Source organism: Cebidichthys violaceus, unplaced genomic scaffold, assembly GCF_023349555.1.
Source record: "Cebidichthys violaceus isolate CVI_PGR_0920_01 unplaced genomic scaffold, fCebVio1.0.p SCAF_1, whole genome shotgun sequence".
NCBI classification, from domain to species: domain Eukaryota; kingdom Metazoa; phylum Chordata; class Actinopteri; order Perciformes; family Stichaeidae; genus Cebidichthys; species Cebidichthys violaceus.
This window is the reverse complement of record NW_027176262.1, coordinates 14,501,042-14,625,383: the sequence shown is the minus strand read 5'-3', so window position 1 is coordinate 14,625,383 and position 124,342 is coordinate 14,501,042. Positions and strand designations below refer to the sequence as shown.

General features: G+C 41.2%; 4 protein-coding genes across 4 annotated transcripts; 2 read left to right on the top strand and 2 right to left on the bottom strand.

The window, feature by feature from the left end:
• Positions 1–14,005: 14,005 nt before the first annotated feature.
• Positions 14,006–24,910, top strand: LOC137881176 (probable G-protein coupled receptor 149). The gene is made up of 5 exons (XM_068723011.1): positions 14,006–15,187; positions 17,160–17,340; positions 17,490–17,989; positions 21,725–21,868; positions 22,621–24,910. Exons 1-5 carry the CDS (start codon positions 14,216–14,218, stop codon positions 23,131–23,133), a joined length of 2,310 nt encoding a protein of 769 aa, XP_068579112.1. The 5' UTR covers positions 14,006–14,215; the 3' UTR covers positions 23,134–24,910.
• Positions 24,911–29,009: 4,099 nt separating this feature from the next.
• dhx36 (DEAH (Asp-Glu-Ala-His) box polypeptide 36) lies at positions 29,010–52,592 on the top strand. Its single transcript, XM_068712150.1, has 26 exons — positions 29,010–29,555; positions 29,855–30,003; positions 30,171–30,284; positions 30,434–30,647; positions 31,310–31,348; positions 31,471–31,641; positions 31,836–31,915; positions 35,343–35,417; positions 36,781–36,947; positions 37,049–37,130; positions 37,237–37,377; positions 38,360–38,465; positions 44,546–44,633; positions 45,244–45,299; positions 45,422–45,486; positions 45,996–46,139; positions 46,495–46,612; positions 47,561–47,659; positions 48,273–48,446; positions 48,580–48,666; positions 48,756–48,839; positions 48,988–49,087; positions 49,250–49,340; positions 50,219–50,339; positions 51,856–52,008; positions 52,078–52,592. Exons 1-26 carry the CDS (start codon positions 29,313–29,315, stop codon positions 52,309–52,311), a joined length of 3,195 nt encoding a protein of 1,064 aa, XP_068568251.1. The 5' UTR covers positions 29,010–29,312; the 3' UTR covers positions 52,312–52,592.
• A 72-nt stretch (positions 52,593–52,664) lies between these two features.
• LOC137873767 (rho guanine nucleotide exchange factor 26-like) lies at positions 52,665–80,226 on the bottom strand. The gene is made up of 15 exons (XM_068712162.1): positions 80,011–80,226; positions 77,924–79,489; positions 76,735–76,786; positions 76,459–76,601; positions 74,419–74,475; positions 73,859–74,019; positions 71,031–71,183; positions 70,721–70,850; positions 69,309–69,383; positions 69,019–69,108; positions 67,245–67,399; positions 62,879–63,088; positions 55,241–55,311; positions 54,953–55,057; positions 52,665–54,609 (listed from the first exon to the last, which is right to left on the bottom strand). The coding sequence occupies exons 2-15, from the start codon at positions 79,415–79,417 to the stop codon at positions 54,467–54,469; spliced, it is 3,039 nt and encodes a 1,012-aa protein (XP_068568263.1). The 5' UTR covers positions 79,418–79,489; positions 80,011–80,226; the 3' UTR covers positions 52,665–54,466.
• Positions 80,227–108,010: 27,784 nt separating this feature from the next.
• LOC137873750 (ras-related protein Rap-2b) lies at positions 108,011–110,519 on the bottom strand. Its single transcript, XM_068712138.1, has 2 exons — positions 109,624–110,519; positions 108,011–109,137 (listed from the first exon to the last, which is right to left on the bottom strand). The coding sequence occupies exon 1, from the start codon at positions 110,226–110,228 to the stop codon at positions 109,677–109,679; it is 552 nt and encodes a 183-aa protein (XP_068568239.1). The 5' UTR covers positions 110,229–110,519; the 3' UTR covers positions 108,011–109,137; positions 109,624–109,676.
• Positions 110,520–124,342: the final 13,823 nt, after the last annotated feature.

The following is a 124,342-nucleotide window of genomic DNA, read 5'->3' as shown; positions in this document are numbered from 1 at the left end:
CAGGGTGTCACAATTCCAAGAAGTTATTTTTCGCTGGGCTTTTTGGTTGGATCAAGGTCACTCAGACGGCTTGTTCTATCAGCACCCCCCTTCAGGAACTGTCAGGGGAGTAACTGTCCTATCAACAACAGATGGGTTGTCCAGTTCTACTCAAAGTCTGCTGTCAGTTCACATAAACACACATACACACACAATTTAGCACCAAAACACAGAACAACACAAATATACCCACACTGGCAAGGACTCACACATACTACACACACATTAATAAGCTCACTGCTGTCACTCAGAGAGAGGGGCTTTCAGACAGAGGTTTGAGCCGGTCATGAGGCAGCAAGAAGAGGAAAGGAGAAGATGGAGAGATAGATAAGAAGAGGAAAATGGTTAAAAGTGCCAACTTACCCAATATTTCCGGACAAGCGCGGACAGTTCGTGAGTTTTTTTTTTTTTTTTTTCTTACACAATATTTCCAGAGAAGCACAGACAGTTCAGGAGTTTTTTTTAAATTATTTTCTTTATTTATCTATGAGTAATTGGATGGAGGAAAATAATGTTTTGAGTGTGTGAGAAAAGAATTCCACTATAATATTAAGATCTTTTGCTGTTTTTCAAAACTCCATGATACTGGTATTACTGCTCTTTACATCCACTTCAGTGATTCATGTGACTCAGGATGAGATACAATGTGGAATAAAACATTAGCTAAGTGTCAACATGGGAAGTTACAAAATTGAGGCATAAGGCCGGGTGATCAAATGTTCATGTTTTTGTCACTTGGGAGGACACTGTAATTACTAAACTGGAGATTTACAATATCCAGTATATTTCTAATCAGAACCATTACCCCAGCATCCTTTGTAATACATATAGGACAAACCTTTTGTCCCCACATGGGAGGTGAGTGCCTGTTTTGTGATTGTACAGCTGTTAGTTCCCACAACGTGATTCAGACATTTCCAACACACACACACATACACATTTTTATACACATGTATATAGATACATATACTGATATACATTATTTGTGCAGAGATTGTTTTTGATACAACGTTCTCAAGGTTTTTCCTATTTCATTGGAAATACATAAGTGGGTCAAATATCATGCATCCTCCTGTGTAAATTACCTGCGTCATTGCTTTTATGATTATCAGTTGTCATGAATGAAACCAAAATTAAAGAGAAATTTCCTTTCATCGGTTACTATCTTCCTCACTTGCCCATACTTGCTTTACCACAGGGAGTTGGAATCTGTTTGAATCTGATGATGTGGAAAGGAATGACGAGTGACGTACGTAGATAACCTATTTCAAGAACCCCCATACATCAGATAAACTTCCTCAAATATCCGTAATTCTACACTGATAAAAATTGTGATGGACATATTTTGAGACTCAATAAACTCATAAATGTTTGCTAGTGCAATGCCCTCCTCATGCCCATTGTGCATTCACACACTTGTCTGTTGTGTTAAAATGTCTCTTTGTTTCTCCCAATAATCCTCTCCACTGCCCTCTGCTTTTAACTTCTTTAGGTCAAAACATGTTGAATTTGTTAAGATGCCAAGAACAATAGAGTTATGTATTCAGCATAAAGTTTTCATGTAATGCGTGTCCAACCAGATATATACACTTTGAACTCAGAATATCAATATTTTATTCCATCACAAGTGTATTTAAAACTGCACTAATGGATGTATTTAACAATGGATCATGACAATGACAATGTGGAAAGGATCACCTGTAGTGGTGAACGTACAGAGACTTATCACTAAATCAACTTTACCGAGGGTTTTAGCATCTTTCAGTTGACTGTTTTAAATCTACAGCCATTAGCGTTTTAGTTCACTTTATCAGTACTCTCATCAACCTAATTTCCAGACTCAGCAGGCAGCTGTTAAGCTAAAGAATTCTGATAAATCCACTGCCATCATCAAAGCAGATAGACATGCTGTGCAACTAGCAGGTAAACACAGTAAAGCACGTATAGCAGCTGCCTGGTATTTTTCTCAGAAATTGGTGAAGACCATAAAAGACCCAAATGTTGGGCTTCAGGTGGCCAGAAACATGACTGTAAATGAGTGTTAATGTTGCTCTGTGCCTGCTGGATGTTAAAATAGGTAACAGTTGGCTAACACATTAGCCAAAACATTAGACGGTTATAATATCTCAGTATTTTTCTGCTGCCCCTCAACTAATGCAACTTTAAAGTTGCCGCTTTGTAGTTGGATGATATCAGGATGTTAAGAAATCTATTCAGTTAAAGCAATGAGCACGATTTGTTATCAATTATAATAATAATAATAATATTTAATTAACCACTTCAATGCATGCACAGGGAGTTCTGCTAATGCAGCAATTAATTTATTTCAACACAGATCCACTTTATATTTGCTTTTTTATCATGCTGCATGTTTCAGCTGGAATCTGGGCATGGCATAACGTGGGCTCATGACAAAGCAGATGCAACAGTGGGATTCATCCTAATCCTGACTAATGGATTTTACTGTAAGCAGCCACTGATCAAAATGTAAGGCATGTTTAGACAGATTCTTATGACAGTTTTTTGGCGACAGAGAGCTGCCATAATTCCTTGAGTTATTGCTGTGGTTTTTGGGTTTGAGCTGGTGGTAACCTCTTCTGAAAAGGGAATGAGTGCCACAGTTTTGTATTCTTTCTAATGGCCAGCAGGGTCGGCTCCTCTAGTTGCAAAAAGAAGTCCAATTGTTTAAAAGTCCTAACTCTCACTTGATTTATTAAAACATTGTAAACATGAATTCATGGTTGCACCGCTAAAGTCTTCTTCAATACAGTACGATGTTCATTTGTAAATTATGTTCCCATTTAGAGAAAAATATCGCATAAGGGACAGTATGTTTTAGGGCGGGGCAACCTCATTGACAAGTCGCTGCCACAGAGTTGTCCGGTCTGGTAGTTGTCTGTGTGTTCCTTTTACAACTTTAACCCTTTCACAGTGTGTTTTCAGTTCATGAAAATCTATTAATAATCTTTGGACCCTAGACTGATTTTTAGGCCCTCAGCTCAAAAATAGCATACCCATACGATAATGAGTGTAGCGTTGCAACTGTAAGGGCTATTTTAATATTTTTGGTAGTAAAATAACCCTAACACTTGTGAGATATGTTGATATGTGTAAATATCATTATATATGTTACTGATTAAGATGGCACACAGCACAAATTGAAAATTCAAATTTTCGAATGGAAAAAAAAGCAATTTCACGATATTTTTTTATTAGAAATCATGTAGATCCAAGCTTTCCAGCTCTCCCAGATCATAGAACTGTATGTTGAGGGTCTCTAAACAAATTTTTACTTTGATAAAGTGAAGCTTTATCTAGTACATCTTGATCTAGTACGGAGAGATCAAACAAGGTCAACCAAAATGTAATTTTGTTCCAGCTGTGTCATTGTAATTTTATAGACTATATAATTATATATTTCACTTCTTTTATCACTAATAGTGTTCAATCTATCCATATGCAGCAGCTTGGCATCATTTTAAGAGCCTGGATCCTCTCTGAGACTGTTAATGTTTGTCATCCATGGGATTTTATCGTCTGAATTCCAGTTTTTTTATCCTCCAGGGCCTTTCAGCCCGTGTGGAGGGCCGATTTGACCCAATGCACGTTCCATAGACGTGTCACAGCCTGCTCTGTTGAAACAACCTAACTTGACTTTGAATGACAGAATCCGTTAGCCAATCATAAAATAAAAACTACCCAAGTGTCAAATTTCTCAAATCGGATTTGCTGAGACGTATAACCCTGCCCCTTCCACTAGCAGGCACACAAGGCCCACGACGGCAGCGCCAGCTTTGAATTCAAACAGAGGATGATGAGCTGAACAGATGGACAGTAAACATGAACGGATTCATTATTTTTTTTGCTGCAGAACATCTGAAAGTAAGGAGCTGGTTTATGATGTGATTGATTATGCAAATTATGATGATGGCTTTGTTTTGTAAGTAAAACTGCGAGGCTGTGTTGTAGCGGAATGTGAAAAAATGGCTGCGGCCGTCTGGTCGCTAGCGATCTCCTGAGCTAACGGGTGTTATCATTGAATTCATTTTCCAAAACGTTATTGGCATAAATGTGGCGAGTGGGACTGCCTAGGGGGCGCTATATCGATTGTGTTACTTGGTATTATACGTAGCTTTATCATATGTTGTGTTTGGAGTTTGTACAAACAGCTGAGATGACTTTGTAGCGCAGGAGCTGCAGTTTGAGCAGGTATGCGGCATCATTATACAGTTGTGGTCAAAAGTTTACATACACTTGTAAAGAACATAATGTCATGGCTCTCTTGAGTTTCCCCGTTATTTCTACAACTCTGATTTTTCTCTGATAGAGTGATTGGAACAGATACTTCTTTGTCACAAAAAAACATTCATGAAGTTTGGTTCTTTCATGACTTTATTATGGGTTAACAGAAAAAGTGATCAAATCTGCTGGATCAAAAATATACATACAGCAGTGCTAATATTTGGTTACATGTCCCTTGGCCATTTTCACTTCAATTAGGCGCTTTTGGTAGCCATCCACAAGCTTCTCATTGAATCTTTGACCACTCCTCTTGACAGAATTGGTGCAGTTCAGTTAAATTTGATGGCTTTCTGACATGGACTTGTTTCTTCAGCATTGTCCACATGTTCTCAATGGGATTTTAAGTCAGGACTTTGGGAAGGCCATTCTAAAACCCTAATTCTAGCCTGATTTAGCCATTCCATTACCACTTTTGATGTGTGTTTGGGGTCATTGTCCTGTTGGAACACCCAACTGCGCCCAAGACCCAACCTTCGGGCTGATGATTTTAGGTTATCTTGAAGAATTTGAAGGTAATCCTCCTTCTTCATGATCCCATTTACTCTCTGTAAAGCACCAGTTCCATTGGCAGCAAAACAGCCCCACAGCATAATACTACCACCACCGTGCTTGACGGTAGGCATGGTGTTCTTGGGGTTAAAGGCCTCACCTTTTCTCCTCCAAACATATTGCTGGGCATTGTGGCCAAACAGCTCGATTTTTGTTTTTCGTCTGACCACAGAACTTTCCTCCAGAAGGTCTTATCTTTGTCCATGTGATCAGCAGCAAACTTCAGTCGAGCCTTAAGGTGGCGCTTTTGGAGCAAGGGCTTCCTTCTTGCACGGCAGCCTCTCAGTCCATGGAGATGCAAAACACGCTTGACTGTGGACACTGACACCTGTGTTCCAGCAGCTTCTAATTCTTGGCAGATCTGCTTTTTGGTGGTTTTCGGTTGACTCTTCACCCTCCTGACCAATTTTCTCTCAGCAGCAGGTGATAGCTTGCGTTTTCTTCCTGATCGTGGCAGTGACAAAACAGTGCCATGCACTTTATACTTACAAACAATTGTTTGCACTGTTGCTCTTGGGACCTGCAGCTGCTTTGAAATGGCTCCAAGTGACTTTCCTGACTTGTTCAAGTCAATGATTCGCTTTTTCAGATCCATGCTGAGCTCCTTTGACTTTCCCATTGTAGCGTTTGTGGGCGTTTGTATCCAATGAGCCCTATTTAAATGGCCTCAGAGAAGTCACCAGCTGTAGTCACTCATAATCACTCACAAGAAGTTAAGAGGCCATGCTATGAAGCTCATGTCATTGACACAACTTTCTAAGTCACCAAAATTGCTAATTCATGTTGCTGTATGTATATTTTTGACCCAGCAGATTTTGTCACTTTTTCTGTTAACCCATAATAAAGTCATGAAAGAACCAAACTTCATGAATCTGTTCCAATCACTCTATCAGAGAAAAATCAGAGTTGTAGAAATAACTGGAAACTCAAGAGAGCCATGACATTATGTTCTTTACAAGTGTATGTAAACTTTTGACCACAACTGTATTCGTTGCTGATGAGTGCATTTATGAGTGGATTTATTTTTGGATGCATGCGTCGCCCCCGCCGGTGGGGACGCTCGGGCCAGATTGGTTTTAAAACCTTTTTTCTTCCCTAAAAATGTCTTATTCAGTGATATGCTGTACTTAGCTCCACCCTCTGGTGTCACCTACAAAAAAAAAACAAGATGGCAAATTCCAAAAACCAAGATGGCGATGTCCAAAATGCAAAACTCAAGACTCCAAAAGGGTAGTCCCAAAACAAATGGGTGACATCACGGTGACGTCGTCAACTTCTCACAGTCTATGTTAACTATGTAACAAACGTTCTTGTAAACAAAAACATTGGTTGTGATCACTTTTGTGTGGTGTTCTGTTTTCTGTGAGACATGTGACTGTGACATTGTACTGTTTCAAGCAATATTTGTCTTAACACTTGGACACGATCTGTCGTCCACCGCTGACATTCCTACACCTCTATTTGGGTTTACACCGTTTCCTCCCCCTATCTTTCTTCCACTCTGTCCTAAATTCCCTGACAGGAAATGGTTTACTCAACTTGACTTTGAACAGTCAGCACAGACACAGACAATTTGTCCATCTCTCCTTTTCTCTTTCACACTCAATGCACCAGTGGATTACTGCTATTTGTATTTTCTATCTTCCTAAAAGTTTCAACAGTAAGGGAGCACACTGTACGTCGAGTAGTGAAAATCATGTAGCGAATAAGGTCAAGGCGGAATGAAGGTAAAACACACAGTGGGCTGCAGGGAGAGACTTGTTAACACTAACTACTGAGTGCTCTCTACCTCTCCAATGTATTTTAAAGGGTTCTGGTTGATCTTGAGGCTGCTTTGGGGCTTTATGTATAGCCACTGCCCTCTAATGTTCTGTAATGAAGGCACAGCAACATCCACTCTCAGCTGTAAACCCCTGTGGTGAAACACGCTTGTTATTTTTAGTGATGTTCAAAAGAAAGATTTTTTACGCCAGCCAATTTTTTTCAAACTGCTCATCTCTGTCTGAGATGCGCAGTGGATTGGAAAGACCAAGATTGAAAACATAGTTCCCCAAGATAAAATATGCTGCCAGTTGACTTACTGGGAAGTTGCAATCCTTCCACAGTGTTTTGAAGAGTGCACTAGTTTGATAGCCTGCTTGAAAGGTTTTTAAAAGTTGCCCAGCCATGCTTGTCAGCAGTGTGTAGATGATAGCCAAGCTAGTGCTCAGATGTCAGTTAAGAAGACAGTTACATCAGGGCTCAATCCTATATCTGTTTGTTTTAGATAAATCAGACATTTAGCCCCTGATTTAAAATCCCTGAAGCAAAAATGTTTATTTAATGAACAATCATATTTCATAATTTACCTCTCACCACTTTGCCTTTCTGCCTCATTTCAAGCTAATGTATTTTTTGATGTTTGAGTTCAAAAGACTCAGTTTGTTGTAAAAGTAATGCAGGGTATATTGCATTTTACTGAATTCCTGTGACAGTGAGCCATGTCTGCCTCTTTATGGTTATTGCTTCAGAGGAATGAATGAGAGTGCAGTAGTGATGGGGCCCAGAGGGAAAAAAAGAGGTACTAATGGGACCTTAATGAAAATCTTTAGTCTGCTCATTAATGTAGAAATATACACACATCATGCGCACAGTCAGGGAGGGGAAGGATGACTCAATGTGCGCACACACACACACACACACACACACACACACTCACAAATAAACAGATGGGTTTGTCACATTACCTCCTTATATTCCTCTCCTATTATGCCCTTTCTCTCCCTTCAGTTAATGCTGTCTTTCACTCCAGTAACAAAGAAAACAAATGATAGTTCATCATCATCACTAGTTTCTATGCCTAAATATTCAGACAAGCTACATAGGTTTGCATTCATGTTCTCTCTGTAACCATCCAGGTAAATTACTCGGGGCTTGTTGTTTTCTTGTCAGATCGTTTCTTCTCCTGCAAGCAAGTAATTGATTCCATTAAGCCAGACGTGCTGGATGAATTAATTATGCTGATTAGTGTTGCACAGGTTGTTGGGACGGAGGTTTGAGGATCATGGAGTGAGATGGTAAAAAAAAAAGACTAATTTGTCACATTTCTCCACAGTCAGATGCCTTGATAATTTCTGTCCCTGCAGGCCTGTAGCTGTGACTCGCCTAAAATCACGTCGGATCCTTTGCAGTCAGGACTTACAGAGTCCTCACATAACACTAGCAGGGTTACAAACCTGCAGGAAAGCAAATATGAGTCTCGAAGACTAATTTATTGTTGTCTGGCTCTGGTTTTTGTTCAGCTTGTACTGGCTTTAGGCAATACTTTGTTACCTGCTTCTCGTGTTTGACTCTGGTCCATCGCACAGTCCAGATTTTCCACAGTGCAATAGGTCCATCTGGTGGACAAATCATGACTATTTGTGACCTGGTAATACTTAAAGAATTGTTTCACAATTTTTTCAAGTCTGTCTTTGAACAATGGTCAGGTACAGCCCATATGCCCACAGAGACAGTTTTTGCTTGCTCTAATCATTTCTCCTAATCATACTGGCCCTAAAGAGATCCCTCCTTAATACAACTTAAGTGATGGGGCACAACATACACAGTCCTCGTTCTATGCAAAAATATGTTCCAAAGTCTGAAGCAATGTGGCTTTAGCAGTCTGACATTGACAAATCAAGTGCACTGTCCAGAATAGAGCAACCTATGATTATGGGTATACAAGCCATTGTTGTAATACATACATGAAACAAAGCAGCGTGCATTGACCTTTTTCCCCACCTCTCTCGCTTATCATTTAGTTGCATTCCAGATGGCCATGTCGCTGTGAAAGTATTTATATACAATATGGAGATGAAAGAGGAGAAGGGCCTTCTGTGTGTACCCTCTTGACTTTAGCCATTTGCTTGCTTTCCTCTCTTCTATGTCTCTTCTCATGCACTGACTCGCTTAAGCTGAACAGGGCGAATTCTCTCACCAACATACTCAATCGGCCAAAAGGTGCCAACAAGGTTGACTCGTGCCACTGGTGTGAGACACTCAACAGACAGCTGTTTAGATGTCCAGGTCTTTTTACAGTAATGGTATTTGTAATGACTGATTAAGGACCCCAGTGAAACTATTAGCTTTCTGGTTTCACTGTAGACAGATTATCACCGCCCACTTTAATGCAGTATATTTTAAAAACGTTTTTAAATACTAGTTTGCAATGCCCTTCCCTTTATGCAAGTAGCACCAGATTATTCATGACTACATGACAGATCCCTCGTTAAAAAAATGTCAATGTGAGTTTAAGGTGATCTCATTCACAATCCATTTTGAGTTTTGTGTTTTACAAAGTTCCACATATTGAACAGAAAATTGTCTGTCCAAAGGCGAAAGGGCACCTTATAGCTTAGCACAGACGGGATGAGTGACAATTATCACAGGCCTCCAGAACAGCTTCAGCGCTCCTTGACATAAAGTCTCCAAGACAGAAATTCTACAGGAGAGGTGACCACCATTCTTCCATGAGACATTTGGTGGTGGTGGTGGAGAGTGCTCTTCAGCCCACAGGTATTTACTTAGGCTGTGATCTTAATTTTCATACTCATCAAACCACACAGTGTCCCTTTCTCCTTTTCATTTAATCACTTTTTCTTTGTCAAACACATATTAGCCAGGGGTCCATGGCGCGCAAATAACATGTTGACCGGCTTGTCTTTATTTTCCCCATCTTCATTTCTAACAGCCGCATTAGTTATTCAAACTCAAAGATGAGGCAAAGTTTTTTTGCAAATGCAAGTTACCCTGACCCTGCACTAAACTAAATCCCTTTGAAAAACTTTGAAAAAATAAATAATGTGGTTCACCTCGGTTAAATTTGAATACATTTGTCCACGTATTTGTGGTAGGTAGGCAGAGAATGTATGTTTCCATGGGTACTGCTACTGTTGGATATTTCCTCACTCATATCACGTAATAATCATTGTTACCAAGAGAGATGTGTGATGCAGTTTGGTTCACTGATGAGGATGTCACCTTCTCTTAACCCTCTCATAGCACATTGTTAGTCACCTCTGCAGCTTTTTTTTTGGAAAAGGTCTCTAATTAATATTCAAACTCAGTCAATTAGTGGTGATGCAAACTGAACCTTCATAGTAGAGGGTAAAAGGTGTTTGTGTAAGACCATAAACTCCAGTCAGTGTTTCCGTGGAATCAAATGCTGTGTATTATATGTGATCTAACATTACTTTCGAAGAGTGGCGTGGCTTGGAATGCTATACACACATAAACAAACACAAACAAGCACATCTTTACACTCTGTATCATTTTGTTGTTATTTTCCTGTTTTAGTTTTTTTTCATTCTGTAATGTAATGTAATAAATAAATCAACAAGTAATGGAAGTATGCTCAGGTGGGTATGTATGACCTTTAAACACTGTCTTGTGTATTATAGAGATGACAGCTCAGGATCTGTCACATGCTCACTGTTACGTACAGTGTTACGCACTTTCAGTAGTCATCGGGTACTAAGTGTACAGGTTCGTGCATATTTTTGGACACACACACACACACCTGTGCACGTAAGTGTTGACGCCAAAATGAAGAATGGATTTAATGGTGCTCTGTTAGATCATGTGACAGATCATGTGACATTTTGACTGTGCACAGGTGGACTTTATTTAACTAATCATGTGACTTCTGAAAGTAATTGGTAGTACCAGATTGTAGGGGAACCTAGCAAAGGTGGTGAATACCAAATTTCAGGTTTGTTTTGTTATTTTTGTTTTACTTTTTTCCAATTTCTCTTCACCAAGCATGACTATTTCTTAAGGTCCATTACATAAAATCCCCAAAGAATGCATTTTAATTTCAGGTTATAATGCAACAAAATAGAAAACAACACTTGCAGAAGTGTAACTTTAAAAAAAAAAAATCTAATATTTGAAAGTGTTCTGCAAGAGTCGGAGAATAAATATATTTTCCCATGAATAAATTAAGACCAAATATACAATACAATATGCAGTCTCTGTCTCTTAGAGTCAATATCATCTTGACAATATAGCAACTTGAAGCCGCATGAATTAATCCTTGGCCACTAGGTGGCAGAAGACATCATAACAAGCTGTCAGACACACAGCGACCACATCTATGACTTATAGATTTAAGTTGTTATGGCTTTGCATTTGCAAACAGATGCTCACATCCTGCAGACCCAGAGGAACATTAGCATTCATTGTGATGTTTATGTTAACCTAATAAATTCAAGTCCAATATTCCCACTCTTTTAAGCTCTGTTTTAGTCTCTCTCAACTCACAGAAAATATGACTTGCTCTGGATTAGATTCTAAATTTCCACTTTAACAGTTAAGTGATGATCTTCTGTGATTTCAGCACTACAAGACATCCCTTTCTCAACGTCATTTGATTCAGTGCAAAAAACATCACTTAAATGACATGCGCTGTCTGTATTTGACATGCTGTAACCCAAAAAGAGTTAAGGGTTGAGTCATTATGAATTCATGGCACTAACTATTCATCCTCCTGTCCTCATTCAGTTGTATTTCTCTCTTTTATGTAAATACAATGTTCCATTCTGTTTCTGTCTCTATCTCTGTGTCAAGTGCTACTTCATTAATATTTGATGTGACTTGGTATAATGATGCACTTAGACGCTGTGTGTATGCTGTGTGTATATGCTGTGTGTGTGTGTGTGTGTGTGTGTGTGTGTGTGTGTGTGTGTGTGTGTGTGTGTGTGTGTGTGCGTGCAGGTGTGGGTGGATTCGTGTTTGGTGGCAAAGAGAGGGAGGGGGAGACACTCCAGCAGTACTACAATTTAAAGTTACAAACCGTGCCGTGCTGAATTTAGGATGAACCACCAGAGGCCAGTAAGCAACAGAAATGGTAGTGTGATTTGTGCAAATGTGTGTGCAGATATTTGAGCATATGTACAACTGAGTACAATATTAATGAATTTGAAGGGTATTTATACAACATATCGCAGTCATCTATCATTGATTAGCTGCTTCCATTTCATGGTTATGATGAATTGAGGCAGAGACACAATGAGGTTTTACTTCATAACACTCCCATGGTTTAATTTTCATTCCCAACCCAATATTACAGATGCATGATTTATTAGATGTTGTAGGATGGCTGTTAGTCTCACAATCAAAGTCTCACTTCATTAGTTTTAATGTCATGTCGTTTGATTTTATGACTCAATTAAATGTGTATCGGAGTAGATGCTGCGATGAAAATATAAGGTTTTAGCAAACACCCTTTTCTGTGTTAATACAGATCATAACAGGCTTCATATATTTACCATAACTCTCTTCAAAGGACTCCACAATCTGTAAGGAATGGAAGGTTTTATTAGTGTTTACCAAACAGGTTTGCAGAGGTTAGACTCTGTTTATCATTAGAGCATCAAGTATCAGCAGGCAGGAACATCTGGATGTGTTTCAATCTGCGGATTGAGAAATATATTTCTTTGATCTAATTCTATTCAGTAGAAAGTGAATATAAAAGCTAGAAAACATCACGCTGGACTGTTTCTCGTTCTGCAGTTGACATGTGATCGATGTCTAGAATTTTACCATTTAAAGTCCGATGTCTGTCTAGAGGACTCTGATTTTCATTTTTGCACAAGGCAGCCTTGGCCAACCATGGCAGCTCGGGGAAATTGGTCATTACTGCAACAAAATGAGTGGACATGTGTAATACCTTCACTATATTCTTTTCTTACTTTCAGCACCAAATTTCCAACAGATTCTGTTTCATTACACTTACTCTATTCCTTGTCTATGAAAACCTTTACAGAGTTGCACTCTCACCTTGTGCCTTTTCATGCAGTATGCATGAACACACAAAGTAGGTCACCTTGATGTGTGATGCTGAGCTCAGCTTGTGTACCTGTGTTTGTGTTTTAAGCCTTGTGGATTGTGTTTTGTCCTCTTATGTTCCTATCTGTGTCCCCATGGCCCCAGAGAGAGTCTAGTCATTAGACTGGCTGTAAGTCCCTTAGCCCAAACTCTAATTCAATTACAAGACCAGAAGTCAGATGCACTTACAGTCATGTTTGCATCCATATCGATATATGTTGAACACGGCTGAAAGAGCTGAACATCCATAGATACCGAAGAAGCTGAACATCCACAGATAGTAATATAATACTCTGAGTGAGAACATGATAGAGGGGTGAAAATAAACAAGCATGGGCTGTCATCATGCAGATCCATGTTTGCACTTACACAAAGAGCTTAAGTCCAAAAGTACATCACCAGTGATAAATAGAGCACTACAAATCTATATATCTATGGACCACTGCAAGGACACCCATGAACCATCTAAACAAACTGAGAAGTCCTTCAGCCAAAAAATCCTTGAAAGTTACCGGGAAGGATGAGTGAAGGCCAACACACCAGGGTAGAGGATTCACATAAATACAAACACAAACAAATCTGCCTGTTGTATATAAAACTATCCTGTTTTAACAAGGTTAATATGTTTTCCTATGACAGTGTCCATTTGGATGATAACTTTAAAGTACGTCATTGCCTTGGACATGTTCCCAAGGGCTGTTCCACTTGACAACAGTACAACACACAGGATTATTAAATACAGACACACATGCACTCACAGTAAACTGGCCTTACTTTGTTTTCAGTCTGGCTTAGAGAGCATTCAGCCCTGGCCCTACATTTTGTTTCCTGACTACATTAAGACGAAACGTTTTGAAAATGGAACAATGAAAGCCAATCTGCTAAAAGTGTCTCGCACAGACCCGCCTGTATAGATGGATAATTATAGCTTTCCAAATGGAATTAACCACAATGTCATGGGCCCCTTACTCGCAAACACAGATCTGCATGGGGGTGGGGGGCGGGGGGTTAGTATTTGTCATGACCTGAGGAGAAGGTCGAGCCAAGCCACGAACGAAAACTCAGCCTGATGCACGTGACCAATTCCAAACAGAAAATGTAGTAGTAGTAGGCAGCGTTTGGCCCAGCCCCAAATGACTACCGTGAGAGGACACGATGATGACGACAGCGCGTAAATCGGCAGCTGGAGACGACAGGTGCCCTCGTTACGCGGTGAACACACGTGCCTGTCAGAACGGTTCCCGGAGGCTCCACATCCAACGCACCGAAAAGCTTTGATTACGCGTGCGTTCCCGTGGATCAGAGAGGGATATTGCCCAATGTCTCTCTCACCATCTCCACTGTGTGATTTTTTAAGAGATGCGATGCAGGTTGAGCCATCCTCACATATTTGCAGCGAGTTAAACTACACCGGATAACGAGTCTGATTTGACCAACTAAAAGTGCCAAAGGAGACAGAGAAGTTAATTCATTGAAAATGTCTTCGACGCACGCCAGCTCCCCTGCGCCCAACCAGAGCGACCTTTCCACGGCCGCTCACGAGAAGACAGACGTCCCCTCGGAGGTGGAGAGGCAAATCCGCCTTGTGATTTTCGGCTTGTGCGTAATCTTCGCCGCTGCCACCTTCGTCGGAGGTGTGTATTCGCTGCTCTCTCTCCTCCGAATGAGGAGAAAAACCTCCCTGTGTCTTATAGTGGCTTCCATGTCGGTGGACGACCTGCTCAGTGTGGTCCCTCTCTCCCTCTTCATGCTCTTACAGTGGGAGACAGCTGGAGGTGGAGGGTCGGGCAGCTTGTGCACTTTATCTGGACTTCTGTACGTGTTCCAGGGGGTTTCTAGCAATATGAAGGCTTGCCTCATCGCAGCCTACACTTTTTATGTCACCAAGAGATTTGGAGTTCTTCAATCTGTCCGCCGGCCCCTAAGAGTGATGTGGGCCATTGCCGGTGTGTGGGCGGTGAGCCTTGCCGTGAGCGTTTTACCGTTGTGCGGATGGGGCAGCTTTAAGCCGGTCTCTCTCGGGTGTTTCCCAGAGAGCGATAGTTTTTACACCCTGCTGCTTTTCTCTTTATATTCCCTGTGTTTCTGCGGCTTGTTATTTTTCTTTATCTCCCTCACCTACCAGCTGCTGTGCTCCAGGGAGCCCCAGAGGACTTTACTGTACCCCAGCTATTTGGATATGGCGAGGGGACTGAGTGGCTCTGCTCCCCTCTGTGACCTTCCTTCTTTTTCCCGGGACAGCCTGAACAATAGTTTCGGTGCTTATAACGAGCTGAGTCCAAGTTCATGCGGGACGGAGCTCAGGGAGAAACGGACCAGCGGTGTGTCCCCGGTGTCCATCAGCGGACAGAGGACAGCAGCTGTCGGGGACACACCAGTTGTGTTTGCACAAAAGCGCTTCTCCATGATCCTGGCGGTTGTCCGAGTCATTTTATGGATGCCAATGATGGTGAGGAGTGTGATAAAAATGTTTTATTCTAACAACAGCATAAGAACTTTCAGCGTATGCCTTGTCATATAATGTTATCTAATAGTCTTCAAATTATTTATGTTTTTGTTAACATCTTAGGTTTGTTCTCATTTCCAACTTGTTAAAAGGTGTTATTTAGTTCAGAATGGTAGGCCTATTTTGTACTGACAGAAAATCCATGAAACTACAAATCAAACAACTGTCTCATTATTGAATATATATTCAATCTTACAATAAAATCACTTTAACCTAAACCTCCTGTTCGCACCAGTTAGACCAATGATTATCAACTGGTGGGTCGCGACCCAAAAGTGGGTCGCGGACCCGTTTTCAGTGGGTCACGGGCCTTTGCCTGAAAAAAATAAAAATCCTGTGCTTTTATTTTGAAGGAGATTTTTTATGCAGAGAAGTTATTCACACTCCTTAACAGTATTTGGCGTTAATGCCTTGTAATGCTAATATACACCCATTTCACAGTATAGAAGAACACCCACAAAGTTTGTTTGCATGTGCTAATTGAGCGAAATGCAAGTAGGACACCGACTACTTGAGAGGACATTTTCAGCTCAGGTTCAAACTGCACCATCTTTTCATTAAATAAATTTGAGAAGTTGAAAATTTGGGTCGCGGCTTGTCATTAAGGGGTGATGGTGAGTCCCGCAGCCAGACCAGTTGAGAACCACTGAGTTAGACTCATTTTTATGTTCTTAATGGGGAAGGTGAGCAGAACTAATCTTTTGTTCAACCAATTATACTTTCTACCCCAAAGACTAATGTAGGAGTATGGAATTGTTTCCATGTGGGGGTAACAAAGAGATGTAAGAAAAGTGTTCAACAGCAAACTAGAAACTCGTGGCTCTAGCACATGACAAGACTGCCAAACATATTGATGCCACGAATCTCCAAACCAACCACCATTTCTATTTTAGCTTGTGCATATAGGTTATGAGCTGTTAGAGTTTAGTGTGGACTCAAGTAATAAGTTGTGGGATCTTTAGTCATCCTGTGATGAAAAATAAATAAATTATACTGTCATTTTTTTTTTTTAGTTGGAGACCCATTACGAACCCCTCCATGTCCCTTGAGGCCACTTTGGGAAAAACTACAGTATTTTCTTCAATTTATTAATAATCTGTTTTGAAAGCATAATATAGACATTTTGTCATGGTTTGTGGTCTCATTCAAATTATGACTTTACTGACATTTAAACAAACAAGCAGCAATGATTTTGTCATAGCCAATGTCCCATTAAAGTAACCCCTAAAGGCCTTGAGAACAGTATTTGGCAGGTTTTAGTCAGTACCTAAAGGGCAGCATTTATTGGGTTATATTGTGAAATACTTTACATGATTGCCACACAATGAGCGCCGCTGTTCCAACAATTGTTCTGGCTCAAACCACAAAAAAAAAATTTGGGTGAAAAATGCTGTGCAGCCAGCAGACAATGACAGGCAAACAGAATTGGCATGCCAAACGTTCAACACTGAATGTGTAACAACCTTGGATATGATTAACACAGAAAATAAAATAAATATTTCTTTTTGTTTCTTTAATAAACAAACAAGTCAACCTACAATGGTTTGTCTTTAGATATTTATTATTTGTATCTGAATCATTTACAGTTATATTATTTTTTTTTTTTAAATGTAGGTACAATATATCAGTACAATGCTGTACCTGTTGCTGGGCCAAAATGGCTGAGTCACATAAACACTAATAAGCAATATAAATGTATACCATCATTTTCAATTTAGTACACTCATACACAATACAATAGTGCACCTCTCTCATATTGTTGTGTACATATTTGAATAAAAAACAAAAGAAAATGGAATGCATAAAAAGCCCAGTATGGGCTGTATTTCCATTCATGTGTCTCCGTCTCCACACGTCCTCATGCATACTAAATCACTCCTCAGTGAATTAATGTCCCCTTCCCCTTCATTCACAGACTTTGGTGCTGGTAAGCCACTCAGTGAATGCACGCAGCTACTCCCTGGAGACGCTGAGCTTCTTTCTCACTCTGCTTGCCCCTATGGTCACTCCATTATTTGTGCTGTCTGAGCGCTGGATCCACATGCCATGTGGCTGCTTCATTAACTGCAAACGGGATCCAACGCAGGAACCTTCAGGTAAAAAAATTGAGTATTCCAAATTTACCAACAATTCAGCATCAAGTTAGTTTCAACATAATGAATTCCTAAACAAGTTCTCCATTGTTATATGGAGGAAAGGGTACTAAAGGTGTAATGACATTTATTCCCGATAACTTTTTTCACAGTGATGAAAAGAAGATTTGAGTTCAACCTTTCACTCCAACAAGGCTATGGAGTGTATAAGTTGTCCCATGCTACCGTGTCTCCTAACAGTCCACCCCTCGAGAAGCCTGCCTATCACAGCCTCTTTAACTGTGACTTCCCTGATACCCGCCTTGATGCACTAGAAAGTGGCGGACTCTCCAGCCTGGGGCCTGGTTTTGATTTCAGCACCACCTGCCCTATGGACAGCTCCTCTCATGCAGACCTATCGTTGGAAGTGGTGGCCGGTGGAGGAGAGGCGCTGGCTGATTGCTCACTCCCTCATGAGAACCAAGGAGATGATAGAGACTTCCTCTGTGTCTCTTCACTTCCTTCTCATCACCGGGAGCAGGCTCACAATCTCACTGACACATCGCCTGTGTTCGAGGGCCCGGAGAGGAGGCTGTCACATGAGGAGTGTCGGAAAATCGAGCTGACAGACTGGGAGTGGTGCAGGAGCAAATCAGAGAGGACACCCAGACAGGTACACCACAGTCCAGAGTCAGCAGTTTATTCGTCTCACCATTAAATTCAGTAATTTTTATCTGTCATTCTGTGGTTTATGGCTGGCAATAATTGATCTTCCACACTTACACTATTTTGCTTTCCTAAACTAGTCAAACAACTGCTGCATTAGCATGCAACATAATGGTGATGTACTCTAGAGATGATCGTTTTGGAGTGATTAGCATCCCAGGACCATACACTGGATGGATTTTCAATCTCTGTTCAATCTTTATTTCTGTGTTTACATTTCATTCAAAGGGGAAATTAAATGCTGTGTTATGACAGTGCACCTGTACAAAGATACAGAGACACACAGCTGGTGGACTAGGATGCAGTATTTACATAACCAGGCTATAGAGAAGTGTGTGCATATTTGTGTGTTTTTTGACTGTCTGAATGGCCTTCTGACTTTCTGTTTGGTGGTCTGTATCTCTGTGTGTGGGGGGGACATGGTTCTTCATAATCAAGCTGACAGACTGGGAGCTGCGCATGTGATTAAGACAAAATGGTTAAAGTCCCCTCCTCCTTAGCCTCTCTCCTCTCCTCTCTCTGCCTATCTTTGATGGTGCTAAGCATCAATGGATTTTGACAATTAGATTATCTGATCAAGATACTATCAGCAGCATACCACTTGCAACAAATGTCATTTAGTTTTTTTAAAAACAAAAGAATTCATTCATTGATGCTCCACTCTGAAATCAGATCAACTCTCAAGGCTCCACTCAGTTCATTGATTTAGTCTTGTGGTTTCCTGGAAGATTTAAGGCATTGTTTACAGTTTCAAGATCAGTATTAATGAGTTTTAACCTTCAGTGGTGGTTGAATCTCAGTATTAATTAATATGTTTTGTCCATAGCTGTGGTTTGATATGAAAATAGAATGGAGATAGTCCATTTTTGATTCAGGGTTTATTTGAATCAAACACAAGCTGTGTATCAACGTATCTGTAGTTAAGTTCTCATAATGTGTACATGCATTATTCCCTCAAATGTTCCTTGCACATGATACACTATCCACTAATCCATTTCTTTCTTTGTTGTTGACATCCTGTGATCTTGTAATAGCCTAGACGAAGCTTAGTTCTCTCTTCGCTTTGTTTGCCCAAATTAAAGGTATCGTGGAATTGGAGAATCCAGACACAGATGAGAGAGCTGCCTCACTCTGTTCCAGAGAAACAGCAGAGCAGCCACATCCATAACCTTCTTTAAACAGCATGACGGCATAGTAATTGGGACTTTTAGAGCAATGGCACTATGAGCTTGTTTCAAAACTTAATGGGACATGAACAGGTGGTGGAAACATGCATGCATATATGTGCATACGCACAAACACACTGACTATCTCTGTCTCTCGTCCTCTCCGTCTCTGCTCTACTTATAAGTCTGAAATGTTTTGGTTTGAAAATCATCAGAGGGTGCAAAATCCACGAAACATCCATATACAGCTTGGCTTTGGCACTCACTTTGCATCATGTAGTCTGAGATGCTCACTGCTGCCGTGTGTGTGCGTGTGTCTGTCTGTGTATGTCCTACTATATATTATGCTCCCTTAGGCCTTATTCATTGATTGGGGTCATTATATACAAGAAGCCTACAATATACAATGTGTATGTGTAGCCACACTCTATATACAACAAAGACAAAAAAACAAAAACAAAGCTACACAGATCAAGCAACCTCCCCCCCTTTGCCAAACACAGTCTTAAAAGACATACAGCTCTAAATTAGCTCACAAACACAGATGTATACAAATACAATATACAGTCTGCTGTATATACACACAAAGCCAAACGACAGATGAAAGCCAAGCATAAATAGTTTGGGATTTATTGCGCTTCCTGGCTTGTTCCTCGTTAGCAGGCTAGATGTCATTACCCAGCGTCTATCCTCCTTACTGTCAGCCCTTCCGGCCTTCAGCATCCACAGGGGGAGGCGGAATTAGAGCTTAAAGACATCTTTACCCTCTCTGTGACTTTATGCTCTCTGCTAGCAAGCACAGACTGGGGGGGCGCGTTCACAAGCCCTCTCCCAGAGGGGAAACAGAGATCGAATGTGCATTCAAATGTAGGGAACTGAAACCTATTCACCCTTCTGAGAGCACATCCAAAACTGTAAATGAATGTTGTTCTCACTAATAAGCTACAAGGTGAAGAAAGAAGACACAAAAACATTGATTTGGAATGGACAGTAAAATAAGAAAATTACACAACAAGAATCAATAACATGTTGTGATCTGTATGCCTCCAATAAAAGATATCTGACAGTGTTGCTTATATAAAATAGGTGGTGTGTTCATACTTTATGTTATTCATGTGTCAAAATATAGGCACAAAAAAAGTCAATGACAGCAGCTCTCTGACAAAGTAGTTAGGAAGATTGGTGCTGTGAGCCTGCTCACAATGATAACATCTTGATTTACCTTGTTCATCATCTTTGTTATGTGTGTTAGCATGCTAACATTAAACACAATGTCCCGCTGAGACTACTGGGAATGTTGTTAGTTTTGCAAGTGGTCACAAAAAATTTACAGGATTATGGGCCTGAATGAAAGTGGGATCACCAATGTTATTAAAATTCATCCATGACTGTCTGTACAACATTTCAATCTTAACCATAAAAGTGACCATCATATTGTGTGATTGTGATCTCATGAGAATATACCCAGAACACACACACACACACACACACACACACACACACACACACACACACACACACACACACACACACACACACACACACACACACACACGTAATCCTCAAAGCATTACTTGATTTACTTGATGTGTTTGCAACTCAACATGGTGGTCTCTCACTCTCTCTCTCCCTCTTTTTCTCTCCATTACCAATGATACAAAGACAATGACGGGAAAACAGACAGAGTTAGGGAGGACAAGAGATTGACATCCTTTTTGTTTCTATTGTGCGTCATACTCAGAATCAGATCATTATATTGAACTAATCTAAATAATTTGAGCGGCTTAAAATAATGAGACCTGCCACAGCCTCCCACTGTCAAACCACAGGATGCTTCGCCTTCCCCCTGCCAGCAATATGCATTTTATCCAACACATCATGTTGACAGAAGCTCACTTTGATGTACTGTATGATGAATTAATCTCTTGGAAAATAATATTCAAATATGACTGTAAAATCTGAAACATGATTAAAAATGGGAGTGATAAAAATGAGCCCTGTAATTGAAAAATGATGACAGTGTGATAAGAAACCCAGAGGAAATTTGATAGATGTTTTACACACTAAAATTATATTATTCATATCATATAAATTCTGATAACTAAAGAGTTCATAGATCATATAGACCTTTTTGCTTTGAGCCTAACAGGTCTCTGGTTGCCTATGGAGCCATAACTCTCTCTCATATAACTGGCAGTGTGCTGTTGACAGGGCTCTTAAGTTTAAGCCTCATTAACTCATGGGATAGAAATGGTTGGTCAACACATTCATCTCCTTGCCCGTTACAAGTTGACATCATGGAGAAGGTGTAAGCTTAATTAGTTTGAACAAAGGGAATGAGATGCAAAAGGACCACTTTTTACTAAATAACATGAAGAGCAGGCAATTGAAATTTTGTAATTTGCATGATACTATTCTCAAGAAATGAGACCGGCCAAGTTAATACATGAATAGAAATGTTGTGGTGGATGTTGACTGAACTTTATTTTGCTCTTTACTTTGGTCCTCTTACGCAGCGGTCATCAGGTGGTCTGTCAATCCCTCTGTGCGCCTTTCAGGGCACCGTATCTCTGCAAGCACCCACGGGGAAAACCCTCTCTCTCTCCACCTATGAAGTCAGCAGTGACGGACTCAAAATCTCCCCCAACAATACAAAGAAGGTAATGGCTCTCGGCGCAGTCTCTTCTAACATTTTTAGGGTTAAATTCCTGTTGATTATAGGCAATTCTTCATATCACTTGAGAACTACTTATGCATATTGCTTTTTTGCTGAGAGTTAAAGGCAAACAATTATATCACCCTCATGTCTGGGAATATATGAAGGTAGGTGACTTAAAAAAGAACAAGAACTAAAAACTACAAGTTGTGTATTGACGGGCAGCTGTGTGCTGTAGAAAAGCTTTGGACAGAGTCAGACCAGCTGTATCCCGCAGCACCCAGTCTCTATGCTAAACTAAGTGAATCTCTACTCAGCTCTGTAGTTTCATACATATGTCATTTTAATCATCCAACTCTCTGCCAAAAAAAGTGTAATTCACAAAATGTCAAACTATTCATTTAACTCAACAACTAGTTTACATAGACTTTGTCAATGTCCTATGCATCTGTGGGCAATAGTATATAGCTGGAAGCATTTGGAAGTAGAGAGAAATTAAATAACCCTATAACAAATCTGTGATTTGAAATGGGACATTAAGTGAAATAAGACATGTATGCACTGAAAATAGACTTGTATGCACTGCATTCCAAGATGACTAATGGTAAGCCATGAGTGATCTCTGTGGTGGAATTGGGTTAGTTGAATTAGGAAAATATTTCAGTTTCATAATTTTTTTTTACTAATAATGAATTATATTGTGACCCCATACTGTTTATGAATAACTTGAATTATAAATCTTCCTCTGCTTCAAAGGTGGAAGTGTATCGCTCAAAATCAGTTGGCCACGAGCCCAGCGCAGACGACCCGGCACCAGGAGGCCAGGCTGGAGACGTGAATGTCAGCAGTGTAGGGATGGGCATGGAGATCGGAATGGGGATGGGTATAGGAGCTGGCGTGGGGGACACCAACGTCAAGATTCACCTTGAGGTTCTGGAGATCTGTGACAACGAAGAGGCCATGGACAGTGTCTCCATCATCTCCAACATCAGCCAGTCGTCCACCCACGCCCGCTCGCCGTCGCTGCGTTACTCTCGAAGGGAGAACCGCTTTGTCTCCTGTGACCTGGGCGAGACGGCTTCCTACTCTCTGCTCATCCCCAGCAGTGGCAACCCGGAGTCAGAGACCATCAATATCACTATACCCGACACTGTGGAGGCCCACCGGCAGAACAGCCGACGGCAGACGCAGGAAAGCTCAGGGTATCGTGAGGAGATACAGCTGCTAAATGAGGCCTACCGAAAGCAAGCTGGGGAAAGAGAAGAGTGACATACATACAGGTTACCAAGAGGGTGTCTGTCAGGAGGAGGTTGAAAGACAGTGAAGGATGAAAGACAAATTTCCTAATCATTCCACATCACCACTTTCCGATCACCACCCTTGAACTGAGAGGTGACCCAAATAGAAATTTAGCTTAAGACTGTTATAAAAGTCTGTTTGCCTACTCTTGTACTTCCTCTTCAGGTAGCATCATGAGATTACTTACATCACCTATCTGTAGAATACATAGAGATAGATTAGCCTGAAAAGGATGAGAGATGGATGTGAATTGGAGTAAACGAGAGAGAGAGAGAGAGAGAGAGAGAGAGAGAGAGAGAGAGAGAGAGAGAGAGAGAGAGAGAGAGAGAGAGACACAGAGAGAGAATGGGGAGAGGCAGGAGGGAGAAACAGTATTCCAGCAGAGCATCTGTATTCCTTGAGAGAGTTTCACCATATGGCAGCCTGTCACATATCTAAAATAGATACAGCAAGAGAGAAATCCACTTAAACGTGGAAAAGGAGGGGCCAAGGTCTAGTCACACGTCTAATATGAAGCGGCTCCTGTACACTACGTCACTGGTGAGTCAGCGGTGAGGGGAGGGGTCACCTGACCAATGTGTCTGACTCATCCTTGTGTGTTGTTCTGCATTTTTGTGTGTGAGAAGTAGCCTTGCCAGTAAGGGTGGGGGGAGACGTATGAGAGTAATGGTTCGCAATGTCAGCCACCAAAAGTATTCACATGTTTCCTTTATATGAATGTGCTTATTCTACATATATTTCTTTTAACTGTGGTGTGTTTTCCTTTGCGTCCAGGTGCTATGACCATTATGTATTTACACAATTAATGTTGCCACTATCAAATGAGAGAGAGACCACTATGAACGCTGAAACATGAAAGGAGAGGCCAAGCATATGAGGGAGAGTGCAAGTGATTATTGAAGAAGAGGTCGATGGGCTACTTATGCAGAGGAGTTTTCTGCCTCATGCACATTTAGGGCAATTTAATTGAGTGACAGTGTGCATATTTTACTACAGTAGGCAGCATATGAATATACATTTCAGAGCCACTTTGGGAGCTCATCTGCCCATCCAATCAGTTAGCCACTGGGCCTCTCACTTTCTATTGAATACATGCATTAATTCAGGACTGGAATAACATTTTCATATAAACTATATACGTAGGCCTATTTCAGCACTGTTTTTGAATAGTTACATGGACTGTGAACATCTGTCAGAAGCATAGAAAACTTTATTCTCTTTCCCAAATAATGTTAATATATCCATTATCTATAAGCACATTTACATGTACATTTGTGTGTATATAATTGCAGTAACGTAGTGCAAATAGGTATTTTAGAGTAACTAATATATATTTATTTAAGTTTGTTTTATTATGATGTCTTTTATATGTCAGCCGTTTGGTTGCGTGCTCTTCAACACAACATTGGCACTTTGTGGACTTCATTTGCTGGTGTTTGAATTGTCCTTTAGCGAGTCTACTTCATCATCCGCATTTCCCATCCTGCCGAAGAATGTTGTCATTAAAGATTCATACCAGAAAATTGCCTCCAACTGGATTGCAATGTCAAGAGCTCCCAGGCAAAATGTAAAAGAAAATAATGTACAGGCGTATGAATCATAGTGAATGTAAAGTAGTATTCAATGTCAACCATTTCAGCTGTTAATGGTGCCAAAGGTTTTTCAGCTGAGCACAGCTTCATCTCCGCAGAATCACAGAGTGGAAGTAATTTGATCATCTGCTTATTCTCACTTTGAGACAGGACAACAGCTCAGCTTCTGGTCTCATCAAACCTTGTGATCAATAAACTTGCTATTTGCTTTTATTTGTGAGAGACTCTGACTTTCACATTAGCTTTACAACTGCATGTTTACTCAGTCATGTCAACCATCTGAACTGATTCACTTACACAAAATACTCAAATGCGATTCTTTATTACAGAATAAAAGCAGATACAGTGCAGTGATTAACTACTTAAAGAGACTGACCTGGTTAGTTAGCCACCATCATTGGTTGTTGTGCCCCTAGGATGACAGTAATATGACTAATCCTCACCCGCTGTCTGATATTGTATTAATGCTCTTATCTGTGTTTCAGCTGACATAAAATCAGCACTAAAGACATGATATTGTCTTGTTTTTTTAGGAAGGTTTCACAAATTATATTTCATCTTTGTGTTTATGAGCACATTTAAATATGTGTCTTTGTGGAAGGAGAGTAGAGGGAGAGATCCCGGAAAGCAATAGGAAAGCAGGAGAGAATTTGAGAAAAGGGCACATGGCAGCAAAAACAAAAAAGTAAAATAAAATGTAAAACGCAGTTATTAAAGACATATGCCAGCAGCTATTCCTAAAGTTTTATAATTTCTCTCTGATCCAAGGACTTTACCTCCCACTCACAACCTGTGATTATGCTGAAGCAATAAGGTGGAGGTAAGCCTGCATCAAAATGTAGCATCAATGGCATTGCTTGAGACCTCTAGGTCAACGCATGCACCATCAGTGAATAGCATGCTTTGTTGAGAATGTACGTCTGAGCCAGAAGAGGAGAAAAAAACCCAGCCAATGTCAAAACATGATGCTTTTCATCTGAGGTTTTCCATCTCGGTTAAATGATTCATTAGGGTCAGAGATCATTTGTATGCATCAGGTAGTCCTGAGGGTATGAAAACAAGGTGTGCAGAAAAAAATGCAACAGCACTAAGGGGAGTAGGGGGAGGGGACTCAGAGCATACGAAACAGTCCGTTCTTACATCATATCCTTTTGTTTTTACGTCTCCCTACACAAAGTCTTTCTGGTATTTCTCCCTCTCCCCATACATCTCAGATTCCCTCTCAACATGTTCCTTTAAACTGTCCTACCTTAGTTTCTCACTATTGTCCTGCCTTGCTTATTACTCTTTGACTCCAGCTCATTTTTAATCCCTCATATGTTCCATTCAGTGTCACGCAGCTGAGATATTGATTGTGCCCACACATTTCAAAATAATGACACAGACGAAAGTATTGGCAGCTGAGTCGAAACTCTGTGAGCAATTGCTAATTCAAACAAAGCTTAGCTGATCACAGTTGATTTCTTTTAATGTTTCAAACCGAGCCCTGCTCAAAGACAAGACTGAATCTATTTCTTTCAAAGCTTAAAAACAGAGCTAGATATGGATTTAATGTGAGACAGATGATGAAAACAAACTCCTCAAGACACATATTGAAACAGAAATTTCACAGAAACTAGACGTATCTTTCACACCAAATCACAATAAAGTAATTAATGTCATCCACAAATTATCGTCTTTCACTGTATCTGTGTGGTTGTCCGTGTGGGCAGCTGCATTTCCTTCAATTACAAAATGGTTGATGACACCATGAATGTGGACACGCAGCACACATTTTTATTTCACAGATTATGAAATCAAACGTTTCACATCTTCGAATGTATCAGTGCTATGATTACGACAGAACGGGAGAGTGGGTGAGGAAGAGAAGTTGATTTAAAAGTGGTGATGCATGATATTTCATGTGAGCGACAGAGCTCGAGGGTGGGTGGTAGGCTACTCTGCAACCTCTCATGTGCATCATGCGCAAACCTCATGAGTATATGGCATTATGGCACTAATCGGGTTAATATTGCTTTTATTTTAGAAGAAAAATGCAGGAGGAGAGAGAGAGAGACAGAGAAAGAGAGAGAGACAGACAGACAGACAGACAGACAGACAGACAGATACAGGGATGTCAAACTCATTTTCACTCTGGGCCACATCAGCATCATGGTTGCCCTCAAAGGGCCGGTTGTAACTGTAAGACTGTATAACTGTAACTCCCTAACATATTGTTAAATAACTGTCTCTGCATTTGATTATTATTTATTCAAGTGTAAAAAGATTGTACATGCAGTTATAGAAATGTAAAATTATACTTAAGCACATTTCTGTTATTATAACATAAATCATTTTAATTTAGGGTTAAGAAACCCACATATCAAAGATCAAACATTTAAAGAAAATAACAAAGACAAATATCATCAATCACAAGTTATTACATTCACTTTTTATTTTTTTACAGCTATTTTTGTCACCTCTCTGCATCACTAATGTCCCTCCCCCGTTGTCTGTATCTGGTCGGAGCACACCTGCTCACATACCTTTAATCATACACTGGGCTGTAGCTTTTGTAAATATATTCTGCTGCGATTGCAGTCTGCCTTTTAATTCTTGGATATTTTTTTTAGTTTATCTTGGAGGCTAAATTTAGCTCCGTGTTCCGTGTTTGGTGTCAAAATGCCGACGTAAATTGTATTCCTTCATCACCGACACTGCCTCATAGCACAGAAGACAGACTGTTTTGAAGCTTGAAGCACAAACATGTATTCTTTCCCATCTTTCATTAAATTTTCTTCCCTCTGCATCAATTTTTCTCTTTATGGACATTTTAGGATTATTTGTCGATCATTTTCAACTCAATCACTTGTTGGAAAACTGCTTTACGGGCTGTTGCCTCGCCTGTCCACCTGTTGTGATAGTTTTAATGTCAGCACACAGACAACATGCTATCTCATAATTTTGACTTTCTATCTCATAATTAACCATGGGGATATTTTCATTTTGAAGTCTAGCTTTTAAGACTTCAGACCCGCGGGCCTTGAGTTTGACATGTCTGCTAGATAGACAAACATCTTTCATTCATTTAAGTTTTCAGTTAATTTAAAACAAGACAATGTTTAGTACAATCAAATTATATATGTGCTGTAAGTGTAAACATTCAAAACAAACAGAGACAGTGAAGAGTAATTGCTAACCACCACTAAACAATGGTGTGCTATTATGTTAATGCATTTTCAGTTAGAGGGTGATAGATTGCGGTGTTTTTTTTTTTACTTTATTGGAGTTGATAAATTGCTATCATATTTCAGGAAAGAATGGACTACAATTTAACTGAAAAGCTGCAGGTTTTTTTTTATTTTATTTTTTTTAGAAACCTTAGGTTAATACCTGAGGTTAATACTTAAGTAGTCTAGCAGTCATGGCAGATCTTTTTCATTTGGTTGTAACCTTTAAGGCCCTGACAACAGGTCATTCTCTGATGATCCGTTGAGCTATGGTAGCAGGGTTAGCCCGTTACAGCAGTTACATTGGCAGCATATATTCCCATGGTGTGGATTTTTAGAGCCTCAGGACATTGTTCATAAAGTCACATTAAATGTTTTTTTCCCCAATTCTTGCTTCTTCAGCAACTCAAAATGTACTTATGTCTAACTATTGATCATAGAGATAAGAATTATTAGGTTTCCTTGGTAAACAGGAATGTCAGGGGTTTGGGTCTGGGGATTAAATAGCCAAATATTTCATTTTGTGTTGTATGGTATGTACAGAAGTCAAACAGGCACCACAATACAGCGGGATAGTAAAATACACCAGAGAAAAATGCCTGATAGAAAATCCATGTTACACAAAGGGAAAATAAAATATGGAAAAAAACATAATAAATTGGGTATACTGGGAACTAATCAAAATATGTTTCTACGTAAATGTATTCTCAATCACTTCAAATGCATATTTTATTAAAAAATATTTTGAAACACTTTATTATTCAGAAGATACTCAACCTTTATTTCCTGCATAAATAATAAATTATGTTGTTTTTTGTTTGCCTGTTATTGACGTCCAGAAAAAAACAAAAACAAAACTGACAATCAAGCACAAACATTTTTTCACAAAAGGGACTCTATCAACAAAGAAGTAAAAAACAACAGTAAAAATAGGCTCCCACCACATCCGCCAACAACAATTCAACCAACCAATCACAGAGCGCTGCCACGACCAAATATCAGGCAGCTGAAAATGATTTCTGACGTCATTTCTGTGCGACATGCCGATGGAATCGAACAAGCACCATACGAAAGTGTTGCATGTTGACAGCATCATCTGAATGTTAACATCTGTACATGTAATGTTATCGCTCAAGAAATTAACTGTCGGGAGCTACGTATTTTTAACTCCAATATCTGACCCACACGTCCATTCAACATCTAGCTAAGCATTGACGCTTAGCAACGTTAGCATTAGCGAGTAGCTAACATTACAATACACCGTAACGTCATCTAACTTTAGCGGTTAACGGATATTCTTAGAACGTTTTAGCATTCTGTGCTACCACCGCTTCATTCTGACGGCGGTATGAGTTCTGGTTATGGTGGTCGAGGAGGGAGAAGAGGCAGAAGAGGAGGTGGAGGATACAGAGATGGAAGCAGAGAAAGACGGGATAGAGGAGGTTCGAGTGGACACAGTTCCGACTTTGACCAGGACCGAGGAGGAGGTGGACAACGGGACCGTCCTCCTCCACACCTGAAGGGACGTGAGATTGGTCTGTGGTACGCAAGATACGGAGCCGTGAGGAGGAAGCAGGGTGACCGGAGATCGGTATGGATCGTGTTTGGTTGCGTGCTCTTGCACATTGTGTTGAGCAGGGCAGGTTGTCACTCCATTAGAAACAGAGATCAGGACCGTAAGCACAGATATGAGTCTGAGGCACTTATGTGACGGGTGACAGTTCCCTCCTAACAGATGTATTACCACCTGTAGGAGACACCTGAGTTCAGAGTGCCTAATTTCCAAGCAAAGTGTGGGGCAGACATTGCTTCAAACAGAACGCTGGTGCCACTTTTGTACAGGTTAACTGCAATGTTACTGAACTTTCCCCTTTTCATGTCCATGTGCAGCGGGCGGTGGTCCAGATGGATGAGGCCAGAGAACAGCATATTACCAAGCTGCTCAGCTCTGTTCAAAATGATCACCGTGGTTCGTGGAGAGATGGGAGAGCCTCTACGTCGAACAGCTTGCAGACAGCTGCAAATAGCAGCGGTCATTGGTAAGAACAGCTTGTATAGCTATTCTGTTCAAGACTTGCACAGTGTCATTTCGGGCTTACAATAAAGAAAATAGTAACACTAGATGGGAGCAAAAGTGTCTGGAGTGTCAGTTATTTTTTTCAGCTGCGAGTGCTGTTAAAAATGTCACTCTAATTTGTGCATGCAGTTACTTCGATGGGGACATGTCTGAGGAGGAAAAACAGAAGATTGAGCTCAAATCTGAGGAGGAAGAGGAAGAAGTTACTCCAGGCCAGAAGAAAGCAACTCACAAATCGCAACGGTAACTTTGCAAGCAAATAAGATGCATTGCTCCAAAAAACATAGTTCAATATTTGATGGTGTTCCATGCCACAATCACAGAACAACCAATATTGTCTGGTGATCCACCGCATTGTGGATATTTACGCACATTATTGTTTTTCCGCTCAGTTACTTCTCCCATGCAGTTGTTAAAGATGAGCCTCCAGACACGTGGGATGATGAAGAGCAGCAGCAGGAGAAGGAGGAGAAAGAGACACTGAGAAGGAAAGACAAGGACCTGGAGTTCTTAATCCAGGAAGTAGCCAGAGACAGTTCACTTGATGACCGCTTAAAGAGAGATCTGCAGACCAAGAAATCAGATCCAAAGTACAAAGAAATGCTGGTGAGCATACAGATTAGTATCAAGTTCATTATGTTGAATGTACTGATTTTATCATGTGTCTGCAAATATTAAAATGTCCACTGCACCAGACTTTTATTGGTTTGATGCCCAACATCATTTATATTTATTAGAAAGGATGCATACCATCCAATTAAAGAGTTTGCATGATCATTTATGTAGGGAAGATTGGGTTACTAAAGAAATGAAGAGTGGAGTAAAAATAACCAAAGCTAAAACACAGTAATAATAATAATTACAAAAACCTGCTCGTTAATTTGCCAGAATTCTTTGGCTTGGATCTGAATAGTTTAGTAGAATACCATAATACAGAGTAAGGTTGGGAAATATGATGAATTAATATCTCACAGGAATATTATATTATCCCACATGTAAAATATTGGTAAATGTTTAAAAAATGAAATTACAGAGCAGATTAGTCACAATATCACAATATTGGAATGTCACATTATTCCACTGAGTGAATATTGAGGAATTACTGAATTGTCAACCCACTGCTCAGAATCTGGTTTGTAAGATTACAATAAGAGATGTTATGGTATTAAACTGTACCCATCATTAAGTTATAGAGAAAGAATGTCTGCTCTTCACTTTATTGATTTTCTTCAGTGTTAAGAAATGTTTCCAATTTTTTTTGCCTTCAGAAATTCAGGGAAAGACTACCATCTTATGGCAAACAAGAGGTACGTTTCAAACAATCTCTTCCGCATCGTTGTTTATTCTGCTAAATGAAATCTTATCCTCTATTTACCTCTAGTTTGTCCTCATCTCATGATCTTTCCTCTCATTTGCTTCCTGTACTCAGGAGCTGGTTGAGCTCATCAACTCGAACCGTGTCCTGGTGGTGAGTGGGGAAACAGGGTGTGGAAAGACCACTCAGGTTACCCAGTTCATCCTTGATGACTACATCAATAGAGGTGTGGGCTCAGTGTGTCGTGTGGTCTGCACTCAGCCTCGTCGCATCAGTGCCATCTCGGTATGTACTTTTTTCTTTTTTTAGCTCTGTGTTGAATTGCGTGTTGCTTTGTGCATAGCAAGGATAGATGTGGTTGTGTGATATGTTCATGGGCTGTATATGTCATTTGCTGTATCCGTCATGTAATTTAGATAAATATTCTTCAACAATGCTGATCGTGTTCTTACATTTTTTTTGTGCATCCTCCCTCTCAGGTAGCAGAGCGTGTAGCATCAGAGAGGGCAGAAAGTGTAGGAAATGGAAATTCTTGTGGTTACCAAATCCGCCTGCAGAGGTAAGGAAGTCTCTTCAAACATACGTTGTATAATGTAATCAACATAACTGATGCTATAGCAGCATCTACGCTAACCTCTTTAGGAGCCGCCATTGTTGGTTAGAACCAACAGTCGCCTCGCACACACCTAAGCCACGCCCATAGCTGCCAGTAGCTCGAACAAAACAGGATGTTTTCCAGCTGATTGGCCACATTTACACACATGGGCCACCACTGCCTCATTATCGATTTATGACGGGACACAGCAGCACAGACCGTAGCGTCACAACCACACACACACGTCATCGGTGTGGAAGTTCATCAGCGTGGGTAAAGAAGACAAAGCACGATTTGTCACAACTGCAAGTCCAAAATAAGCAGTGGAGAACAACCTTTAAAACGTTGTATTATAGTTCATTCCCACCGGCTTGTGTGCCGACAGCATGGGGGTCTCTCCCTGGCACAGTCCTGCTTATAACGGAGCTAACAGCTAACATGCATCATGATGAGTTCAGTCTAAAGAACTCCCATGAATAGGCTACCGGTGGTGTTGACGGACTTCTGGTAAAAACTCTGCTAGCTTAACCACTTCCGCTCTTGCGTATCTGTCCAGTCTACCCTTACCCTGGTTCAGACATCCTCATCACCTCACTGTAAACATTGGGCACTGCTGGTTTGTAGCAGTTATTCCGGAGTCACCCAAATTAACATCAAGGCTGCCAACACATTCAGGACCATACTTCTGTCCTTCTCAACAACATTTCATGTCATGCATCAACAACTCCAAATTATGCTGAAAAAGCTCCTTCATTTCCATTTTGATTTCATACCACCACTCGCTTGAGGTTTTTCCAAACTCTTCTCAGTTCAATCACTTGCTAAATACCAGCTGATGCATGACAATTAGCAATGCACACATATGTACATAATTACCATCATTACACACAGCAGAGCAAGATTTATAGTAGCCGATAACCACAAACATGAGTATTTGATTTAATTTTTTTATTTAAAGACAAATGACTACAGCAAATGATGGAAGAGATGAGTATTCAGTAGGGCTGCAACTAACGATTATTTTAATAATCGATTAATCTGTCGATTATTTTTTCGATTAATCAATGAATCGGCGGGGAAATGGCGAGTGAATAAAAACGTGTCATTAGTCTTGCAAACTATACAACCCCTGCTTTACTACTGTTATTAACTTTCCTCTACCTCCGCTCTGCTCCGCGCTCAACTCAACTTTTTTTTTAATACTCAAACATCTTCGCGACTTATTGAGTGGCGTAATAATCGCGCGATACAACAAATCGATAATGAAATTTGTTGCCGACGCTTTTAATAATCGATTTTAATTGATTTTATCGATTCGTTGTTGCAGCCCTAGTATTCAGTGATATAATACATTTAGAAAAAGAAAAGCACAAATAGATAAAAAAAAATTAAACCTCAAGACACCAATAACGAGGGCAGAAAACTGGTCTGTTGGGACCACAAGCAGATTGAGGGGCCAGTGATCTGAAAGGTTGTTCAATAAACAAACATAACCAAAGATACAGTCTCAGTACCATGTTTAAAAAAAAAGTTAGTTACCATAGGTCTGGGTTTATACCACTCCAGATCAGTCACTGTGGGGCTGTGTGTAACAGAGGTGATCTTCAGCGGTGTGTAATGTGCTGTCTGGTAAAGACACAAAGTGCTGCGAGGTTGCACAAAGCTTCTTTAGCTGCCACAAAGGCACACTGGCAGCTATGTCGCTGCACAGGATGGGAAGCCCTAAGCACAAAATATACACATATGTCACAATACATAAGTGCAGTTAAACTTTAAAACGTTAGTTTTTAAAACAATACATTTGTAAAAGTTTGGCACAAAAAAGGAGAATAACAAGACACATGTTAGCCAAGTAATTAGCTACAGTTCAAATGCACTCAAAAAGTTAAAAAGCTGAATTGTAGACAAATCATTATTCATTTTACTCATTTAAAACAAGGAACACAGATCGTAAACATTAAGTTAGCAGTATCACCAACGTTATGCAAGCTGTTGGCTACTGCACAAACATGTTACGGGAAAATCACAAGACACCATCTTACCTCTTAATTGTGAAGGTAAAGTAGCCGTTCTCCCTCTAGTTGCTAACATATGGCACAGTGCTTGATTAATGCCATTAACGACTCTTGACCGACGGAGAGCGAGTACAATCGGCTGTCTGCTGGCGTTCCGAGCGCCGGAAGTGACGGAGCTTGCTAACGGAATGCGGAGCAAGTTTCAGCGAGAGATCAATCGGAAAAGTAAAGTAGAGGGACGCCAAACAGACAAGTTCACGCCCCGACAGGGCGTTCTCACCGCTCTGCGTACACTGCGTGCGCCATCTTGGATTTGAGCGTCATAGCCATTGACACAGAAGGTGAATGAATGGATTGGTTTACCTGTGGGGGTGTGTGTGATGATGCCAAAATATAATAACCTGATAACTAATATAATGATAATATAATTGCCTAATAATGCAAGCACACCCTTTCGAAGAGCAATGTCTGCACAATGCCCAAGTCTTATAATGGGAGGGAAAATGGTTTATTTTGCATCATGTTGACTAAAGTGTTGGTGATGCTTTTATTAGATTAGATTGTTTGTTAGCCACACGACTAAAGCCAGTGGAATTTGCTTTTGATACAGTATTTTCTTCCCTTTAGCAAAAATACATAAATGATCAGTATGTAAACAAACACATGTTAAACACAAAGGCCAATATCAAGTTCAACAAAAAGGATCAGGGTCATGTTCATATATTCTACTTTACATCAATAACGTAAAAATGATCGAGGTCATGTCCATTCAGCGTACAATAAGTCAGTAATGTAATTATTGTGACAGGCCTAAATGTAACATATTACAAAATACGTTTGGGATACATAAAAAAAACATACAGAAAACCTGCTGCCAGTAGTGCAGTATTGAAAAACTTGCAGACATTGCAGAGAGAACGTGATGAGTTGGGGGGGTTACTAGAGCCCTGAGGCCCCTCAGCAAGTTAATCCAGCCAGAGCGCCTGGCCCCTGGCAAGCTGCTCCTTCAGTAGTTTCTTTTAATTTTATATTAAACATGCTTGCTGTTATCAATCTAATTCACTGTTATTTATGATCTTTATCTATATGCTGTTGGATCATTGCTATTGATGATCTTATTAGGTCCTCTCTGTGTGTGTGTGTGTGTGTGTGTGTGTGTGTGTGTGTGTGTGTGTGTGTGTGTGTGTGTGTGTGTGTGAGTAATCCTGAACTGGAAAAAGAAGATGTGTAAAAGACAATGTTGTCTTTTACAGTCGCATTCACAAATGTGGACTGAATGAGACTCATTCTGGCATCTTTTTTCTTCACTTTGTACTCGTCTTAATTAGTGTCCTTTGGGAAATGTTAAGTCTTCTTTTTCTGTTTCTATTTCTCAGCCGGTTACCACGGAGACAAGGTTCGGTCCTGTACTGTACAACAGGCATTATTCTTCAGTGGCTTCGCACAGACCCGTAAGTCCCCCCCCCCCCCCCCCCACACACACACACACACACACACACACACACACACACACACACACACACACACACACACACACACACACACAACCCTGCTTCTTCATCCTCATCACATCTTCTCCCTGCATTTCTTCTCTGCTTTTCCTCTTTGTGCCTTTTGTTGCAACTGTCCTTCCTCCAGTCTCTTATTCGATCTGCGTCACTCTGTTTTATTCCCATTGATTTGTGGTTGACTGTCTGCCGTCTGTGGAAGGCGCATTAGTATGGGTCCTCATTCTCAAAGGCAGAGAAATGAAGACACACACACACACACACACACACACACACACACACACACACACACACACACACACACACACACACACACACACACACACACACACACACACACAGCTTTTGTTGACTCATCCTTGTATCCTCATCCTTGCATTCTGAGTGTCTTCAGAAAAAACAACCACAGAGACTAAGTGAGAGTGCCAGCTTCTCTTGCTGTCTTGCTTCATGGTCTTTTCAGAATTGGCACAGCTCTAGCGAGTCATTTTAGGACTACAGTCGTCTGGCAAAATGCTGCAACTTTTGGGCATTAAGATATATTTACGCAGCAGCTTGCTTTCAAGCTGACAGTTGTATGGACTGCAGCTATGTTTACACTTGTCAGTTTGTCTCCAGCCATCAAGTGATGACTTTATATTTGAAGTCCCACAGAGCCTTTTGATTTGTCATTAAACTACTGCTGTGCAGATGAGCACAGCACCCAATTCTAGTTGCAACGATCACATATCTAAATATGTAGTATACCATTTGCAGATGCAGCATTTGAAAAGTGAGTAAAAAATGGCATCTAATTATTGAAACTGACTAGAAACAAAGAATGTAAACAAATAACAGAAATCATGCAGCACATTATGAAAAAAGAGAAACAATTTGAAAATAAAAAGGGTCTTCTTGCAGAGGTATTAAATACAGACATACTAGACATAAAAAATGCTTTTTTCAGGCCTAATGAGGACACTGCATTCCAAATCACATACTTTTTTCTTTTTTTTTTCTTTTAGTACGTACTGCAGCTGCCCTTACAAAGTATGTTTTGTTGCGTGCCGTATGCCTTAAATTAGGACACACTACTTCGTCATAACAATGCACCTAACTATGACCTTCATGCTCATATATCCGCTGATTGTGGGTCAGAATAACCAGAAAAGCATGCTGGCTTGCATAATGCAAAATGCAACTGGATGCAGTAGGACATCATGATATTTCTGGCATACTAAATGGGTATTGGAATGCACAGAGCGACCCAACCTAAAATCCACCACTGACTAAAACATTTTCCTTTTATTTGTTGTGTATGTGTCAGATTGTTGTCCAGCATCAGCCACCTGGTGTTGGACGAGATCCACGAGAGGAACCTGCAATCTGACGTTTTGCTTGTCATTGTGAAGAACATACTCACCCTTCGAGATGACCTCAAGATCATCCTCATGAGTGCCACGCTCAACGCAGAGAAGTTCTCTAAATATTTTGGTATGATATACCGAAGTTTGTTCAGCACTGGTCTTGCAAGGTTCATTGTTTTGGATTGTTCCTCCTTCTCATCTACCCGTTTCCCTGCGTCAAACCTTTAGACAACTGTCCAATGATCCACATCCCTGGTTTGACGTTCCCAGTTGAGGAGTTCCTACTTGAGGACATTGTGGAGATGACCAGGTAGAACACACACACGCACACACACACAAATGCAAAGATACAAACGGAACCACACCCCCTTTTGTTTTAGCGGGGTCTTATATGAAATGGTTGGTGTGTCTTCCAGGTATCGTTCCCAGAATAAGGACCGTCGCCCCTCAAGGAAGAGAAACTTTTGGCAGGGGCACCCCTCCAGGCCTGAGAAGGAGGAGAAAGAGGCTGAATACAAGGAGAGTTGGCCCACTTATGCACGCACACTGCAGGGCAGGTGAGTTGGTGAGAACAGCTGGGTAGTTAGATTGTTAGAGAAGCTGCCAGGTTGATAGATGTGTTGTTTAGGTGGCGAATGGGAGGATATGGCTTTGTGACATTCACATTTTAAAATGAATATCTCCTTTTCTTTGTGAATTTGAACTTTAAGTTTACCTTCGTGTTTAAATGCTGAATGTAGAGCAGGGTTAAGGCTTTGGAACACTTGACCCTTTGATAGATTTGTAAGGTAAACACTACATTTATACATCTGCATTACAGTGTACCCACACCCGAGGTGGCAGAAGTACGAAAAAAACAATGTCGTAGCTCATTTGCGCCTCTCAATGTAACTACATGCATAGGTAACATGGGCTATACAAACACTGCACCAACTGTAATTTACTATTGAATCTTTGTGGTGTGGTTTTCCATTCCACAACTGCTTGAAGGGGACAAGCTCAATTTCTCAATAAAGCTCAACAAACTCTTCTTCATTTATTACAGCTATTTGCAGTGCAGTGCAGTGCCTTTTAAACAATTAGACTGTTTTTCTACCTGTGATCATTCCTGCTGTCCATACTGAGGTTTCAGCAGTGAGTGATACTAATCAAGTTTGTTCAAGATACAAGAGATGTATTTGCCATTTGCACCTTTTAAAGGCACAGTGGAATTACTTGAGCAATGCTCACGAGTCAGTTTAAAAGGAAAACAAGAAAAAGGCAAAGAGGTAATACAATAAATAAATATATACACCCTCCATAGACATGGTAAATATCAAGTGTAAAAAAGTGTGCACACTATATACAGAAGTCCAAAGTGAAAAATATTGCACAGTCCACATTATAAATTGAGTTTGGTATCTCCAAAGTTAGTATATTTACTACAAAACCTTCCATTTGTGCTATTTTGCTGAGCTCCAGTGCAATGCGTTACCGTGTTAAGGCACGGACGATGGAGGGTTGTCTATGTATTCATTGTCTGTGTCCCATGTTTTACAGATACTCTGACCACACCATTGAGACACTGGAGATGTTGGACGATGATGATAAGATTGACCTGGAGCTGATCGTGGCACTGATTCGCCATATTGTGCTCAATCAGGAGGTGAGTTTAGCTTCATATGTCTGGTTTCAGGGCAGCCGTATGAAAGTGGCTAAATTCTGGTGTCTTAAATTGGATTTCTTTAATGAAGTACATTGTACTCCATTGAAGAAAATGGGATTCCAGGGAGTTTGTTATGTGGGTCGGAACCGCCTAAAAGCCCTGAGTGCTTGTGTTACGGACACTTATCCTGTAGATTTTTTTCCTGGACTTGAAAAGCTCCAAATATTTTGATCGTAGACAGAGCAGTGCTCCACTAGGAACGTGGTTTCAGATCAAATAAAAGTGAATGGTTAACAGAGATACAGAAACGCATAGACGCACATTACATTCCTAGGTAGAGCAGATGGAAGGAACAGGAGGGCTAGCTTCCAAACACGGAGCGACATTAGATCAAAAGGAAATAACACAGATTCTGGCAGCAGATCTGTGCTAATGAGTGATCGAACAGATGCTCTCCCAATGCACATCCATTTCCTTCTTCTTCTTTTTTTTTTACTCTTTCCTGTTAGATTTCCTTGTTTTCATTTCATTTCAGTGTTCAGTTGAGACTTTGGTTATGTGGAGTATAATGTCAACTAAGTGTTGAATGTTTTAGACTAGCTATATCAGGAGTTGCATGTGCAGGCAAAATGAAGGCAGGGCAAAACATTTAAAAAAACTGACTATTTCAGTAAATCCCCTCTTGTGAAATTGTATTTGCAGCATGTTTCTTATGTTTTTCAACTGTGTAGTTAGAGTCACGTGATCAGTGCCAACATGTGTGATCACAAAGCTGTACAAAGAAACCGATTTATCACAAGCAATACCATTCAGTGTGGGCTTTTGTCACTATTAAAAGGGAGAAAACAACGGTGAGGACAACTTAGAAAATGGAGCGCCTGAATGAAGGAAAAACAGTCGATACTGCTCTCACTTTTCCTTTATTTTTTCCAAATGAAGTGAAGTGTATTTGTTAGTTTGTGGTGTATAGGAGAGAGAAACAGGAAAAAGAGACAGGCCTAGAATGAGATGTGACTAACACAGTCAGACAGAATAATTATCCCTTCCCCTATGAAGCCATATCTCCATCAGTCACGGCCACCCTGAGTCAGTCGACCAGCTGATTCGCCGTGGCGTTGTCCAACGCTCCAGAGAGAACTGCTTGATTCTCTGTGACGGCGTTCTGAACTGAGGATATGGGCCGTCTGCCAGGCTTTCTACTGTGATGATTGGTTAATTATGTTGCAGGAGTCTGTGATTAGACACCTAGGGGGTTGACATACAGGCATTAATGAATGCCTGCTGTGTGTGTGTGTGTGTGTGTGTGTGTGTGTGTGTGTGTGTGTGTGTGTGTGCGTGTGTGCGTGTGCGTGTGCGCGCGCGCGCGTGTGCGTGCGTGCGTGCGTGTGCGCACGTTAAATAGTAGCCCTACAGTACAGAGCTTGCTGTGCCATTACTTGATTTTCAGTTGGAACTAATCAGAGCTGCTTTCTGTACTGCATGTGTGTGAACATGTGTTACTATCAGGTTGTAACTAGGCACACCGCCTGCAACTCTCTCCTCCTTTATCTTTCTTGCACGCACACACATGCAAGGACATTAACACACACAAATCTAGTCCCAAGTGGGTGCCAGTGAGTGAGCACTGGTGATAATAATTAGCTTTAATTAAAAGGCAGAGGTTCTCAGGACCCAGAAGCTATAGTCTGTTCTTCATCTCCCCTTCCTCTCAGGAAATGAAAAGTCCTTTTTAAAGACTGGGTTATTTTTGTATCCGCTTAATATTATCCTGACTATAATTTTTGTTTAATTTTAGGTCTTTAATGTAGCAAAGTAGCATTTCTAGAAACGTTTCCCTTTTGATATTACATACAAGTTGGATTTTGTTCTGGTTTATAAAGTTTAGAGCTTCTAACATTATTATTTGTCTTTAGTTAAAATCAAAAAAACATTATTTGACTCATTGTTTATTTCTGACCTTTTCAATATGGTGCAAATGGCACTGTCTTTAACCCTCCTGTTATGTTCGTTTTTTAAGTACAGCCATGATGTTCGCGGGTCAATTTGACCCGGTGCATGTTTAATCATCCAAAGGTGGTCAGAAACCAAAAAAATCCTAATAAATATAGTTTGTACCTCATCACTAACTCCGTTACTAACAATTCAATCAGTATTTAGTGGAATGGAGTTATTCACCCCTCCATAGATTATAGTTCAATTAGGATAACCCACTCGTTTTCATAAAAAATACATGTTCAAACATTTTTTTTGGTACCATATCATGTATTTATTTCTACATTTTTTGTACATTTTGAAACTTTCTTTTTTTCATTGGGTGATGTAGATAAATAGACTTGAGACACCTCTGCTGTTCAGGGTCATATTGACCCGCTCACTCAAAATCAAGCCAAATGAATACAAAAGGATTTGTATTGAAAGTAAACTTCATTTACAGTTGTGGTCAAAAGTGTACATACACTTGTAAAGAACATAATGTCATGGCTCTCTTGAGTTTCCAGTTATTTCTACAACTCTGATTTTTCTCTGATAGAGTGATTGGAACAGATACTTCTTTGTCACAAAAAACATTCATGAAGTTTGGTTCTTTCATGACTTTATTATGGGTTAACAGAAAAAGTGACAAAATCTGCTGGGTCAAAAATATACATACAGCAACATGAATTAGCAATTTTGGTGACTTAGAAAGTTGTGTCAATGAAATGAGCTTCATAGCATGGCCTCTTAACTTCTTGTGAGTGATTATGAGTGACTACAGCTGGTGACTTCTCTGAGGCCATTTAAATAGGGCTCATTGGATACAAACGCCCACAAACGCTACAATGGGAAAGTCAAAGGCGCTCAGCATGGATCTGAAAAAGCGAATCATTGACTTGAACAAGTCAGGAAAGTCACTTGGAGCCATTTCAAAGCAGCTGCAGGTCCCAAGAGCAACAGTGCAAACAATTGTTTGTAAGTATAAAGTGCATGGCACTGTTTTGTCACTGCCACGATCAGGAAGAAAACGCAAGCTATCACCTGCTGCTGAGAGAAAATTGGTCAGGAGGGTGAAGAGTCAACCGAGAACCACCAAAAAGCAGATCTGCCAAGAATTAGAAGCTGCTGGAACACAGGTGTCAGTGTCCACAGTCAAGCGTGTTTTGCATCTCCATGGACTGAGAGGCTGCCGTGCAAGAAGGAAGCCCTCGCTCCAAAAGCGCCACCTTAAGGCTCGACTGAAGTTTGCTGCTGATCACGTGGACAAAGATGAGACCTTCTGGAGGAAAGTTCTGTGGTCAGACGAAACAAAAATCAAGCTGTTTGGCCACAATGCCCAGCAATATGTTTGGAGGAGAAAAGGTGAGGCCTTTAACCCCAAGAACACCATGCCTACCGTCAAGCACGGTGGTGGTAGTATTATGCTGTGAGGCTGTTTGCTGCCAATGGAACTGGTGCTTTACAGAGAGTAAATGGGATAATGAAGAAGGAGGATTACCTTCAAATTCTTCAAGATAACCTAAAATCATCAGCCCGAAGGTTGGGTCTTGGGCGCAGTTGGGTGTTCCAACAGGACAATGACCCCAAACACACATCAAAAGTGGTAATGGAATGGCTAAATCAGGCTAGAATTAGGGTTTTAGAATGGCCTTCCCAAAGTCCTGACTTAAAATCCCATTGAGAACATGTGGACAATGCTGAAGAAACAAGTCCATGTCAGAAAGCCATCAAATTGAACTGAACTGCACCAATTCTGTCAAGAGGAGTGGTCAAAGATTCAACGAGAAGCTTGCCAGAAGCTTGTGGATGGCTACCAAAAGCGCCTAATTGAAGTGAAAATGGCCAAGGGACATGTAACCAAATATTAGCACTGCTGTATGTATATTTTTGACCCAGCAGATTTGATCACTTTTTCTGTTAACCCATAATAAAGTCATGAAAGAACCAAACTTCATGAATGTTTTTTGTGACAAAGAAGTATCTGTTCCAATCACTCTATCAGAGAAAAATCAGAGTTGTAGAAATAACGGGGAAACTCAAGAGAGCCATGTCATTATGTTCTTTACAAGTGTATGTAAACTTTTGACCACAACTGTATGTTCAATTATAGTGTTAAGAAACAGAAATTTACAAAAAAGAACAAGAGATGAGCACAATGAACGAGGTGTGTGTGTGTGTGTGTGTGTGTGTGTGTGTGTGTGTGTTTCTACACAGCACACAAGTGACATGTCGTCACGGTGTGCTTTGTTCAAATACATTTTGTCTTTATAATATTTCTGGCAGACAGTCTTGGCTGACGTGTATTGGTGAGGATGACCACTGTCTTTCACAATTTTTGACACAAATGTCTCGTTTGGAGGAACAGGTATATCAGTTTATCATATCATCAATTATCTGATGGTTCATAATCAGTAACATTATAATATGAATTGACCTCAAGATGGTCTTCATCTTCAGACACATCCTCCTCTATTTCACTGTCGTGATCAAGGATGTGCTCCAGAGCCTCCAGGGCTGTCATCCTTTGTTTCTGTTGCTCATGTTGTCCTACAGTATTCTGCTGTGTTGTATGCATCTGCAGAGTGTAATGTTGGTAGGACTCTCAAGCAACCCTCCCCTGCTAAGTGTGGGCAGAGTTTATAAAAGGTTCCCGTCAAAATAGTATCTGTATTTCTCGCACAGGTGGGGTAGTGTGTGTGTGTGTGTGTGTGTGTGTGTGTGTGTGTGTGTGTGTGTGTGTGTGTGTGTGTGTGTGTGTGTGTGTGTGTGTGTGTGTGTGTGTGTGTGTGTGAGAGAGAGAGAGAAATGGGGTGAAACATGGTGGGAGGGAGTAAGAAATACTTTGTCTCACATTTTCAAAGAAAGAAATGGTCTAAACTTGACACTTCTGACCCCTTAGAGCCTCCATTTTCAATGCCGGGTCAAATTGACCCGAACATCATCTCTGTTATAGAAACCTGCAGGGGTTGTTGCAAATGCATGATATTTTTTTTTTAAACGTTAATTACACTAATTAAGGCAAGCAGAAGAAGTTTCATACAGAAAAAGTACTTTAAACTATTTTTTCTAGATTTTCAAACTTTGAAACGGGTCAATTTGACCCGGAACATAACAGGAGGGTTAAAAGCTGATGATTATGAGAGTTATTAATGATTCCAAAGCCAGGTATCAAACCTCATTGCTTTTTGTGTATTGACTGAAATGTGTTTGTAGCAACTGGCATTACAATCCTGGTTAGGTTCTGTTTAGTTATTCTTTGGTCAGATATTTCCCGTTTTAAATCAGGAAATGAGGAAACTCTGCTAACATAAGATCGTGTTTGAATAATGTAAAAAATCTGAATGGCTGCTTGTGGTCAGATGACATTAAACACTGATGCATTAAGATATTTGGCATTTTGTTAAAGTAAAAAAGTTTTAGAGAAAACATTTTATTGTAATCTGTAAATCTCTTTTAGGTATTCTGCATTATTCTTTGTGTCCTATTTGTTTGCTGCTACAATAATACAATTGCTCCTCATCAATCATTCAAGGTGTCTTTTTCTCGTGTATCATTATGTGATGTTGTTTTTAATGTTTGAGGAGCTGACACCTAATTTACGTTAAGTGGTCATCCATTCCATTGTCAGACAGCTGAATTTGCTCGCGCTGGAATACTTCCAACTTTATTAGCCACCGTCATCTGTTTATCCTGCTGATGTTTTCTCAGCTTGCATTTGTGTGCCTCTATATTTTCCAGGTGACTAATTGGTTTTCTTTTTCTTTTTTTCTTTTTTTGCTACTTTGAGATCCCTGTGGTAATGTGAAGCAGAGGCTGCCCTGTAGTGGGAAGATGTTGTTGTCATTATGATGTTGGCAGGCAATGTCAGGGCCTATTGTGTGGCCGAATGTGGAGGCTTGGAGCTCAGGGCAAGTCATCTCCATCTTCATCGGCTCAGCTCCTCCGAGGACACGGGCACCTCGCTCACTTGGCTCAGTTGCTGCTGAGGCTCCTCCGGCTAATGGCTGTTTGTTTCTGTTGGCTGTTTGTTTCTTGGTGTATTTTTCCTCTTCTGAAACCCCGCTGTTTTACAGCTGCTAAGTGTGGTGTCATGTCTTGTCTGGCAGGATGGAGCAATCTTGGTCTTCCTTCCTGGCTGGGACAACATCAGCAGTCTCAATGACCTGCTCACGGCTCAGCAGATGTTCCGATCAGGTACAAGCGTGGAAACGCATCTCTGTGACATGAAAGTACATTCTAGTCATCTCAGTGTTGATATACTTCAGAGGAGATCCATTGGAAATGAATTGGCTTTTAGAAAATCGATTAATCAGGAACATATTCTTCTGATTCATTGATATTGGAAATCGTTGTTAGTTGTAGCTCTAGTGTGATATGAAAAGTTATTGACGGATTATTATTATTATTGAAGTTACTAACGGACTTTTCAGTGAAGTAGAAGACATCTTGTATTCTGTTAAAACTTTTTGAAATTTGTATACATTCATACATTCAATTGAAGGAGTAGATGTAAATGTATAAATGTCTTTTTTGTGAAAAGAAAACCTTTTTTTTGTATTTTTAAAAGTCATGAAGGGGATTTTTTTAATATACTGGATTAAATACATTGTGTTTTTCTGTCCATATTTAATAACAATATAAGTTTTGTTACCAAAGATGAACAAATGGTGATAAATTGTTGCATTCATGATATTAGGTTATATTTTTAGACATAATTGTTAAGCCTCTCACACTATCAGTATTATCTTATGTTGTCAAATGGTTCCTTGTTTGAGTTTTTCTTTTGTGTCCTGTTGTGTTTCAGACCGGTTTGTTATCATCCCTTTGCACTCCCTCATGCCTACCGTTAATCAGACGCAGGTTAGCATTCTTCTGTTTCTCTCTGTGCTCGTCTCTCTAACTGTCTCTGCCAATTGTCCTGCTTTACTCCCTCTTCAACATCACAAAAGTCTGTTCTTATATTTCCCCCATCCTCTTCTCAGGTGTTCAAGAGGCCTCCTCCTGGAGTTAGAAAGATTGTGATTGCTACCAATATAGCTGAAACCAGGTACGTGAATGTGTGCGTGTGTGTATTTGTTTGGATTTTGCAGGTTTTGTACTAGTTTTTGGATCTTACTTCTGGTAAGTTGGAGAAAATGGGAAAAAAAATGAAGTAGTGAGGACTCTGTGTGTGTATGTGTGTGTGCTTATGTGTACCAGTGTAATGCAGTATGTCCAAGTCATTAATAGAAACAGCAGATTTAGGGCTAATTAGCATACATTTCCTGGAGTGATTATGGACACTGTCGTATTGGCTTGGCTGAGCGCACAAAGTCTCTGTCCGGCAATTTGTTAATACATTCACAGAGCATTGTGTAAGCTGCCTGCCCTCCCCTCACATCACTCCACTAAATATAGACTCTAAACCTACCAGAGGGCTATATTTTAGTTTTCTTTACTTCTGAATGATTGAGTCTTAGCTAAGAATTCTTCACAGACTGCTTTGAAGATTTGGTCTTTATTCCAGCCTCTTCTTTTTGTCTCTCCCTCTTCTTCTCTCCCTACTCTTCCTCACAGCATCACCATAGATGATGTTGTTTACGTGATAGACGGAGGCAAGATTAAGGAGACCAACTTCGACACCAACAACAACATCAGCACCATGACAGCAGAGTGGGTCAGCCTGGCCAATGCCAAACAGAGGAAAGGACGTGCTGGCAGGTATGTGTGTGGATATAACGAGGGCATGCTGTATGTTAGTGCCTCTGGGTATGCAGTGCTTATCTGGAGACATTATTTCCCTTCTATTTGTCATCTCAGCTTTCTGTCAGTCTTTCCCATCAGCCCACTCCTTCCTGCCTTCCCATCTGTCTGTGACTCGAGATGTCTGTTCTGTTAGCTAGCTCTGACATCAAAGTGGAGCAAGGCCCAATTAGCAGGAGCTGCTTACCGAGGGAAGTTTCATCCCATTGATTTCAAATGAAGCTCTTGTCATAGGACTGATGTAACACGCGACCTCTTTTTTTTCTTTCTCTCCCCTCTCTGTCCCACTCTCTTCTTCTGTGCATATATCCAGAGTGTGTCCAGGGAAGTGCTATCATCTGTACAATGGTCTCAGGGCCAGCCTGCTGGATGCTTATCAATTACCCGAAATCATGAGGACACCACTGGAGGAGCTCTGTCTGCAGATCAAGGTTGTCTATGTGGAGAGAAAGACTGAGACAGACTGACGGAGAGAGACAAATAGGTGTTGTCTGGGGAGTTGAGATGAGGCCGTGAATGAGTTTAGTGAGTGCAGAAGGAGAACGAGGATCGCGCTGCTGTTTTTGATCTTGCGTTAAATTACAGCCTCTCCTGCCTAATGAGAATGAGGGATGAACATTCTGGGCTGACTCATGCCCCTTTGCTCTCGAGCTCTTTCGCTCTTACATGAACAGGCTCTTTCTTCTTTGGTTGCTTACTATTTTTTTTCCCCCCTCCTCTTTTTTTTAAATCCTCACACTCCACTCAGACATATTTCAACCCATGCTAATGGAACATTAAGCCAAAGTTCACTCAGATCTAGTGTTTGCAATAATTGTTCTCACCAGTATTTTTATTGGATGTGCATTTGAGTGTGTGTCTTCCACGACTTCAATTGGATGTTTTTTTTTAAGCTAGTGGGTGAGAGGAGGACTAATGCATCAGGGTGTCCTTAAAGTGAGAGAAACACTGACAACATGCTAACCCCGAGCAGACTCTCTAATGCACTAGCACTCCAACACCAACCTATTAGTCAGACATAGAAATGTGGTCGCTTCCTTACTCTTCAGGTAGATGTTTGGTGTATTTAAAAAATATCTTATTTGATATGAAGGTGAATACATATTTAGTGTATCACCTTTTGTCATCATTATATTATTTCTGTGCTCAGCCACGTAATGATGGAACTAATGGTAATATGGTCAACTCAATAATAGCAAACCATGAGAAGACACAAATAAAGCTAACTGCAGTCGACCTTACTATAGCTATATCCTGCACAGCCCACAATTCAGTGCTACAAATGACAAGCAGTTAGACAAAGGGAAGGGAATTTAATATAAAAAGGTTGACATGCTTTTGCTGATAAATGTGTAATGTGATGTGATGTGTGCTGCTAGATTTTGAAGCTTGGGTCTATAGCTCAATTCCTGGAGAAATCCCTGGACCCTCCCACTGCAAACGCCATCAACCTCGCCATCAAGAACCTCGTAGACCTGGTAAGAATCAGAATAGATCATTCCTTTATTTTTAAAGATAGGTTAAGAACTAATCAGAAACAACAAGACTGCTGCAACTAACCAATAATTACATTATCAATTAATCTGACTCATTGTTTCAGTGTTAATCAATACTCTCCAAAGAAATGTACCAAAGTAATTTGGGAAACTGTAGCATTTCAGCAAGAGAGACCATCTCTTACCTCAGCATGTGGTTTCAAGGTCTCCTGTCTGGAAGTATTATTCATGAATGTGCTTGTACCAAGGATGCTTGTCCTTTAGTAGAGGAGGTAGGTTGGAAAAGAAATGAGGACTAAATGAGAAATCAGTACTCATTAAAAGGGTTTGAGAAGATAAAGCATGAGAATGAATTCATGCTAACAAGGTTAAAACACACAAAAAAAGAAAGTGGTATTTGGCGGTAACAAAACTCAAAGCAGATGCTCCTGAGAGCCTTAAAAAGCCTTAATTAATAATAATTTTTCGCCTGCTTTATATTTTGGGATATTATTTCCTTCTCTCGTGGATATGTTCAAAAACAACCTGTGTCGAGCTGTAGATGACTAAAAATGTGTGCTTTTCTTCTGGGTTTTGTGACTATGTTGTGTGCTAGAACGCCCTGGACCGCTCAGAGAATCTGACAGCGCTGGGTTTCCACCTGGCTCGCCTGCCTGTGGAGCCTCACATTGGCAAACTCATTCTGTTTGGAGCTCTGTTGGGCTGCCTCGACCCCGTACTCACCATTGCTGCTTCACTCAGCTTCAAAGACCCTTTCTTCATACCCCTGGTAGGGCACCGAGCTCACAGACATGAAAGCTTGTGTCAGCAGCGACACACGGGCACACTTCAACACACACTGCCTCCTTCTTTCATTGCAAAGTAGGTCTTAAAGGAATATGAAATGCATTTGTCTGTCTCAGGGTAAAGAGAAGATGGCAGACATGAGGAGAAGGACTCTGTCCAGAAACTCCAAGAGTGACCACCTCACTATTGTCAATGCCTTCCAGGTAAGACAGCCCACATCTGTCTCATCGGTCTTTCATCTCTGTCTGCTGTATACATTGATTCTGTTTTAATTCATCCTGTGATTAACCAGGGCTGGGAGGAAGTGAAACACCGTGGTGCCAGGTATGAGAGGGAGTACTGCTGGGACAACTTCCTGTCTGCCAATACACTCCAGGTGAGCCAGTGTGATTAGGAGTGTTGTGCTGAGCGCTATACTGATGTGCTTTTAAAAGAAAACCACATTACATGTTTAAGTTAACTCCTGCCTGGGGAGATAAGGACATGCAGCCTTTTTTTAGAAGCAATTTGCCTACATCATTCAGATGCTGCAGAACATGAAGGGTCAGTTTGCTGAGCATCTAATGCATACAGGCTTTGTCAGCAGCAGGGACCCCAAAGACCCCAAATCCAACGTCAACTCGGGTAACTAAAAATCCACTTTTCATCGACTGGTTGCGATTAAACTGTCCGAAAATGCTCTTTCTTATGAATCTTAAAACCTGACCGTGGAGCAGTAATGAAATCTCATATGCGACATGCTCATTTTTTATTTTTTTATTTCTCTAACTCTAATTCCTTCATCAGACAATGAGAAGTTGATCAAGGCGGTGATTGTAGCTGGTTTGTACCCGAAGGTGGCAACGATCAAACCATCTCACAGCAAGAAGAGGCCCGGGTGAGTCTGCCCATTCAATGAGATGAACAAAGACATACAGGAAAGGGCTGCAGAGTACACAATAGTAGAAGTGCACAATCATTCTTATTGAACTTTTGATCAAAAAGTGGCCTCCACGCAACAATATCTCATCGGACCTCTCAGGTAAGAGTTTGTCAAAAACAGAGGCTGAAGTCATCATAAAACTGGCCTCAGGCAGCTGTCATAGGCATCAGCTGTGACCGCTGCGCAAAAGACAGACACACACTCTCACAGTAGGCCCGTCACTTCTGTTTGTCTGTCTCAGTGACAGCTTTAGACCCAGTTGGACAGTGAAAATTGCCAGGGTCATTTCCTCTGCATAAGTAATTCTCAGCACTTGTGGCGCTAAACCATTTTGAAAGTTTTCACATGTCTGCAGTATTTAATGGAGGCATTGCATAATGAAGCACTCCTTGTTTGTTTTGCTGCTAAATCAGACCGCTGTCTGGTACAAGCAGCTTTGTTCCCTGCAGTCAAGCGGTTGAGTTTGAAACACGGTGTTACTTTCATGTTAGGGAGGATTCGCAGACTGCATCACAACTTGTCTTTGGTACCCTCCGTGCTTAAATGGCAGGAGGCATTCGTTCTGCCTCGTATTAACAAGCCTAAAGCACCTGATGGGTCGTTTCTAGAACTACCGATGATCCGTTTTGTGTAAAATCTGTGGAGTTCCTCTTTTAAGGACTAGAAATCGTTACTATTTAACTAGAAATGTTTCCCCTTCTGTTCCGTTGTCTGTTATTAAGATAATGATGGCAGTAAAACTATAAGAATTTCCTTTATCAATAGTTTTTACCAATGTACGTCACCCCAACACCCAGACAAACACAGGCACTCCAACGTCTTATCTTTCTCAGGGTTAAGGTGTACACCCAAGCTGATGGAAAGGTGTGCATCCACCCAAAATCAGTCAATGCTGAAGAGACCGAGTTCAACTATACGTGGCTCATCTACCACCTCAAGATGAGAACGAGCAGTGTGAGTAGGCGAGGGGACATGGGAATGCAATGCTCTGTGTTTCAACACGGCTGCATGAATGTTGTTTTTTTACTTTCAAGTGCGTATTTGTGTGTCTTGTTGATTTTGTATGTGTCCCTCTGAAGGGTGCGTGTGAGTGGAAAGAAGGGCCAGTGGTTTATTCCAGCTTTACTCCGAATGAATATTTGATTAAAACGCTGCCTTTCAACTCGCCCTCAAAGGCTCTTGTGCTTCAAAGCGTCCAGACACAATGTAAGAGGTGGTGGTGGTGGGGAAAAACGGTCAATGCGGCTCCTGACTGCCACCCTCTCTAGCTCTTCTTTTTTTTTTTTGCCCCTTTTTACACTCCCATTTTCACCTCCCTTCCATCTGTCTGTCTTTGTTCTTTGTGTGCCATTTCTCTTTGTGAAGGTTACCCTTCAGCAGAAAAAAACCCTGTCATGTCCTCTCTGATTTCTGCCTGTGCTTTTGTCTCTCACTTTGCCACCTTGGTCTTATGAAGAAAAGTATTTTGCTGGATTTCCCCATTATTATTGCCATGGCAATGGCCACCATTAAATGTTTTTTTTCTGTAAGTAGTTCTGTGCACAATGCTATGCATTGTGTCTATTATAAAAGTAAGGATTCAGAGAGGCCAAGCTTGTCATGGTCGTTTGTTTACTAAGTGAGAGAAGGAAGAAAAGAAAAAAAGGAAGGAAAGTGAGTGATGACGTTAAACTTTATCTCCTCTGACGCACTTGCACATGGTGGTCTATTGCATTACACATTCATGGGGCAAATGCAGTTGTCCCTGCTCTCTCCTTGCTTCTTTTTTCTTTGTCTTCCACCCACTCCCCCTACCTTCTCTCATGCTAATTTATTACACTTCTGTCCGTTACCGCGTGTGTGTGTGTGTGTGTGTGTGTGTGTGTGTGTGTGTGGGTGTGGGTGTGTGGGTGTGGGTGTGTGTGAGAGAGTGTGTGTGAGAGAGTGTGTGTGAGAGAGTGTGTGTGAGAGAGTGTGTGTGTGTGTGGGTGTGTGTGAGAGAGTGTGTGGGTGTGTGTGTGTGGGTGGGTGGGTGGGTGTGTGTGTGTGGGTGGGTGGGTGGGTGCGCGCGCGCATATAGAGTATCACTTCTATGTTCTGTCTCAATATTTTCAAATTTATGTGAAACTTATTTCCGTCATTTCTTTAAAAGAAGATGGTGTTTTTTTATTTGGGTATCAATAGTCAAGCTACTCTGCATGAGCAGCTGTCAGTTGAGCACAGGAAGGAAAATGGATGGAAAAGAGTGCAACACATTTGTGAAATTCACAGACAGGGCAAGATGACATTTCTCTTCACTGGAGGCACCGAAACACATTTCAAACTCGCACGGCCTCTCTTCACTAATGGGACACTTTCAGCCCACACCACAAAATAGCTGTCGGCTACGGTGTGTCATAATGATCCCGCTTCCCGTCACCGACTGTGTTAGCGTGTTTGTTGTCAAGCTCCTGTCGTTGTGTGTTAGCGACATGTCTCTGCGTGTCCTCAGATCTTCCTCTACGATTGCACTGAGGTGTCCCCGTTCTCGCTGTTGTTCTTCGGAGGAGACATCACGATTCAGAAAGATGAGGACCAGGAGACCATCGCCGTGGACCAGTGGATCGTCTTCAGATCCCCGGCACGCATAGCGCACCTTGTCAAAGTAAGCACAGGACACACTCACAACAAAGTGAATGATGAGATACATTTTACTGACCCGTCTTTTCTACAGAGTTTAAAGAAAGAGCTGGATTCTCTGCTTGAGGAGAAGATCCGTAACCCTGCTCCCGTGGACTGGCAAAATCGTCAGTCCAAAGACTGTGCTGTCATCACAGCCATCATAGACCTCATCACCACCCAGGAGAAGCCTACAGGCAGCACGAAGGGCTATGACAGACCGTGGGCGTCTGCCCCAAGAGGACAACGCATTCAGTTCAATGACGACGACGACGACGACGATGATTAGGTGTGGCCAGGTTTTAGGCTGGTTGGGCCTTGAGGTTAGTTGGGATATTTATGACAACCAGCTGGCATTCTTGATGGTGTTTCTGAAACCCAGGACGCAATAGTACCGGAAAATGTTCTGCACTTGAATGACTCAAATTATTTTGCCTATTCTGTTATTTTGCAAGGACCAATCCATGTTCCAATCCACACTCAGTAGCTGTTTTGTTAATTTAGTTTGAATAAATCTTGTTCCTTTTTAAGGAATGTTACTTATTAGACTGCACAATAAAGAAATGAAACAAAAACGCATGGCTTTGCTTCATCTGCTTTACTAAAATCAAATTAAGGAATTAAAAAACAAAGTGTGAACCATTACTCTGAAATATTGCAGGCTTTATTATGGGAAACCATAATCTGTTCTGTGATGTGAGAGCAGCATTTGTGCTGAGCTTCGAGGGAGCAATTACTAACATCACCTGGGTAATATTTGGATGGACTGAACACCTGCATTGATATCTCATAAATATCTGAAAAAGTGCCGTTGGCCGAAGGATTTATGAACATTTCTGATTAATCTGCACTGAATACCCAGAGAACAATGTTGAAATGTAAAATACATGTCATATTGATCATTGAGAGTACATGACAGGCCCCAGGCAATTAGGCTTTTATTTTTTTTAGTGGCTGAAATATTTAAAGGTTGACTAAACAAGTTTCTGCAATATAAATCTGTATCTTAGCAAACATATGTTACAATTGAGGCTGCTTTACATATTTACATGTACACACAAGTTACAAGTACAGGAAGTAATTGAAATAAGGAAATTCATGCTTCTGTGTGGTATCGCAGAGCAAATTTTCCCTGAGTGCAAATGCAAAGCTCTGTCTGGATACCTATGTCCTTCCCTCTGGGTGCTCTGCCCGCTACCGTCATACCTCGCTTCATGTAGCTCAACGGTTGAGGTTGTCATTTCGGCTGGGGCCGGAGCAGTGGGGCTTGATGGATGGCGCTCTCGCCACTCTCTGACCAAGCCATTCATTTCCTTTGGCTGGGCATGGCAACACTAAAAAAGATGACTCACGCTGGACAATCACATTAAAAGCAGGGGTGCTTCTTCTCTTCCGGTCAAACCATCGGCACACACACAAATGAATTCAGCTTGCCTCTGTGACATCAGATATAAATCCTGAGGGGGGGTATTTATATTTACACCCCTGGCTGGCATCTAGGGTGCGTGATATTTCAGGCTGTCCAAATCATTGAGTGGATGGAGAGAAAAATGGGATTTGTGACACAAATGTAGAGTCTGATTCACGGCGGTGACATTAACTGGTGACAAACAGCAAAGTAGAGGACAGATACTTGGCCCTTTTACTTAACCCGTGGATGTCATGAGATTATACCTAGAACTGTAATTCTCAATATTCAATTAATTATGACTTATTCTGTTGACACACAGTTTCATAGGTTTCAAGTAGCATTCGTGTTTTTTTTTCTGCAGCTCAACATACCGTAATCGTAATAGTTTTACTTGCTATCGGATGCTACTGAAGTAGCATCTGTTCTACACTAACCCACACACTGTAAAGAAGCTGCCATTCCCACCGTCTTGCCTCATTATCTCTTTCACAACCAACATCTTCATAGTTACATTGTTACTGGCAAAGCTCCTAATAACATGGCCCGATGTTTGTCATTAACAGAGCACACATCGGGCTGCCGTCAGCTCCACACTATTTGGTCTACTTTACCTCCTATGGCGATACTGTAGTTCCAATTGTTATATAGCACAACACTAACGCTAAAAAAAAAAAAATATGTACATTTACACATTTCACACCAAAAGTTGTAAGTAGCGTGGTGTTGAAAGAAGTGACTCTGGCAGTGGGTGTGAAGTCTTCTTACCAACCGGGTAATTATTGAATGTGACAGATCCCACCCACACAGGGATCAATTAAGGAAATCTACTGGTCTACTATGTCTTCATCTTTAACCCACTGTGAACAGTCAGGCAGCCTGGTCCACTTGGTCCCTGAAGGCAGGTCACTGATGTGGTTACTGAACTCATTTGTTTGGGTTCGCTTCTTAAAAAAGGAAGGTCACTGGTGAGTCAAAGGATCACTACCAGCTGAGAAAAAGCCCTCTGTAGTTTTAAGCACCGGGCTCATCCGGCTCACACGTTGGTCTCCAACCCCTGCAAGCGGTCCATCCTCTGCATGTTGCGCTCGATGGTGGCCTGGCACGTGATTGGTTCGGCACACTCGGCGAGGAACCACCCCCTTTCTCCGTCGCGCAGTCGCTCGCCTTCATACCAGCCTAAGAAGAGAAATTGCATAAATACATAAAAAGTGAAGCATGTGTTGTGTTTCCACGTGATCTGCTTTTGATGCTCAATGCCGTCTGTTCTTCAACAGGAAAGACAGTTGCTATGGTCACTAAAAGGGAAAGGACCTTTGGCCTCTGTGTGTTTGTTTAGGTTTAATACACATCTTCAAACATGTGTAAGGTCCTTTATATTAGACAGATGGGTATTGAGAACGACAGTTTATAAAAGAGCATGATAAAAGGACACAGTTAAAACAAGAAGGTGAATGAGGGGAATACTAAAGAGGTTGAGTGAAGCTATAGAAAGAGCTAGACAGCGAGAGCGCTAACATACCGTCCTCTACAGTCTGCGAGACCAGCACCACATCAGCCACCTGCAGGGACAACTCATCTGGCTGCTTGGCTGTGTAAGTTCTGATCACCTCCACCTGCATGACATCTACAACACAAACAAATCTATAAATCACTGGCCTTATTTGAATATATCTGAATGAACAAGCCCATTGTTTTAAAATCTGAGAAAAGTCAGTTCCTCAAATGACCACAAGATGGTGCAATAGGCCAAAAGGAGAGTTCAGGGAGCTTTTTTTCAGATCGTGTATTTGAGTGTTTGGCAACTTACTGGTTCTGTCCTGACTCTTGTTGTTGTTGACATTCTGTCCCAGGGCGCTGATCCATCGAGCACGCTCATTCCTAAAAGCACACATTTCAGTACATGAAGTTCTGGCTTTATTTACTTCACAATTCCAAAAACTTGACAGTGCTGTGAGAGTTACACACCTCTTTAATTGTGGTTGAGGTGAGTTTAATTATTTTGAGTTTCTATTACAGATGTGGCACATGCTACGTCACAGCGGTTTTGAGAACATACGCAGCTACAAAAGGATCGTCACAGTCTATTGAGGTAAATGGATTACTTAGTTGCTCAGCAAGTTTTGCCTCCTCCCTTTCCCCCGTCAATGAGAGAACAGAGGTGTGTTTCTCAATCGCAGAGAACTGAGGAGAACAAGCACAAGAACGATTCCCAGGAGGGTACAGACCTGCTTTTGCTTTCACTACCTCTTGTGTGTTTCATGGGAAAGAATCGGTGGGTGGAGTCGAACAGGTCAAGTTCCACGAAACTCTCCCATTTCACCTGTTCTCATAGACTACTGAAGGGGGGGGGGGCGAGGATTTATAAAGAGTGGGAGAGATAATGATAATGAGGGTTCAGGAAATTAACCAGAGGGGGTTATGTAGGCCCCCTCTGACTCAGCACCGTTGGCTTGAATCAATGGAGAGAGGTACAACATGCCCAGAGAATCACAGACAGACTGGGACGCTCTTCCCAAAGGAAAAAATGGACCTTGAACAGGCAGGTCCCATGAGTCAGACCTCATTATTGTGTTCCCATTGTACACATGCCGTTTTAATCCTTTACTGGACACACAAGCTGTAATAAACGGGGTCAGCCTTCCACAACTAATTGGACTGTATGAAATCACTCCTGTTATGTTCGTTTTTTTAGGTACAGCCATGATGTTCGCGGGTCAAATTGATCCGGTGCATGTTTAATCATCCAAAAGTGGTCAGAAACCAAAAAATCCTAATAATTATAGTTTGTACCTCATCACCAACTCCCTTACTAACAATTCAATCAGTATTTAGTGGAATGGAGTTATTCACCCCTCCATAGATCATAGTTCAATTAGGAAAACCCACTCGCTTTCATGAAAAATACATGTTTTACAATTTTTTTAGGTACTTTGGAAAAACCTAGATAGAAATTGCAGTAGTCTACCATAACGTGTATTTATTTCAATTTTTTTTGTACATTTTGAAACTTTCTTTTTTTCATGGGGTGATGTAGATAAATAAGGATGAGTCACCTCTTTTGTTCAGGGTCATATTGACCCGCTCACTCAAAATCAAGCCAAATAAATACAAAAGGATTTGTATTGAAAGTAAACTTAAACTTGTTAAGAAACAGAAATTTACAAAAATTAAGAAGAGATGAGCACAATGAACAAGGTGTGTGTGTGTGTGTGTGTGTGTGTGTGTGTGTGTGTGTGTGTGTGTGTGTGTGTGTGTGTGTGTGTGTGAGATTGTGTTTCCTCATTTCCTCATCTGACGGTTCATAATCAGTACCATTATAATCTGAATTGACCTCAAGATGGTCTTCATCTTCAGACACATCTTCCTCTATTTCACTGTCGTGATCAAGGATGTGCTCCAGAGCCTCCAGGGCTGTCATCCTTTGTTTCTGTTGCTCATGTTGTCCTACAGTATTCTGCTGTGTTGTATGCATCTGCAGAGTGTAATGTTGGTAGGACTCTCAAGCAACCCTCCCCTGCTAAGTGTGGGCAGAGTTTATAAAAGGTTCCCGTCAAAATATTATCTGTATTTCTTGCACAGGTGGGGTAGTGAGAAAGAGTGTGTGTGTGCGGGTGCGTGCGTGCGTGCGTGCGTGCGTGTGTGTGTGAAATGGGGTGAAACATGGTGGGAGGGAGTAAGAAATACTTTGTCTCACATTTTCAAAGAAAGAAATGGTCTAAACTTGACACTTCTGACCCCTTATAGCCTCCATTTTCACTGCCGGGTCAAATTGACCCGAACATCATCTCTGTTATAGAAACCTGCAGGGGGTTGTTGCAAATGCATGATATTTTTTATTTTATTTTTTAAACGTTGATTACACTAAATAAGGCAAGCAGAAGAAGTTTCATACAGAAAAAGTACTTTAAACTATTTTTTCTAGATTTTCAAACTTTGAAAAGGGTTTGACCCAGAACATAACAGGAGGGTTAAATAAAATGATTAACTTAGAGCCAGCAATGTGCACCCACAATACAATATTATGACTGATTAAAATGTGACCTTTGGAGTCAAAGGATACATTTTACAATCTCAAATCAACACCTATCATGACAATCATCTCTTTGGTACCCTCTATGTTTAATAATTTACCAGTCATTTAAAATATTTCCTAGTGTAGTTTTAACATTAGTAATGTAGTGTCAATCATTTTCCATGTTCATTATTAATATTTGGTGTGTTCCTGAACAACTACCCATTTTTTAATTATTTCTTTTGTGAGCCATTGTATTCAGTGATGAAGCAACATTTGAGGCAGCTAACTTCATGCTAACTTTAGCATGCCAGCAATGACAATGCTAACATGCTGAAATGTGGTAGGTATAATGTGTGCCATGTTATCTTGTCTTAATTTAGCATACTAACATTTGCTACTGAGCATTAAACACCAAGTACAGCTGAGTCGGGAATGTCATTAACTTAGCACGTATTTGGTATGTGCTGTAATTTTGACCTGATGACGGGGCGAAATGAAAAGTGCAATTCATACTGACAGTAACATGACTGTCTGGACCAAATCTCATGGCAAACCTTCCAAGAGTTGAGACATTTTACCACAAATGTGAACCTGCTGGTGGCGCTAGAGGAAAACTTCTCCGTACTGAATGCGCAGGTCCTTCTAACATCTGAGCCGCTTCGTGGGAAAGACATCTGTTAGTCGCTGCACTTGACAGCTGGACACACATGCCGACAGATTCATGTGCACATACACAACACACCATCATGACAGGTCGCTTTTTCTCATGCCTAAACATCTGAAATACTTTATCAAAACTATGAATGCACATGTATTGAATATATCGAGCACAGGCAACCACATGTGTTTGAGAAGCAACGGCTATATGTGGAATGTGAGCCACATACCAAAGGGTAAGGGTAAAAAAAAAAAGAAAAAAAACAGCCATTGAAGTGTAAGAGTGTTCATGTGTGTTTACATGCAGGCATGTGAATACTGTATGCACAAACAGCAGGTGCTTGCCTTCTTCTCTAGATGATTACAAGCCTTTTCATGTAGTAGAGTGTGGTAAAGCTCCCTCTGCCTTTAACCATTCATCCCAACGTGCAAGGAAATGCCAAGAATCATAAATCTATTGTCAAAGGTTCTCGCTTAACCTCTGAAAAGAAGAGAGGCCTTGCTGCTGCACTATAAAACCTCTTTCCCACAAGCAGATAAAGAGCGATGACAGCCTCTCTCTATCGTCTGCCAACTTAAAATCACCACCAGACCACTGTTTTTTACCCCCCCCCCCTTGCTCTTCTGCACACCCCTATCAAATTGTTTACTCTCAACCTAGTCCCTCGCTTGTTTCCACTTAACCGCAGGTCAGAACGATATTCGGGTACAATTCCTTCTCTTCCGACAAAAACATGACATCTCTCTGACCGGAGCTCATCAGCCAGGGAAAATCCCAGGCAGAGAGAACAATTCCCATGAGCAAGTTCCTCGTTATCACATAAGCAAAAGCAGACTTAGTAAGATAATCAAAAACAACAACTTAAACGAAAGCAGACTGAATATATAAAAAAAACAAAAAAACCTGAAGTAATGCCAATGTGTGCAACAGAAGTACAGACTCCCCTCTCCAGTAGGGGCGGTTACGTAACCGGTGCAGCTTTGTGTTATAGCTGCATATCTGACGAACAGAACTGTTTTGCTGCAGACTTCTGTAGCTGCTCTATTCCACTAATAGAGAAGCGCAATTCACTGACTCTGGACAGGACACAACATCAGGAGGGTCATGGGGAAGACGCACGGACATGTGCACACCAAACAAAAGGGTACAGAGAAAAGGAGGAGGATACAGACAGAAATGAAGAGAATCACAGACGCTACACAGGCGTCCTTGTACCATCTCCGATCCAGCTGTCCTGTCCGAATTCCTGATGTATCATGTCACTGCCGTGGTCAAAGATCAGACTATTGTATACAGCTTCTTAGACCTCACACAGACGCAGGTATGGCATAAGCTCAACTGAACTGAAAGTAGAAATGCCCACACTGACCAACATGAGATGAAGTCCATTTCCATGGTTTCATTTCCACAGAAAAAAAAAAAAAAAACACAGACCCGCCTCCGGTCAGAATGTGTGGAATTTCACATTGTAACCCGACTTGAGTAAAAAAATATAAGGAAGTGTATGCAATTCAGCCACTTTTTTTCCCCCAACCAAAATTCTGCATTTATACCTGCTTTAACACTCATTAACAGAGGAGCCATGCACAAAGTAGTCCTGCAATTTGATGGTCTTTCCCTTTTGTATTCTGACAACAAGAACAAATCAGGAGGCTGTCCAGTCCTGTCCTTTTTTCTAATTTTGATAATTGAATTGGTTTTGGACCAACAATTTAAATTTGACACCTATAGCTCTTTGACAGATGATTATATAATAAAAATAGATTGTTGACACCATGCCTGACTGTTAGTCAAAAATAAGCAATTTGAGGTCGTCATCCTGGACTCTTGGAACTTGTGATAGGCATGGTTAACTATTATCTGACATTTTATACACTTAAGGAGTATTCAAAATAATTTAATTGTGAAAATATTCATTAGTTGCAGCCCTATTCTCTTATAACAATGTTATAGCGTCCGTATTGTCCTCGCTACCTCATTTAACTCTGATAGAAGCCTAGCCCTGGCTAATGTAACACCACTTCCATGTGTCACGCTGGGTTAGATCACTAAATTGGGATGGATGACCGAAAGACGAGGAAGTTATTCTGGTCACCAAAAACAAAGAGCAGACACTGGCTGTCTAAAAGATGAGACGCGGGACTGTGAAGAAGAGGAGGGGAGGGTGAGGAAACAGGTGGGGGGGGGATAGTCGTGGGAAACAGCCCACCTAACAATGGGCTGCTGCTAGGCAACAGCTTAAACAATGCCTAGCAACTACCATATCAATGGCTAGTTGCCAGGGTTTCCTCTCCTCGGCTTATTCAGTACTACAGTGAGCGGAGCGCTGCACTCACATGCATCGTCGTAGAGGGGCCCCAAACTCAAGATATGAAGGGTGGGAGTCGAGGGGCTTTCCACACACACACACACACACACACACACACACACACACACACACACACACACACACACACACACACACACACACACACACACACACACACACAGAGAGTGGAGACCCCCTCATGTATACATGGGCAGTACATACAAGTCATGTCACAAAGATTCCCTCCTGCACAGGCCCATGACAGTCACACTTAACACTATTACTGCAGCCGCTTTGTCAGGTTTCACAGCATGGGGGTTAACATCAGTGGACCAAACTGCTAACAACAAAACTGGTTTTAAATTCCAATTGTAAAAGAGAACAATGTCACGCCTCATCCTTGGTCAGCCCTATGCCACCACTGACCCAAATCAACCGCAAAAGAAAAATCCATGAGATTTAGTAACATAAAGATGTGCAAACAAGACAACTACATCCTAGGCTGAGCAGCAGCAAGACCAGCAGTCCCTACGCCAGAGGCCTCTCCCTTCTCCTGCTGGCACAGGAGCTTTTAAGCACTTCCTTCCGAGGTTCACCCTGGCCAGGTGCACCTCGTTGAGCAATGCAGCACACCTGGGTAGAGCCACTGGAGAGGGTGAAGGGACAACAGCACAGGGGCCACACAGCTCTATAAACAAACACAGAAGTGTGCAGTGGAGATGAACACTAGTTTAGTGGTTTCCAACCTGGGAGTCACAGGATGAACGGAAGGAGTTACAAGATAAATAAATACCTGGGTAGAAAATCATTAAAAAAATTACTTCTGCCACATTAAATTACATTTTCTGACTTTTTTCTTGTCTTCTTTCCGGCCTCTTAATGAAACTGTGACATGCAACCTTTTCTGAGCGGTCACAAGAAAACATAGCGCAGATAAATGGATCACAGGCAAAGAAAAGGTTGAGAACCGCTGTAGTAGGCGATGTTGAAGGGTATTAACAAAACGTTGCATTTTGATGAAGTTTGAAAGCGGCATTGACTTCAAGTTGTTTCTCTTCATCAACATGCTTCTGATTGCTGTCGCTTTGACATGTTTCTGTTCAGCTGACCCCCATGAACATGCACCATGTACTGAGCTGCTGTTAAGAGGATGTTTAATTACCATTGACTGAATCGTTTCTATTAGCTTTAACAATATACATTTTAAAGCTGTAGTAAAATAGTCATATTGAAACTCTTACAGATTATAATTTTGTAGTCACAAAATCATATAATATGTACCTGTGGAACATTCAGCTGATGCAAAAAAAGAGTTAAGAGACATTGAAAGACAGTGTTTTGTACAGTGAAACTGAAAACCACTCCTCTGTAATGAGAATACAGAAAGAAGTTCTCGAACTACACAGGAATGAGGTGGAACCGGCCCTGTGCATATGAAAACACTCTTTAACAAAGCCTTCAACCACACAACATAATTACAGTGAAAACTCTGTGTGTGTGTGTGTGTGTGTGTGAGTGTGAGTTTGCACAAGGCAAGCGCGAACACACACACACACACACATATACATATATATATATATATATATATATATGTATATGTGTGTGTGTGTGTGTGTGTGTGTGTGTGTGTGTGTGTGTGTTCGCGCTTGCCTTGTGCATTTGTGTAAGTGTGTGCACATGGACTGCAATTTCTATCGCTAACCAGAACAAATAAACCCTGTATGAAGCCCAATATATGACAGGTCCTCTTTGTTTGTGCGGGTTATATAATCCATCTAAGCAACCTCGCGTTTCACTCTGTTTGCTGTACAAAGAGAGACAACACAGCTACCAACATGAATATCAAGGAAGCTCAAACCAGCAGACTGTGTTTCTAGTCAGATGTATGAGTAATCATTTACGCTGCTCATGCAAAACATGTCAGCTACAACCAGCAGTCTTTATTCAAAGACAGATGCTTCCCCCGGAATAGATGGTCGGGTTAGAAGATGCTCAATCAACAAAACAATTATCCGGTACAGCCGGACTGTGTTACAGGACGACGGCAGACAGTACGACTAATAAACTTCCCTTTCCCTAGATCACATAAACAACAAGCAGACAGGCTCAGGCTGTGGCTTGAAAATAGATGTAACGAAATATCCCTGTGACTTTTCATGGTCCAAAAAGAGACTCAGAAATAAGAGCTCAGGAGAGAAGATAATGGCATTTTCTTACTTCAAGTTTAAAAGCATATTAGAGCACATAAAGGAAAGATAAGGGAGTAGGAGTCATGTGTCAGGGAGAAGAGATGGACATGAGCTCTGCTCTCTTCACTGGATACCAAACTATCAAACCTTAAGTGTACTTTGACCTACTCATGTATGTACAAAGATGCAGCGGTGATTGTATCAGTGACTGAAACACAAGTGATACAAAAACAGTACAACAAAGAGGGACAAAGGTAACAAAATAAAACACTCACAGCAGCTCCGTCCCCAGTACCATGGGCACCTTTTCGCCGGAGTGGTTGCTTCGGAAACGCAGACGGAAAAGATGGTTGGCGCCAGCTTGCCGCGAGCTCAGCATGCTGGCGGTGCTTCTGACCGGTGACAGGTTGAGATCCTCGGGCTGGCAGGAACCCACCCAGATCTGGTCCCTCAGAGCGTAGTCTATCACAGTGTAACTCTCCTCGCTGAAAGAGACACAAAGCTTTAATACGATTTCACTTAATGCATTTAATTCAGTGGCAGTCACCAGATTCAGTCAAGATGTATTGAAGACCTAAGTTTTGGTGACAGAGGAATTGACAAATGTCAATCGTACTCGCTCAAAAACATTTTTCCTGAAAGTGTATCCCACCAGCCAATGTAGTTAGATACAGATGCAAAAAACATAAATTAGACAATTCATTATTTCAAGATGAAATGGCAACCATGTTTACTTTGAGCATCATGAAGGCAGATATTCCGATAGTATTTTAGCAGGTTGGTAATCAAACAGATGTGGATTAATCTGCCTAATACTGCCACAGTACCTGCCACAAATTCCAAATGCTAGAGCACAATGCTAAAGCACAAGTACGTCATTTGGAATGACTTATTTGTACTTTAGCAGTCTGCTGAAAGCCCCAATCCACAATTGCCATAAAGCCCCCTTCACACTACACCATCCACCCACTCCCTCTTGCACATCACATTTAAGCTCATTGTTTTCAGTAGAGATTTAGTTTCATGGTACCTCAGCCATTCAACCCCTGAGAGATTGCAGTCTGTGTAGTTAATCAAATTCACCTGGAATAATAAATCAGCTGTCACATTAGGTCTCAGATTCGGTGCCGGTGAAAAGTCCAAACATTCATCCATCTACATGTCCTTACACTAAATCAGCTGCCCTCTGGTTTCTTTAGTACATGCCTACATTTCCCACGAGTACCTTTACCATGACCCTGTGTCTAGCAGTATGGAGTGAGTGAGAAACATCTGGAGCTGATTGTGAAACATGGTACCTCTAATACGGCACTGAAACCTGGAGAAAAAGGTTGTGTGTGTTTGTTCATAGTGCTCTGAAGAACAGGAGCTGAAGTCCAGCCCACACGGGTTTCATCAACCTAAGACTAAAACAGCAGCCGAGCTGAGAAGCTACCGGACACCGCTAGCTTCTCGTAAGCCAGCATGTCCATTAGTGTGCTGAACACACAAACAAGAATGGACAACGGTAGCGGTTAAACAAGAAGCGGTGAACAGTTGATCTGTCCATGTCTTACTGTCTTGCTCTTTCACTTACACACACAGACACAAACACACACACACACACACACCCATGTGCTCACACTCACAGGGTCATGACTGGTTGGAGAATCCAGTCACGGTTGGGAGGCTCTCAACAAGGTTCAACTGTTACCCATCAGCCCCTATTGTCCACCAATCAATCAATAAAAGCATGTTGCCCACAACCAATTAGACTTCTTGGAAAAGGGGAAAGAGAGTTCAGGGAGAGACGGATCAGATATAAACAGAAGGAGTGGATGGGAAAGCGAGCACAATGTATTTACACTGAAGCTGCATCCAACTGTAACCACAAGCTGCTCTCTGCATCAGGCTAACCACACCGACCAGGAGCTTAACGGAAGAGGTTGACATTTTGGGAAATACAATTATTTGCTACGCCTAGCAGTTAGATAAGCAGATTCATTCCACTCTCATTTTGTCTTTTAAATATGATTTTTTTTTCCCCCCACAAGCTCATGCTCTTATTTTAATCAGCTTTACTAAGCTATGTATTTATTACAGTATATTTCGATCAAAAGCTTACATGACTGTGCTTACATTATGGTTAGGGTTGTCACCTCTTTGGCTCCTGACAGCCCTACAGTAGAAATGCCTGGAATGCCATTAACATGACGCTAGGGAATGGGATGGGTGGGGAATCTGCAAGTTTGAGGGGTAGGTGGGTATACAGTGTTGGGTTATTGCTAAATAGAGGAATGAAGGTGGGAAACTATGTCGAAAATGTGGGAGAGAGTGTTAGAAACTGATACAACAAGCGAAAGAATCTATCCAGTGTTTGGCCTCCTCATAAGCTACTTACACAGAAACAAACTTGCTGGAATGAAAATCCCTCTGCCGCTAGAGATAGCGTAAGCATCTACCACACTCGTCATCACAACTGTGCCAGTTACCGTCTTCCTAGTGTACAACCAGTTTTTCAACACACAACCTGAGTTAACACAAATCCTCTTGAGAGATGTTGAGATACAACTCCAAGTCAAGCATGCAGGCAGACATGCAGACATGCACACGCGCGCACTGTTAGAGCATAATGTTCTGGTGCAAAGTACAGTAGGAGTGTTGAGACTATGGCATAGTCAAAGGGAAGAGGGGAAAAAAAAAACAAGAACAGAAAGTGTTGGGATTATAGGCTTGCACGCACACACAACAGAAAGGATTGACAAAAAAACAAAACAGGTCATGACTACCAAAAAAGAAAGGGAAAGGACAGAGAGAGAAAAAAGAAGAAAGAGAGATGAAGACCTTAACAATACTGAAGGTTTAGATGATGCACAGCATCACACAGGAAAAAGGGGGGAAGTGAAGATGAGAGAGGAGCCAGCTGGTGTGGACTCGGTGTTATGCAAGTGTTCCTGTGAACCAGAGAGCAGCAGATCAAAACTTTCCCCGCTGCGTGATAATAGCCCAGTCTGACATGGGCTTGGTTTCCAAGAGCCAATTTCATTTTGGATCCAGTTTGAAGTTGATAAAACAATGTCTGATTTACAGCAATATAAAAACAGAGAATTGCGGTAAATCCCCACACTGGAGAACTAGAACTAGATTAGATTAGAACTAATTTTGCATTTGTGCTTAAAAAAAAAATCTAAATAGTTGCCATTTGACTTTTTTTTTTTTTTTTTTAGCTCAAACCTTACAACTGTACCAATACAGATTTGAAAGATTATATATTTGAACGATTTTATATTTAATGAGCGGACATAATACAAGATTAGTTTTCAGTTAAATGCTATTGAACCACAACCAATGACAACACACTAACCGTAAGAATTCCCAACCAAATAAAACAGGCTAACACACTCCCTTTCTTCTGAATATATTTGATGTATAATCCTATAAAACTGAAGACATTCTCAGGTCATAGGTATGTTTTTTCTCTACTGTGCAAGTGCCGTGGCTTTGACCTTTGCCCACTTCCTTCTGGTGTGCATGGTACTCCTTAAAATGTATGCTGAAGAAAAATGAGACAAGAAGCAGCCGAGAGGATTTAAGCAAACAACATTATTGCATTTGGCAACAACCTTCGGCTTGCTGATTGTAAGCTATCCCCAAACACACTCCAAGTCATGATGACAAGGGAAAGAGCTATTACACCATTATGTCTATGACCGTGCTGTGCCTGGCTAGCCTCGTAGTACCCCTGGTGTGTTTTTGTTTTGATTACTGCAGATGGAGTGCAGTAGAGTAGCGTGCCACAGCAGGGCTCCCGCACTCACCTGCAGCACAAACCAATTTTATAACAACATCTCCCATTCAAACGCACACACACACTAATACACACTGTGATTCCGGAGCACTCCCTTTCCCAAATCCCTCTTCCAAACACAGGCCCGACACCACACACTGCTGGAGTATGCGGTCCCTGGATCAGATTCCCAGAAAAATATCACATGGAATGTTTCCTTTCCTTTTTTTATGATTCTTAGGAAATCGTAGTTTTTTGCGAGTGGCGGGACAATCGGTTCCAGACACAGAGTGAGATGGCCGGGAAGGGATTTTTTTTCTGGCAAAAATAGACACACTTGAGTGCGCAGACCCACACTGCATGCACACAAATGAAAACCACACCATTTCAAGGAAGTCCTCTTTGTGGCTCGTTTCATGGTGTTTCCTAAAACTAGAGGAAACAGAGGAGACTCACTAACAAGGCTGACAATAAGCAGGTCTACTAGCTCCAGATGATGCATGGCACCAGGACATGTTGAGACCATGACAACATTCAGAAAAACAGGCTCAGATTCATGATGCCAAGTCGCAGCAGGTTAAGATAACTGCACCTGTTCAGCTTAATAAACAACACACCCATAAAGCAGGGGGGCAGCGTGGAAGATCAGTCTAATTGTACAGTGCATCCAAGGGTGTTGATCCCAAAACAAGTTAAAACACGAGGATGGAGAGGACAATATTACATGCCCTGCTCTCAGGGTCTTGGCCATATGCTGTTCATACACTCTCACACAGTGAAAACCAACGGCTTATGGTTACAATTTCACCCGCAACATGTCAGAACAGGTGAGTTATGAAAAATGCCTGCACACTTCACACCAGGACCAGACTCACCTCTTCTTCCTAGTGACAATGAAGACGTCATTGAAGAGGAAGAAATAGACCTGTTGCCTTGACGTCCGCTTGAGGAAGATGCCGTTGTCCTCCACAAATGCCGTCAGTTCTCCTCTCTTTACCATCCACCTGGAGGAGGAGACCAGCGGGAAGGGCTGGGGGGAAATGAAAGGGAATGTGAAGAACCGGAAATAGCAATACATCTAACCATATAAAGGAATTCAAAATATCTGAAATGTTGGTGCAGTCCGGAATTCCTGAATCTGTGTTTGCATGTGTGAACAGCTGGCTATGCAGACTAAGAACATGTTCGCGAGACATCTGTGAGTCCCAAATGTGCCAACAGCTATTTTCCCACACTGCTTAGACACACTTTAGCCTGCCAAGCCTTGTGTGCATTATGTGTATAGATACTCGCCAAGCGAGTGACAGTGGTGTGTTGCATGTCAGTGCATGACTATATAAGCCCATGTTCTATTTCATACTTACCGACTACCATAGGCAGTTCCTTAACACTGACTATCTTCTGTCTCATGCACAAAGAGGTGGAGTCTTTATATCAACAAAGTCACTCGGATGACCCCAGGCGCTTGTACGTTCTCGTGTCATCCACAAGATAATTCCTTTTTCATCATCTCACTTACACAGGCTAACTACTGTGGTAGCAAAGGGAAGGCTGATGCATCCAATCCACCCATGATTGAGTTGGTTGCAGAGGAGGATATTGTCACAGTGGCAGCTTCAGCCAATCTCTTTACTGGGTACGATGAATTTTCTCACTACAAAACATAACTATAGCAAGTTGTAGCGCCACGTCAGCCTCTGTTTTGTTTACATCTTCTTCCCCATGAGATCACGTGAGAGAGATCACATGAGGTGGTGCATTGATCCAGGCTGAACCCTGGCAGCCATGCGGCAAAATTTGGACTTGAATATGCCAGCTATTGAGCCTACTGTTGCTTCCCTCATAGTTTCCCCTGAAGAGGCTCTGAGGCTGGATGCCAGGTGCCCTCAATCCCAATGTCAGGTCACAGATGAACTGCTTTCCAAGGCTTATGATACAGCCCTGCGAATGGGCCGTATCGGCAACTCCGTCTCAGATTCTCTGCAGCAGGATACTTTCGACGATTCTTCCAACAAACTCAGCAATGCTTCATTGCAGGCATTTGCTCTAATGTCAAGGAAACTAGGGTGTCTGAATTCCACTCTGGTTCAGGCTTGCTGCCAGGTTTGGCTGGTGCAGTCACCCTTGTCAGAGGCATGAAAGAGGACCTCTGTACTGTCCCAGTGGAACCAAGGGAGCTGTTCGGTTTAGCTGCTCTACAGGTGCTTAAGTGGACCATCCAAGCTAATCAGACCAGGCAACAGTTCTCGGGTCCTCTCATGTACTCATTGGCAGGCTCATCTCGAGCCCTGAGGCCTAGGGGTCCCGGATCTGCCCTTTAAGGCCACTCTTAGCCTCCACCTCAATCCAGTGGCCACCATGGGTCTCAGCGCCTCATTAAGAGGCTTGTCCACTACCATCACAACCTCGGACCTTGGAGCCTAATAGTCGCCCACCAAATCCTTCAGAGGCTTTGGGGTGTCACTGTCATGCACAAGATGTGTAGACCCTCTTGTTACCTCTTATTACCAAGCTAAGCTAGCCGGTTTCTGGCTGTTGCTTCATATTTAAAAAGGACCCATATGAGAGTGGTATTTATCTTCTTATTTAACTCTCGGCAAGATACAGAATAAGCACATTGCCAATAAAGTACAACTTTTGTGGCCATACCTTGATCTTGAACTCCAGCTGAGAGTTGATGGTATACATCATCTCTGTTCTTTCCATTGTGCGAGCTCCCTCATTACACTTTCTTACCACCTACACACACACACGCACACACACACGCACACGCACACACACAGTCTATTAATCACAAAGTACAGTTTCCTTCTACTTTTCACATTGAACAACATACATTAAATAATATGTATAAATGTGCAGATACAAATTCACAAAAATATAAAAACATAAAATCCAGATTGCATAACATTTGTGGTTGACCCTTTAAACCCACGCACCTTGCTGACTGCTTGTAAAGCCTTCTTACACTCTTCGTATTGTGTGGAGTATTTAGGTGTCTTCTGACAAATTGTCTGCAACACAGATAGTCAGGGCTCAAATCAGTTATACTACTTTATAATGAAATAAAGTAGCTGGCAACGGCGGAGCATGCAAATGTGGGATCTGAGACTGTTGTGCACACAGAAATCTGGCTTCACGATAACATAACGGATCAAGCTATTGCATTAGACGGGCAGACTGTATACCACATCAACAGACTCTGGTAGGAAGAGGGGAGGTGGACTGCATCTTTTGATGATTGGTGCTCGATGGACAATGTTCCCCAAATTTGTAATGCTAACATGCTGGCCAGATTATCTGCCCAGAGAATTCACCAGTTTTTTTGTTGCTGCTGATTACATTCCTCCCAATGAAAGTTTAAAAAATGCCTGGGATCTGTTTTACCTGAATTCCACCAGTATATCCACATCTCCACCAGAGGAAATAATAGACTGGAACATGTCTACACAAATATTAGTGTTGAACACCGGAGCCCCCCAGGGTTATGTGCTCAGCCCACTCCTGTTCACTCTGTACACCCACAACTGCAACCCCAAACATGAAGAGAACCCTGTTGTGAAGTTTGCAGATGACACTACCGTCATCGGCTGGATTACAAACAGCAATGAGATATTAAACGACAAAACCCACCCCAGCCACAACCTGTTCACCCTGCTACCATCTGGAAAGAGATACAGAATAATTAGCTGCCGAACCACCAGACTTCAAACAGCTTCTTTCCTCTTGCTGTGAGACTCCGTAATTCATCCTCCAAACTCAATATATAGTATAGATTTTTTTTGTTTGTAGCAAATTGGGACTTCAATGTAAATTTCGTTGTGCAACCCTGACGTACAATGACAAATAAAAACCCTTGTAAACTTGTAATATTCATGCTCAAAAATGCACACCATCATCATCATCAAAACCCTGAAAAAATACTGATGCATAAAGAAAGCTGTGGGAAGCAATAAATTAAAAGCAAACTTTCTCAGGATCCAAAAGCCTCTGAGTGTACAAGCATAAACCCCATAGTCCCTAGGGAGACACTGAGGGAGGACGGGAGAGAGGGGGATGAATGTAGAGCAAGGGAGAGGTAGAGAGAGAGGGACAGCAGGGACAGAATAATGTGGTGCCAAAGAAAGCATGAAACTGAAGAAGAGGAAGAAAAAAACATTAAACAAAAGAGGAGAAGAGTAAATCAGTTAAGATTATTGAGGAATTATGTAGGGTCACACAATCATCTTTGAGGTCAGAACACACCCCGTGTAGAATTAGTCAGGGTAGTATGAATAAATAAACTGTTGCGCAAGAGTCAAAGTCTTGTTATTCCAAAGCTCATGCTACTTTATGTCTTTAATGCACTCACATCCATGAGTAGGGGCAGGCGAGTGATCCTCTGCATGGGCAGGATAAGGAAGGAGATCATGGGGAGGTTCCTGCAGTCTGGGTGGCTTTCTATCCTGGTCAACACCTCCTTAAAAACTGGATTCTTGGACCTGCAAGAGAGGACGGAGGGAGTTTGGGTGTTCAGAAAGAGGAGTAACTGATATAGAGAGAGAAAGAGGAAAAACAAGAGCAAACCCTCTTGGTTCACAGTGTCAGAACAGTCATGTTGGATCAAATCCATGACAGATATGATAAGAACATAATTTGCGTAAGTCTGCTCGGTCACTCACACCAGCCTCTGCAGGGTTCTTTGCTGGTAGACCTCGTTGGAGCAATATGTGACAAAGGGATCAAAGTTGGACTGTGCGTGCTTATCAACAATGTCGCTGATGTCGTTGATCACAATGTTCTGTTGGTGTCTCTCCTCCAATTCCTTAAAGAACCTGAGTACAGAATGAACAAAGGTTAGTTTGTCAGGGATTTATAGCGCGCATGGCAACATCTTGAGTCACAAGCATCCAATAAAAAAAAAAAAGAGTCATCCCACACGGGGGAAAATATAGGACACAATGACAGATATAAAGTCAGGAAGGCAGGAAGCAGAGACAACACCTTTCGTCTAAACCCGCTGTGAGATCACAAAAGAGGAACTCCCCGCCTCTTAAAATAGACATAGCCTACCATTAACCATAACACAGAGGGTTTTCCTCTTCCTGAGCTCCACCAGATGGCTCATTTAACGGCACGCCACATGACCAACTTCAAGAGAATAAGTGTTTTTGCATGCACGAAGCAAGGTGACAAACAGGAAGGTGTCGCACAGACACAGGATGCTGACCTTGACCAGTTGGACAGAGTTTGAGCTCATCTGCAAAAGCACCTCTAGTGCCCCCTCCCATCCCTACCTACTCCACACACTGTGCTATGACTATCTATGGGAAACAACCATGAAGCTTGTGTGATGTACTCTTTGAACTATGACCTATCTAACAAGGAACGAGCCTACAGGATAACAGAGAACAAACGCATGTTGCTCTGTCTTCTGGCCCATGTCCTAAAGGTGTAATCAGAGCTTTAGCGGGTCAAAGCTGCTCAAGTTCAGGCCGGGCTCCCTCCTGGGGAAAAACTCACTGAACCCCAAAACAGCATGTCATCATGAGGGAAGCGGTCAAGGGAGAGGAGTTAAATCAGGAAAAAAAGGAAATGCCCAAAATTAGTCTGCTAGCCAATAATTATAGATGAAAAGGAAAGAGTTTTACCAGATACTGGTGAACATACTGAAAAATACAAATTTATTTGCCTTCCAGTTAGCTTGCCTCGGCGTTACAGCACACTGCTGCAATTATAAAGTATGTTATGGCCATGAATGAGGCATGTCATATTGCAGGGCTGCAAGTGGAATACAATCAGTAACACACCTGTATGTAAAATACTCAAAAGACTACACAGGAGCCTGCAGTTGGAGTAATATTTCTGCTATTTTCTTTGAGAGGCTAAACTATCTGTTCCAAGTAAAACTTGTTGTTTAACTAGTGCTACTGGACAACTTATATCTTAAGAGCTGCTGTCCCTCCGTCTCCATGCCCTCCTCTCTACTCCCTGGGGCCATGCAGGTCTCCTTACTTAGGTGGGGAGGGTAAAGTATCGCATTAATGTGGGTGGCCTGTGTATAGGAATGAGAAAGGGGAGTGAGATGGGCTGCAGCACGTCTGAACACAGGGAGGAATTGTTGAGGAATTTACAGATACCACCATTCATGCAAAGTGGGAATGAGGTGTAAATAAATGTACAAAATAATGTCCATGTTAATCCACATCTTCTTAATAAGCTGCAGAAAGTGTATAATTTGTAGAAGCTGTTTTGCCTTCATGGTATATTGTATGCCATGAGGAAATCTTTCTCTCTGAGGAGGGGGCTGCTATCCTGACATGGAATCCTTTAACAAATGTCATGAACAGTTGCAGAGGGGAGGGAGTGAATGCTCTGGGTAAACTTACGACCTAGGCAACAGAAAGACTAAGGCTAGCTCAACCTCACTCCACGCTCAGATTTATTAACCCACAATATTGACACTGGGTTTTTTAGAATAACCCTGAAAATGTGTAACAACTTGTTGGCAGAGTAGGTGCAGTAAACGTGTGGCTAAGGGAATGTGAAAAGCCTGTAAACCTTGGACTAATTGTGGACTCTATAGTCCTTAAAGCAGGCTTGTTGAATGATATGAGACTACTGCCACGATCAACAGTGATTTCAGACCAGCATATTAGGCTGACTGACATGAAAATCACACATTAAACAGTTATATTATAGTTGCACTTCAGGCCATTATCATACTGAATAGTAATCTAATAAAAAATATAATGAGAAATGATACCACAGTTAAACGCACAGTCACATATGAGCCTAACAAAGAACATGTGGGCTCAGAAACTCTTCTGTCAATCATTTGTAGAAATATCCCCGTACAGCACAGTAATTGCTGAGGCAGCACAGTTTTCATCAGTCTCAACTTTCATGGTCTCTCATGCATGAGTGTTTCAGTTTATGGGACCATTGGAAGTTCATAGTTACATTGGCCATGAATGTCAAATCATGATGGACGGGTAAACTCAGAGGACACAAGCAAATTTTGGCCATTGCATTCTTTTATTGGCTCACTTAAAAAAAACTGGCTTGTGACCCTGCTCAAACAGCAAGGAATTCACTTAAATTGCCCCGCAACATGTGACCACACATACACAGAAACCTACAATCCCTTAGACACAACTGAAAACAACTCTGAGTGAAGCTATATAAAAATAAAAAAAACATACAGTAAACAGTGGTAACAGACACACCCCTCATGGAATGAGTGTGGTCTACCAAGTGCTGTTAAATAAGAAAATCATCTAACTCATTAACAAAACCACAAACACTGATAGACATTTGGGAACATGTAAGAGCAGCCTAAAATTACCAACCAGCATAAAACAACCAACACTCATCATAAGTCCTCGACAACAAAAAAGTTCTAGAAACATACACTGAGTGAAGCAAACATGACAACACACAGCAAGAATACATCTGATGATCAGTCTGTCTACAGAAGCTAGACATTACAACACAACCGCGCACTTACTTTTTGCTAGCCTCACAGACGTCTGTGATGTTGGAGAAGAGGTGGTGGTGTTCGGTCTTGGTCATGGCCTCTCTGAGCTCCGCAGAGTTCTTGAACATGCGGATCAGAATCTCCAGACTGTGGAGGTAAGAGTGCTCCGACGAGATCACCTCAAAAATGGCCTATTGAGGAGCAGGAGAGAGCAACAGGAAGGAAACAGAAAAAGACTCATGTTTGTGTTTTTATTTCCACAACAGTCAGTTTGATACATCCATTAGTGACTTTGCGTGCTTCAGTTACCCCACTAGGTCCTGACTCACTCATTGCTTTATGAGATGGGCTGAGTCACGTACATGCTTGACATACCTGTGCTCTACAATTATGCTGGTATGCGCATGAACAATTCCATACCGATGTGAGCACCAATCTGTCACTGAATTGAATGTTTATACTCATTCGTTTTGTCATTCTAAATATGACAGGGATTCGGGTAAATATTTAGTGGAATAGTGCAACTCTTAACTAAGCATGCAAGTAGCCCAAAATTGTATTTTTGTCAAAGTGTAAAACCTGATTCCTACCTCTTGTCTTTTGCGTTCCTCCTGACTAATCCGGTCAGAGAGACCACTTTTCTTCACCTAAACAGAGGGAAAAAATCATGAAAAGATTTCAAATACAAAGTCACACTTGTTTGACTACTCTGGGGCTTTTTCAGGTCAGCGGCCCTTTGCATTTGTAGTAGGGGTGTGTGCAATGTGTGTGTACGCGTGATTGTGTGCTACCGTTGTCCTCACACACAAAGACAGGAGCACTTTGCATACCACACTGAATAGAGAGGCAATGAAGTTGTTGTAGGAAATGGGACCAGCAAGATCTTCACTGAATAAAGAGGCGAGTGTAGAAATAGGAAATTTGTTGAAAGCGAAAAAAAACAACTCTTGGGGTAAAATGTCATTTGGCCGAACTCATATGGTTAAAAGGAAAGTGTATGTGTGCGTGTTGGTATGTTGCTGGTGAGCTGTGGTCCAGAAATATTTTAATAAGATTGAAACAAAGCAATCTTTTGGAATTAACTGGGTGTGAACTGCTATTGAAATATTCAGCCTGTGGCTTAGCTTAAGTAAAAAGCATGCTTCCGTATCCTGTTCCACCAAATACAACCACTATGACCTGGGGCACACGCACATTATACTTCACCAAATCACACGTATAGGCAGGTATACAAAGAGGCCATCTTTCCACTAGCTTCTCATACGGTTTTGAACAAACAAACCCACAGCAGACCAAACATCTTTTGTGATTCTTTCTTTGTACTACTTTCACACATGCATCAGTTTCCCTTCTGTCAAACCTTCAACACCATATCACCAAAATCAGCTTTCAATATAAGGCTGTTAGGTTTTAATGAGCGAGCAACAATGCACCCTGTCATGCCAACTGAGCTTTGCCCTGTTCTGCAGTTTTCCTGGGTGTGACTGAAACACAATCAAGTTACGTTATTTTACAGTTGAGTTAATTTTTTAAAGCTTCAATCCATACATCCTAGCTCCAATGAAGCTTCACCTTCTGAAACTACAGAGGGTGATTCCTGGAAATATGTAAATCCAGGGATGTGACATTTCATCCAACCCTAAATGATGAGAGGTGCCAGGTTGACAGGAAGAGAAGGGAGGAGTCGAGTGAGATGAGACTTGTTGGAAAGGCAAGACTCACACGATGACAACTTGTAGAGCTGGTTCTCGGCTTCACTGGAACTAAACTTATTTCCTGATACAACAGGACAATAAAAGTGTCATGCCAGCATTTTATTCAGAATGTAAAGGATCCCACAGCGTTACATCATGTACTGTCTGGCCAGACAAATACACGGCAACAGACCCACGGCTGTAAAGCAGTGTGGTCTGGTCAGCATTGTCGACCCATTTCTCCCCTGTGTCTTACTTGTATAAGAACAAAAATGACACAACATTTTCTGAATGTTTTTTACTTTAAATTCAAACTCCCATTTTTAAAGTCTGAGTGCATATCATTCTGTACTCAGCAATTTCAGAACTAATCCTAATTGCCTCCTTCTACGCCCTCGCCTGTTTTCGCTCCCGCACTTTCCCTCCTCAACAAGTAAACAAACAGATGTGAATGCCAAAGTAGAAAACTAAATTAGCTTATCCTCCTCCTCTGTATTCCTCTATCCTTCCATTTCGATCCCAAACTAAATTGCGTAATGTAGAGCCACCACACTTCTCTGTCAAGGCAACATTTTTGCTGTCTGACGAATGTGTAGCGTTTGCCGACACACTGGCATTAGGCCCACCAGTGCTTGCAAGACATCTTGTGGGTCTGGCTGACTGTCTGCCTCCCTGCCAGCCTCAAGTCCTCAAAGAAATGCTCCTGCACTCCCTGATAAACAGAGTGAGGGGCAGAAGCAGTGGGAGGATGGTTATGGACTGTGGCCAAACTGGATATGACAGCATTCTTCAGAGCACAAGCATTCCAAGACTCCAAAGCCACAGCACTTAGTGCATACTATACGTTTGTCTACGTACTGGATGTCGAGAACGATATGAGAAGAATGGAAGCTACCACAAGTGTGCGTGTGTCTGTGTGTGTGTGTTATGTCTGACCACACTGAGCTGGCTCCAGGAGGTGCGTATAGGTCTGTACTGCACCACGATGCCGTTATCGGGTTTGGGTTCTCTGGAGTCTGCATCCTCATCTGAGTCATTATGTAAGGCCTTCTCCTGGTAGTTCTGGTACAGCTCCTCCTCTGAAATAGAAATTTTTTGGGACAGAAAAGATCCATCATGTTGACGTTTTAAAAAAGGACATGTGTTTCGGTTGAGAGACAGAAAGGCAAAAAAAAGCATACATTAAAGTAGTAAAATTAAGGGTTTTCTCACCCTCACTGTCAAATGTCCGCTGAGGGGTTAAAACTTTCTTCTTGTCTGGACTCTGTAAGGAAAAAAGCAACACAATTGTCATGACTTGGACAAACTCTTCAGGGGTGGAGCAGGCACACACACAAACTTTATATGAAATCGACCTCTGTATCTCTGTCACCTGTCCGTGACCTACTGACCTCCTTCATTGACCCCTGTCTAATTACAGAGCGGCTGTGTGCATAAGTGTGTATTTGTGGGCATGGTGTCACATTACGTCATGTCTCCCAACAACCACATTAATTGTTTCCTTGTAAGGCCTTGTCTGACCTGCTGCTGAGTTTGTCCCACAATACTCAGTCTGTGTTGTCATTTTACAATTTGGACTTTGCCCCACAATACTGAAGTCGTATCAATGCCATCTTTGTGCACAATCAAATACAAAACCATCAGATGGATTATGATTAACTGAGTCAAGAAATCTTAATCTGGTTTAACAAGAAGAACAAAAAAACAATTAACTATCTACAGGGCTGTATGTGTGCATTGATAGAACAGCAATGGGCATTTGCTTTGCAGATGAATGCCAACATTGATTTCTTTGTGTATTCATGTCTCTAAAACTTGTTGTATAGAGCTGGTCAGGTATGCTAGAAACATTCTGTATGGGCAACAAACCCAAACATATACAAAATAGCAAGCCAGACCTTAACGGCACAATGAGTAGGATTTGTCGGGTGAAAGCCAAGCTCACAGATTCACTCTGGTTTTGGAACAAGCTTTGTCCGCTTGGCGTTTTGCCTATCTATGTTTGCAATATGTCAGCACCTGGACGCTCCGTTTTTATAGCGGTTGACGCCCAGAAAGGTCCCGAACACAACAAACCGAAAAGAAAAGAGAAAATACAGCCAGAGGGCAGGGTCATTGTAGCCTAACAAGTGGTAATAAGTGATGATTGAGAATGATTATTTTAGTATGAGTCTATACATTGTTTTTGGGAATATTCTACTCAATGTGCCTTTACCACATTAAGGTTAAAAGTCTTTTAGCTTTTAATTGTCTCGTGAAAAATCCATTAAATTAATAGCTTTTCATGGTATCCTCCAAATTGTTCCTGCTCCTATAAGGTGATTTTTTTTTGTATATTGTGGGAAATTTCAAAACCGTTTTTCTTCAAGAGCAACAGTGTTTGTTTCTTGAATGCACCGACCTTGTTTTTCCCCATGCTGGTAGACTTTGCAGTCCCAGGGCTAGCAGGCTTTGAAATCCTGGAGATGGCTGATTTGGGTGTCCCAGGGCCAGCAAGTTTGGGTGTCCCAGGACTGGTGAGTTTTTGTGTCCCAGGACTGGCAAGTTTGGGTGTCCCGGGGCTGGAGGGCTTTGCAGTTCCAGGGCTTGCTGGGCTGACTGGTGAAGCCGTCTTATCCTCATCTAGCCATCTGATGACAGGCTGGGACAACCGATGGGCCTTGGGATCTACCGATGGGACCTCCAAGTCTACTCCACTCTCCACAACTGCCCTCCGATAGGAAGTACTCCTCAGGCCTCTTTTTAGTGTCCCCGTGCTCTCAGTTTCCCCATCTGTTCCCTCAGCGCGACCCCCTCCTGTAGAAAAGTAGGTTCCTGTTTCTACCATGCTGAGGGCTTTCAACGCCCGCTTGGAATGATCCAACCCTAGCAGCCCTGTTAAACCTTGGCCTTGCTGCTCAGGGGGAGGCACCTTGCTCTGCCGTATATCGGATGCCAAACCCTTGGGAATGAGCTGCTGGGTGCCCATCTTCAGTGCAGCGGGGCTGTGGGTGCTGAGGACGATGGAGGGGGAGGGAGAGATAGATGGGGAAAGTGAGGGAGAAGGTGAGGTGGAGGAGATGGAAGAAGAGAAAGATGCATGCCTGGTGTCCTGTGAGGAGGCAGGCGACAATGAGGACGGTATAAGGAGCGCTTGTCCTCTGTCTGCTGGCGACGGGGAGCGTGGGGTCGGGGGGTCTGAGGACGTAAGGGAAGAGAGGGAGGGGATGCTGGACGTGGAGCTGTGGGAGGGGGTGGGGGTACGCCGGGCTGGAGGAGAGGGGCTGGATGCGGACGAAAGGGAGGAGAGTTCTTGGGAGTTGTAGTTGTTGTTGTTGTTAGGAGTGCATGGAGACAGGACAGGAGAGGAGTTAAGAGCTTCAGATGAGGGGGAACTCATCTCAAATGCCTTCTGGTCTTTCCGTGAGCACACACTGAACGGGCTGGACATGCGTTTCTGGGGGTCCTGGGGATGCTTTTCCTGCCATACTGTCACCCCATTGCTGGTTTTCTGCCCGTCTTCATTACACACTCTATTGTCCAGTGAGGCGGATCTGCCATTGTCAGACCTGAATTTTGACAGTGAGAAGAGTCCGTTGGAGAAGTGCCCGATGCTAATGCTTCGGACAACTCTGGATTTCCTGGAGGGTTTGTGCAGAACGTGCTTCAACACCACAGTGTTCTTGCCCCAACTCGGGGGAGTGACCACCAGCCTCTCAGCAGGTTGGCTCAAGGTGAAGGAACACTTGTTGTCCTCCACAGAGAAGTCCGTTGTCATGACCCCATTTATGTGGTAACTGAGGGGTCGCGGTTTTGGTTTGCTTGAGTCCTGGGGGGGTTTATAATTGTCTGTGCGGCGCCTCCACAATGGGGTGATGTTTTTATTGGACAGATCCACATCGTTGCCGATATCCATGGTGCTAGATCGCCTGTGACCTCTTCACTGTCTGTGTCCAAACCTACAGGTCCCAGTGCAAACACTGCAGTCCTGTAGAAAACGGAAAGTAAACAAAAAGAAGAGGAGCTAAGTTCAGTGTCCAATTTCCCAAAGTTTACTCATTAACAGAGATTCAGTGCGGATACTGGAGGCCAAACTTCAACACACGAATATAAAAAAAGTTTTGAGTGGTGCAAAACAGAAGCCAGGCCAGTGAAGACAGCTGGTAATCCTTTTGTATATGTTCACTGTGGTGGAATGGCCTTATTACAAGCACAAAACAGACAGGATATTGTTAGCTGTGAGCAATCACTGTAATATTCCAAAAGGAAAACAATTGTCCGCGGCAACAGTGAGTTTAGAGAGTATTGTTTTTTGTGGTTTATCTCCTCTCTATCTATCACTTAAACTCCAAACACTCGGAACTTGCATTTCTGTTCGTGTATAAACATCGCTAAATAAACATGCATGCTACCGTTATTTGCACAGCAGAGAGACATTTAACTGTTACTTTCCCAGTTATCGTTACATTGACTGTCCGAAGTGCTGCGCTCAACCAGAGCTCAACTTACCTCTAATCAGTGGATCTGCTGCAGAATGCGGTCATTGTACCTGCGCTGTCGTAAAACAAACCTCCTCTGGCCGAATAGCAACAGTCAGTGCTTAATCCAGCATGTTGTCGAGACCAAGTGAAGTTTGTGAAACCAAAGTTGGAGCCGCAAAATTACTGGGAAGTATATGTGGTCGACTGGAAACTCGCGAGCGCGGCGGTGAGCGCGTCTGAAGCGCTGCTCTCAGTGAGCTGCACCGTTTCTATGAGGAGGAGGAGGAGGAGGAGGAGGGGGAAGGTGGGAGGGGAGCTGAACAGAAGTGGGACAGGAGCACAACTCCCAAATTCACAGAAACTCACCTCCGGTACTACTTGAAGGCATGGTTCTAGTTTGTTTGGACGTGACATGTCCACTTATTTTAATAAAGCGTCACAATGAGATGACATGATTATCTTCTTGCCAAGTTGTTTAATTGAATTTCCATAGATACATTAAACCCAATAGCAAACTAAAAAAGTGAATCTACAATGCTTTACTTTATTTCATTATTTCCCTTTAGCCCTTAGTTAATATTGATCATTAAATATATTTTCTATGATATTTTTTATATTTACTTTAATTATTTTACGTTTCATATTTAATTTGAGTGTCATTACTTCTTTATTTAAGATTGACAATTATCGTGTTAATATGATCATACCGTTAGATAGCTCCCCCAGGAAGTCTATAACTACACTGTCCAGGTCATTTTAGAAATATTTAATTTTAAAACAAAGGTTTTAACACACCTGCACAGAGGCATTACTATTGGGATATTAAACTGACCCGTTGCTGTTGTGCGCCATCGTGTGTTTTGTGGCGTCATTGCATTAAGCCTGCGGTCATAAATAGGGATTTAAAAAAATGTATTTGTTGATTTCAAAAAAATGTCCCAAAGTAGCCAACTTGTGAGTGCACTGGTAGTCAACAAGAGTGAGGGCAGAGGCAGGAAGTTATAGCATTCCCAATATTTGGACACTAATGAAAAACCACCCGACAGCACTTTATTCCCAAAACATTCCAATACAGATTTAGTACTAATAACCCCACCCTGCATGTTACTTTAAGCTCCTCTCAAAGGCTACTATCCATACAATATCCCATTTTTGATTTGGAAGGATTTATAGTTTTTCATTCCCGCTGCAATAATACAAAAAAATCTTGTTGTGCAACTTGAGGCTGTGGTTAATTAATGCATCACTGAAAAATTGAGATTGCGAAATCTTGTGTGACAAAACAATTTTCTCATTAAATCCACACATGTAATAATAATAATAACCCTCTTTCATTTTCTAAAACATAAAGACACAGATCAAAGAAACTCAGAAGTAGATGTTAATTTTTAAAAAATGTTAAACTGGTACTTACTGTAAATAACTGATCTGGCTGACATATTGTAAGCTGTGTTGTATGGATGGTGCCCCACCGCGTGGCTCTTGTGCACCAGTATTTAATATATTTGACCGCTAGGAGGCGCCACTGTCCTGTTTACCACAATAAGGGGTCGAATATCATTCTACAAAGCCGGTTACATCTTTCATTTAAGTGCAAATGATTTATAGATGGTCACAATGTTTGCTCTCTGATTGCATTGCGGTGACAGACCATGCCATTTATTCTCAATTTCCATGAACATTTGGGAACCAATAGAGTCATTTTTAGGCAAACATCAGACAGCCAGTGTGTCAAAGAGATAAGATGTGCAAAGGCATGTCAAAGCACAGGATTAGACAACTGTCATCTACATCAGAAGCGTACACAATAACAGAGGGCCAGAAAGAGATCACACACATCTTTACACAGCTTGTTCTTGCAGTCAGATAACAGCATTTGTTTTTAATTTTCCAAGATCTGGAAGAGAGGGAACTGTTAATTAAAAATCAAACCCAGGTCGAGAACATACTGTTTAATGTGTATAAGCAGTGCTTCATTCTCTTCATAAAAAATAAAACAACTTAAAAACATAATTATTACAACATAGAGTTTCATCCCTTGATGTTCATCACTTCTGTATGCAACATTGCCAAATTACTCTCCCATAAATCCACAGCAATATAAATGTCATCACCAGAAACATTACCCTCGCTGCTTTTATCAGGACACATTCAAATTATATTATTCATCATAATTATCCTCATTAATTACCAAAAATATATTTTCATGCCAGCATTCATCACACAGACCCCGTGTGGTGTGACAGGCCTCATTATGTTCTATAGAGGAAGTGCAGCAGTCTCTCCTGTTGTATTGTTTGAAAGAGCTATATGTTTCCTCATGTTGTTTTGGTTCCTCTACCATTGGACATGACACTCACTCACCGTCCTGAAAGCAAGTCCCCTGAGCCAGCGAACATCCGCCCTGATGAAAAGTTCTTGAGTGAGACAGTGAATTTCCACACTGTTCTGACCAGCACTCTTTGTCAGGGGACACAAATATAAACTTGCTCTTTGTGGATCAGTGAAGTGGTACAATGAGGGGAACAGCTTAGAGAATTTAAGGAGCAACCATTGGTATATTCTCCAATGGACCGTTTAAAGAAGCTACAGAGCAGGCATGCTTAGTTCTTACAGACTGAGATTACACCTTCAGCGTCTTTATTCTTCCACACATCAAAGACTGATAAGGCAAGAGCATTAGCTTTGTCTGTCCGTGTGGGCTTTTGCTTACCTGAACAAAGTCTGCTTCAAGACAGTTTGGAGCAGTAAAGTTAAACTGAATAGAAGTAAGGAGAAAGTAGTGAAAGGGACGGGACAACCTGGCAAGAAAAGCAAAAGTAATATGATCAATAGAACAGAAAGGATCCTCAAAAAGCCATTCATGTCATTGGGGAATTCTGATTCTGATTGCTGTGAAAATGAAGTGGAAGACTGTGGAGGAGTTGTTACAAGAAATAAAAAAATAACATTCTGATTGGACTGGAAACTGTAAATGTCTTGTTGAATCAGGTAACTGTTGTTTGTGGAGTGGTGAGATGTATTGATATAAGGACTTTAATCGCACCATTTTCATGGATTACATTTTTATTTAAAGCAAACGTTTGTTTGAGGGATGAGCTGCAAGGAAAGCGGAAGTTAAATCTCAGTGATCAGGGCGGATGAACCAGTTTTTCTGGTGGAGTTGTTTATGAGGAAAAGAGTGAGTAGAAAGAAAAAAAATCTACCATTGTGATCCCTCCCACTTTTACTCATACAAAGGCATCGAGTATGTAAGTGGTCTAGTTTATCTTCAAATGAGTCATCTCTGCTCTCTACTCCATGTGTGAATTAGCTACCCCTCTGACCCTCTATCAATAGTCCAGCGTTCCCTGCAGTTTTCCTATCTAAGGCAGCTCTGCTCCAATGATAACACTCACGCAGTTCATTAAGTTCATCCTACAGAGAATATTGACGAAATAATTCTTATGTATTTCTTACATATTGTACACATTCAAATCTAAAAGCAACAGATTCTGATCCAGATCCTGTTTAAAAGAAAAAAATAGGTAAAAGCTAAAAAAAAATTAAAAAGAAATACTCACACACAAAATGCTTTACAGTATAGGTCATAGCCTAAATGTAGTGTATATTACAGGAAGTGACACCTTTGCTTTGTATTTAAGCTGCTTAACCTGCAGGGTTTAAGTGTTCTCTGATTTAGTGTGCAATATGTAAATGGTGTCAGACCCCACTGGAAAGACATCAAGAGTGTTAAGTTTTGAAATTGTATTTTAGATACATGATCTATCGAACCATACTTTAGGTTGAGATATTCTTGTTTTCAAAGAAAGTAAACTTGCTTCATGATTTTCCTTGTACATAGTCCTCTGATTTCATTTAGATATGTATATGAACTGTAATGTATGTGTTATGCATTTGTCTCAGTTTTTTACTAGTTTAGGACTGTTTAGGAGGCATTTCACTCAAATTGCAAAAACAAAAAAACTAAAACAATAAAATCTCTGGTTTTCTGGGTGGTTTTCGAGATAATTGTTTCTAGTATTTCTGTTTCTGCCGGAGTACAAAGAGAATGGATGGAATTACATCCTCACAGGATTGGGGGAAAACAAACAATTAAAGGCAACACCAGTAACACACGAAACACACCGTCAAATGTTTTTATAGAGGCCATTTCTTTGGGCAAAAAAAATGTCGCTGTGGAAATTGTACACAACAAAGGTCACTGAGTAACAGGGACACTGTCTCTGAAAAGACAGACTGCTGTTGAATTTTTAAGTGTATTTTGTTAATGCTGTGAGCACCACAAATGAAATCCCATTCATCCATGTTACGGTTCTGGAGGAAGAGTTGGATATCTTAAAAAACTATCTGCATAGTTATACATTCTTCAAGACATATCCCTCCTACAGAATACGTAACAAGGACTACAATCAAACCATTAATACAAATTCATGAGTAAAGCTCTTGCTAGAGGCAGATGTGTGACACCATCTGATCTGGATGGTAGCTACTGTTGTCAGCTCTGATATCGGACAGACAGAATTTGCTCATCTGATCGAAGATGTTGGAAAGATGTTGAAGTCTGAGCTGTGTATTTGAACAGCTTGCGTGACTGTGGTGTGTGTTTTCCTGCTGGGTGTGCAAAGCAGTGTAGCATATAATTCAGTCACAAACAATGGGAATAACATCATTGTGTGTAGTCTTAGGAGTCAGGAATGCAGGAATCAGATGATTCCATGTTGAGATGATGGTGTGGCCCAAAAAAATCAGTGAATGAGGAAGCAGGAGAGACAAATAAATAAAAATACAAATAAATGTATTCTAAGAGGAAAAATTCATTGCTGTATGCCGTTTAATACATTTTCATGTTGCGCCTCGGTTGAGTAGCACCCCCCCCCCCCACACTCTCTCCTCTGTTCAATGTGAGTCACCTGCTGGAGTCTTGGCCAGATATTAACATTAAAGCCATGAAACAGAGGGATAGTGTGAGCACAACATTCCAGAGCTTTTCTTGTCTTCTGGCATTTTTATTTTTTTTTTAAAGCCCTCCACATTGACCTTTTCTCAGCACACCTATATCTTTCTCTCTTTCCTCTGACTCACAGCCCGTTGTACTTCTCCTACTCAGCAGTGTTGTTTGCTCGCTGTCCTTGCCTCCCCTTACCCTTCACTGCCACCCACACGTCTCCTCATCCATCCTCTCCGAGAACAATGCAGAGGAGAGCAAATGGCTGTAATTACCACAGCTAAGTAACAAGGGCTCAGAAAAAAAAGGGAGTAACAAACAAGAAAACTGGAGAAGAAGCATGTCTAATACATGTACGGATCACATTATGAATGCATAAGCCATATGTTACCAAACTAGGACAGCAGCTCGTTATTGTATGTGAGTTCACCTCAGTGTCCAGTGATAACAACTCTGTGCCCCTTCATGCATATGCCCACCCACAGTGTAGGATTACTGCAGTGGGCCCGTCCATGTACACAAGTGCATAAGGAACCAACACAGGGGGGCATCTGCCACACATGCACGTATTTGAACCCAGGCTAATCACCATGGTTACAGGCCTATTGGCTTGTGCTGACTGGCCAGCGTTATTGCGATGACCCGAGATTGACTCCCCCCTGTGGGTTCTCATTGGCTGTTTGCCCCGGGATGATGACGTCATCATGTGTGCCATGTTGCAGTAGATGTGGCATTGGGACATGCACTACTGGGCATGGATGGAGAAAAAAGAATCAGATCAAAGCTGGAGGTGATGGCTGTGTGTTTAGTGTCAGTAGATGTAAGAGACCTAATGGTGCATTGCTCTCACAGACCTGTGAGAAGTGGCTTTATGTTTGGATCAGATCTTCTTGATATAATAGCAGGGTGGTTTAGAAGTACAGCATTACACAACTGAAATATTGACAACTATAACCAGTAGAGGGAATATTTGAAGAGGAAGAAAGAAAGTAAGATAAAGAGACAGTCATGAGAGAAATACATGCAGATGCTTTAATTTAGGTGTAATTTTCAGATTTGAGTGAGCCATTTCCCTCAGGCCCAAACATTCCTGACACAGCATATTGTTGGATGAAATCACAAGTACATTTTTCAACTCTTAATTCTTTAATTAATGACTATTTAAATGAAGAGAATAAGATGTCGTGCATTAGGTACACACAATAATCTAGGCTGTGGCTTCACTGGTCTTAGTGCAATCAACTGCTTCCAGAGTCAATAAACTGCCCTCATTGATGAGCTCGGTTCCTGAGATCAATAAAACACACCAAGCATTTGTTTGAAAGCTACTTTTTATAGGAATATAAATGAAGTATTGACCGTGTTGTATCTTGTGAATGACAATCTGAAGGTGATATTGCTGTAAGCCCCTGTGGAGCTTATTATGTTGCCATGAATCTAGCAATTTGAAGTACAGTGAACAGTAAATGTGATAATGGGACTCTATGGAATCTTAAGAAAATATCTCAATAACACAACAGGCATGCATAAAGGTAAATGCACCCAAAAACAGTAAAAAGAATATAAAGTTGTGCAACTAAATGTGCAAAGATAACATCAAATCAAATGCAGGAGAAAGACATATTTATGAGCAATAGAAATTTAAAATTTTGAATGTTCTTCTCTTATAAAAGTACAGATGTTATGCTATTTGTATACTTATTTTGTGGAGTAAATAGCTTAAGTCTAAAATAAAGTAATGTGAGTAATAATTAGTTCATTAGAATTCAACCATTTAATAAAAGACTAAGAGTCTCTGCAGCCAGAACGGCATATAAATACATTCATGGGTTAAGTAAGAGAAGAAATTAAAACAAATAGAGGAGGAAAGCTGTCCCCCATCAATCCAACTCTCTGTTGATGAAGAGGAAGAGGTCAATAAATTCATACTCAATAGTTATACCCATCTATGCACATTATGTACACATTCTCCACATACACACACCAGGAGGACCAACAAATCCAACTCCAACAGGAAGAGGTGATGGCATCACTTCCTCCCCGGGAACTATGGAGTGGAGTCTGCAGTTGAGAGTTGGAAAGAAATTGTGAATGTGTGTCATGTTTCTTCACACTGCTGGACTGACTGGGGGTTATATAGAGCTTCACCAGAAAGTGAATACTCTTTTGTTAATGCAGTGTAAAAACTGATTAACTGATGGACCCTGATACTTATCCCTCGGTAATTTCCCCCTGCAGCTAATGATTCATCATTGCAATTTAGGTAAATAGCTGTAACAACTGAGGCCCATTAGCAACATGTTGGATGTAATTACGGATAATTGCTTACCTTTGGGATTTCTGACAAGACACAAGTCCCGAGGTTCTCACCTTTCTGTCTTTCCTCTTACAAACACACATGCAACAACAGACTTGCCATTTACCAATGCAGCTTCAGTCTAAGTCATCTGCTGGCACAACGCCTCATATAGGAACAGAAGCAAAGCAAAAAGGACAGATTGTGATATGGAAGAAGGGAGAAGAAGAACAAGCTCTTGTGGTGCGAATCACATCAGAACTTTTTATTTGTGGAAGAGGAAGTGTGAAAAGAGACAGAGGACGCAGGAATGTTGGGATATTGTTAAGTGATTGTATGTTTGTTTGTGTTTGGACACAAGGTCGCCAAACAGCCCCTGCAATTTACCCTCAGACGATACGAACAAACAAATAAAAAATAAACACACGTGAAACCAACTGACAGTTAAATCAGGGAAGACACAGTCATGAAACGTATTTCCTCCAAACTGCATGATAAGCGATATCTTTGTAGTGGAGACAAACAAAGAAACAGCGACACATTGCACACAAGCAAACACACACACACACACACACACACACACACACACACACACACACACACACACACACAATAGAGGGCCACATCTCTGTCCCTCTGCAATTAAAGTCTTAGTCATACTGCACCAAAGGCTATTTCAGTCTTCTTCCAGCCCAGTTTCCTCAGGCATCTTCATAGCATGTTTTTTTTTCTTCCCCCTCTTCCATATTTTTTTTCCCTTCTTCTGTCTCTTTTGCTTGGTGACAAGGTTGTGAGTCAAAGTCTATTGATGCTGATCATTATTGACGCATGCTAGAAGGTCAATCTGAACTTACAACACTGGATGTAATTGAATAGGCTGGGGATTTGTGTGTGTATTTTGAGGGACAGGAATAAAAATCCTGTCACAGCACACACACACACACACCTACATACATATACAAAAATATATATACATATATATATATGTATATATATATATATATATATATATATATATATATATATATATATATATATATATATATATAAATCATCCATCTCATCTGCTTGACATGAGCACATAATACACTCAACACTAAAGTCCCTCAAAATCATTTGGATTGTCAGCCCTCTCACACACCTCGCTGTCCTGCCACTCAGTCATAACACAAAGAGGCTCTCTGAATAGATCCCTCTGCTCCCTCTCTTGTCAGTCTTCCCTCCCACACTTCTCAGCTTGCCGTAGACCCACTGCTTCTGAAGCAGCCCAGAATACGGCTGAATGACAGTTCAGTCCAACATGCCACGTCTGCTGCCGCTGACAAATTTGGCAGCATCCCTTTCTCTCTCATCTCACAGGCTAAATTCCTGTCTCTGTGTTTTTCAGCTGGTTTTAATTTCCTTCTATACATTGACAGTATTGTCAATTCGTCAATTTGGTCCGGACATTTTTTTTCTTTGAGTGTCGGCGTTGCAAATTGCAAAGTTGCAAAAGTGCACACACGTTTTGTCACATGAACCTTGTGACAAAAACACAAGCAGCTGGAGGAGATACATGACACTCACCACCGTGTCAATGCTTCCTAGCACTCGTGACACATTATGAAAGACATTTTTCTCCGTCCTTCTCCAAATGTGATTTTCTGGAAATACCCTGCGGGATGTATTGACATGGCTTACACTCTGAGACTGAGGCAGTAATATCAAGTCACTGTCACATAATCAAAGTCTGCAGGGCGATGATATCTACAATAAATGATTTAAGATGGCTTGCCTCCACAAAAACAATGATATCATCAGGGCATACAGACTGACATCACTGACAAATTTACGCCCTCCACTGCAGTGTGACTAAAACGATAGTGGGAAATCTCCGAGAGTGAATGGTTGAGATTTTAAGTCACCATGGGGAGGAACAGGTAGAGGTTTTATTTTTTTTCCAAAGAAGCAATCTTGGCCATGAGTGAACAAAGACACTGCAGCATGAGCTCACCAGGGAAAGAAGTGAGCTCATGTCTTAACTGTTAAAGCGGTACACCTTAATTCAGATTTTGGTTTTTCAACTTCTTGGTCAAAAATAGAGCTTTGCCCAAAATCACTCCCTTGTTCACTCATTCATTATTATCAACAGTGAGCAGTGAATTGAAATGTTGGACACTTATGTGAATGTAAAACAAAGGTTAAAAGTGATGCAGCAGAGGAAAAATATCCTGATCTTCAGTCACTAGCATGCGCTAAAATCCCCCAAAACTGCCATAATGCAAATCTGTAGCGACTCTGATAAGACCAGTTTGGTATGGTGGGTACCCACAGCTTTCAAACTCCATCATTCCAGATTGCACCACAGGACTAGTTGATGAACATTTGGCAAGCTTAATCTGAGACAACCTCTCTACATCACCAGGGTTTCTTTTCTCAAACTCTTTTCTCAAAGTTCCTCCAGCTCAGGAAGTACATTCTTCAACTATTTTCATTATCCTCCCCATGACGAGTAAACTGATCTTCATGTGTAAAGACGGTGGAGTGCTCCTTCAAGACTTTTCTTGAAATCAATGTGGCAGAGGTCAAGAGATCCACACCTAACCCTTTTCATAGACTGTGTAGTACTCTCAGCTGGTAAATTGACTTTGACATTTAAAATAGGTGGAGTTGCTCGTTGATAAAACTATAATTTTATATTTGACAGCAACAAAATCAAAATCTATTTATATACAAACATCACAGATTATCACACTCATTATCATCTTTGTTCCAGTCCTCGCATATGCCTCATCTTGTTTTATGTCAGTCATGTAATGAGTTGTGCCATAATGTAGATGCCTACTCTTCATCTCAGAACAATGTAAAAGCTCTGCTGACTGACACTTTACACGCCCACACAGCAGGAGAGAGACAGAGGCAGGGAAGCAGAAAACAAATATTTAGATAGAAGGAGATGGGTGGGTGGGTAGATAGATAGATAGATAGATAGATAGATAGATAGATAGATAGATAGATAGATAGATAGATAGATAGATAGATAGATGGATAGATATATGGATGGATAGATACATGGATGGATAGATACATGTTTTTTAGCTGTCACGTTGCTCAGAGCAACAGTCTTTATTTTTGCACCTTTCTTTCACTCTTACAAGATAAATACGAGACAAAATAAAAAGCCTCAGGGTCCAGAGGACTCTAATCTATTTTTCCTGCACCTACACACTGTGAGTCATCTCTCCACACTCAGCTTACCTCTCCTTTATCTCCCTCTCTTTGAGGATGGCACATTGGAAGAGAGGCTCCTCTCCCAGACGAGCTGTTTGACTGTGACCCCCCCCACAGACTAATGGAACCCTTCACTATAACACCCTTTCACATCACAACCTGAAGTAAAAAACAGTATGTAAAACAGGCCGCAGGGTTCATTTTGCTCGCCGTTGAACCTGGAATGCAGGTTGTATTAGATTCAATACACAAAGTGCTTTGCGCTATTTCATACCTCTTAGGTTTGTGCATGTGATGAGAAGAAGAATGAACTAGAAGGAACTTTGTTTATAGTGTCGACACACCAAATCTACTGTAATGTCACCCAATTTGATTGTCTGGACTTGGTTAGTGAGTCATAATCATTATAAGTGGAGTTTATTTGTTTAACTTTGAGTCGTAATAATTGTGGTTGAATGTTTTGCAATAAATTCATTGGGTATGTGGATCACCACCTGACGTTGTATCCTGTGAGTATTCCCACAGCTTTCCCTCAGTCCTTGAAATTATTTAATTCATTATATTCTACACAAGCAGTTATTCCCAAAGACTGGGTTGGGAACCACAGGTGGGTCACAGGAGATTTTATTTGGGTTGCCAAATCATTTTGCAGAAATTCATACATAACATTTTATTAAACATTTATATATGCAGTACACCATTGAGCCACATGACGGAGGCTGAATGTTGCGATAATTGTAGTCTACTCATAACACTGAATCTAATATGAAAGGCTAGTGCAGATTCTGTTTGTTTAACTGATAAGAGGGAATTAAAAGAATAAGAGAACTCAGTTTAAATGCATTTATTTCATGCATTTATTTTAGTGACACATGCAAGCGTTTTCTAATCTGACAGCCCCTTTCTGTAAGACAAACAAATCACTGTTGAAAAGCAAACCTGTTTTGTGATGTGACAAGTGAAATATTATATTTGAAGTGAAATATTATATTTCACTTGTGAAATGTCCAAAAACACATGAGCCTATTCATAAGTTTATCACACATAGATGTGAAGTTCTTGTTTTCACACTTGTTACATTAGCCCGTGAAATATGTGAGAATCCCATATGCCTGCCCTATATCATTAATAATTCACAGAGCAGCACTTGAACCCAGTGACTTGGATAGAAAACAGAGCTAGGTCAGTGTGTTTGTGGGTCGACGACAGGGCCTCCATTCACAAGAATACAATGGTGCCAGCTAGTACAGTCGCCCCACTGTCCCGTCTGGTGGCCAAATGGCAGAATGCAGACTGACCTGCAGCATGGCTCCTCTCTCTCTCTAATCTTTTTTGGGGCGGACACATTCATTCACGCAGAGCACAAGAGCTCACTCAGCCCATGACTAAGACGAGGCATTCATCTTGGAGAAAACAGTATATTTGGGAAATCATTTGGCCAGCGTTTGACAGGAGGGGAGAGGGCAAACGTTCACACAAGCACAACAGACACACACACACACACACACACACACACACACACACACACACACACACACACACACACACACACACACACACACAAACACAAACAGGCATGTAGATTTGGAGCCGCACCATCCCACCCTGTTTCAGTTTCCTGTCAACGGCTACAATAGTATCTGCCTGCAAGCTGTGCAACCCAACCCTATCTTATCAACTGCAGGCTCAGACACAGCCACAATACTCTGCAGTGTGTGTGTGTGTGTGTGTGTGTGTGTGTGTGTGTGTGTGTGTGTGTGTGTATGAGAGAGAGAGAATGTGTGTGAGTGTAAGTAAGTGTGTTGGTGTGTGTTCCCCAGGAGGCGTGAGGAATGAATTCACTTCACAGGAATGCACAGCTGAGTCTGGGTGTTTTTACATCAAAACACCTACTGTATGTTTTTGATGAATGATTGCTACTTTCTCCTCATTTTTCTATTAACCGTTGTGTTTTGTTGACTTCACTACCTTGCTGTTTTGGGGTCCCACAGATCCCACGGTCGCAAACTAATAATAATAATAATAATAATATCTGAAAATGTTTTTTTCTTCTTCAAATGTCTTCTTTATTCTTCTGACCTTAATACAATTCAATATGTAGAAAACCATTAAAGTTGACACAGACTTACAGTCTCACACATTTGATGAAAGTGACAAAATAATGAAATTAGCATAAGGTTATATATATATATATATATATATATATATATATATATATATATATATATATATATATATATATATATATATATAATAAAAGTTATTAGGGCCTTGTATTAAAATTAAAATTAAATAAAAATACTGTCCTTTGATTTGCCATTCACAAACAAATAAATGTGAATTGTGTTTGGGGTCAGTTGAAGCCCAGCTAGGCAAACTGTCTGTAAATGTGGGAGTTTGGCCTATGGGAGTTAGTGGGTTGAAAATGTTTCAACTTTAGGGTCAAATTTGTCTTGGAGCTTTACTTATCAGATCATTCAAGGCAAAAATCTAAATTTCTAAGCAATTTTCATTAAATCAGGAAAACATTAGGTGATAACAACAAATCTACGAAGGCTTGCAGTTTTCTCTTTCATGAGCTAAACAAGAATAGCCTATAGCTTAGTTTGTTGCTTGTGTTTTTCTACATACGGGCTCCTTTCATCCTATATTTCTGTTAGAACAGTGATTCTTATCTGCTTATTGTCCTCTCCTTGTGCATGTACATCTATGTCCCTGCAGCTGTTACATTCTTAACAGAACATCTCATCTTGTCCTGGCTTGAATACTTGCTCCTCGCCGCCTACAGTTCTCTGAAAATAGACAAATAACCCGTGGGGGGCCTGAGCGACACATTCAGAGCTCTGCACCTTGAAAAGTGGTAAATTGCTGTTTGCCAACCAGGGCACTCACTTTTCCAAAATGTTTTGTGCACGCCTATGAACAGCTATTACGCCAAATATTGAAATTTGAAGAAGTAATGATTAGACAGAAGCTGAACACTAGACATGCTTGAAGCATAATGTCAAAACCAAAAACACCGTTTAATGTTTTCAGCTCTCCAGACTTGAATTTTGTGCAAAAGCCTGGAGTCAGGCTTGTGCATCATATCAACTACTTTCCCGAACCTGAAACTAAACAAACAAAACTGCAACTAATTACATATTACACTACAGGGACGTGCGGTCAGGGGAGGCCTCACCTGTCACCATGACAAATAATGCTGAAATAAAATAAATATTAATATTTCTCTACTGATCTGTGCTATAAATGTAATATCTGTATGATTACAATCATTTTTATAATCAAAATCGCAATAATCAAAAAAAGTGCCTCACCTCAGATTGTGAATCCCTTACTAACTGGGTTGAGCGCGTGCCTTTTGCTTTCTCATTGTTTGTCACCACTGTAATATTTGTAGACACTTTTATTATATGTCCTTTCTTTACATATAATAGGTAATGTATTTCACGTGTGTGTAGAACATATTTAGTGTTGCTGATCTGACAGAAACCGCAGTGAAAAAGCACATAGAGGCAAACACTACTCTGCCTCAAAGAAGAGGGCGAGCGAGAGCCCACGGGTCAGGTTTATGCTTGTTCTGTCGTTGCTCTTCTTCTACACTTTTCTTCTTCTTCTTATATTTTGCTTTGACCACAAGAATGTAAGATTATATATTCAAGCTTAAAAATGTCTCAAAAACAAGGAATATGAACAAATCAACAGCAATTCAACGTCGGACAGGTAAAGTAACCTTTTATGTGTTTTTTGTTCTCTTTATACAGCCATGGTTGTTACACAGATTATTGCGGAATCTCACGATGTTCGCGGGGGGTGCCCGCGAGCGCTCCGCTTCTGAAACGCTCCCGGTGGGGCAGATCGCGGCGCACACGCTCCCACGTGGAATCAAATATGTACCTTACCTATGTGTGTGTAAATAATGCTGATATGAAAAACAGCTAATAACGTGCAAGCTGCCAATTGAATGGTGATTTAAGCTACTCTATTGGGTTCATATATTTGTAAATCTGACTTATGTAGTGTCAGTGCCTTACCAGCCACGAACCTCACCGCATGTCAATGTTACACTAGTATATGCACTATTTGGATGATAGAACCGACAGGAAATTCTGCGCAAAGGTTGCCTTTGGACCCAACATTCGAACAAAGAATCTGCACTAAATTCAAATTTGCTGGAACATGAGCAAATAGCTAATACCTTTGTCCGGGAGCAGCTTTTAGGAGTTAAATAGGATGTGAGACAAACATGTGACACCCATTCTCTCACAAATGCAAGTACAAACCAGTACAAATCCTTGCGCTAGTTACACAGAACCTGAGTATCTTTCTCACAATCAGCCCTGTCTGATGTGACTTTCCAAGAAGCCTGTGGTTGATTTATATCACCTATCATCTACTGAATCATCTACATGCTCTCAAAAGAAACACTGCCTGGTAAAATAAATGTCCAGTATGTATAGTACAGGCATCATATTCCTGTTCTTTGCATGTAATGGTTAGTTATCATTTTGGTGATCTAAAAATTCAAGCCTAATCTGAAGTGGCAGTCACATATTTACAGTCTAACTTTACAAACCGAACATAACAAGATATACCATATCGTAGGCAGGTCTGTGCTGGTCCATGAGACCCACAAATCACAGTGTAATTACTGTACACAGAGGGAGCTGGATTGAGATACAACAGACAAGTGCAGACAGCACCAATTAAATGCTGGTTTAAGTGTGTTGTTGTCATGGTGACTAAGCTAGTAGGCTACCTCTGAAATTCTGTTTCACATTAAATGCTGTTGCTTTTGTTCCTGTGCCTGTCTCTTTATCCTTCACCTTCCTCCGCGTGTGTCTGCCTCTCACTTCATCCCCGCCTGTATCCGTCTGACTGGTTGAAAAACATAAAAAATAATCAAAAAACGGTCTCAGTTAACTGGCTTCACACTGCCTCGTCTCCCTCTCCGCCCCTCTCTTTGTACGTCTCTTTCCATTCCTCCTCCAGCTGTGCCCTCATCCATGTTACCACGTTCGACAGTTAGCAGCCATTGTGGCACAAGATGCAGTGGGGGTGGAGGATTTGTGCCATGGGGGTTTACGATCTGTCTCTCCCCACATTCCTAAAGAAAACACCATGTTGTTGATCGTTTACCTCAGTGTTCTGAGACAGCGAGGTAAATGGTTTTATGTGATCTGCCTAATTGGAGAGAGAGAGCCTGACTAGAGGAGAAGCGTGGGAGCTTTAGAGTACTTTGATTTCAGTGACCTTTCCTTTTCATGCAGTCTGGCTCAGCTGCAAGTCTACGCAGGTATAAAACACAGACGGACATACAGATGCGCAGACAAGCAAAAATAGAAAAGGTTCAGGGACAATAGCAGTGGTTTTGCAAGTTTGGATTTCTTATAAACAAACCACATTTGCTTGCTATTGTCAAAACAAAGATTTAAACAGTTCCAGGAATCCGTTGTTTCCAATTATTTATGACAACCAATAAGCAGAAGGATGTGTCATCTATCACAGTGAATATTAATTAAGTCAACTATGTATTTCTTGTCAAAGCTACATTATTGCTGCGTATTTACATAGTGCAGACTTTTCAAATCAATTCAACTTAAAAATGACGTTTAGTTTATAAAAACTGCTTATGATATATTATGATATATATATATATATATTCTTATATTTCAGATTTTCATGGCTTTGTCTATACTTTCTATCAGTTATGTTGCCATTGAACTCAACACATTAACTAATGAGATGTGGCAACACAGGAAAGACAACAAGCTCTGCAGGGCAAGAAACACAAGTGGTCTGACACTAAAACAATTTTATTTTGAGGTTCAACAAAAGCAAGTAAATGTATGTGACATCAAAGTTGCAACCAGGAAGTTGATCTGTAAACTGTGAAAGATGTTTGCTAAGCACAGTTTGGATAATAATTAAATCTTTCATTTTCTTTCCCTATACCGGATACATATAACCTGTCCGATTGTCTATCCAGAGCTGAGTCAAGGGCAACTGGACGAGATTCTTTAAGCAATGCTCAAATTGCTTGTGTTCATTGCTACGATCAAATCAGATTGAAACAATATCCCAAATATTTGAACACAAGACAGTAAGAAGGAGAAAGAGAGAAAAGGGGGAGACAGAGTGAGAAAGTGCAGCTCGCTGAACCGACAAAGCAAATAGACAAACTGGTTGGACGTGTGGGAAGAAGGTATGAGTTGACTTCTGCGTTATGGCTCAGGAAGGGCCTGATGACTCAGGTAGGCTGGGGGCAACTTGCTTCGGAGAAAGATGGAAAGCTTAAGATGTAGACAAGTATAGGCAGGCGGGTTGAAAGCAAATCAGTGGAGGAAGAGGAGGAGGAGGGACGACAGCAACAGCGAGGGGAGCAGAGAGACTGACAGATGAATACAAGAAAGGCCTGTTGGGTATTGCTGTTATACAACAACAAACGTGAAGGTGTAGACTAATTACAATGCACAATACGAGTACATGATACTGACGTTGGAACAATTGTGTGTGTGTGTGTGTGTGTGTGTGTGTGTGTGTGTGTGTGTGTGTGTGTGTGTGTGTACGGGTGGCTCTGCTGCCTTTGCATGCGGGATTTATCTTTGCCCAGCAGGCAGTGTTGTACCATATGGTCCACAGAGAAGATATTCCTAAAAACAACACACACGCACACACTCAGACACGGCTCACACATGAACACATTATGCGCACATGAAGAAAAAGAAAAGAAAAAAAGTGATAGAGAGAAGAAGAGGAAGAGAGAGACGGAGAGTCATTGGTGAGCAAGATAGAGCCATCTGCCCACCCTGGATTGCTGAGAACCACAGATCACAAACCAAATGATAATTACACAACAAGCTAAAGCTGTGCTGATTAAAGCAATGAATATTATATTTGCTTACGAATAATGCAAAACGTTAGGGCTAGAAAAAAATCAGACAGGCAGGCGAAAGAGGAGGGGAAAGGAAAGTAAGATAATAAATGATAACTCCTCTGACTTCTCTTTATTCTTCAGACAGGAAGTTTGAAACACCTGAAAAGATGACAGCATGCCCCCTGAATCCCCCTCACACAGCAGGCCCTCCAAGAGGGGGGGGGGGGACCATAAGCCCCTCAGAGCCCATATGGTCTGGAGGCTTACGCACCCTGAGATGACATGAGAAGGCAAGTCCAGAGGCTGGATACATGGTGCAGGAAGAAGAAACGGAGCATTCAGAGATGTGCGCTCGTGTGTGACACACTCTAGGAAAGGCGTCATTTGTGTGAGCCCATGAGCATGTTTGGATAACCATTTGTCTGGCTTCAAGGCTAGAGGGGGGAACCTAACTCTACAGGATGTGTGACATGGTGGAATTTGTGTGTGTGTGTGTGTGTGTGTGTGTGTGTGTGTGTGTGTCAGGGTAAATAAATAAAGAGCAATAATGACTCTGTGTCATATGATCCGCCTGCACGGTGACACTAATGGCATTAGCTCCAATGAGAGACCTGCAGTGTGGCCTCCTATCGTCCCTCATGTCCTTGTGTTTCTCCTCTTCTCCATTTCCTCTCCTCTGTCCAACACTTTTCCCTCTCCTGCACTCATCTGTTCAATCTTGTTCATTGATTTGTTTTAGATTGTTTTAGACACACTGCTGCTGCAAGGATTAGGCCTACCCACATTTTTTAATTGGATGGCATCTCATTACAGATTCACAGACTCGGAGATACACAACCCAGATATCAATCAGTATTATCACGATCAACTCGCTGTTCCAAATTGAAAGAGGATCAAGGGAAGACATTAAGATACTGATGTGCCTGTTTGAGTAATTATCCTAAGAACACAGAGGGGTTTGTTGTTTTTGATATGTCAGTCAGATGTTTTGTTACATGTGGAAAACAGCTTTGAAGACATAATAATGGATAATGGATTTGCTTGAGGTTTTGTGGAGTCCAATTAAACTAATACAGAACACAGATTAAAGGAATAGTTTTATTTTGGGATAAAGGCTTTTTCGCTTTTCTTACCGAGAGTGATTAGAGAAAAAAAATGATACCACTTGTGAATGGTAAATATGAAGCTGCTTAGAGCAGCTGATTAGCTTAGCATAAAGATTGGCAAACAGAGTGAATCTTAAGGCAACAACATTTGTCTACCAGCACCTTTAAAGCTCACTAATCTTTACATTATCTTGTTTGTTCAATTTGTACAAAAACAACAATAATTTACGGACTTATGTTTTTCGGGGTTATGTGCTGGACTAGCTCTTGGGTATAGTGACATCCTGGAGTCTTATATATATTAGCGAGGATAGTCTTAGGCATGCCCTGGGGCAGGGAGGAAAAGAAGAGTGCAGGGAAAAGGAAAAGAGCGGCACAAGGACCGACACTGAGTCACTCAGCGGGACAGGAAGTCTTAGATGGAGACACCCTTCCTTCCTGTCAGCGCACTGATCACTAACACTGGACACCATTCAGTCTCACATCACATGACAAGTGTGACAAGTATTGTGGTGTGGACAGCATCATGTGTCGTATTTTGTGAAGTTTATTCAGAGCTGTAGTCAAGGCTATGTGTTGCCCATGGTAACTTGTTTTAGTAAAACTGCAGCATCGAGTCCAAGACTCTGGCTCCACAGGAAGCCAGTTAGTGTGAAATCTCAGGGAACCGTAGGTTTTTTCCCACCTTCTGCTTTTGATTTCAGTGCCTGTGATGATGAAAAATTGATCTCCCAGGGGTGTATATTTATCCTAGTGTTTTCTTTTGGTAAAAGCCCACAGGCAGCAGGATTAGGACACACTGAAATCTCAGCAGCCAGACAGTGAATTTGAGCACACCACCCATTGATCAGCAAATTACTTTGTAACCAAGCACAACATGCCAAAGGCAGAAAGGAGCAGAGAGCTCCAGATTTATGTGCAGCTCCCATCTGTTAACATGCTTTTCAGTTATCTTATTGTGCCTGTAGCCCAGCAAGATATTTGCATATGAGCACACACAGACTGCAAATATCATTTTGACACCTTTAAAAAAACAGTGAGCAGGACTGGATGTAATTTTCACAGGGAGACATTGGATGAGTTAGATCACACCACTAAAACTGTGAACCTGTCATAATGGAGGAAAATTGACAAATAGCTAAAATGGTCTCCAATTGGATACCACACACACCCCTGCCATTGCTCCGCTATTGTACCCAAATGTGGCTGGAGATTTTGGCACTGAAGTACTAGAATTGACATGAAGAGTTATACCTCATTCACGTTATATCGTTCACGCCATTATGCAACATGCAACCCAATATGAAAATCAAGTCACGTCAGCCTCAGACTCTTAATTCAGAGTCTGAAATATTGGGAATTTCTGACAGTTGCCATAACTCCCACTTACTGCCTAGAACTACTAATGTTTCAACAAACTGCTGGAAATATGGCTGCAAAGCCACTATCACTGGCAGTTATCTAAATAATATCCTAGATTGGCACTAATAGAATCAATTCAGATAGTAATACCCAGTGTTTGTTTCTGGCTTCAATTGTTTACAAAGCAAGCAAATTTAAGATATGCTATATCAGGTGTGACTATAAGGTTAGCTGAGGAATATACTTTGAATGCTCCCAAATACGGTGAACAGAAGGCTTTCCTGTTCTTTATATTGTGCCAACATTACATGAATACACTATTAAACACCCAAAAGATACCTTGTTGGACAGTATTGGCACTATGGAGCCATGTTTTGGTGAGTTGTTTGTACCTTGTGCTCTACTATTATGCACAAAAGGAGCCACATGTTTGTGCATGAGCATGCAGGTGATATATGCTATTCCAGGTGATATATGCTATTCCAGTGATTAAAAAAAAAGAACCAAACAAACATATACATGCATGAGGAAAAGACAGAAAAGAAAAGCTATACTAGCTTATTATTCAAAATGTAAAAAAACATGTTTGATGTGAAAGGAAATGCATGTTTGATAGGCCTCAAGTAAAAGTGTGATTTGTAGGGAAACACTGAATAAAAACAAAACTGTTATTTGTGTGTATTTAGAGTATATAGGCTACTTTAACACTGCAAAGCAGTAGTGCTGGTAGCCAAAGTGCAGCAGGATCCAGAGCCCGGTGATGTGGGTCAGTAGACTGGAGATTCCCAGTGAAACAGGAGACTTCCTCTTCCAGCTCCACACAGGACATGAGCAATTTCCTCCGAGCCTAGCGTCTCCAAAATTCCCAGAAATAAATTCAATGTAAAAGGTTATTTCTGGGGCATCGGCTATATCTACAACATGTAATAACAGTTTCATGTGTGGTCATTATGCTCTTGCATATGTGAACAATGAGAAAATGCCGGTGTAATTGCACATACACTCACTGCACCTTGTCAGCACAAAAACATCACAATGGTTTCGGTGAAAATGAAAGAGACCAATGTGTGACTCATGACTTTGTAACCTGGTGTTAGGTGTTGACGCTGATTTGGCTGTAGAGGTATGAATGTTTGGTTCTGACTACTGCGTCGTCACACTCACTTCCTGCTGCAGCGTGTTGGTGTATGAGACAGGGACTCTGGCATTCCGGGTGGGGCTTCAGTGTAATTTTACTAAGTGAACAGTTAGCAGTGCCACACACCGATTTGTCTGTGCACATTTCCTGTAAAGACCATATTTGGAAAATGTTTCCGAAAGATAAATAAACACGCTCTGATACCTTGGCTGATTATAATAAACTTTCCAAACTTTCTCAATTTACTTTTAAATGAAAACGTTATCTGTGTATTATACGGTGTGTACTGACTCCTTGTCAGATAAGAAACCATAATAAAAAAAGGTCACAAATTCAAGGCTCTCGACATGGAGATATGTGACATTGACTAACTTCAATGTAAATCCTCCCGTAGCATTAGAGGACGGTTAGAGCATGTGACATAGCATTAAGTCCATGAGTGTCTGCATTGAGCGGGCCGGCGGCGAGCAGGGTGGTGGAAGGGTCAAACACAGAACTTTTGTCCAAGAAACCAATGTTTGTGTCCTGTGCAAAACTAAAAGCTAACATTGATATTTTGTCTCCTGAGTCATCTGAGTCGCTATTCACGTGAACTGTTTGTCAGGCTAGTGACGTGAGTCACTAGTAACTGGGTGACGTAACTACATGGTTTTGTTGCCTAAGTTTATTTTGAAAGGACACTATGCATGCAACGACATGTTGAACCTCCGATGCCACGGGGCACTGGCAAAAGCGGCGGTATTTGATGAGTTGAATAGTTGTTTGCTGCTATATTAATGCTCTGAATCCCGTAGAGAGAACCTTAGAGACATAGAGACAGCAGGATGGGTTTAATGTTATATGAAAAGCCACCAAAAAAAATTGTTGGAGGCCAGTGGGTGTTTTACTGTGTGGATGGGCTTTTTGTTTTTGGTAATGTGGTGGTTTTAGGAAACAGACATGACATTTTGTCATTGTCAAGGCCATTATTACCATATGTTGGGTTGAAAATGTTGGAGATATCCATACTAACTGTCCCTAGATAAGAACACGATGACAAACACATATATCCTCAGAGCTCATATAAACAAGGCAGTAAGGCATCTCACACGTACTTCTCACATGACAACCTCAGCTCTTCCTTTTTTAGCGTTTCTCTCCCACAAGGTTCTTTTTCTGCCCCTTGGTTGCTCAGGTTATAAAAGAGATGTTGCATAACCCTGCCTCCAGAGAAAAGTTTGATGATGAATTTGGACTGATAACTGGGGGAAGGAACGCAGAGAGACTGAAGAGGAGTAAATAACTTTATAAGCACACCTAGACAGTAACATGGTATCTATCTAAAAAGCCCTCTTCAGTTCTCAGAAAGTGATAAATTCCTAGAATGAAATAATAAACCAAATTGTTTGAAAAAGGTGACAAAATGACAGAATATAGAGAATCAATGGAGGGGGGAAAAAATATGATTGAATGAGAAAAAGAAATGAGATTGCAAATGAGGGAGGAAGGTCACAGATGTCACAGCATGTTAGTCACAATGCTCATGTTGCTGTGGTGACAGGAGGGCAACGCCAGAGTGGTGGGAGGCAGTCAGATGACCCAGGATCAGGCCCTGGAGGAGGATGCCACAAACCCTCTTCTGACCACAGATCTACCAGATGCGGGGGGGGGGGGGGGAGGAGAGCAGGAAGATGGAGCTGATTGGAAGTTACATGTATGTGTAAAGGTTTGAACGAAGCAGGAAGCAGAATAATGTAGTGAGTAAATACAGATTTTGTTCAGCAGAAGGCCAGACCAGGGTTCAGACCCCATTGACATCAAGCATCCTGTCGTGCTATAGTGTCCATAGCACGATGTTGACTCCCACCAAGAGCCACTTGCACCAAACTGAGCCTAGCAGTAACTGTGGAGAGATTTTCGACATCACAAAAAAGATTAGGAATGATTTAAACTCCTTAACTATTAGGTGTTTGTTTTGTAAAGATAACTGGACCAACTGACAATGCTAATGTTAGCTTGATAATATTTAGATTGAAGAGTAATATCTGAGCTCAAATTACAAAACATAAGGCCAATAACATTAGACTAAATGAGAAAATTATGTCAGGTAGATAAGCATAATATTTCCCACTGATCGTACTGCATGATAGCAGGTTCAACCCAATCCAGATCCAGGGATGCTGTTGTGTTGCTGACTGCCCTGAGACGTCCTTATGGTGGGGGTGCAGAATTATTACATCACACCAAAAATCCCCTAGGGCATTATCACAACCAATAGCTACAAACTTCTAACTTACCTTCCTCTGTGGTTTCACCCAAACATTCCAAAATCACACAAATCACATGGTCGGGCCCAAATGATGTCTTTTTCCCTTCTCTGAAAGTGACCTAATGCATCACTTCTAAACATCTGATGTAGGCCTATGATCAAACAGGCACACAAACAAACCGCAAGGAAGCATTCAAGGCCGTTCACTTCGTGTAAGTTCTGTAGCAGAGAACCCAAACCTCAGGAGCTACATCTGAGGCCTACTGGAGAGCCACAGCAAGCCAAGTGACAGACACAGTGCCTGACTCAGTGAGGCCAAAGGTAACATGTTATCAGAGATGTTAGTGAAGTTCTTAATATATTTAATTATACCTCCAGAAAGATCAAATTGCACTCTGCCATGCCTCCATAAACTCAATGACCTGCTCCCCCCCCCCCCCCCCCCCCCAAATCATAATTAAAACACCGATTTCAACTGAACTCAATTACAAATCAGGTCTTCAAGCATTCCTTGTCCTCACTGACAGCAGTGAACAAAAGCTATTTATCCACACAGGCGACGTTGCGAGTAACTAGTACTAGCTGGCCCATTTGGCCTAGTTTCCTTGTCAGATTGAGCACTGGTGTGAACTAAGACAGCTGTGCTATGATTATCTAAAGACGGGTATAAAGAGCAGTTTAACTATATGCCCGGTGGGATCCATCTTGTGACACAGTGGGCCCAGAAAAACTTTGTAATCTCTGTCATCCTTTATCTCAGCTGCTCTCTCTTTCTCCACCTTGGTGTTTGTTGTAGCTTCTTGGCCTCAATCAACAGTTTTGATCGGCAAAGAAAAAAACAAAACGAGGAAAGCTGGGGGAACAACAAGGAAAAGTAATTTCCAATCAGACTTGAGGGGCAACCGCCCTGAAATGAACCATAAAGTACACAAAAACAACTCCTTGTCACATCCCAACTTTCTCTCCCGATCCATTGCTCTTTCAGCTCAGGCTGAAGACATGTCCAGACATTACAGTTGAAGGAATGACAAGAATGAGAGGCATTCCGGGGCATTCCCATCTCAATACAGTCAGCTCTGAATGAGAAGGCCACTCCCTGATTTACAGATCAGAGAGACAGCGAACTGAACGAATAACCAGTCACAACCCTTCTTACTCTCAACTGACCCTTGTTATGTTTCCTCCGTCTAGTAGAAGAACTAGTTTACACCATCGAGCCCACTCTTCTGTGCGGAGCAACACAGTAGCACTCCTAAACTGCTGTGATAGATACAACTTTCTCCAGCAAAAGCTACATATTTGCAGATCTCTCACAAGATACCAGAGGCACCATTAATGAACCATTAAGGCCTTGCCTTGCCTTGCTTTAATTGCAGTATGGTCGAAGACTATTCTAGTCCCATGGACTAGGTAATAACTGGGTAACAAGGAAAAGGAACCTGTTACAATAGAAGACGAGAGTGATGCCTTTGCTGCTTGTGTCTGGACAAAGTTTGGGTGTTGGAATGCAGCAGGAATCTAAACTGCAGTGGGTTTAAATGTGCACAACATGGGTTAACTGCAGTGTGTGTGTGTTCATGTGTGACTGAAAGAGAGCAAAAACAAAGCTCATTCAACTTTCTACGGGAAGACAAATAAGGAGCAAATGGTTATAACTGTGTTGTTATGGTAATGCTAAACACAAAAATAAATGTGTGACACAATAAAATTAACAATGCTGCACTGTCGAATGCAGTTATTGTTAAATTATATGTGTCGTGTGATGTGTCAAAATAAACATGTAGAAGAAGAGAGGCCAACAGAGTGAAATGGATTTCAGAGAGCACACTGCCTCAGACGGATACAGTACATAACAGGCACATCTGCCAAGAAAAGCAGGCGAAAACCACACTCCTGAACACAACAGAGCCTCAAAAATAGCATGATGACGCTGGGAGAGGAAGAGAAGTCTGTAATTCAACAAGGAGCCTATATAGTGATTAAGTCCCATGTAAAAAATGCAAACACACACCACCCACTCTCACTGCCTGTCGCAACACTTCCTGTCAGAGCAACTGCTACCAACAGCAAAATAAGAGAGGAGACGCCGAAGATCTGCGCAGCAAACAACACACTTAACCCTCATCTTAATCATTTAAAAAAAAAAAAATCAATATTTAGTTCATTGCAACCAAGGAAGGGAAAATATTTATCGAAGGCTGTTAGACCTCTACAAATCTCTTCACAGAGCAAATAAGCTTTAAAAGTAAAATCACACTTCCTGTCATGAGCAAAGAAAATATACGTTTGTGGAAACTCAAGAGGAAGATGATCAAACAGACAGACACCCTCCTCTCTTTACAGTCACCATTCCAGCAGTGGCTGAACTCCCATAGGTCACGAGGCCACCCCCGAGCTGCCATACCACATCCCAACCCCCCTTAACCATGGCAACCACATCACATGACCATCTCCCATGACCAGCAACCACTGACAAGCCGGGCCGTCAGTAAAACTGAACACAACCGATTTCCTGTTGGCTGCAACTGAAACCAATAGATTTAAAAACAGCCTAATTAAATTAGTTGACTTTCTTTTTTTTTCTCTTCTTTTTTTTAAAGGCTGTAATTCAAGTATGCAAAAATGTGGCTTCAAAAGAAATTACTGAAACTTACTTAATAACTAAAAAGCTGAAACCAATTAAACCCACAACGACAACATTGGAGCTGAATTGTGCAACAAAAACAAAACAAAAAAAGGAGCAGGAAGTTCAACTTTCACCTTCTCCCTCTTTAGAAAGAGATAGATAAAAAAGAAACAGGAACTCGACAGGCCCCTTTCTCTCAAAGGGCAGAAACGTTCTGCTATCAGATGTTAAAACCACAGCAAGAGGCAGAAGCTGCGCAGCAGTCGGAGATGGGGTGTGTACATGTACAGAATCTGGGACATAGCTGTAATAACATCTCTTTTTAATAAAAGGCAGAGTTAAACTTCAGCTCTGTTCATGTCTAATCACACAATCTGTATCAGGGCCTTGGAGAAAACGTACTATCAGTTTGGGCTTGTGGATAGATAACACAGCTGTAAACTAGCTGGGGCTTTACGGTGGTTGTAAGGAAGATCTGAGAGCTGAAACCAAATATTAAGCTGTAGTTCAACTTCGAGGAGTGAGAAAAATACACAGGCTGTGTGTGTGTATACGGTTGTCCATACTCCCACAGGAAAAATCTGCAAATACTATAAAGATTGTTTACACAGTAGGGCTTGGCAATATCAGAGTTTATAATCGTTCAGTTTAACAGTTTTGTGATGATATGGATATAAACAGTGTGTTATCATTGATCAAAGTCTAAATTAATGATTTAAAGCGCTAATTGTAACTTAAGAAATAATTAGCAATCGCATAAGGACTATTGTCGAATATGATACCCAGTTCACGGAAATATGCAAATATTTAATTATATTTACCTAGGTCTTGGCATACTTTTAGTAATATATATATATATATATATCATAAAAAGTATTTTCAATACAAAAATATTGATTTCAACCATGTGGCCCAGCTATAATGTACTCAACTGTTCGATCACACCTGTTGGATGCAATATTCGATGCTCCACAGTCACATGGCAAAGCCAAAGAACACATATGATACAACCGCTTACCCCGGCTAACAGGCACAGATACCCTACTCAGTCCCCGTATGGTCGGAGCCCTGTGAAGGACAGTGACAGGCAGACACGTGCTCCGACTCACGGAGTACATACCATAACGCAACACATATACAGTACAGCACATATCCACCCTCAGAAAGAACCCGAGCTCTACGTGAAGCTCGTCGCCACAACATGGTGGACCAGCCAGCCGGGTGCTAGGTCCTCCCTGCAGGTACAGACCAGAAGCAGAGCGGGCCTGGTCAGTCATACCGAGAGAGAGAGAGAGAGAGAGAGAGAGAGAGAGAGAGAGAGAGAGAGAGAGAGAGAGAGAGAGAGAGAGAGAGAGAGAGAGAGAGAGACACACACACACACACACAGGGCTGAAACACTACTACACCCACGCAGTCAAAGGAGACTCTGGAGCTGCAGAGCCTCTATTTATGCATGTTAGATTGGTGAGCAGATAGAGGTGTTTTCATCTTGATTACATGTTGTTGGTGAATACAGCTAAGGTTCATCAAAGAGGCAGCAATGACAAATCTTCTCAGGTACTTAACAGTTATCTTCACACAAATTCCTGCTGTTCAGGCGCATTGCATGGGCTCCGATAGCCTGACAGTAACCATGCTGAGATTAGCAGTGTCATGTAAACACTGCAACGGGCTAACAGAGGTGAGTTACAGACCATGTAAAGCACCTCGGTCTGGTTTCTTTCAGCCTTTGATTTTGTACATTCATCACAGTGGTCTCAGCGTTAACCACACAGAAGTGGCTTTGGCCACAGTAGAAAAAAACAAATCTAAAAACAATCTTTGGGGCAAAATGCCTTTCATGTTAACTTGAAGGTGCCCAGTGATTTTGTCAACATAAAACTCAAACACATTGCCTTTTTCCTTTTGTACTCCTACTACACGTTACCCTGAGGGTTATCCTCAACTATCAAGGACCTCATGCAGGTTTGTGTTAAGGTTTGTTACTGTAAAGTATACACACAACTGAACGTTTACTTTTTGACCTACTGTATGCATTTCTAGTAATCCCGTTATTTGTGTGTATCCAAACACACTAAGCTGGTGGTTAAGCAATGATAAACTTTAGTTCAAACTGCTCACGACAACTTTGTTTAGGATCAGCAAACTGGCAATTAGCCATTGTGGGAAAACGTTGAAACAAGTGGATCACGTCAACAAAGAGAAAACACAACCTGGTTTAATTTTTTAAAAATGCAATTTGTATTAAAAGTCTTGTTTGCTTTTTTTAAAAACAGACAGCCCGTTGTTACAGGGCTCGTCTGAAATTAAACGTACAATCAGGTTAGATTTGTCAACGGTACATCATCACAATTCCTGTTAAAAACAACAAAATAAACATAAAGAGAATTTGATTTAAGTGGTCTGGAAGGTAAGCGTTTGGTGTTGTTATCACGTCCAGGAAGATTCCAGTACCTGTGCATTTCAAGAGATAGGTTTGGCCAGACTAAGTAGTAGACATTGCAAAATGAACACCTTAGACTTCAAAAAGGCCAACGTAAAACATACAGAAAACCGCCATTCCATTAACAAAAAGCCTATCGTAGTTTCTTTTTAGCCTCCACCCCTACGGGATTATCCAGAAGAACAGTTCACTAAATTGTGGATTGCCATGTAGAAGGGTTCTTTTGGTGATACATGTAGGTTGGCACTAAATCTGAACAGCTGACTTGTTTTGGAAAGGCACTCGACACGAGGATCGATCGGGTCACCGGCCCCATGTCTCTTAAGTTAAGGTCCGCTCTTACACTGAAGAGAAGATGGAGGAAAAAAAAGTGGCACTCATCACGTTTACTCCACCAGCAGATAAGTGGTGTCATCTTATTTTGAAAAAAAAACCCAAAAACATAGGATTTGGAGTGTTGTGGAGCATTGCTCCAAAACGGATTAGGCAGAGACATCCCCCAAATCTTTACCAGCCCCAGACTGTGCAGTTTCTTTAACAAAATATACTCTCTCTGTCTCCGTATACAGAAATATCCATTTATGAGTGTCTCTAAGTGTTGTGCCCTCCATTTCTTTTCCATTGGGGTTTAGTTCCAGTTGTGAGTACAGTTGGAACTGGTGAAGGGGATGTTGCTGAAACTCTGGATCTGACACTGTGTTGACATCAATGGTGGACACTGATCGTGCAGCAAAGATACTCCAACCCAGCAGAATTCCTGAAGAGTGGACCCCTCCCTCTGAGTCTCAGTTGCTCCCCTCCTCCTCCTCTCGTCCCCCTGCAGCATTCCTCCCCGTGTTTTCCTCCAAGGCCAGGGTGAGACACGAAGAAGAGCTCAACAGTACACACTTGCTGCAACACACTGCCACAAACGAGAGATAGGAAGAGTCATGAATGAACTACAACAACCTCTGACCAAAGATAAAGAACAAAAACACACTGAAATAAGGCTAAACTCTGGGCCCTGAATGTAGGTCATACAAGAACATTGAAATCTCCCGGCTCCTGCTAACCTGTTTAGCAACTCCAAACTGTGGGTGTACATATTGAACCACTAACTTTGGAAACCTATTTTAAGTCCGCCATAGCTTGCCACTCTCGTTCTGCAAATTAGACAGACACTTCCTCAAATGTGCTCAGCAAAACAATAGACTGCAGGTGTCTCGCTGAATGTCACCAGTGGAAACTAACTATGTGCTTTTATGAACGAGAACTGACAATAAAAAAGGCTAATCTGTGAAGTGAAGCTAAATTGAGCATACATCCGGTATCTACTTAATATGGACAAGTACTGGTTAATATCACTTATGTCAGCTTTACATCCCCAGTGTGTGGTGTCTCAACTTACCATTGCAAACTTAAAACCGAGCAAAGAATAAAACTTTATGGTTGTCCTTGTTCTTAAAGGATGACACAAGACGAGCAGCACTGGTCGTCGCCGTTTGGTGTCGAGGCATAGTTCATCTGTCGGACTATCTCTGCAAACAGTTCGTCCACCGACGTCTTATTTTTGGCTGAAGTTTCGATGAACGGGCAGTTCCACTCGTCCGCCAGTGCCTTCCCCTCACCGGACGAGACCTCCCTCTCCCCCTCCAGGTCCACTTTGTTTCCGACCAGAATCATCGGCACTCTTTCGTACCTTTTCACCCGAATGATCTGATCCCTCATCGGTTTGATGTCCTGGAAGCTCTGCTGGTTCACCAGGCTGTAGACCAGGATGAAACCCTGGCCGTTCTTGATGTACAGGTCTCGCATGGAGGCGAACTGCTCGGTGCCCGCCGTGTCCAGGATCTCCAGGACGGACGGAGAGGAGTCCACCTCGATCTCCTTCCTGTAGAAATCCTCTATCGTGGGGTCGTATTTCTCTATGAAGGATCCCGTCACGAACTGGACGGTCAACGCGGATTTACCGACCCCTCCGGACCCGAGAACCACTACTTTGTACTCTCTCATGGTTCCCAAAACAGCCGACACTCCGCCGTGAGCCCGCTAGCCGCCCTGCTGGGTTTCAAACCGCTCACCGTTGCGTCTCCGCCAGCAGTTTTGTTCGGGCTCTGGTCGGTGGATTACGGGGCGTGGTCGTCAACTATCGCCGTTCAGGGGGTTAAATACGCTCGTTTCAGAGCTACACTCAGCATTCGTATTGTGGCATGTTGAGTTCCCGACGAAAGCCAAGCCGGTTATTGAGCGAGCTTCCCCCGTTTTCGTTCAAGTAGCCACCGTGCGCCCGTTTCAGCCTCTGATAGAGTCAAGTCAAACGTAATTACAACCGTCTACTTCCTGCGGGAGCTTTCAAAATAAACGTCTAATGGCCTAATGTGTCGTGACCATTGCCCTGCAAAATGAACCCAGTTACGGTCTCACGACTTGTTGAAAACAACAACTCATATAAGATTGTTGCACATTCGTCTCGCTAATTATTACGTTATGTAATAATTATAGCCTTCCCTCTTGAACGCGAAACCATTTCCTTTCCGGTATAGTCCTTTTCTAACTCAAGCTAACTTGACGACGTGAGCTTTTCTGCACTTCCTGCCCACACTCAGCACGCAGTCTGCGTCCCACGTCACTCAATAAATACTCTCCAGTGTTTAGTTAAAGGTGCAGTGCGGCTGCAATCGCACAGTCAGCGCTGCTGCTACACTCAAGCTACCCACGCAGACCTGCCACACCTTAGTTTCGACATCACTGATCCTTGGGCTTACTACCGCTTGACTCATGCTCACACAATTTACTGGAAAGGCCTATCTACTGCAATCTGTGCAGTCAGCTTATTGCTTAACCCCCAAACACAATATGGGTCTTTGGCTTACTTCATGCCTCTTGAACTTTGGGTCCATCACATTCATTTCAACCCCCCAAAGATACCAACTAAATCAAACCGACATCAAACAACAACTACAATATTTCAAAATTTAAAGGGAACCCCAAGAGTTAAGATGTGGATTTTTACCATAATGTTGCCGCTTTTAAAAAGTATCAGCAAACCTGAAAGGCAGGGAAGTGGAAGTGACTCACTTTATCTTGTGAAGCATTTCCCCACATATTACACATTATAGAGTTTTTGTCTTACATGTCCCCACACTCTTGTGCTTATTTGGTTTTCTTGTTGCAACCCAGTAGGTTACCAAATTAATCTTCATTTCTTTGTTCACTGACTTGTGCCATTGAGCCTCTTTTCTGTAGTCAGTTAAATCAATATCTGATCCTCAATCAGACCGACCAGGAAGGAAAGTTGTTTTTTTTTCTCTTGGTTGTCTCTCAAACTATTCTGAATCTGGAAGTTATCTCTGACTCATGAATTGTGGTGTGATCTTTAATCCAAGTGGAAACCACGTGAAACATTTGTAATAAAATAAATAATTTAAGTCATCACATTTCTCAGTTTATATGTGTGCATATGGGGTGTGTATAAACTCATCATTACATTCTTGGGAAACAACCACTGTTTCCAATCAATGCCCGTCAGTGCAGCACAGTGATGATTAAACCACAGTCATGACCTCATCACCTCGAGGGATGGCTGGGAAAACTCTGCCAGATCAATGGAATTTTTATTCATCCACAAATCACCAACAGCGATACAACACACACTCGTGCAGTGCGGTTAGACCCTGTGAATGGGGAAGTAAATCTGTGAGTTGGTGCATCACTGTGCTTGTTGGAGCTCAAGCAACATGTCATAATGCTCATATACAAACGCATAGGATTTCCATAAACCTACACACAGATGTAAGGCGCATGCAGATGTTGACATCAGAGGATTTTGCCTCAGTTTTAGTGACGGTAAAGTGAAACACGTGGATTAGCATGTCATGTGTGCTTTCCAAGTGCCCTGCAGCCGGCCGCTCCCCAAATCCTGGTAACAAACAACAAGTCAAAGCCTGAAGACAATCAGCACTCTGCCCCATGGGGAGTGAGGGTAATGTGACACGGAGCCTTGTGATGTGGATTGTCACGTCTGTGAGAGTGATCACCCTGAATGTAAAACCACGAGTTTATTTTCACACACCACTGATAATTAGATAGACATGTCACTTAATCAGTTAATGGAATCCCAAATGTGAATGTATCTCAACAAAGAGCTGGATTATGGTGATGCGTGGCCTTTCACACATTGTGTTTAGGGCTTCTGGCTTGAATTAACATTTACTGAGAGATATTTGATGCTGATGTTATAAAAAAAACTGGTTCCAAGTTGTTGTTTTTTAAACACATAAATGAATGCAAGACTTTAAGGAAAGTTTTCTTTTCTACTGCATCTTTAAAGAGAATAAATACATTTCAAGAGTTATTGGTCACTTTTTGTGTTACTGTCCCATTACTGCAGCTCAGCAAGGTATCAGGTGAAACACAAACTTGGACTTTCAGACTAAAAAGCTCATTTCAATAGCAACTTTGGAAGATACAGGCTCATTATGCTAATGTAGACTGCTGATGCCTCATAGCTTTGGCTAAACTTTATAGATTTTTGCAGTGTAGACTTTTCCCCTCATCTCTTACACTTTACGGCCAGTATGGATAGAAGGAATGCAAGTTTGTCCAATATTCACTCTCCTTTTAATTCTGTGTTTGGTCTCCACCAACTCCTCGTGGAAATATTTGTCTTTTTAGCTGCTTAATGTTCCACTATGTTCACCAGCTATGTCTGTCTGCCATTTGGTGCAGGACAGGTATAATGGGAGCTTTTTCGCTGAAAACAGCCCATTGCATCTGGAACCAACGCTGATGAGAGCAGTGAGACTGAACCAGACATGAGTTCAAACTTGCTGCTAAGTAATTTGTCTAATTAGAGATCTACTGTACGTACATACTATAGCCATTTGATCCATTGTTAATATTGAAATATTGATTATTGCTGCTTTAAGGTATACTTGCATTGCTCTTTTCCACATGTTTTAGCTTTCCTCACTACAGCTCCTTATAACCTCTGCCAAGGGGCCTGGACTCCTCGCCCCTGACCTAATACCACTTCTATCTCATATCATCCCCAGCATGCTCTAATTGAAATAGCTTGAAATAGCCCGAGGACTGCCCCTGTGTGATCTATTCAGTAAGAGGTGAAGGTCTACAACAACACGCTAAGATGTACAGCGACAGGTCTTTAATCCTCACTCCTTGTCCTGTGAGAGTGACGGTAGACTAATTAAAATGTCTGAGACCACAGAGCTAATTAATAACAGAGATAAGTCCCCTCCAGTGTTTTCATATCACAGGGACTCAGAGGCCTTTCAAACCAATTTCAGGCTCTAATTTCAAAAGAAAAAGACCTGTGGCAACATTTTTTTACCTGGTTTAGATGCACTGTTTGTAGCCTCCTGACCTTCAATTAATTACTCTATTTTCATAGTTTGTATTTCCACTCATCCTCTGTAGCAGCATGTGTGTTTTGATTTATGAATGATTCAGATGGTGGGAGATGCCCATTCATCATTTCAGTAGCATCAGAGCACGGGGTGAATACAATGCCTTCAAAAGCCAACTTGTGATTAGACTGCACACGCTATAAAAGCCACAATTATGGGATAGGATGCATGGCAGCTGTAGATATGGCATTAGGGTTTTAAATTGTTACTCATTACACAAATAAAGTCAATTTAGCGTTGTTATGTAAATTGATTCCTCTGTGTTATCGAGTCCTCTGACAAAAGTTGAACACAACAGTTCCTCTTGTCTGTGTTACCTGAGTCGTCAGCAAGTTGTCTTCACAGGTTCCATAATCCAAGTGTCCATGTTAATTTGTTTTCTTAAAGACACAAAATAACAGTTAATGATCTGTTTGGGGTCCTTGAAACATAATCCACACATTTGTCTTACATCGTTTTATCAACTTCATACTTAAGGACTTTTCCTAATTTTATGAACATTGCTTATAAACACCCCCTGCTAGAGGAACTACACATTACTTTTGTTTGGGGTCTCAAATCCCCAGCTGTAAAACAAACACAGAGGATATTACAAAGCTATTGGACTGAAAAGTAAAGCTTTAGACCTCTCTGCGATTTAATTGACCACAAAGATAATGTAACATTGCTATGTATCATAACACACTGTGCATTTTATTTTGTTTGTGAATTATTTGTGAATGCATCGCCCATATAATGCTTGAAAGTTTGAGCAAACTTTTTAAAGAATGTTTCATGGGCTTCATTTTGCACACTTAGTCCACAGTGAAAACAGAAGGGAAAGACTGAGATGAGTGACTGTCCTGGATCAGATACAAACCAAGTGTATCACAGTTGTGACTTCAAAAGGATGCTGGATCAATCTGATGGGTGGCAACAATATGGAGGATTAGAGGAAAAACCAGCTGCATTGATTAAGTTGATTTTCTTCTGACTTTTTGTTTGCTAAAAAGGTTGGGAAGACAGGACTAGAGGAGTTCTGTATCTGCAGTGAGACGCTTTGTCCAATGGAGGGCAGCAGACCTACATCCAACCTTGTTAGAGCACTGGCAGTTCCTCAGATGTTGTTTTCATAGCTCAGGTGAGCTAGAGACTCCACACTGAGGTGAGAGTGCTGTGAAATGTGTAGGGTATGTGTCATTTTTACACAGCAAAAAATGGAATTGCCTATGGTAAATTTATGGGCGTGTGCATAAGAAGTAAACACGTTAAAACATGTGATTGTATTTACATTTGTGTCAGAACATGTTTTGTTGCATACATATGCAACATAGCTTCACAATTCTGAAAGTGACATGAATATAATGCACAAACACAGCAAGCAGGGGAATTTCTGTTGACATGGTTGCTGGATGAGAATTCAGTATTGTTCAAACTGGAAGAATGAAGACAAAAGCCTGTTGTCTCGCGTCAAATGCCATTATATTCATCAAGGAAGCAAGAGCGGTCTGGAGAGAAACTGATAGACATTGTGGCGTACACTTTTTCAACCAAACTGATTACAAAATGAAAAAAAAAACAGGAGCAAGAGAACACATGATGTGCAGAAAACAGAAAGAAGAAGTAGAAAATATAAAAAAACAACAACTGGGTGACAGAGATAGAGAGTAGAAGACACAGGGTCTTTCACCGAGCCCACAATGCCAGCCTTTCATGCGTGGAATTTGGCCATCATTAATAATACATACAGCTCTGTCCAGTGCAGTACAGTTGACTGCTGGGGGTTAAAGTTTAGGGTTGAGAGTCACAGTAACCATCATCATCACAGAGAAGAGCCTGACAATCTCACTTCCTCACTGAAGCTGATTGAGGGTACTTCATAATAATGAGAAATGCTGTAAGCGACTGTGTTGTTGTCATGGTTTGGAGCTCGAAGGCTGCCTCGGGAGGCTGCAGCAGTTTTGTAAAGTCCTCAGGCAGATGTGAATATTCTTGTCGTACCCAGAGGACATTCTGGGGAGTGTGATGTCCACGGTTCAGTGTTGTGTCCAAAGAGAAATGGCAGAATCCCAGCAGCAATGTAATTACTGCTGCTGCTAACACAATGGGAGCAATTCATCCATTAAAATAGGAGGTGTGTGTGTGTGTGTGTGTGTGTATGTCTGTGTGTGCACTCATCCTTTACCACTCCACACACTATCTGTGCTAAATAGGAATTGGAATTGGAAAGTCTCTCAGGTCCACTGGGATTTTTCACGGAAGACCTCAAATTGACACAAAAAAAGTGTCTGACTTCTCACCTGATATAAGACTGGCTATCGCCATTGCAGGAAGTGTTTGGGTGAAATTTTGGCCATGTCCCCACTAATAGGAAAATATTTGAGTTAAATACTCATGTCTGTGGACTAAAAATTAAGTTACAAAGGCCTCAGACTAAGAATACATCCACCTTCCAGCACATCTAAAGCTAATGAATTACCACAATATATCTCATTTGTTAAATACGTACTAACAGTAAAGTGTAAAAATGATGCAGTGTTACAGGGGATTTTGTAACAGACTATTTATCGGCTGGGTGCAGTGACCCCCTGGAGTGTTGTCTTCAAGGTTCATATACTAATCTAAAATAGTTTTTTTCTGGCTCCAGCTTCATACGGAATGGACAAACGATGTCAAACTTCTTATCTAACTCTCAGCAAGTAAGCTAATCTGTGTATTTCCCAAAATGTTGAACTTTGCCTTTAATGGTTTGTGAGTAAACCATAAAAGAGTTACAATTTTAACTAATCCTAGTTTACAATCCTAACTCAAGGACTTCCCAGCCATATCAGGAAGTATTGACAGTGTTACATGGTCTTCATCAGTAGATATAGTTTGCACAGTTGTCATGGAAATGCGTTGAGAGCTAAGTTTTATCCATAGCACTTTTCGGACTTCTGCCCCGAGATGGCTTAAAAGTTATGCATGAAAAGTTCATTATTGACGTTGTAAATAGTAGTTTCATGAAATAATCCCATCTCAGGGTCCACTTAGCTTTTTCCGAGGGGCTCTCAACCCTTTCACATGTACTTCATCATGAAGATTGTGTGAAAAAAAGTACATTACCGCTATCATCGCAGTAAAAGAATAACATTAATGGAGTAACACTTTGATTGTGTCGTCTCCAGCTCTGTCTATGATGAGTTGCACTTATCTTACAATAATCCTTTTTCACAGCAGACATTTTGACTTGTCATAAGAAAAGCACAGGTGCTTAACTTTGCTCTGTTCTATTCCATTAATTTCATTTTGAAAAGCCACCCATCGCTGTCTGCAGCTGGATCAATATTCTTTTGATCCATAAGTTCATGTTGTGTGAGATCAGCAGGCTGCAGCAACAGGTACTCAGGCCTGCTGGACCCAGAAAAAGAGGACTCGACTCGCCTGCGATCCGCTCAGTGAACCCTGCTGATGACCACTCAATCATGAACACAGTCAGTCAGCTAAGTTTAGCAGGGAATCCAGGACACACGGATCAGCTTACAGACACTCACACAAGTATTAAAACACACACATGCATAAGCCAAGAGGGGAATCCCAAACAGAGGAATCAAAAGTTGGGTAGAAAAACTGTTACAAGCAGTGCAGAGCAAAATCGTTGACAGGCTAACTGTTTCTCTAAACCGTCAAACTTTGTGTGTTCAGGAGAGTTAAGCTGTTGTGGTCAGCAGCAAATTTCACAATTACAGTACATTCCCCTTCAATGATCCACAGCATCGCTTCCACTTCATTTTAACCACATCCCCATTCCGCTTCTCGGTCTGACACAGTCCATTGAAAGAGACACAACCCCTACAGACAAGATATTACCAGGACACCTGTGCAAGGTGAGTGTGTGTGTGTGTGTGTTGCCATTTTTCACCTCGCCTAACACGGACCATTAATCATTCGCAGCCATTCGGTAGCGTCTACACTCACACACAGGCACCGCTTATAGTCTACGCAGTCATCTATAAACACACGCACACACACACACACACACACACACACACACACACACACACACACACACACACACACACACACACACATACTGAACTGATAGGATTAATAGGGTGAGGCAACCAAGCAGGACAGGATAATAGAACCCAAACAACAAGGCTGAAGAGGAAGAGAAAAGGAGAAATGGGAAGACGAGGCGTCTGGAGAGAGAGCCGACTCATCACTGGAGGAGGTCGGGGAAGGGCAGGTGAATTTATGGTGGAGAGCGAGCGGTCCGAGATGAAATTGGTGACGCGTAGTACGTTTGCAAAGTGGAAAAATACAAATTTAATTTTGTCCAGCTGTCTTTTTTTTTCTTTGATTAACTCTCACACTCTAGATGTGCGTAGGTGTTGGTGCAGCAGTTTTAGAGGGCAAAATGTCTTGTCAGCTATTTTCCTGAGAGGAGAATGCACTCCTCTGCTGATCACGGCTTTCTGCTAATGGATAATGGAGGAGTGTGTGCATGTGCAGTGTGTGGATGCATCTGTGTGTGTGTCGTCAGTATTTGTGAATGTTTGTGTGTGTTTCAGTAGAATTAAAAGACAGTAGCCAACGGTTCACATAGGGAAAAGACATTTTAAAAAATCTGATGTTAAATGTAAAATAAAAACAGTGAAAATAAAAATGTTTGGTTCATGTTATGAACCATTTATTTGGATTTAATTGGAAACGATCAGACCTTCCTTTGGACTTTCCACTTCAAACACACCAAAACCAACAATGGAGCAGCAATTAAATAACTAAACACTGGAGAGCCACCTGCTAAGCATTCAAGGCGTATCTGATTCTTGATAATGCAGCTTTACCTGCAGTGGATCATTAACACTCACATGCCAGAACAGGAAGTACAACACATGAGGTGAGAGTGTATCCGAATACTGTGTCAGTGTGCTTATGGTGGAATCTACAGCACACACACATTCAGTACGGTGAGGGGGAATGTGACAAAACAATGGAGGCACAGAAAAAGGCGTTTGAAGTGCTTAACTTTGAAGTAGCTAAATCACAGTTACAAAGGCAAAGTTAAATGCCAATTAGCACCATGTGTCAGCTTTAAAAGAGATTTGCTATCAGTGGTTTTTCATGTGATTTTTCAAAGCTGCAGTTGTTAATTAGATTGTAAAGGAATTTTAAGCCCTCCACTAATATTTTGATACTTAATCAGTTTCATAATGTATAAAATAAGTCTGCATTAAAGTTCTAAGTGATAGCAACATTTTGACTTTTCTACCAGCAGTTGACTTCTCCAGTATGTAACAAAGCATTTAGCTCGATGTCAGGCCCTTCAGAATCACATTTCTGTTATGTGATACATACAGCAGCCACAAACGGAATGATAAGCTGCACAGGAAGTGATTTTTTTTTGTTGAAAATTGTTATTTTTTTTAAATGGTTACCATTCCACATGATTTACCCAAACCACTGTGAACTGGACGTATCAGAATGAATACGTATTTATTGTCCAATGTCATCAAAGGTTCAACACACTGCTGCTGCGGTTTCTGACCCTCTGTCCAGCATGTTGCTATCGTGCCAAATGATTACATAGAACTTAACTGAATATCTGCACAAATACATGTGAATTACGTTATTTAACAAAACTCTCTCACATTCCACTCCACATGCAGAAGTAAATGTTCATGGCATATGTTGTAAACATCCATCAGTAATTTCAATCTGTATGTTCAAAAAAAGAAAAAGATGATTACAAAATGTTTAGACTTGTTTATGACTGCACAGCTGCTCCTGTGAGAGGGTTTAATAATCACTTAGTGTATAGGTAAATATGAGTTCTGACCTTTTCTGCTTCCGTTTCACTCTACAGAGCAGGTCAATGAAATACAAGCAGTGCCACAAATGACTTTGTACAGTGTCTGAACAGTGCACTGTGTATGGTACTGGCACAATAGGGCTCAAGTTAAAAAAAAAAGTATAGATAAGTTACAAAAACAGTCCAGACTCATATTTCCCTGTATTGATTCACTTTCGTGTAAATTACACCACTAAGGTACACATCTTAATCTTTAGGGCCACTGAGAACGCAAGGTCATGTTATCTGTATTGTTTCCTAGAAAACTGGGATTTAATGACCTGACTTGAGGTAACATATTCAAATTACACATTACAAATTACATATTATCAAATTACACATTTTTTTAAAGATTGACTTTTTTGGCTCAAAAATATTATCTAGAAATGCCAATAAAATAAAACATAACTGGAGCAGTTCATTTAGAAATTTGGCAAATGGACTCATGACCTTTAAATATATACAATCCTGGCTAAATCAATTTAAAGGCCCCGGAAATGTATTTTCCCAATCAGATTGTTACTATGATTTGACTTTTGAATCCTACATGAAAACACAATTTTCAGTCACAGATGAATGTGAAGATTACATTTGGATAGAGATGATGTCATGTTCTTCTGTGCACCAATCAAGTTTTTACAGTTGTTGGTTGTTTGGTCACTGTCAATTAAATACGATCAAACCACACCCATACAGTGCAGATTCGTTTTTGAGCTCTTAATAAATAATAACTTCATACATTTTTAGGCAGATTGTTGCTTATTAGTCGTAAATGTTTGATTTGAATAGAGAAATGTTTGAAATATTTGAGGCCAAGTTTTCAGGGGCTTTAATGTTTCGAGAGGCCATACAGTAGTCTGATGATTGCCCTGTAGAGTCATGTACTGGCCAAGACATATGGCATTCAATCAATTACTAAGCTTCTATAATGGTTTTCTTAAGATCCTCTACCATTTTAAGATAATAAAGGATCCATAAACTGATAAAACTCAAGAGATAAGTCAGCTTTTAACAAAAATGAATCTTCATGTAGCTTGTAGTACATGGTGTTTAGGGGTTCCACGGAGGCTTATGTCTATCCCATCACACACAGCTTGACAGCAAACCAAAAGTGGTGAGGTGGAGTGAACCTGCGAAAGCGAAAGTCAGCACTTCCCTTTCCTTAGATGACATATGGTTATGTTTGTTCAATATTTCCATTTTTCACCTGCTGTATATATAGATATGTCTACACATCGCTTGTTGCAAAGCTCTTGTTCCCTTTCACTTTTGTACACACAAGCTTTTTCCCTCTCTCTGTAACACACACTGACACACTGTGAGTATGGAGCAGTGGATGTATTCTGCCGTTATATAAACTTTGGTCTTCAGAGATTTGTCATCCACCCCGCAGCAGGATAGCGGGCAGACTGACGGGTTGCCAGCTAATAAAAGCATTGGACTTTCAGTGGCGCGCATAGCTCGATCTTCACCCTTTACAGTACTTTCATAACTTGCAGATGGGCTGCAGGCAGAGAGAAGCTCCAAACTAAGAAACAATGTATTGTTTATTTTTAGTTACTGTTGTCTCCACAGCCTTGATATACATTTTATTCTAACTTAAATTTGAGGGGATCTTGTTTCAGAAGGTATTACAAATATTTCTAGAAACCATTTAATTTTTTGGCCTCATAATAAATGGTCCTTTGTCTTTCACTTAAATTGCAGAAGCCTGTGCAGTAATTGGTGTGATCTGCCAAACCTGCTATAAGATTAGTTTGTACTTAGTTTTTACTTCAACAAATTTCTCTCTATTTACTATTGTGACCTTGATCCATTTTTCTTCCTCCCGCATCCTTCACTACCCCCTGCATATTCTGTATGTATACTGTACAGAACAGCATGTGCCTGTTTATTTTTAGCTCTACTCTTTTTTCTTTAGTACTTTCTTTCTCCTGCAGCTTTTTTTATATGCCTACAGCACATTCGGCGTCGCCGTAGTTCTCAGCCTCTTGTTCTCACACCTAGCCTTATCTCGTCCCTTCCCTATCCTCTCAAGCAGCGAGCAACCTGTAATTTAACCTTAGCTCGTTTTAGAGCTTTCACTTCTTATCTTATAACTTTTATCAAGACAGGCCAGCTCGTCTGCGCTCTGACGATGCTCTTGTCACTCTGTTTGCTAAACTGACATTCTGATATGTGTTAAATTGCAAACAGCATCAGCTTTACATAACGCATATACAAGTATCAGACCAACACCAACCACTTTTAGACGTTGGCACATCTACCTCTCAAGTCCAGGTCAAACTGTTTAATTTGATCATTTTAACCCCATGAAATCACAGACCCTGGTTTGTGGATGTCAACCAGTAAGCCAATAACTCAAGTTGATCGACGATGACGCCAAGAAGCGGCAGAAAATCAACAAAAAGCCAGACGGGAGTGGCTGCAGAGATATTGATCATAAACCTCATGACAGCCGAAATATGACAGCCCCTGCTCTCTCTCACACACACACACACACACACACACACACACACACACACACACACACACACTCTCCCACTTGGGCTTCCAGTCCCATGTAATCCTTGCACATCTTACAATGCCAGCCTAATATTGTTCTTGGTAGCAGCCCAAGACATAAACATTACATTACAGCAACCCATAAGAGTTTATAATGATGATGGCTCTCGTTCATTGTTATGCTTACACTGTCTGTAAAGTGAAAGAGCAATGAGTGTGTGTTTCATTTTGTTTTTACTTGTCCATACAAGTCTCACAGGATCACGGTCTATTTTTAGCTTCACGGCCCAAACAATGTGAAGTGTGTCTGACAACATGATGAACATGAAGTCATCATTTAATAGGGTCAGCACCTGAGGTGACAGTGAACATATTGCCCTGAAGACGATCTCATTTCAAATGGCTTTTTCTGTCAAGAGCAGCCACACCCCAGGTTATCATTCATACTGCATGGCCATATATATATATATATATATAAATATATATATATATATTGTTTTTTTTTATCTTGGCAGTATTGTTGTGGATGCAGACCTACAAACACAAAAGAAAGGATGGTCGTTATTAAGATTATCCAATTCAACTTAAATAATCAAAAAAAAATGTACTCGCTTCTGCCATACATTTTGTTTTTGTGTTATTTTTGTTTTGTAAATTATTTAGTTGCTCTTGGGTTTGTTACAATTCTACTTTTTTAATATTGAATGTTAGATGTTCTCATTGCAAAGCTAAATGCTAAAATTAATCTTATTTATTTACATGTGTTATACCCAGTGGGAAAAGAGGTATTTAGAATCCTTAGGTAAAAGTAGCAAGATCACAATGTGAAAATACTCTGCTACGGTTTGGAGAGCAGGACAGATAGGACGCAATGAAGGTACCTTTAATAAATATTGAGTTTAATAAATCATTTTATGGGGACACAGTCCAAAAGGCAGGCAGGTACAATTAGCAGAAACCAGGAAAGCCAAAAGTCCTTGCAGCAACAACAACAAACTGACAAAGAATAAAGGAACTGGTATAAATAGTGAGTGACTAATGGGGAAGTTGGAGCAGGTGAGCAGGAGGTCTGGTGACTGCAGGGCTAACGAGGGATACGTGAAACTCATTAGGGCAGGGCACACAATTAAAACTGGCGGGAAAACACACATAAACAGGAAGTGAAGTGATCTGAAACAGTAGGAGAGGTGAGTAACAAAATAAAACAGGAAACAAACGTGATTTAATTAATGACATGAATCAAACTGATTCAAACAAAAGAAGAAAAAAAACAAGAGCAGGGCACGTTATAAAACCCACAGTGATTGTTTTTACTTGTCAGAATTATCAGCAAAATGTACTAAAAGTATAAACATTTAAAAAATACTCACTACTAATATTTATTTTTACAATCAACACTTGAAAGGATGAAGGCACTTTCATCTGAAAGCTGGGGACCTGAAGATTAATTTGAGATGCAGCTCAGCAGTGTGTGCACTGCTTTAAATAATAAATCAGAAATAAAGATGAATTAATTAAATCAAATACACCATTTTTGAATAGGCGAAAATAATACACTGCACTATATATAAATACTACTACATTTGTACTGCATGCAAAAAAACTGCATTGTTTAAGCCAGATTGATTCATAACATAATAGCCATGTCTGTCTTCGGAAATTGCCATTCTTGAGTAAATGTATTTATTTGCTTTCCACCAATGATTGCAAATTCATAAAATATCTGTCTATATATATAATATAAAGACAGATTTGAGTTTAAACACATCCATGGTCATGGATACATATTCATCTGTATGGTCTCTAAAACACAACATGTCGTCCCACCTTAACACCTTGACAATCATGTTCAGCAGCAATAATGTTTTGAGTGTCTGGAAGCTTCTTTCATCAAATCTGCTAAATTGTGTCATTACTCTGTTTGACTATTAATGTGTGTATGTGTGTGTGTGTGTGTGTGTGTGTGTAACTGCATGCACTCCCTCACCTTTCACATCTGGTGGATGCCTGATAGGAGCAAGTAAACACATGTTAACATCAGAGCGTAGCAGTAGCACATGTTGTAACCAAGAGTTACTGAACAAAATATTTTCCTGAAGTGTTTATTGCTACGGCCGGAAAAGATGTACCTCGTTGTGTGACTTCTTCTGAAAAACTGCATCAAATTGTGTACAAACACTTTGCCTCCCTCCCTCAAGCGTTATGTTCAATGTAAAATCTGAAACTAAAGCCTGATAAGGTTACAGGTCATTGCATGATTCATTATGATGCAGCAACAACTCAAAGTCATCGAAGTTTATATTTCCTTGTGTGACCGTTGTAGCATTGTCAAATGGTGTCAGTGGATTCACTAACTGTGCAGCATAACGACAGCACACCACTCA

What these genes read in the sequence shown, in the direction of transcription:
- LOC137873750 (XM_068712138.1), bottom strand. Translation starts at nt 110,228, where the DNA reads ATGAGAGAGTACAAAGTAGTGGTTCTCGGGTCCGGAGGGGTCGGTAAA.
- LOC137873767 (XM_068712162.1), bottom strand. Translation starts at nt 79,417, where the DNA reads ATGGATATCGGCAACGATGTGGATCTGTCCAATAAAAACATCACCCCA. An exon ending in CCTGGAGCCAGCTCAGTGTG is followed by an intron (nt 74,476 to 76,458) that starts GTCAGACATAAC and finishes CCCTCTGTTTAG; the next exon opens with GTGAAGAAAAGTGGTCTCTC. An exon ending in AGCTGGAGTTCAAGATCAAG is followed by an intron (nt 67,400 to 69,018) that starts GTATGGCCACAA and finishes ATTTCCCCCCAG; the next exon opens with CCCTTCCCGCTGGTCTCCTC.
- LOC137881176 (XM_068723011.1), top strand. Translation starts at nt 14,216, where the DNA reads ATGTCTTCGACGCACGCCAGCTCCCCTGCGCCCAACCAGAGCGACCTT. An exon ending in TTTTATGGATGCCAATGATG is followed by an intron (nt 15,188 to 17,159) that starts GTGAGGAGTGTG and finishes CTTCATTCACAG; the next exon opens with ACTTTGGTGCTGGTAAGCCA. An exon ending in CAGAGAGGACACCCAGACAG is followed by an intron (nt 17,990 to 21,724) that starts GTACACCACAGT and finishes CCTCTTACGCAG; the next exon opens with CGGTCATCAGGTGGTCTGTC.
- dhx36 (XM_068712150.1), top strand. Translation starts at nt 29,313, where the DNA reads ATGAGTTCTGGTTATGGTGGTCGAGGAGGGAGAAGAGGCAGAAGAGGA. An exon ending in CATCTTATGGCAAACAAGAG is followed by an intron (nt 31,349 to 31,470) that starts GTACGTTTCAAA and finishes TCCTGTACTCAG; the next exon opens with GAGCTGGTTGAGCTCATCAA. An exon ending in ACCAATATAGCTGAAACCAG is followed by an intron (nt 45,487 to 45,995) that starts GTACGTGAATGT and finishes TCTTCCTCACAG; the next exon opens with CATCACCATAGATGATGTTG.